Here is a 144,179-nt window from a genome sequence, read left to right on the forward strand (position 1 = left end):
ATGTCAGAAATTTGGGCATATAGCTAAAATGTGCAAGGGGACGAGGAAATGCGCAAGGTGTAGTGGGGACCATGAATATGGTCAGTGTGGAGAGGGGGTCAAACCAAAGTGCTGTAATTGTGGAGGAGAGCATAGTGTGGCTTACTGGGGCTGTGAGGTGATGAAACGTGAAGCTGAAGTACAAAACATAAGAGTGAAGGAAAAGGTCTCCTATGCAGAGGCAGCAAAAAGGGCTGACCCTACAAAACAGATGAATGAAAGAAGGATCAGGAGGGAGCAAGATATGGGCATAATGGAAACAATAAAAGAAAAAGAAAAGAGTATATGGAAATAAAATAAAAACCTGGTTATATTTATAGTAGGAGTAATAAATGGGACAGCAGAAGTAAAATCCAAAACAGAAAGGATCCAAATCATTGTAAAGGCTGCAGTCCACCACTTGGGCATGGCAGGATTGAAGTGGGAGGAAATACATGATGGTCTCAGTATCCAGGCAAGCCAAGAGTCAACATGTGTGGGTTAATAATATTAATGTTAATCCTACAATGGAATGCAAGAAGCTTGTTAGCCAATGGGCAATACTTTAAGCAATTCATAGACAGTAGGAAGGAAAAACCAGATGTCGTATGTATCCAGGAAACCTGGTTGAAACCAAGTTTAGATTTTGTTCTATATGATTATGTTGCAGTGAGATGTGATAGGGGAAATGGGGGAGGAGGGGGTTGTGCCACTTTCATTAAAAAAGGGATACCATACAAGGTATTAGGAATTGGGCGGGAACAGGAATATGTGGTAATAGAAGTGTGGTCTGAGAGGAGGAAAATAGTGGTAATAAATTACTATAATCCATGTAAGCGATTAGAGGTCAATAAGTTACAGGAAGTAGAAGGCCAGAGCAAATCTAATGTTATTTGGTGTGGGGACTTTAACGCACATAATACATTATGGGGCAGTGGAAAGTCAGATAATAATGGACAAGTAATTGAGGAATTATTAAATGATGGTAATCTAGTATGTCTAAATGATGGAAAGAAGACCAGGGTAGATGTTAGGACAGGGAAGGAGTCTGTGTTGGACCTTACACTTGTTTCTAATAGGATTGCTGCTAAATGTAACTGGGAAGTATATGAAAAGGGTACCATAGGAAGTGATCATCATCCTGTGCTATGCAAAATAAATATTACTTTAACTATGAGTAAAGAAAACAGAAGTGGACGATGGGTGTTTGGAAAGGCTAATTGGGAGAAATTTAAGGAGGAAAGTGATAGATATGTAAAATCGATACAAGAAGAGACAGATATAGAAAACTTTGAGATTAAATTGTCAGAAGGTATCAAAAGAGCAGCATTAGTTTCCATACCTAAAAGTAAAGGAAGATCAAAAAGGAAAGCTGTGCCATGGTGGGACAATAAATGTAACGAGGCGGTGGTGAATAGAAACAGAGCATTCAGATTATTAAAAAGAACTCATAACTACCAACACATGATTAATTACAAACAGGCTCAGGCAATTGTAAGGAGGACTATAAGACAAACAAAAAGAGCATATTGGAGGAAGTGTTCAAAAAGGAACTGCAGATGCTGGAATATCGAAGGTACACAAAATTGCTGGGGAAACTCAGCGGGTGCAGCAGCATCTATGGAGCGAAGGAAATAGGCGACGTTTCGGGCCGAAACCCTTCTTCAGACTGATGGGGGGTGGGGGGGGGGGGGAGAAGGAAGGAAAAGGGGAGGAGGAGGAGGAGCCCGAGGGCGGGCGGATGGGATGGTGGGAGGAGACAGCTAGAGGGTTAAGGAAGGGGAGGAGACAGCAAGGGCTAGCAAAATTGGGAGAATTCAATGTTAATGCCATCCGGACGCAAGGTCCCCAGACGGAATATGAGGTGCTGTTCCTCCAATTTCCGCTGATGCTCACTCTGGCAATGGAGGAGACTTAGGACAGAGAGGTCGGATTGGGAATGGGAGGGGGAGTTGAAGTGCTGAGCCACCGGGAGTTCAGGTAGGTTATTGCGGACTGAGCGGAGGTGTTCGGCGAAACGATCGCCCAACCTACGCTTAGTCTCCCAGATGTAAATCAGCTGACATCTAGAGCAGTGGATGCAGTAGATGAGGTTGGAGGAGATACAGGTGAACCTTTGTCGCACCTGGAACGACTGCTTGGGTCCTTGAATGGAGTCGAGGGGGGAGGTGAAGGGACAGGTGTTGCATTTCTTGCGGTTATTGGAGGAAGTATTGTGATTCAATTGGAAACACAACACAGGTAGGGGAGATATGGGGGATGATTAAAAAAATGGAAGGTGATAAAAGGGAGTGGAGTTATCCTATCTTAACAAATGGAGATCAAATTGTAGTCTCAAATAAAGACAAAGCAGAACTAATGGTTAACACTTTTAGTAGGGTTAACAGCTCCCGCAACTTGTCAGATGAAGGAAGAAGAGGTAGGGAAAGAACAAGAGAGGAAAATGTTGAGGCCTTACAAAGGAAAGGTATCACAGAGGACAAGTACAATATTCCATTTAATTTGGGGGAGCTAAAGAGAGCTCTGGCCAAGTGTAAGAACTCAGCCCCAGGGAAGGATAATATTTGTTACATAATGATAAAGCATCTAAGTGAGGAGGGACTCCAAAAGATACTTGCACTATATAACAAGGTGTGGGAAGAAGGGCGAATACCGGAGAGGTGGAAGGAAGCAATCATTGTGCCTATTAGGAAACCAGGGAAAGATGCAAGTAATCCAGTAAATTATAGACCTATAGCTTTAACAGCACACATGTATAAACTGATGGAAAGAATGGTAAATGAAAGATTAAGGCATCTAATGGAAGAAAATGGTATAGTGGCTAATTATCAGTGGCTTTAGAAAAGGGAGAGGTACTAATGATCCAGTTCTGTGCTTGGAAGATGATATAAGGAAAGCACAAGTTAAAAAAGAATCTGTAGTTACCGTATTTTTTGATGTAGAGAAGGCTTATGGTATGTTGTGGAGAGAAGGTCTTCTAATAAAGCTGCATTTAATGGGAGTAGGAGGAAATATCTTTAACTGGATAATGGATTTTCTTAACGGTAGAAGTATCCAAGTTAAAATAGGGTCAGACATCTCTAGTAAATGTGTAGTCGAGAATGGAACTCCCCAGGGAAGTGCGATAAGCCTGATCCCATTCTCAATCATGATCAATGATATATTTGCAAACATTCAACCAGAGATGGGGCGATCGCTCTTGGCAGATAATGGCAGCCTATGGAGAAAGGGGAAGAATATAGATTTTATCGTGGAAAAAATGCAGCAAGGGATAGCCCAGGTGGAAGAGTGGGGAGTGAAATGGGGTTTTAAATTCTCTATAGAGAAGACAAAGACAATGGTTTTCACAAGGAAGAAAATTAAAGAGGATGTCCAGTTAAAACTATACGGCAACAATTTGGAAAGAGTAAAAGATTTCCGTTTCCTGGGAGTCCATTTTGACTCCAGATTAACATGGAGGGTCCACATTACAAAAATAATTGGAAAATGCAAAAAAGCCATCAATGTAACGAGATGTTTAGCAGGTTTAGAGTGGGGAGCAGATATATTATCTCTTAAACATATCTATGTATCACTGATCAGATCATAGAAACATAGAAATTAGGTGCAGGAGTAGGCCATTCGGCCCTTCGAGCCTGCACCGCCATTCAATATGATCATGGCTGATCATCCAACTCAGTATCCCGTACCTGCCTTCTCTCCATACCCTCTGATCCCCTTAGCCACAAGGGCCACATCTAACTCCCTCTTAAATATAGCCAATGAACTGGCCTCGACTACCCTCTGTGGCAGAGAGTTCCAGAGATTCACCACTCTCTGTGTGAAAAAAGTTCTTCTCATCTCGGTTTTAAAGGATTTCCCCCTTATCCTTAAGCTGTGACCCCTTGTCCTGGACTTCCCCAACATCGGGAGCAATCTTCCTGCATCTAGCCTGTCCAACCCCTTAAGAATTTTGTAAGTTTCTATAAGATCCCCTCTCAATCTCCTAAATTCTAGAGAGTATAAACCAAGTCTATCCAGTCTTTCTTCATAAGACAGTCCTGACATCCCAGGAATCAGTCTGGTGAACCTTCTCTGCACTCCCTCTATGGCAATAATGTCCTTCCTCAGATTTGGAGACCAAAACTGTACGCAATACTCCAGGTGTGGTCTCACCAAGACCCTGTACAACTGCAGTAGAACCTCCCTGCTCCTATACTCAAATCCTTTTGCTATGAAAGCTAACATACCATTCGCTTTCTTCACTGCCTGCTGCACCTGCATGCCCACTTTCAATGACTGGTGTACCATGACACCCAGGTCTCGCTGCATCTCCCCTTTTCCTAGTCGGCCACCATTTAGATAATAGTCTGCTTTCCTGTTTTTGCCACCAAAATGGATAACCTCACATTTATCCACATTATACTGCATCTGCCAAATAAGATCCAGACTAGAGTATGGCAGTATAGCTTATGGATCAGCATCTAAGTCAGTGTTGTCCGAGTTAGACAAAGTCCAAGCGGAAGCTCTAAGAATCTGTATAGGAGGTGTGCGGACGTCACCTGTATGTGCACTACAGGTGGAAACTGGGGAGATGCCGTTGAGACTGCGCCGCAGACAACTAATGGCTAATTACTGGCTAAGCCTTAAGGGTCATGGAGAGAACCACCCAACAAAACAGGTAGTACAGGAGTGCTGGGAGAGAGGGGTGGCTCAGTCTGGAAGCTTCGGCTGGGTTGGAGGAGGTGTGGCAAGGGACATGGAAGTAGAGGACAAAGAGTTCTGCCCTGCAGTATTGTGGCCATCTGTCCCAATATGGTTACTAAACATCCCAAAAGTTGATCTGGAGATATGGGAGGCAAAAAGGAGGGAAGAAAATTCGGACCTAAAAACAGAATACCATAACCATATATATATAATAGATACAGGGAACACCTCTTAATTTTCACAGATGGATCAAAGGACCCAGTAGCTGAAACAACAGGGGCAGCTGTGGTAGTGCAAGGGATGAATGTTGAGATTTGCAAAAGAACAAATAACTATTTGGCAGTATATACAGTGGAACTGTACGCTATTTTGATGGCAGTTCGGTGGATAGAACAGGTGCAACCATGCAAAATATTAATATGTAGCGACTCATTGTCTGCAATCCAGAGTATTGGGTCTGGTGCATCCCATAGGTGGCCTGACTTAGTGTATGAAATTGTACTACTATTAAGCCAAGTAACAAGGAAGGGCAGTGACGTGACTTTGTTGTGGGTCCTCAGTGTGCTGGGAAATGAAAAAGTGGACAAATTAGCAAAAGAGGCCGTTAAAAAAGAGAACATAGAGGTAAACCTACAATTATCCAAATCTGAAGGAAGACACATTGTGTGGAAGAAAATAAATCAGGAATGGCAACAATACTGGGAACAGGAGACAAAGGGGAGACACCTCTATTCGCTACAAAACAGAGTGGGCATTACAGCAAGAAGAGGGGGGAACAGGAGAGAACAGGTAGTATTAGCAAGATTGAGGATAGGACACACTCACCTGAACAGCACATTAAAAATGTTGGGAAAACACCCTACTGGGATGTGTGAGGAATGCCATCAGCCGGAAACAGTTCAGCATGCTCTAGTTGCATGTAGAAGATATGAAACAGAAAGAAGAGTTTTGATCAGTGAAATGAAGAAAATTGGAATGACAGATATATCAGAAAAGAACATTCTAGAGTATGGAGGGGAAGGAAAAGGAGTAAAGGTGTTGTTTAATTTCTTGAGGGCCTCTGGCCTTATAAAAAGGATATAATGTAAAGACATGAGGACTGTGGAGTGAAGCCAGAAGGTGGCAGCAATGCAACATTGATTGTGGATGCCGGCTGCCGTAAAACTCCAAAGAAGAAGAAGAAGCAGAAGAAGGGATCAGGGGGTGTGGAGAGAAGGCAGGGATGGGATACTGAGTTGGATGATCAGCCATGATCATATTGAATGGCGGTGCAGGCTCGAAGGGCCGAATGGCCTACTCCTGCACCTATTTTCTATGTTTCTATAATCTTTGGTTTCTATGTATCTTTGCTGTTGCCTGTACAGCCCGTGTGTCAGGTGGCGCCGTGACGGGAGGGAGGCTCCAGCACTTCAACTCCCCCTCCCATTCCCAATCCGACCTCTCTGTCCTGGGTCTCCTCCATTGCCAGAGTGAGCAACAGCGGAAATTGGAGGAACAGCACCTCATATTCCGTCTGGGGTCCTTGCGTCCTTATGGCATCAACATTGAATTCTCCCAATTTGGCTAGCCCGTGCTGTCTCCTCCCCTTCCTTAACCCTCTAGCTGTCTCCTCCCACCCTCCCATCCGCCCGCCCTCGGGCTCCTCCTCCTCCTCCTCCCTTTTTCCTTCTTTCTTTCCCCACCCCCCATCAGTCTGAAGAAGGGTTTCGGCCCGAAACGTCGCCTATTTCCTTCGCTCCATAGATGCTGCTGCACCCGCTGAGTTTCCCCAGCAATTTTGTGTACCTACGGGAGGGAGGCTGTTGGGTGGGAAGCAGCGGCGCTGTTGGAGGAGGGCGGTGTGTGTGTGTGCGCGTCCGTGCGTGCGCGTGTGCGTGTGTGGGCGGGTGTGTAGAGGTTGCCGCGGGGGGGGAGCCCGGCCGGGGGGGAAGCAGCGGCGCTGTTGGAGGAGGACGGTGTGTGTGTGTGTGCGCGCGCGGGTGTGTAGAGGTTGCCGGGGGTGGGTGACCTTGGCGACGGTTTGCGGGAAGATCCGAATCGCACCATTTGATTGAAGCGGCCGCCTCGCTGCTTTGCGGAGGGAGAGGGATAGAGATACAGAGAGCCTGTGGGGGCCGCCATCGCCACCATGCCCCGCCTGGCCACGGTGCTGTCCCTCTGCTGGACCTGCCTGCTCTTCAGCGCCGGCCTCGGCCTCTTCCTCAGCGGCTTCCTGCTGGTGCGGCTGGAGCTCCGCAGCCCCAGCTCCTGCCTCCACTCCCCCTCCTCCACTCGGGATTTTAATTCGTGCTGGATGCCGAGGCGCTTTTCCAGAGCTGTCGTGGTCGTCATCGACGCCCTGAGGTTTGACTTTGCCAAGTATGATCCTGGAAACACCAATCCCAAACCGTACGAGAATAAACTCGAGGTGATCCATCAAAACGTCGTTTCTAAACCTCAGCACGCCAGACTGTTCCGTTTCAGAGCCGATCCGCCCACAACCACCATGCAGAGGATTAAAGGGTTGACTACCGGTACCTTGCCTACCTTCATAGATGTGGGCAGCAACTTTGCATCAACAGCAATTGAGGAAGATAATTTGATCCAACAATTTGTGCTAAACAGTAAGTTAAAAATGAAAGTGGTTTAATATAGGATCATGGAAAGTTGGCCACAAATTCTCTGCCACAGAAGGTAGTTGAGGCCAGTTCATTGGCTATATTTAAGGGAGTTAGATGTGGCCATTGTGGCTAAAGGGATCAGGGGATATGGAGAGAAGGCAGGTACAGGATACTGAGTTGGATGATCAGCCATGATCATATTGAATGGCGGTGCAGGCTCAAAGGGCCGAATGGTCTACTCCTGCACCTATTTTCTATGTTTTACAACATTGGCCATTAAACCCATCAGTTACAAAGAAAATAGACACAAAATGCTGGATAAACTCAGGTCAGACAGGGCAGCATCTCTGGAGAAAAGGAATATGTGGCGTTTTGGGTCGGACCTATCTTCTGTCTGCAGAAGGGTCTTGACCTGAAACGTCACCTATTCCTTTTCTCCAGAGATGCTGCCTGACCTGCTGAGTTACTCTCAGAATTTTATGACTATCTTCAGTGTAAGCCAACATCTGCAGTTCCTCTCTACATTCTTTGTCAGTTACAAAGCACGAGTCAACAGTTCCCTTCGTAACATTTCGCTGAGGGAGTTTTGGATTTGTTTCATACTCGTCCTTGGATCCCACAGGCTTGCTCCTTTTTTTTAAAACCACTCTGCCACATGCATCCTTGTGGAAAACCTTGCTAAAATCTATGTAGTCCATATCGAACACCTTGGTCGGACCAACCTTTGTTGTTATCTTTAAATTTTAATCTAGTTGCCTCGAGGTTGCTTAAAGAATACAAGCTGATTGTTCATGATTACAATATGAACCCGAATTGTATTGTATATGCATATTTGGAGAGGATTTGAAAATGATAGACACAGAGTGCTGGAGAAGCTCAGTGGGTCAGGCAGCATTTCTGAAAGTAGGAGGTGAGGGGGGGGGGCGAAGAGCTGGAGGTGAGAAAAGACCGGGACCAATCAGGGCCAGCCACAAAGGACCTCGGGCAGGTGGTGCCCTGCTGGGCCCTTGTTGGCGAGGGTAGGTGTGAACTTGAGGGGTACAATTTGAAAAGCTGAGGAATTAAGTGGGGAGGGGAGTGTGCATTGAAGTTACTTAAAATCAGAGAGCTCCATGTTCATATTGCTGGTTTGTAAGCCACCCAGGTGAAATATGAGGTGCTGTTTCCAATTTGCTAGTCTAAGGTGAAATATGTCAGTGTTTACATATTCACATATTCTGTTGTGCTGCAGCAAGTAAGAATTTAATTGTCCCATCTGGGACGTATGACAATAAAACACTCTTGATTCCAGGGGAGAAGGAGGAGGAGGAGGTGGTGGGGGTGGGGTGGGGTGGGACAAAGCGATGGCCAACAGAAAGAGGTTGCAGCTGGTGAGAGGGGAGGGAGCCCCACGGTGACAGAGCATGTCAGAGCAGCGGCCTGAGCATCGTCAGGTCTGTCCATTGTAACCAAAATCCATTATAAAGGGGTCCATTAAATGAGGGTTTACTGTATTTATAGGACAAAGAAGTAGATGGGTTGGATAGTAAGATTTCAGATGACATCAAGATTACTTGAGTTGAAAGCTGTCAAGGTACATAGTTATATATGGATTGGCTACAGAAATGGGTGGAGAAATGGTACATGGGGTTTAATGTGGGTTACTGTAAGGCGTTACTGTTTGAGAGATCAAATTTAAGGAGAGAGTATACTATTAGTAGCAGGTCCGTAAACAGCCTTGATGTGTTGAGGGATCATGGGGTCCAAGACCATAACTCCCTGAAAATGAAAACATAAATAGGTAGAATGGTAAATGTGGTATACCTGCCTTCATTGAGGACATTGGGTTTAAAACTCAGGAAGTCACAAAACTCTGGTTTGGCTGCATTTGGAGTATCGTGTGCAGGACTGATAGCCCCATTATAGGAAGTCTGAGGAGACTTTGAAGAAGGTGCAGAACAGGTTAGATGGTATTAGTTGTAAGGAGAGGTTGGCTAGAATTGGATTGTTTTCTCTGGAGCATTATCTTGGGTGTGTGGTGACCTGACAGATGTTTTAAAATTATGGAAGGTAGAGATAAGATGGTATGGTACTTTATTTGTTACATATACCGAGGCATAATGAAACTCTTTTTTTTTACAGTTCTGTTCAGTACAAGTATCACTATACATAAGTACTTAGATACATCTTAGATAAGCATCGCAGATACAGTCCAAGTGTATAGCAGATGTACACTGAGACAGTATACAGAGCCACCAGTTTGGCGGCATTTTCAAGTCCCTGTTGTTGTAAATGCAGGGATCCTGATCTGACCATGAAGGCCGGTTGACCTGACGGCATTGCGGGGTTGGCCTGGCCAAGTGTAGCGTTGGTGCCCTCCTCTGTCGCTCTAGCCCGCGTCCAGTCCATGTGCTCGGCCTCTTGGATCGGTGCCCAGTCCAGCCGAGGCCTCCAGTGGCCACTGCCGCCCGCAGCTGGTCTATTTACCGGCCTTCCTTCCGACTCCTTCCACTCTGGGCGGGCCAGCAGGGCCTCCAGGTGGGTTCCACAGCGCAGGCGAGGCCTCGGACTCCAACGGAGGAGCCGGGCCTACCGGGCGGGTCCTCTTTCCTATGTCCGCGGCGGGCAAGTCCCCATCTGCAGCAGGAGAACTAAACCTTCCGGGCGTGTCCTAGGTCTGCGGGTCGTGGCTCCCCGGGATACAGATGGACAGTCAGAACCTTTCTCCCATGTTGGAAATGTCAAAAACTAGAATGCACGGCTCTAAGATGAGAGGGATAAAGTTTACAATAGAAACGCATGCCAAGTTTTTTAAACTGAGGTTATGTACCTGGAATGCGCTGCCAGAGGTGGTGCTGGAAGTAGATATGATCGTGTCATTTAAATGTATTTTTGATGGGCTCATAAATATGTATCACGCGTAGGCAGGATGGATTAGTTTAATTTAGCATCATGTTCGGCTCAATCATTGTGGGCCAAAAGGCCTATTCCTGAGCTGAATTGTCCTGTCTTCTACATTAGCTTTGTTTCTTTGTTATTGGATGCTGCTGACCTGCTGAGCGTTGCCATCGTTTTCTGTTTTTGTTTCGTATTTTCAGCATCTGTAGTTTCTTATTTTTAAAGTACAGCAAGAAAAAGTGCATTTAAGTTAATTAAATTAAACAACTTCCACGTGTACTTTGCTTCCTTTAGAGAAGAAAGTGGTATTTATGGGAGATGACACGTGGGAAGCGCTGTTTCCAAATAAGTTTGCCCGATCATTCCCCTTTTCTTCTTTTAACGTGAGAGACCTTCATACAGTGGATGATGGTATTCTTCAACATATCTTCACAACAGGTAAGAAATTACTAAGTATCTCAAAAATCTATACTTTATTAAATCCATGCAGAAAAGGCATAGAATCCGCTTTGTGTTATCTTTACCGGGACTTGTATTTTAACCTTTAAATGTGAAATAAAACAATACTGCTTTCTGTTTAATCATGATTCCTCAATGGAGAAAGTTATTGCACATTTTGTTGTCAGTTTAATTTTGTGCAGATTATACGAAGATTTTACATTGACTGACAACTGAATTGTTGTTTAACATCAATCAATTCCGAAACAAATTTTGAAGTCAATCCTTCCTAATGTTTCAGCAAGGAGGTGTTAGGTGAAGGTGCTAACATTGGGATTATCAATGTCCTCAAACATTGATTTTGACCGAATGACACTGCTTGGTGTTCGAGGATGAGCTAACTCTATCAAGTATAAATTTATGGAGCTAATAATTATACATTAATTGATCATGTATTTTGGCTGTCAGTTTTATGTTAATTATTAGAATGAAAAAGATTGCACTTTATGATACTTAAGTTCTTAATCATCAGTGAGGTATTTTTGTTGTCAAACACAGTGGTCAGTTTATGTATTACCATGTATTACAAGGTCCCATGGCAGCAATTTGATATTGATCCTATTCTTTGTGATATTCACTTAATGATAAATATTGGCTGGATCACTGGCTATAAATTTCCCACTCTTTGAAATTGTCAATCTTATATGTCTACCTGACAGAACAGTTTAAAATCTCAGCTGAAAGATAACACTGAAAGATGCACAGCATCCTTCTTTGTTGGATTAGGTATTATCGATCATGTGCTTGAGTTTCCAGTGAGACTTGACCCCAACGCCATAAACTTGAGGTAGCATAACATTAAATATGCCTTGACTGATACAAATACATCGATAGATGCTCCTGAACACATCATCAGCGATGTAACCTGGGGTCATTGGGTGTTTCGGGTCTTTCAACATCAGACACCCTCACCCAGGTGACCCTGCCGTGGTTGATCAGACCACGACTTGTGTTCAGGTGGCATTCGCTCCTCCCCATGGACCTCCTCTCCTGATCCAGAGCCATCTCGAGGCCTTCTCTGCTGCCTCTGTGGTGTTCTTGATGGCCTTTCTCCTCGCCACTCCGTTTATGCCCAGTGCACTCAAGGCTTTGTAGAGCGATTGCCCTGCAAAACCTCTGCAGCCAACCTCGATGGGCATACACCTTGCCTTCCAGCCCTGCTTACGGCAGTCTATGACCAGCTCATCATACTTGGCCATCTTCCTCTCGTGGGCCTCCTCCAGACGGTCCGCCCACGACACTGTCAGTTCCAACAAGACAATGTTTTTGGTCGCCTCTGAGACCAGGAGGATATCTGGCCTCAGGGTGGTCGTGGCAATGTGCTGTGGGAACTTCAGCTGTTTCACCAGGTCTAAGGAAAGCTGCCAGTCCTGCGCAGTTGCCAGGATTCCTGGCTGCTGCGGTTCTTGGCAGCTGCACTCCGGCCTTCACGAAGGTGATCATCTGGGTGGTGGGGCGTTCTCGTCTACAGCTGCTGATTCCCATGCTGATGGCTTCTGCGATGGGTTTAAGAACCTGGTTGTGACGCCAGGTGTACCGGCCCTGCCCAAGAGCCTTTGGGCAACAGCTCAGGATGTGTTCCAACGTCCCCTTGCCTGAGCATTGCGGGCAATCTGGAGATTCCGCTGAATGGATGATTCCGATGAATAGAATGAGGATATCTATTTTTTGTGTAGTGTTATACATATTTTGTGCAATAAAGATAGATGAAAAACCTTTTAATTTTTCCATGACATGTTCTTCTCTTATGATTCTGTGTGAAAGCTAGTGAGCCAATGACTGTCTTGCAACGTTTCCTTTTATAAACATATAAGAGAAAAACATCAAGTAGACAATAGACAATAGGTGCAGGAGTAGGCCATTCGGCCCTTCGAGCCAGCACCGCCATTCAATGTGATCATGGCTGATCATCCCCAATCAGTACCCTGTTCCTGCCTTCTCCTCATATCCCCTGACTCCGCTATTTTTAAGAGCCCTAACTAGCTCTCTCTTGAAAGCATCCAGAGAACCTGCCTCCACCGCCTTCTGAGGCAGAGAATTCCACAGACTCACCACTCTCTGTGAGGAAAAAGTGTTTCCTCGAATCTGTTCTAAATGGCTTACTCCTTATTCTTAAACTGTGGCACCTGGTTCTGGACTCCCCCAACATCGGAAACATGTTTCCTGCCTCTAGCATGTCCAAGCCCTTAACAATCTTATATGTTTCAATGAGATACCCTCTCATCTTTCTAAACTCCAGAGTGTACAAGCCCAGCTGCTTCATTCTCTCAGCATATGACAGTCCCGCCATCCCGGGAATTAACCTTGTAAACCTACGCTGCACTCCCTCAATAGCAAGAATGTCCTTCCTCAAATTAGGGGACCAAAACTGCACACAATACTCCAGGTGTGGTCTCACTAGGGCTCTGTACAACTGCAGAAGGACCTCTTTGCTCCTATATTCGATTCCTCTTGTTATGAAGGCCAACATGCCATTTGCTTTCTTCACTGCCTGCTGTACCTGCATGCTTACTTTCATAGACTGATGTACAAGGAACCCCAGATCCCGTTGTACTTCCCCTTTTCCCATCTTAACCTTGATTCTTGTTAAATAATATATGATTTTGAGACTTATTTTGGTATTCTGCTTTGGGAATTCCAAGAATCCAGCTTGGATGGGAAATGCATTTTAAATAACTGGCATGGCGTGGGTAACACAAGCGAGACAGTAATTAATGTGTGTTGCTAGAGAGACAGGCAACCATAAATTAAGATGCAGGTTGCATGTCAGTCACCTCTGCTGATACATTTCCCATTTCCCCGAAGGGGATGAAAACCAGTTGGGCTTTTTTTGTAGTCACAGCTCTCAAATCCCTGGAATGAAATACTTCTGTTTCCCTCTTTCTGGTGGCATTTGAACTTTCCATATTTAGATACCAGTTCAATTATAGCAATAGATGCTCACACAAGCCCTGGATTGGTTAGGGGGTGGAGCACCTAAAATTAACTCTGAGTGAAGAACCATGTAAATTTGCTGCCTGTAATTTATTCATGTGATGATAGATTTTTCAGAAGGATTAGATTCAGATTCAGATTCAGATTCAATTTTAATTGTCATTGTCAGTGTACAGTACAGAGACAACGAAATGCATTCGAAATGCACTGTGGGCATAGATTATCCTGGTTCTTAATGTTCCTTTGAATTTTGTAGTGGTTTTCCTCAATTGTGAACGTCATTTTGGCATTATGGTGACAATATTATTCATTCGCAGGTATTGTTAATAAAAAGAGAAAATGTTGGGGATTTCCCTACAGGTCAGGTATCATTTAGAAATGAGAAAGACTTAACACTTAAAGTTGAGGACTTCAATCTAAAATGTTAACTTTGTTTATGTTGCCTGACATGCTGACTGTTGCTAACATTTCTGTTTTTATTAAAGAGACTTGCATGGAAATTACCATCTATCAAACACAGAACAGTACCATACAGGATCAGGCTATTTGGCTCACAAGGACTGTGCTGACATGATGCCAAACTAAATTAATCCCATCTGCACATGAACCATATTCCTCCATTCCCTGCATATTCATGTGCATGTCTAGAGTTAGATAGAGCTCTAGGGGCCAGTGGAGTCAGAGTTAGATAGAGCTCTAGGGGCCAGTGGAGTCAGAGTTAGATAGAGCTCTAGGGGCCAGTGGAGTCAAGGGATATGGGGAGAAGGCAGGCACGGGTTATTGATAGGGGACGATGAGCCATGATCAATGAATGGCGGTGCTGGCTCGAAGGGCCGAATGGCCTCCTCCTGCACCTATTTTCTATGTTTCTATGTCGAAATGCCCCTCAAACGTCATCATCACATGTTTCCATCACACCCCATGACAAGGCATTCCAGGCACCTTACCATTCTGTATAAACTTGCCTCAAACATATCCTTTAACCTTTCCCCCTCCCACCATACATCTACGCCATCTAGTCATTAAGATTTCTAGCTTGTGAGAAAGACTTTCACTACCTACCTTATCCAAGGATCTTCCCTCAACCTAAGAAGCTCCAGAGAAAACAATCTATATTTGTCGAACCTCTCCTTATAGCTAATACAATTGTGGTGTTTACAAACATTTCTGCTAATCGAAATGTACTAAAGTCTTTTTATCCAGCTTTGCCTTGTGAACTGTAGATTAATTGTTCTTTTGTGTTTGACAGTTCGTAATGTTATGATTTCTACTAATTACGAGTTTGTTCTCTGCTTACAGTGGAAGCTGGTGAATGGGACGTGCTCATTGCACATTTTCTAGGCGTTGACCACTGTGGGCATAGATATGGGCCTCGCCACTCAATGATGGCAGAAAAGCTCAATCAGATGAACCAGATGCTGAGGTATGTTTGAAGTGAGGACTGTAATTAAAGCTGTTTGAAAGCTAATACAGTGGGTTATCTTGAAATGTATATCGGTATCAATGACAGGTTTGTGCTGTATTGGCTAGTTGTAGGTGTCCATTTGTAAACCTAGTACTATTTACCTTGTTTTTAGATTACTTTGCAGAAATGAGCAAATCATTTACTAGATCAATCTAGGCTAAAGCCTGGCAAAACCTTTCTCTTTATCATTAATTCCTCGTATGTTGCAAAACATACTTGGCGAATAAAGTGTGATTCTGATTCTGATAGTTATACAGTGTGGAAACAGGCCCTTCGGCCCCTTGCCCACACTGACCAACATATCCCATCTACACTAATGTAGGAAGGAACTACAGATGCTGGTTTAAATCGAAGATAGACACAAAAAGCTGGAGTAACTCAGCGGGACAGGCAGCATCTCTGGAGAGAAGGAATGGGTGACGTTTCGGGTCGAGGCCCTTCTTCAGACTGGTTAGAGATAAGGAAAACTAGAGATATAGACGATGAGAGATGTAGTGAAATAAAGAACAATTAATGAAAGAAATGCAAAAAAGTAACAATGATAACAGAAACAGGCCATTGTTAGCTGTTGGGTGAAAACGAGAAAACAGTCTCGTTTTCACCCAACTAACAACTAACAATGGCCTGTTTCCATTATCGTTACTTTTTGCTTATATTTCATTCATTATTCTGGGTACATTTGAACAAGAGGAGTTGAGTATAGGAGCAAAGAGGTCCTTCTGCAGTTGTACAGGGCCCTAGCGAGACCAAACATGGAGTATTGTGTGCAGTTTTGGTCTCCCAATTTGAGGAAGGACATTCTTGCTATTGAGGGAGTGCAGCGTAGATTCACCAGATTAATTCCCGGGATGGCGGGACTGTCATATGCTGAGAGAATGGAGCGGCTGAGCTTGTATATAACCATATAACAATTACAGCACGGAAACAGGCCATCTCGGCCCTTCTAGTCCGTGCCGAACACGTATTCTCCCCTAAAGAGGTATACTCTGGAATTTAGAAGGATGAGAGGGTATCTTAATGAGACATATAAGATTATTAAAGGTTTGGACACGCTAGAGGCAGGAAACATGTTCCCGATGTTGGGGGAGTCCAGAACCAGGGGCCACAGTTTTAGAATAAGGGGTAAGCCATTTTGAACGGAGATGAGGAAAAACATTTTCACACAGAGAGTTCTGAGTCTGGAATTCTCTGCCTCAGAGGGCGGTGGATGCTGGTTCTCTGGATGCTTTCAAGAGAGCTTGATGGGGCACTTAAAGATAGCAGAGTCAAGAGATATGGGGAGAAGGCAGGAAAGGGGTACTGATTGTGGATGATCACATTGAATGGCTCGAGGGGCTGAATGGCCTAATCCTGCACCTATTGATTAAATATCTTTTGATTGTCCATGGAAATTCAGTTGCATCCAGCTGCAAGATTTTTCTAGGAATTTACTGAATTCATTGTTTTGCTTTAAAGCCCTTACCGTGACCTAGGGCGGTTACGGTGGCACAGCGGTAGAGTTGCTGCCTTACAGCACATGCAGTGCCGGAGACCCGGGTTTGATCCCGACTACGGGTGCTGTCTGCGTGGAGTTTATACGTTCTCCCCGTGACCTAAAAAGTTGATTTGCAAGTCGAATCGGTAGTAAAGAAAGCAAACTCAATGCTAACGTTTATTTCAAGAGGGCTTGTATACAAAAACAGGGATGTAATGCTGAGGCTCTATAAGGCGCTGGTCAGGCCACATTTGGAGTATTGTGAGCAATTTTGGGCACCATATCTGAGGAAGCATGTGCTGTCTCTGGAGAGGGTTCAGAGGAGGTTTACAAGAATGATCCCAGGAATGAGTGGGTTAACATATGATGAGTATTTGGTATCATTGGGCCTGTACTCGCTGGAGTGTAGAAGAATGAGGGGGGACCTCATTGAAACTTACAGAATAGTGAAAGGCTTGGATAGAGTGGATGTGGAGAGGATGTTTCCACTAGTGGGAGAGTCTAGGACTAAAGGTTAGAATTAACGGATGTTCCTTTAGGAAGTAGATGAGGAGGAATTTATATCGTCAGATGGTGGTGAATGTGTGGATTTTTTTGCCACAGAAGGCTGTGGAGGCCAAGTCAGTGGATATATTTAAGGCAGAGATAGATAGATTTTTGATTAGTATGGGTGTCAGAGGTTATGGGGAGAAGGCAGGAGAATGGGGTTAGGAGGGAGGGACGAATTGACCAAGGAGTTACGGAGGAGTTACGGAGAAATAGATCAGCCATGAATAATGGTGGTGTATTGATGGGCCAAATAGCCTAATTCTTCTCCTATCCTTTATGACAATTGTACGGGATAGTAATGAAGGAGAAAACACACAATTTAATCTTAAACATTTTAAAGCACAAATCAAAGATTGCAACATGCCCATAAGATAATAATTAAAGCTGAAATGCCATGATTTTTAATAAATGTCAGCTTGATTTTTTAATATTTAATAGTCTATACAGCTAAAATTAGATTTTTTTCTCACTCCTCTTCCCCCCCCCCACTCATAACAAGGGCAGAGTCCCCCTTGTGCTCACTTTCCAACCTACCAGCCATCACATACAACAGATAGTTCTCCAACATTTTCACCACCTCCAACGGATCCCACCACTGGTCACATCTTCCCATCTCCTCCCCTTTCAGCTTTCCGCAGAGATCGCTCCCTCCGTAACTCCTTGGTCAATTCGTCCCTTCCTACCCAAACCACTCCCTCCTCTGGTACTTTCCCTTGCTACGACAGGAAATGCTACACTTGTCGCTTTACCTCTCCCCTTGACTCTATCTAAGGACCCAAGCAGTCTTTCCAGGTGAGGCAGAGGCTCACCTGCACCTCCTCCAACCTCATCTATTGCATCCGCTGCTCTAGGTATCAGCTGCTCTACATCGGTGAGACCAGGCGCAGGCTTGGCGATCGCTTCGCCCAGCACCTCCGCTCTGTGTGCATTAACCAACCTGATCTCCCGGTGGCTCAGCACTTCAACCCCCTCCCATTCCGAATCCGACCTTTCTTTCCTGGGCCTCCTCCATGGCCTGAGTGGGTCCCATGGCAAATTGGAAGAGCAGCACCTCATATATCTTGGTTAGTTTACACCCCAGCGGTATGAACATTGACTTCTCCAATTTCAATTAGTCCTTGCTTTTTCCATCCTTCCCCTCCCCTTCCCAGCTCTCTCACAGCCTACTGTCTCTGCCTCTTCCTTTCCTCTTCCCGCCCCACTCCCACATCAGTCTGAAGAAGGGTCTCGACCCGAAACGTCACCTATTCCTTCACTCCATAGATGCTGCCTCACCCGCTGAGTTTCTCCAGCATTTTTGTCTACCTTTGGATTTCTTGTTAGATCATTTACTTAAAGATTTTGCTGCAGAAGACTACAAAACAGCATTCCTTGCAGGAAGCAAAGCGAATGGCCTACAACATCTTGTTCGTGTTTAGCTGGACATATGCACTGTGACGATTGGTGTCCCTTTCTCACTGTACAATACAATACAATACAATACGGTTTATTTGTCACATTGCACATAAGTGCAAGTGAAATGAATATGTCAGCAGCGGTACAATTATAAAGAACACACACAAAAACACAATAAAAATTTAACATAAACATCCACCACAGCATTCATCACTGTGCTGGAAGGCACACAATTTGGCCAGTCCTCCTCCATTTTCCCCCGTGGTCGGGACCTCAACCCTCCGCAGCCATTGCTGCGGGCGTCCAGAAGGTAAAAGGACAAGGTACAAGTCCAGGTAAGTCCAGAGTCGGCTCTTCCCCACCGGAGACCGCGGCTTTAAGTTGGTGCAGGCCGGCGGTCGAAGATTTAAAGTCCCCGCCGCGCCGCAGACAGAAGCACCGCAGACTGCAGGGTCGGCGGTCGAAGCTCCCCCTCCAGGGGTGATGGTAAGTTCACGCCGGTCCCGCGGTAGAAGTTGGCCGCGGGCCGGCAGTGATGGCTTCTTCTTCCCCCGGGTCCCCCACGAGGGATCCCGGGCTGTAGACGCCGCGCCAGCTGGAGCTGTGCAGACCGCTGCTTCAGGCTGCCGGCTGCCCCGGGCCAGCGAAACGGAGCGCTCCCCTCCAGCGAGCCCCAGCGAGGGCTCGCCCGCTCCACGCCGAGAGTCCACGCTACGCCCGCCGCTGAAGCCCCGGGCGCGTCTTCGGGAAAGGCCGCTCCAATCCTTGCTGTTAGGCCACGGGGAGGCGACTTGGAAAAAGTCGCCTCTCCATGGAGGAGGTGGCCGAAACGGTTTCCCACACACCACCCCCCACACAAAACACACAAAGAAACATTAAAAACATAAAAACATACTAAAAAAATAAAAAAAGTTGAAAAAACTAACGCGCTGCTGACAGGGCTGCCGCCATTGCAGCGCCCCCACCGAATTTAGTTGCAAGCTCTAAACCTAATTAATTGCAACATTGAGAGAAATAGTCCTAGGTTTCCGCATTGTCTTCTTTTCACATATGGGCTGAAGTTGTACAATGCAAGGAGAAACTGAGTCACTTTCCTACATTGTGGGGAAGGGATAAGAAATTTGTGTTAGGTAAGTGCTCTTAATTGCTCAAACTGTTCAAAATTGTAAAAATAAAGCAGCAGAATAACTTTTCCTGGTTTAAATAAAATCTTTATCTGATAGGTCATTAATTGCAACACTTCAAAATGATACCTTGTTGGTGGTAATGGGAGATCATGGAATGACAGAAACAGGAGATCATGGGGGTGACAGCGAAGGAGAAGTTGATGCAGCTTTGTTTATTTATAGTCCACTTCCCATGTTTGAGATCAAAACTGAAGTAAGTCCTGATTTGCGGAATGTAATTTTTATCGTGTTATTGTGCTACCAGATATAGTCATAGAGATGAACGCATGGAAACAGGCCCTTTGACCCATTTGTCCATGCTGGCCAAGATGCCTCATCTAAGCCAGTCCTATTTGCCTGCATTTGGCCCATATCCCTTGCAGCCTTTCCTATCCATGTTCCTGTCCAAATGTATTTTAAATGTTGCACTGAACCTGCCTCAACTACGTCCTCTGGCAGCTCTTACTGTATATTCACCACCCTCTGTAAAGATAAAGGTTGCCCTCAGGTAACTATTAAATCGTTCACCTCCGACTACAAGCCTATATCTTCGAGTTCTTGATTTCCCTACATTGGTAAAAAAGACTGTGCATTTACCCTATCTATACCCCTCATGATTTTAGACATTGTTATAAGATCACCCCTCAGCCTCCTGTGTGCCAACGAATCAAGTTCTAGCCTGCCCAACCTCTCCCTATAACTCACATCTTCATTCCGTGACAACATTCTCATGAATCTTCTCTGCACCCTTTCCAGCTTGATGACATCTTTCCTACAGAAGGGTGACTGAAGCTGAACACAATACTCCAAGTGTGGCCTCACCAATGACTTGTACAATTATAACATAGCGTCCCAACTTCCATACTCATTTTCTTAACTGATGAAGGCCAATGTACCAAAAGCCGCCTTCACCACCCTATCTACTTGCAATGTCACTGTAGTTGCAGTGACCAATCTAATGAGTATTCAGTGCACTCCTTTAATAGCAAGTTTGACCTTCTTTGGGTGAGGAGATCAGAACCACAGTTGTTGCCTATTAAAACCTTAAATAATTGTAGTAAGAGATCTTTACTCTTGTACTCAAAACAATGTAAAGTTTCCTTCTTCAGTATTTAACTCCTATGTTTTCTATCATAGTGCTCGAATTACCCCCTAATTTTCTTTGCCACTCAAACATCCTTCCACTATATTTCTCTTTCTTCTGCATTTATTGCTGTCAACCTCTCTGGAAGTCTCTGCCACTGCAACATCTTTTTCTGTCATTTTAGTTAAATCGCCCTAACAAGCATTTCCTGTCAAAATTCGAAAACCCCGAAAAATGTAAAATGGTCCACAGTATGTAAATGTTCAATATTTTATGTGCACTATGCAAAAGATCTTTATTAAAAAAAAGCCGAACTACATATTCTCCATTTGTTTTAACCTTTCTAGTTATCGCTAATTATGTGATTTGATAACATCTTAATTATTTATCCTGTATCCTGTGCACATTACAGAGAGATATTTTCCACATTTTATTAATTGCTGTATGTTCAAAGAAATTAACCACTGTCTTTTTTTTTGTGTTAAACCATGATGCCACACTTGGAGTCAGCCAAATGACTTGTTTGTAGTCCGATGTTAGTCAAACATGTAAATTGACAGAAATATTTTCACGTTAACGTTTTGATGAACACAAATTGCTAATAAACTTTTTTTCTTTTAAATTAGATGACATATGTAGAACATAGAATAGTACAGCACAGAAATAGGCCCCTCAGCCCATAATATCTGTGATATGCAAAAAAGTAGCAATGATAAAGGCATTGTTAGTTGTTTGTTGGGTGAGAGTCGTTACTTTTTTGCATATCTTTCATTCATTGTTCTTTCTCTCTGCATCATCGTCTATATCTCTCGTTTCCTTATCCGTAACAATCTGGTCTCAACCCGAAACGTCACACATTCCTTCTCTCCAGAAATGTTGCCTGTCCCACTGAGTTACTCCTGCTTTTTATGTCTATCTTCAGTTTAAACCAGCATCTGCAGTTCCTTCCTACACGTGTCTGTGCACGTGATCCATGTCCCTCCATTAATGCAATCTAAAGACCATTATTGTATCCACACATTGCGGGCACCCTCATCCCTCCGTAAACAAAATCACAATTTAACCCGCACATCTCGTTAAACTTTGCCTCTTCTCATCTTAAAGCTCTCCCTTATAACTTCTAATGTTTGACCTTTTCACGCTGGGAAGAATACTTCTATCAGATCTCCCCTTAACCTCCGGCGCTTAGTGAAAACAATCAAAGTCTGTCCAAAGTCTGAAGAAGGGTTTCAGCCCGAATCGTTGCCTATATCCTTCGCTCCATAGATGCTGCTGCACCCGCTGAGTTTCTCCAGCATTTTTGTGTACCAAAGTCTGTCCAACCTCTCCTTGTAGCTAATATTCCTAAAGCTAATACTCCCATCCAGACAACATTCTGATAAACATCTTTTGTACCCTCTCCAAAGCCTCCACATGCTTCCTGTAAAGAGGGGCAATACTCTAAATGCGGCCTAACCAGAGTCTTATCCAGCTGCATCATGATTTCCTGACTCTTACAATCAATGCCCCAACCATTTGAAGGCAAGTATACCAAATGCCATCATTACTATTCTATCAAATTATGTTGTCAGTTTCAGGGAGCTATGGACTTCGATCCCATGTCCTCTCTATACATCATTGCTGTTAAGAGGTTTCCATTAACTTTATACTTTCCCCTTGCATTTGACCTCCCAAAGGCAATCACCTCAGACTTGCTCTGATTAAAATCCGTCTGCCATTTCTCCGCCCTATTCTCCAGCTGATCTATATCCCGCTCTATACTTTGTTAGCCGTTTTCAGTGTTCAGAACTCCGGCAATTTTGGTGTCATCTGTAAACTTACTAATCAACCCATCTACATTTATGTCCAAGGTGTCAATTTCTCTACATCGGCGAGGCCAAGTGCAGGCTCGGCGATCGTTTCGCTGAACACCTCCGCTCAGTCCGTCTTAACCTACCTGATCTCCTGGTGGCTCATTAACTCCCCTCATCCATTCCCAATCTGATCTTTTTGTCCTGGGCCTCCTCCATTGTCAGAGTGAGGCCCAGTGCAAATTGGAGGAACAGCACCTCGTATTTCGCTTGGGTAGTTTACACCCCAGCGGTATGAACATTGACTTCTCAACCTTCAGATAGCCCTTGCTTTATCCATCCCCTTCCTAGTTCTTCCACTAGTCTTAATGTCTCCGCCTACATTCTATCTTTGTCCCTCCCCCTCCCCTTACATCAGTCTGAAGAAGGGTCTCGACCCCGAAATGTCGCCCATTCCTTCTCTCCAGAGATGCTGCCTCACCCTCTGATTTACATCAACATTTTGTGTCTACATTTATGCCCAAGTCATTTATATATATCATAAGCAACAGAGGTCCCAGCGCAGATCCCTGTGGAACATCACTGGTCACAGACCACCAGAATAACATCCTTCCACCACAACCTTCTTATTTGAGTAAGTCAGTTCTGAATCCATATGACCATCACCATGAATCCTGTGCAGTGAAGGTCCTGACCCGAAATGTCAGTCCGAAGAACGATCCTGATCTTAAACGTCATCTGTCCATGTTCTGTAGTCTAAAGGGTCCGAACCCAAAAAACATGACCTATTCATGCTCTCCCAGTCTGAAGTAGGGTCCTGCCCCAAACATCACCTGTCCATGTACTCCACAGTCTAAAGAAAGGTCATAATCTGAAATGTCACTAACCTATATCCATACACCCCCAATCCATCATCTCCTGAAGAAGGATCCGTACCCGAAACGTCACCTATTCATGTTCTGCAGAAATGCTGCCTGACCCGCTGAATTACTCCAGCACTTTGTGTCTTTTTACGAATCCTGTGCATCTTAATCTTCTGAATCTGGATACAATGAGGGATTTTATAAAATGCCATAACATTCTATGTAGCTAACATCCACTGCCCATCCATCTTAGTCGCCCCTCAAAAAACTCAATCAGAAATAAGACATGTCCTACTGCCTACAAACCCTGTCGACTGTATGTTATTAGCCGATTCTCTTAAAAATGGGAATAAATCCTATCCAGAAGAATCCTCTCCCAATAGTTTCCCTGCCATTGACATGAAGCTTACTGGCCTCTAATTCTCTGGATTATCTCTATAAAAGAACAACGTGAGTTACTCTACAACCCTCCGGGATCTCGCTTGTGTCTAGAGAAGATGCAAAGATCTTTATCAATGCCCCTGCAATCTCCTCTCTTGCCTCTCTTAGTAACCTGGGATATATCCTGGGGGTCTATCCATTTTACTGTTCTTCAAGAGCCCCAACACCACCTTGTTCTATATCTTAAACTGCCCTTGCATATCCATCTACACTGATATCACCTCCATTGCCTTCTGTTTTGTGAATACAAATGCAAAGTACTCATTTATACCTCGCCTACATCCTCTGACTCCCCTGACATTTGATTTAATTTCCCAAATGACTTTTCTTACGTGTGTTATGATCTAATTTTTGCTTCTGTCAGTCTCTATCTTCATTCTCCTCATGAATGGAAGGAAAGAACTTGAACAAGAAAGTTTGTGTGTTTTGAGGAAAAGATCTGATAGTAACGTTATGGAATGATGTATATCTTTCCACATACAAAGACAGGTTATTTTTGTTTGAAAAAATTTGTGGTCGTCCCATTATTTATTTATTTTAAACTTTCACTCACCCGTATTTTCTGCATTTAGGATCCAGAGGTCGTGTCTCAGATAGATCTTGTACCAACCCTGGCTCTTCTACTTGGGATTCCTATTCCATACAGTAATATTGGCATGGTGATAGCAGACATGTTTACCTCTTTACCAAAGCTGGGTGATGATCAGTATCTTGAACATGCAAAAGCACTTCGCATTAATGCCATTCAGGTACAGGACTAAAAGTTTTGTTGTGTTTTGATTTCTGTCACATTGTCGCCTCCACCTTAAGTTGCACACATTATAATTCTAAACCCTATTTTATTTATAACAAGAAGCACGTATGTTATTAAATAACTCATGGCAAACTATGGTTGCTAAAGTGCAAAGAAACTTGAATATTAACAATGCTGTGTCACTACTTTTAGTAATGTTGTGTAATATGTTTATTTTAAAGGTGAATCGATTTTTGGAATCTTATTTTCAAGTAGCTAAGGATCTTCCCTTGGAAAAGCTAAATTACCTGAAGCAATTGTTTTCCACTGCAATGGCGGAATACAATGACCTGATTACAGACCAACATGTTTTTGAAAAATTTATTCCAAACCAAAACCACCTTGCCAGGATGCAAAATCTGATCATCACAATGCGGCGTTACTTGAGGGAGACCAAGGAAATGTGTCAAGAATCATGGGCCCGATACAACTCTGTGCACATGCTGTGTGGTATTATACTTCTAACAGCAGCCTGCGTACATTGTTTTCTGGTATCTGAAAACGTGTCAACTTTTGAATCCTTACACAGAGTTCTACTTTTCTATCCAATTATCTGGGGCCTGGCTGCAGCGTTAATAGTCAGTATCTGGATGCTGATATCTGGCATTATGGTAAAGTCTCTGACATTATGTTGTTGGGTGGCTGTTGGGTCACATTTGGGCTTCCATTGGAATTTTTGGAGATCTAAATACATTAAGAATCAAGTTGCAAACAAATTATTCCAAAGCTCCATTGCTGCTATTCAAGAGAAGTGGCAAAGTTGGTGGAAGATCTTAATTCCTTTGGGACTTACCTTATTACGGTGTGGAGCCATGTTTTCCAATAGTTTTGTAGTAAATGAAGGGCAAGTAGTATCTTTCCTTTTGAAGTCTATTGTGACTTTCACAGTCCTAGAACTAAAATGGAATGGAAAACTTAATCATGGTTTAAATGTGATAGACATGCATAGGAACCCTAGTTTTGTAACATATAAAAGAGAATCTCTTTACATAATTGGATTACTGGTTACCTTTCTGCTGTGTGTGCTTTGCTCCAATAACTTTTATAACTGTCGTGAAGAACTTGCAAATTGTGAACCCTCTTCCTTCCTCAGGCCTTTGTCAAGTTTAAGTAATAGGCAAGAAAGGAACGTCCATTACATTTTGTCAGTGTTGTCACTTGGATTCTTGGTCTACCTCATACGAAAATGGTTCCTTCATTACGGAAACCTCAACAGCTCTCATTTGATTGTGTTATTTGTACGTTTGGGTTTCCCTTTTATCGCTTTTTGCTCATGCTGCTATTGGGCTGTAAATGCTGCCCCTGAAGAAACTTCTGTTAAACTTCATGATATGAAAGAGAAGATTGTGGTCGTTCTCCCAGGCATTGTCTTTGGCCTTGTAACAACCGGCTTCTTTATCGTGCTGTGGAATCCAATTACTGTCTTTGTGAAGGAAAATAGGCAGTCTGATGAAACTCTTGTCCCTTCCTGTAAAAGCTCTGCTGAAATGAAAGCAGATTCTCTACACGTCATCCCACTGATATACCGTAAAATACAACAATCAATGAAAATAAATTTTAATGGTGATCGGGATGAATCTCGGACGGTGGCTGCTTATGGACTGGGGACTGTATACTCTGCTGCACTCCTTATTGTTATTGTTCTTTTAGCATTTTTACTTATTCTGCTTCATAATGAGAGAATGTCACTGGCTTTCCTGCTACTGTTCTTGGAGGGATTTTCTCTCCTGGAAATACATGGTATGGCAAGGAATCTTTCATTACAGACTGATAACACAGGTATGTACTTTGTCCAAGAGATTGCATTTATTGTGTAGTAGCAATTTGCTGCTTTTTAAATAACAATTGATTGGTCCTTTATAATTTTGCTTTCAAACATTTTGTGTATTGTGTGTTGATCAAAAGTGAGCAAACTATGTATTTTACATCTATTGTATTATTCAAGTATGTCAAACATCAAAGATTCAATCTGGCTCAAGAAGGTCATAGTCCTAATGTGCAATATAAAGATTGTCAATATGATTTATTTTGAGGAGGATCACTAATCCTTGAAGATGCGTCGAAGAGATTAATTAAGAAAACAGCAAGGACAGGAGACCTAATATGATCTTAATATCAAAGGTGTTTATTTGGTTGGGGAAATGCTTTCAGCAATCTGTAGATTGGTCTAAAAGCTTACCTGCAACAATCAAATGGGTGAGAAAATTATTATTTTGTGCAAATGCATGGTATTGGAAGCACTAGTTTAAGAACTGATAAAAAAAAAAAGGGCCTTTGACATGAAATCATAACTCGGTTTCTCCACAGATGCAGACCGAACTGTTGAGTATTTATAGGAGTTTATATTTCTTCAGATAACCTCTATCGACAGAATTTTGCTGTTGTATTCAACTTTTGGTTACGGTATAGTCAACAATGATAGTTTTCATTGTTGATTGAACCTTAGTTTTTCTCTGATAGGCCATTGAAGTATAGGTATATTTGTGCTTGGATAAGAATATTTAAGACCATAAAACAATGAAAACAGGTTAAAGCCATTTGGCCCTCGAGCCTGTTATGCCATTCAAGAAGATCATAGCTGATCCGACTATCCTCAAATCCACTTTCCTGCCCTCTCCCCATAACACTTGCATCTGTTGCTGATTAATACTTATCTATCTTGGTTTTGAATATATTCAAGAATTCCGCTTCTACAGCTCTCCAGACAAAGTCATGCCAAACACTGTCAACCATTTGAGAGAATAAATTCTTCCTCTTCTTGGCCTTAAATGGGCACCTGCTTATTCTGAAACAATGCCCTTTTTTTTTCATTTTGTGAAGAGAAACATCATCCCAGCATTTACCCTATCAAGCCCCCCTGAGAACTTTTATGTTTCAATAAGATCACATCTCGTTCTTCTGAACTTCAGTGAGTACAGACCCTACCTTTCCTTATAAGGCAATACTTTTGCACCAGTCATCATCCAAGTGAATCTTTACAGGAACTGCCTCTTTCATTGAAATAATTAACAATAAATGCAAGTTTTGTTGTTGCTCTGTTGGTAGGATACAACTCTGACTGCACTATTTCTTTGGTTCCTCATAAGTAGCTGTCTTTCAATTATGGAGTAGTCCCCTAAATCTTTAACTAATGATAGGAAATGCTGGAAGTGAATTGTATAATTATGTTATAGAATCGTAAAGCACGGAAACTAGCCCTTTGGCCCAGCATCAAGTGAATCTTTACTGGAACTGCCTCTATTTCATTGAAATAATTAACTCTAAATCAAGTACTCTTTTGCACTTATTCAACACATTTCACTTTAATTTCATTGAAATAATTTCATCAAAATAATTAACTCTAAATCAAGTACTCTTTTGCACTCATTCGACACATTTCACTTTAATCTCATCATATCGTAGTCAATTTTTTCCAGATGCTACGACTCATCTATACAGCAGGGGCAATGTTCAGAGGCCAACTAATCTATCAAGCAAAATATTTTGGGGATTTGGGGAGAAATTACAGCACCCAGTGGAAACGCACACAGTCACAGGTAGAATGTGCAGACTGAACACAGTCAGTCAATGACGAAGGTCAGGATTGAACCTGTGTTGGTGGAACTTTGAGGCTGCATCCCTGTGGTACTCCATTGATGTTTGAACAAGGAACATAAAACAAGATGTAGATATCCTGTTTCTTGAATGTTCTCAGCCTGATTAATTTTGGCAATCTCTTAACGTGTCTTTTGGTGTAGATGATTGTTAAATGCGTAATTACTACAATAACTGTGACCATATGGCTATTTGGAACAACTATAATTAAATATCATTTATATATTGTGCTTAATGAATCAAATCGGTCTGGTCATTTGTGGTAAACATTGAAAAGCAAAGTGACCATTCAGGGTGCCAAATTCTTCATAAAATAGTAACTAATTAACGTTTTGGAAGAAATATGTTGCTTTTATCAATTTCGTTAGATTTTACTTAAAATTCCGTGCCTTAGGGTCCAAATGCCCTCAAAACAACAAAAGGTAATAAATGAAAATTGGTCAATTGGGGGAAAGTTCCATGTAAAAGTTAGGTATTTCCTGAGATTGGGAGTTATTAAATAAACCTGTCTTAAGTGCTGAGAGCGATGGACTGGTGAATTTTTTTACTATAGAATTATCTTGAATTGTTTCTGCCATAGATCCTAACAATAGATGTGACAATATGTATAATGATGTGATAATGGAAAGGTTTCATGCATGATACTATTAAATATAGTGAAAATTCACCTTTTATTTGTATACTTCAGACTTCTGTAAAAGTTTTAAAGTGGATAATTAAATTTGTTTTGGCAGGTGGTAGTGGTGATTACAAATTAACTGTTGACTGATTTTCAGAGAAAACATCACATTTTACACTGATTTTTTTTTTCCTATTTGAAGGCTATTTTACAGTCCCATGGTATGCCGTTATTGCCTGGGTCTTTGCAGCGACACAGTTCTTTTATGCCACTGGGCATCAGCCAACATTCCCAACTATCCAGTGGAATGCAGCCTTTGTTGGGTTCTCTGAAGGGCATAGCACCAATATACTGCCAGCAATATTGGTTGGAATGAATACCTTTGCTTCTCATATTCTTTTTGCAGGTAATTATCTTACTGTTTTAGAAATTTCCAGGTTATTCAATGGTAGGTGTTCTAAGCGAATATCTGTATAAAATATTGTGATCTGAAATGCGTTCCTGTCAAATATTTTGTTTTAGCAGAGTTCTGAATAATATCTCCCATTACTAAGATTTGACAGTACATGTTTAGAATCACAAAGTCATACAGCATGGGAAAGCCCTACAGCCCAACTCATTCATGCTGACCAAGATGCCTACCTCCCATTGTCTGCATTTGGCCCATATCCCTCTAAATTGTTCAGACCCATGAACTTGTCCAAATGTCTTAAATGTTTAAATGTACCCCCCACTGCTACTTCCTCTGACAGCTTGTTTGATATCCCCACCACATTCTGTGTCCTCTTTGCCCCTCTGGTCCCCTTTAAATCTTTTTCCCTTCTACCTCAAACCTATGCCTTCTAGATTTAGACTTCCCTACCATGGGGAAAAAAGACTGTGATCATCCGCATTATATATGGCCTTCACAGTTTTATGAACCTCTCGAAGATAACTCTTCAGGCTCCTACATTTCTCAGAAACAAAGTCCCAATCTATCTACTCTCTCCTTGCAACTCGAGTGCTCCAGTCTATTTTGCCTGGGAAAGGTAAAGGAAAATCATATACCTGTTATCTAAATGATGGATTTCAGTTTGAGATGCAGTATGTCCTGGTGTATGATTCACAGAAGGTTTATGTGCAGGTACAACAAGTAATTAAGAAATAAAAGGTTATCGTTAATCAGGGGACTTGAATACAGAACTAATGAATTATGCTTGAATATATAGGATACTGGTGAGGCCATATATGGGGTTAAGTGTACAGTTTAGTCTCTTTTTCAAGAAGAATCCTAATGTGTTAGAATCAGCTCAGACTAGGCGCACTGTATAGGCTAATGTAGAAACAAGAAATTGCAGATGCTGGTTAATTTACAAAAGGACACCAATGCTGGAGTAACGCAGCAGGTCATGCAGCATCTCCAGAGACCATGGATAGGTGACGTTTCAGGTTAGGAAGAAGGGGCCAAATGCAAAGTGTTACTTATCGAAGTTCTCTGGAGATGCTGCCAGACCTGCTGAGTTGCTTCATCACTTTGTGTCAAGAGTGTTATATTGTCACATGTCCCAGACAGAACAATGAGATTCTTACATGCAGCAGCACAACAGAATATGTAAACGTAGTACTCTGTAAACAAATATAATACCTGTAATTAATTGATTGGAAAAGTGAGACAGGGTCGGCAAGTTAATTGATTTATATATTGACAGATCTTGACTGTGTAGATGTGGAGATTATGTTCCTTCTTGAACAATCTAGAACAATGGGTCACCATTTGAGACAGATGAGACCATTATTTACTCTCTCTCTCTCCAAGGGCTTGTCTTTAGGAATTTCTCAAAAGATGGTGGAAACAATGTCTTTGAATGTTTTTAAGGCAGCGATAGATTTTTATTTGATAAACAACGAGGTGAAAAGTGTCATCCACTGATGAACCATAATCTTATTAAATGGCAGGTTAGACTTAAGGGGGCAGGTGGCTTACTACTAATTCATATGTATTGTATAGAAAAAAAATAAGATCTTCTGTAATCATTATACAAGTAAATGAGGCTATATGCTTATAATAGTTCATCTTCAGTGATGAGAGAAATTAGATGACAGTAATTATTACATTCACATTCTGAAACGAGTCCTTATTTGAAGTGATGATGTGACTGAGGCAAAATTAATCTGTCTATTTTGCAAATACACTAACTTAATTTTTATGTGCCAGTATGTGTGGAAAAGATGTGGCCTCATAGTGAACCTTAGCATAATGCTATTGTATATCTACTAACTCAAAATGTAACAATTCACCAGTAATCTTTTTTTAGTCCAAAATCCAATCTTTTATCCATGCTGCTGCTGCCCATCTTGCTGTAAGCACAGCATTTTTGCTAACAAGCTTGTATCATATGCCTTAGGAACTTAAATGTAATATTCAACTATGCTGCCTTCTACCAAGTTTGTTACCTCTCAAAATCTATGTCATGTTGGCCAAATGTGATTTGCCCACAATAGGTCTGTGCAGCATTTATTTTAGTCATCTAAGTTTGTCAAAATGGCTATTATTTAGTCGTTTAACTGAATGGCTTGTAATTGCCAAATTAGTTATTTTCCTCATTTATTTTTTTATTTGCTTATTTGAACAGGTAAAACATTTGTATGTGGTAATGCAGCACCAATCTCCAATTAGCCTTGTCTCCTTTTGGTGAGGGATTGGAAAAAATGACAACAGTAACTTCCTCTTTGTTAATCCCTTCTGGACTGTGAGCCTTAAAGTATTGCGTGAAGAAACAGTTTTTTCACATAGTTAGATAATCTGCCAATGCTTCAGTCTACAATTGTATGAATAACAAGAGCACCATACATCATCTGGCATCTACGCAAAGATATTCAACTCTGTTAACATCTGTGGGAATGGAAGATGAATTTGGTTGTGGGTGTAAGGAATGTGACACTGGTTGATGCCATAAGAAGTGTCCAGTAGTACACTGATTGTTGAATTTGACTAATCACAGTTCCTTGGATTAAATAGATTATGGAGCATTTTTATGAGAAAGAAAACTAGTACTAAATGTTTATTAATAAGAAATTATCAACCTTGCAATAAAATGCATTGAAACTATTAACTGACTTTTCAGTTATATTCTTGAGGTAGTTGGATGTCCTTTGTTGCTGTTTTGGCCATTTGTCCGTGAAGTGAAAAACACAAAAAACAAGAGCACCAGAAAGGAGCCTGGAGATGAGGGGCTGATGATGGAGATGAGGTTGCAAGAAAATCCTCGGATGTTTTCCACAGCCTTGCTGCAACTGGGAATGCGATACTTATTCGTCTATGGCGTGCAGGTATTTTATATTTTATATTCTGCACAAAAGTCACTTTATTGTAATTCTGCAACGCTGCTTTGTGGAAAAACTAAATTAGTCATCATGTCATTGCATTGGATAAAACTTCATATTGTATCAGACTGCAGACATGACACACTCTAAATAGTAAATAATGTAGCAATAGAGTGTAGTCAAAGTAGTTAACCATTCCTGTATTGGTTTAGAGCTGGAAAATACTTGATCATTTCACAAAATTAATGCCTAGCCCCATGTAATCATTGCAGCATCTTGGATGTACTCTTAAGTGTGGTCTCACTATTGACTTGTACAGCTGCATCATGATGTGCCAAGGTTTCTACTTAATACCCTTCCCAATGAAGGCAATTGTGCCAAACGTCGCTTTCACTACACTGTCTATCTGACTCGCCACTGTTAAGGGACCACGCACATGTGGTCCCAGATCTCTGTTCTGCACTACTCTTCATGGCTCTACTATGGGCCTCTGTGGGTAATCCATTCCCTGGTTTGACATACCAACGTGCAAAACACCACACTTTTCAGAGTTAAATTCCATTTGTCATTTCTTGGCCCACCTTCTCAACTGTCCTAGAACTTGTTTTAAACTTAAATATCCTTCTTCACTCTTGACTATACCATTAATGTTGGTATCATTTGTGAATTTACTGACATCCAAATGGTTTATTGTCATCCAAATGGCTAATGTATAGAACAAACAGCAGTGGCATAGCACTGGTCACAGGGCTCCAATCAGAAAAGCAAACCTCCACCAGTACCCTTTGATTCCATCCTCCAGGCCAAATTAGTAACACCTTTTTTGCAAGCAATGTAACCTTCTGGACATACCTACCATGTGGAACCTTGTCAGAGGCTTTGCTGAAGTCCATATAGGCAACACCCATTATCCTGCCTGCATCAATCCTCTTGGTGACCTCAAAAAAAAAAAAAAAAAATCCTTACCATTCCAAGAGATCTTAAATGGTCTCCAATAGTTTCCCTACAATTTACGTAAGATTCACTGGCCTATTCCAACTGTACCTTTTGAACATGGGAACAACATTTGCTATCTTCCAGTCTTCTGATACCTCACCTGGGGCTAATGGTGGTACAAAGTTATCCATCAGAGCTCCCAGCAAACTTCTCCTTTGCTTCCAATAACTACCTGGGATGTATTTCATCGGGGCCCAGGCATTGCCTGCCTTAATGTGAATCAATATATTTTACTCCTCCACTTTCTTGACACACATGTGTTATAAACTATCAGTGCACACTTCCATAACTCTCCATCCTTCTCCCTGGTGAATTTTGATGTAAAATATTCATTCGGGACAACACCTGGCTGCTGCTCAAAAAGACTTCCCATTTGGTTCCTATGGGCCCGTAGTCTTTCCCTAGCCAGCATTTTGCTTCTAATGTATGTATAACCGATTTTGGAATTATCTTTAATTCTCTTTGCCATTTCATTACCCCTATTTACCCTCTTAACTGCTTTTTTAAGATTTATCAATAGACAATAGGTGCAAGAGTAGGCCATTTGGACCGAGCCTACACCACCATTCAATGTGATCATGGCTGATCATCCACAATCAGAACCCCCCGTTCCTGCCTTCTCCCCATATCCCTTGACTCCGCTATCTTTAAGAGCTCTATCTAACTCTCTCTTGAAAGCCTCCAGAGAATTGGCCTCCACTGAGGTAGCGAATTCCACAGACTCGCATCTCTGTGTGAAAAAGTATTTCCTCATCTCCGTTCTAAATGGCTTACCCCTTATTCTTAAACTGTGGCCCCTGGTTCTGGACTCCCCCAAAATCGGGAACAATGTTTCCTGCCTCTAGCGTGTCCAAACCCTTAATCTTATATGTTTCAATATTCCCTCTCATCCTTCTAAATTCCAGTGTATACAAACCCAGCCGCTCCACCTATCAACGTATGACAGTCTCTATAATAATTCTTTAAAATTTGCTGAACTAATGTAAATTCATGAAAAAATACACTAAACCAGCTTTTGTTTTGAAGTTGAACCTAATTACAATTAAATGTTTTGTATTGTCAATTCTTTCCTCAGATTTAATAAAGTTATCTTCTACTCCACAGCTTTTGGCTTCTGTGTGTGCAGCTGCCATATTAAGAAGACATTTAATGGTCTGGAAGATATTTGCGCCAAAGTATGTAGTGCTTCATTAGTGAGTAACTAACTAGCAGATGGGAAGCATTTATTTAAAGGAAACATTGATTTTATCGTGTTTGGATTTACTGATTTATTGGGAACTTGACACAATGATGTCCTTTATTATGTGGTGCAAAGCAGTAAAGAAATTTAAATAGAGTAAAATAGCAAGAATACGCCATCCAATTATTGAGAAGTTCTGATGATTCGGCATTTGGCTCATCGAGTGATGATTTCAGTGCTCCCTTTAATTCATCCATTTACTCTGCTCTCTAACCATGCGGGGAACCAGTTTTCCATTGTCCCTTTAACCTCACCAGAGTCTTGTTTCTTGTGGTCCTTTTAATCTCACCGGGACAGCATGTCTTATGCTCCCATTAACATCAGATTTGTTGAAAATTTTATACTAAAAAAATTAAAGACTGATGGATTATTAATCAGAAGACCAACCGATAGTCTGCAAAATTTACCGGCCTGGCACCACCATAGTTCCTGGCATGCTAGATTAAATGGAATTTTGTTGTGCCTCCATTGGTAGAAGTTTTACATTACAGTAAACTAATGACAATTTTGAATTGTTGAATGAAAAGTGAATGAACACATGCTTAGTATTTTATGCAAGTATGGACAAAAAAAAATCACAGCTTGATCAACTCGTTTTGTCATCTATTCTAGAGTAAATTGTGAAATCACATTTCAGAACACGTAAATTTCAGAATTTGGGTCAACTGAGTTTGTGACTGGTCTTGAGAATTTGCTGAACGTGGCCTTTTAGCATATATACACTAGGCATTGATCGCAAGGTCACGTTTATTGCTCATCTCTAATTGCTACTGAGAATTTAATGAGTCAACTTCAGAACTATTGCTGACTGAATGTTAAATGGATTCCTAAGAAGCATTCGGCAGATATTTCTAGAGAGTTTTAACCAAGCTATGATGAAAACTGGGAATATATTTCCAAATTATGTTTTGTATGAATTGGTGGAGAATTTGCAGGGGTGCTCTTGTATCCTGGAAATAATTGTTGCATGGATAGCATCCAGAATGTTCCTGGATTCTGGAGTATTAACTGCAAGGAGAGGTTGAACAAACTCTGTTTTTGTTTTCTGTAACGCTGAGGGGAGATGTATATAATATTATGAGAGGCATTGATAGGGTGCACAGTCAGAACCTTTTTCCCAGATGGAAATGTCAGACATTTGACATAGCTTTAAGGTAAGAGGACCAAAGTTTAAAGCAGATGTGCTTGGCAAGTTAATTTTACATGAAGAGTGGTGGGTGCCTGAAAGGCGCTGCCAGAGTGGTGGTGGAGATACGCATCTTAGATGAATTTATGAGGCTTTTAAATGGGTACATGGATATGGATCATGTGTTTTTCTTGGCATGGGCACTGTGGGCCAACTGTACCACAATGTTGGCACTGCACTGTTCTATATTCTAAGTGTGTGCAAGCGATCCTTGACACTTATTAACAAAACCCAAATTTAGGTCCTGGTATGTACTGGCATAGATGATTGATTCTGAGAGGGATTGCAAACGAAACCCTACTATAATCACAAATGAGCCAATACGAATAAAGATGATCAGTGAGCCGGTTGAAGACATTTGAACCCAGAGGAACTAATGTAACAGTAACAATGTTTTGGTATTGAGATGTTGATCTCCATCTTGTTAAATGGTGATGCTCAATGGAGTAAGAAACATCGTTAACGTTCTACTTTAATTGTTGGTTCGAAGCATTTCTCCCATTTCCTGTTGTAATCTCTTGTTTCTAGTATTTGCAGGGTTTTTTTGCCTTTCACCAAAAAAATTCTCACTTGTGCGTTTTAGGAATGCCATATTGTTCCTCAATTTAATATTTATCGTTTTCTCTTTGCTTCCTAGGTTTCTTTTTGAGGCTTTAGGGTTTATTGTGATGAACATCTACCTTGTTATCACTTTTTGTTTTGTGATGCGTGTGGATGTTGGTGTCAATACATGGTTTAAAGGACTCCAGAAGCAGTCAAGGTAGTTGCTGACACCATTACAAATGAACTCCAGTGAAGATTGCTATAGATATTTACAATGGGACAGATTGCCAATCACATTGAATACCAAAGGAAAACCAACCTTAACTTAATTTAATTATCTCTAGATATAGAAGTTGCCATTGTAAAAGAAGCACAAATGACCTTCTTGCCTTCTATAGCCATCAAACAAATGCTGAAGTTCCTTTGTACACACAAGTGAAGAAGGGTTTTGAGCCACTGAATAAAAGGTAGCTGTCTGCTGTTTCTTGAGGTTGACTATTACTCGAAAGAAGTTATTTGTAAATAAGTGCCATTTTTAACTCTTGTCTACATGGTATGTAGATGTGACAGCATAACTTAAATTACATTTTTTTTAGTGAAAGACTTCAAGCATAAAGATAAACTGCCTCCGGTTTAATGTTTTGTAATATGACAAATTCCTGTTGTCATGCAAATTTAATTACAAAACCAAACCAGTTGTAGTATAATTTTTCATGTGAATACTAAATTTAAATCTTTAATGAAGGTTCTTAATGTTGACATTTTGCAGAGATTGTTCCATTATAATGCTGTCAGATGTAAAATAGAGTGCAAATATTGTGCAAATCCTTAAAAGATATGTTACATAGTAATTTCATTAATTCAGATAAAGTGTTTAAAATGCCAATGCGAATACAACATCTTTGTATTTGCCTTTGTATGAACAGAGTATTTGTCCAAGAATGCAATTTACATTAAGTGTGTTCATAATGTCATAAGGAATAGGAGTAGAATTAGGCCTTTCGGCCCATCAAGTCTACTCTGCCATTCAATCACGGCTGATCTTTCACTCCCTCCTAACTCCATTCTCCTGCCTTTTCCCCATAACTAACACCTGTACTAATCAAGAATCTATCTGTCTCTGCTTTAAATATATCCACTGACTCGGCCTCCACAGCCTTCTGTGGCAAATATTTCCACAGATTCACCACCCTCTGACTAAAGTGTTGGATTTTTCATCACTCCAATTTTAAAAATAAATAAATATCCACTCCAGATTCTTCATGTTTCAGCAGCATAAACATTCCCAATTCTGAGAAAAGGTCACAGACCTGAAACCTTGTTTGGTTTTCTTTCCATTGATGCTGCTTGATTGGCCGAGTTCTTAAAGCATGTTTTTATTTTCAGATTCCAGCAGTTTTGTTTTCAGTCCTTTGAGTTTGAATTATTTTGGTACGTTTTTAAATGCAGCATAAATTAATACATTTTTAATTACAATGGCTTATGTGGGAAGAGCTGCTTTGTATTATTGATATATTACAGAAGTGTTGATCAAATTTTTTTTTTTCTTCCAATAGTCAATTAAACTGTGTGACTGTAGATAAGTGATTAGCTGTTTTAATGCTGTTGCAATGTTTGTTTGTCTTGTAAATTCAATGTTGATTACTTGTTTATGAAATGTCATACTTTGTTAATTAAATTAAAAAATAATGAAAATTAAAATAAAGATTCTGCTTGTATTTATTTATGGTGAAACAATTGCTTTGATTCATTCTTCTTGTATTACCTCTCTGCATCACATACACTTATTTTGCTATTGAACTGAGGTCGACAAGCTTGGTGAGAGCTTTTCCTGTATTGTTCTATCTCTTTCTACACAGGGATGTGTTAACTCCCTCTTATCCGTTCCCAAATGCAAACTGTACCACATTAAACTAAATTGTTTCCTGTTGTCACTCCTCAAGATTTTTTAACATTTCATCCCACAAATGAATTAATTTATCACCTTTATATTAAAACAATTATGTTCCTAATTTGGTTTGGAAATAGTGATTTTATGCATTATTTTCAGTTACATTAATAACTTTTTCACATAAATTCATCCCACCACAGTCCTGATACCCATGTCTTCCTTTGCCTACAGTTAATTTGTTGTGCCATTTTCTGATCAGTTTATTTTCTGTTTCATTCCATCATAATTTAAAATAGCCCTTCAATCGGCTATAATATTTGTCCTACTGAAAGCAACTGTTGAGCATTTGTATAGAAAGACAGCAAATACATTGTCAAGTTGAAGTAAAATGCTGACGCTGCATAAAGGTTTGCATGCTCGTGAGAAACAAAAGGAAAAATAAATAATGCAGGCTCTGCAAACACACCTGGCGAAACGGTTCCATGTCAAGATAATTTTTATTTCTGCAAAAAAATTGAAAATGAAATTAGAACAAGAAATTGGGGGTCTAGATCAACGGGAATGATTGTTTTTGATTAGCAGAGAGGTCTGAAGCAAGGAGCAATATTTTTGAAGCAATTAGAGGATGAGAGATCTTGTCATTGAGACGGTAGAGATTGGGAACTCACTGCCCAAAAAGTAGAAACAATTACATTTAAAAAGTAAATGAATGTGTACTTGAACCACACAATGGTAGTCTAGTGATTAAATTACTGGACCTGTAATTCTTCCCTGTGGCTATCAAACTGTATAACTCCCCCTTCTGTCGTGGGGTAGACTGAGACTGACTCCCCTTCCCAATCTTTGCACATCCCCCAATCCTTTCCACTCGTCACTTTAATTTCATCTTTCATATATTTTGTATATGTATGACTGTCGGGAGATCAATTTCTCTCCTGGGATAAATAAAGTTCTATGGTATTGTATCGGGTAATCCTTGTGGCTGGATGAGTAATTCAGATTTATAACTAATTAACTGGAAATACTGTGTCGGAAGGAACTGCAGATGCTAGTTTAAACCAAATCCCGATGCAAAAAATGCTGGAGTAGCTCACAGGCGAAGAGGAATGGGTGACGTTTCGGGTTGAGACCCTTCTGGTTACGAACTGATCAAGTAGCACTGATAGAAGGAAATGAATGAATCTATCTGGTCAATGATCTTTTATCAGACTTTCAAGTCATTTAAAAAGGGGATTGAGCAACTAGATCTCAACTTGGTCAAAAAGGCAAACCTCAAAATTTAATCACTACTCTACTCACTCCGACCTGCGCAAGATAACCTTGATGAGGTGTTTGCGCAGTAATCAACCAGAAACAGAACCTGGGACCCCTCGCCGGGGATCGCCAGAGAAGAGCTCTGACCGCCGGCCTGAGGCCTATAACATCTTGAAGCCGCGGTCTGCAGAGCTTCTAGCCGTGGGCATGGCGTGGACTTACCATCTGGAGCCTGGGATCCCTCGCCGGAGAAGAGCTCTGACCTGCGGCCTATAACATCCTGAAGCCTAGGTCTCCGGTAGGAAAGTGTCGAGTCAGGACTTCCAAGCCGTGGAGTGTGCTTGTCTGTCCCGACGTCGGAGTTTGGATCATCCCGACGAGTTGGCCTGTACGTCGGGCCGTCTAGCGGCGACTACGGAAGGGTTATGGCCCTGACCACAGGTGAACAAAGGAGGAAGACTGGCTGAAATTTGTTGCCTTCCACCAGTGAAGAATGCTGTGGTGTATGTTTGTGTTAAATTTTATTGTATACTAGAACAAGGGCGACCCGTTAATTTCCGTCCTCTCAACGCGCGGTTGCGGGTGGGGGGGGCGGTCTGCGGCGACACACACACACTAACCACCCACCACACATACGCGGGAGGTGAGGGGGGAGTAAAGGGAGGAGGAGGGGAGCCGGGCGGGCTGCGGGGCCCACAGCAAGCGGGCGGCGGAGACTCGAGGGAGTCCGCAGGCGGGCGCGATCCAAGGACGGTCAAATGGCTTCAATCCATAGCCCGGGGGGGGGGGGGTGCTGCGGCCAGCCGGCCGAGTGCAAGTTACGCGGGGGGGGGGGGGGTTACATAACTCGCAGCTCGTGGAAAACAGTGGCCAGCAGGCAGCGCGTTGAAAACTGCGCAGCTGGCCGCGAGGAGCAGAGCCATTGTGACATCTTCAACTTGCTTCAGCTCGTTAGATTTTAAAAAGATCTCAGATTGGTGAACAATTTTGCTAAAAACCTTGGGAAATAATGAATCAAATTTTCAGATGAGGCAATTTTCAAGAATGAAGTGGGCGCATGTGCGGGGCTTTTCCAGAGTGCGCATGTGCGGGGTTTTTTCGGGCGGGAAAGGCCTGCGGAATCAGCCATGTTTGCCAGACGTTTCTGAGTTTATGTATTACAGAAATGAGTTGCTTAAAGCTTAAATAAAGTTTAAGTAAATTACGAGTAGTGTAAAAGTTTCATTTGCCTCACAACAATTTAAGCAACTCAATCTCAGAAGTTAAGCAGTGCGACATCGGAACGGAGAAACTACTGAAACCACAACGCTTGGATCTGGATCCCAACACCTACTGCTGCAAAGGAATTAAAGCACTGGCTTCGTACACTAAATAACTTATTTGATGAGTGTGGCAATGATGCACCAGACAGATTCAGGACATTAATACGCTCCGTCTCTTCTGATGTATATGATTACATAGAGGAATGTACAACTTATGATTCTGCTATTGATGTACTAAGCAGACTCTTCGTTAAGACACCCAACGTGATATTCGCTCGACACCTCCTTGCTACTCGGAAACAAAAACCTGGTGAGTCGCTTGATGAATTTTTACAACAACTTCAAAGACTTAGTAAAGACTGTGCCTTCAAAGCAATTACGGCTGATCAATATCGACAGGAAGTTATTCGAGACTCTTTAATCAATGGTTTGGCATCGCCTTTAATACGACAGAGACTATTAGAACACAAAACCTTGGATTTGCAGTCAGCTTACAATCAAGCTTACTCATTAGACTTGGCTCAGAAAAATTCAGATGCTTATGGCTCATCTAATGTGTATTTTGCTGCAACTACTACAAAAGAATCTCATCCAAGTATTAAAATGGAGCAAGCTGAAACAATTTCTACTGATAAATGTGCCCTTGCTGCAGCATATAATTATTCAAAAAGAACTGTTACTTTTGCGGGGGTAAGATTCTAAGAGAGAGATGCGCTGCTCGAGAGGCAACTTGTAATAGTTGTGGCAAGAAGGGACATTATTCTAGAGTATGCAAGTCCAAAGCAACAACTAAAAGTGTGACTGCTGCCATGTATATGCCTTCTTTATGTGCAATTACAGCTGCATTTCCTCAGAGCTTGTCTCATGCAGCTACAAAGGTATTCATCAATGGCCATACACTTAATGTACTATTTGATTCTGGCAGTTCAGAAAGTTTTATAAGTGAACAAGTTGTGTCTCGACTAAATCTAACTATAATTCCTTCAAATAGAGAAATCTCGATGGCTCTGACAACTCTCAAATTATTGGATCTTGTATTGTAGACTTTATTCTGAACATAGAAACATAGAAACATAGAAACATAGAAAGTAGGTGCGAGAGTAGACCACCAGGTCCGTCGAGCCCGCACCGCCATTCGCTCATGGCTGAACACTAAACAGACACACTTACCCACAAACAGTAGACACAAGACACAGAACACAAGACACTACCCTCCCCTTTATACCGCTATCACCCCTCTCCACCCCAAGAACCTCGCGATCTCCTGGGGGAGGCAAAAAACCGGATAAAAACCCAGGTCCAATTCGGGAAAAAAATCCGGGAAATTCCTCTCCGACCCCAATCCAGGCGATCGACACTTGTCCAGGAGATCACTCAGGTCTTACTATACTAACCATACCTAGGTCCATATCCCTGCCCTCTCCCCGTAGCCCCTTATCCCCTTGGCAGCTAAAAAACCATCTATTTTAGTCTTAAATATATTTAAAGTTTCTGCTTCCACTGCTCCCTGGGGCAGTGAATTCCATAAATTAACCACCCTCTGGGTGAAGAAGTTCTTCCTCATCTCAGTTTTAAAAGAGCCCCCCCTTATTCTGCAACTATGTCCCCTAGTTCTAGTTTCCCCGATCATTGGGAACATCCTCGGTGCATCCACCCGATCAAGGCCCCTCACGATCTTATATGTTTCAATGAGATCGCCTCTCATTCTTCTAAACTCCAAAGAGTAGAGTTCCAGCCTACTTAACCTTTCCTCATATGTCAATCCCCTCATTGCAGGAATTAATCTTGTAAACCTTCGCTGCACTGCCTCCAGGGCTAGTACATCCTTTCTTAAGTATGGACCCCAGAACTGTACACAGTATTCCAAATGTGGTCTCACTAATACTGTGTACAGCTGCAGCAAGACCTCCGTGTTTTTATACTCAATCCCCCTAGCAATAAAGGCCAAAACTCCATTGGCCTTCCTGATTGCTTGCTGCACCTGCATACTAACTTTTAGTGATTCATGTACTAATACCCCTAGATCCCTTTGCGTTGCATTACAACGCAGCTCCTCCTCATTTAGAAAATAACTTGCCCTATCATTTTTTTTCCCAAAGTGAATGACTTCACATTTATTAGTATTAAATTTCATCTGCCAAGTTGTTGCCCACTCACCTAGCTTATCTATATCCTTTTGCAGACTCTTCCTATCCTCCTCATCCCCTACTTTTCCTCCCATTTTTGTATCGTCCGCAAATTTTGATATATTACACTTGGTTCCCTCCTCCAAATCATTTATATAAATTGTGAACAACTGGGGTCCCAGCACCGACCCTTGCGGAACCCCGCTAGTTACCGGTTGCCATCCCGAGTATGAACCATTTATCCCCACTCTCTGCTTCCTATTTGTTAGCCAATCCTCTACCCATGCTAATATATTACCCCCAATCCCATAATTTTTTATTTTTAGCAATAGTCTCTTATGTGGCACCTTGTCAAAAGCCTTTTGGAAGTCCAAGTATACCACATCCACCGGTTCCCCTTTATCCACCCGGGTTGTTACTTCCTCAAAGAATTCGAGCAGATTCGTTAAACAGGACTTCCCCTTCACAAAACCATGCTGGTTCTGTCCGATGAAGTCATGTTTATCCAAGTGCCCCGTTAGTGTTTCTTTAATAATTGTCTCTAACATTTTACCCACCACCGATGTTAGACTAACCGGTCTATAGTTACCCGCCTTCTGTTTACTTCCTTTTTTAAATATAGGTGTTACATTGGCCATTTTCCAATCCACTGGGACCGTTCCTGCCTCCAGGGAGTTTTGGAAAATTATCACCAATGCATCCACAATCCCCACCGCTATCTCCCTCAAGACCCTTGGATGTAATCCATCAGGCCCAGGGGATTTATCCTCCTTCAGTCTCATTAATTTCCCTAATACCACCTCCTTGGTGATCTTAATAGTATTTAGCTCCTCCATTCCTACCGCCCCCTGTTTATCCAGCGTTGGAATATTTTTTGTGTCTTCTATGGTGAAGACTGATACAAAATACTCGTTTAATGCCTTTGCCATTTCCATGTTCCCCACCAACAACTCTCCAGTCTCACCCTCCAATGGACCAACGTTCACCTTAGCCACCCTTTTTCTTTTTATATAGCTATAAAAACTCTTACTATTAGTTTTTATGTTGTTCGCTAAATTCCTTTCATAGTCTATTTTCCCCGTCTTAATTAATCTCTTAGTTATTTTTTGCTGACCTTTAAATGCTTCCCAATCCTCTACCCTCCCACTATCTCTGGCTACCTTATATGCCCTTGCCTTCAGCCGAATACTATCCTTTATAGTTTTACTGAGCCATGGCTGACTGTTCTTACCCTTACCCCTTTTTTTCTTCATAGGAATAAATTTTTCTTGAAGGTTATACAGTATACCCTTAAACGTACACCACTGCTCATGTACCGTCTTATTCTTGAGTCTGCTATCCCAGTCAACTTTGATCAGCTCAGTCCTCATACCTTCATAATCCCCCTTATTTAGACTAAGCACCCTAGCCTGAGTTTCAACCTGCTCCCCTTCTATTTGAATATGGAATTCGACCATATTGTGGTCACTTGTTCCCAACGAGTCCCTAACTATGAAATTTTTAATTAATCCTGCTTCATTACACAGGACCAGATCCAAGATTGCCTCCCCCCTTGTCGGTTCGGTGACATACTGTTCTAGGAACCCGTCTCTAATACATTCTATAAACTCTTCCTCTAGTCTACCCTGCCCAGTTTGGTTTGCCCAATTAATATGAAAATTGAAGTCCCCCATGATTACAGCAGTTCCCTTTTTACATGCGTCAACTATTTGCAGATTTATGTTCTGACTAACAACTACAACAAAACTAGTTATAAATCTGTATGTCTTAGTATTTTGAAAAATTTGTGTAGCAATGTAATTCTAGGTCAGGATTTTCAGAAACAGCACAGATCACTTCAAATAATGTATGAAGGAACTATGCCTGACCTTGTATTGTCAAAGCCACCAGTATTGTGTGGTTTTTCTGCTGCACCTGTTGAATGTCCTTCATTATTCACTAATTTATCCTCTAAGTGCAAACCAATTGCTACAAAATCAAGACATTTTAGTAAAGATGACTTTATCAACACAGAAGTAACTAATCTTTTACAAGAAGGTATCATAGAATCCAGCTCTTCCCCTTGGAGGGCACAAGTTGTCATGGTTAAGGACCCCTTGGAGAGACATAGAAAGAGACTCTGCATTGATTACTCTCAAACTATAAACCAGTTCACAGAGCTTGATGCATATCCATTAACTCGTGTAGAAGAGATTATCAATACATTAGCTAAGTATAAGATATTCTCTACTTTTGACCTAAAAAGTGCTTACTACCAAATTCCTTGGAAATAATCAGAGAAGAAATAGAATGCGTTTGAAGCAAATGGGAAATTATATCACTACTGCAGAGTTCCTTTTAGTGTTACTCATGGCGTGGCTGTTTTTCAGAGAGATGGACAATCTTGTTGAACAGGAAAACCTTAAAGATACTTTCCCTTATCTTGATAATATAACTATTGCAGGAAAAAAACAAGCTGAACATGACGAAAATGTACAACGGTTTTTAGATATTGTAGATTCTAAAAATCTAACATTAAATGAGGCTGTCAATAACATCAGTGTCATCAATTAATATTCTTGGTTATTGGGTTGGAAATGATATAATCAAGCCTGATCCAAAAAGACTGCGGCCACTCAAAGAGATATCTGTTCCAGCTACATTAAGCTCTCTACGAAGGGTTCTTGGGATGTTTGCATATTATGCTAAATGGATACCAAATCTTTCTGACAAAATTCAACCTTTGAATAGAGTGAAATCTTTCCCCCTTGACTCTACAGCAATTGGTGCCTTTACTTCTTTAAAGAAACAATTAGAATCTGCGACATTACACGCTATCAATTCAATCCTCCATTCATGAATTTTACTGTTTTTAATCTTCGTTTGTTTCCGATTATGCAGCATAAAAGCTACTGAACGCTGATCTGTTATCAAAGTGAAGTGCTGTCGAGCAAGGAAATGACTCAATTTTCTCACTGCTTCAATAATTGCTGTAGCTTCCTTTTCGACGGGTGGATAGTGCAGTATCAGCAACATTAAATCTAGGAGGACGACCAATGGCTTTCATGTCTCGTACTCTCCAAGGTAGTAGTTATTCAATTGAGTACCGCCCTGGTAAGGATAATGTTGCTCCGGATACATTAACTCGAACATTTTGTGCCTCTGTTCATTCTTCTGCACTCACTGATCTTCACAATGGGCTGTGTCATCCTGGAGTCACTCGTTTGTTACATTATGTTCGTTCCAAAAACTTACCTTTCTCTACAGAAGAAGTGAAGATGACGTGTGCTTCATGTAGAATCTGTGCTGAATTAAAACCAAGGTTCTCCCGTCCTGAAGAAGGAAGATTGATCAAAGCTACTCAATCTATGGAACGTTTGAGTATTGATTTCAAAGGGCCTTTACCATCCTCTCGAAATGTTTATATACTTACCATAGTTGATGAATATTTGAGGTTTCCATTTGCCTTTCCTTGTCCAAATATGTCAGCTGCTACGGTTAGCAAATGTTTAGATCAACTGTTTTCATTCTGTGGATTTCCAAGTTACATACATTCTGATAGGGGCACCTCGTTCATGTCAAAAGATTTAAAAGACTACCTTTCAAATAGAGGAATTGCAACAAGTAAAACAACACCATATCATCCTATTGGAAATGGTCAGGTTGAGAGGTATAACGGAATCATTTGGAAAGCAGTGAAACTGGCTTTAAAGTCAAATGACATACTAGGGATCAGCAGTGGGAATGTGTTCTACCAGATGCATTACACTCCATCAGATCTCTACTGTCAACTGCTACCAATACTACTCCACATGAGCGGTTCTTCAACTTCAAACGGCATTCTTCTAGTGGTACTTCTCTGCCATCATGGTTGACTAGCCCTGGGCCTGTGCTGCTTCGTCGGTATGTCCGATCAAATAAGAATGAGCCTTTTGTTGATGAAGTTGAACTGACTGATGTCAACCCGTCTTATGCAACTTTCAAGTATCAGGATGGACGTCAGTCAACTGTCTCACTTCGTGACCTTGCATCATGTCCGTCTTCTCCATCAGCTCCGTCACACCTTGATAACATTAATCGAGAACTATGGAAAATTCTCGCTAAGAAATTCTAAAATTGTAAATCTAAATAACAATATGAGTGAAGTTGATGACCAAGCAATGTATGTACCACCAGCTATTGAAACACCATTATCTCTTAAAGCTCCAGTGCTGCGACGGTCATCAAGACGTACTAAACCTCCTGACCGTCTCAACTTATAAAAAAGAGGGGAGAATGAAGTGGGGCATGTGCGGGGCTCTTCCAGAGTGTGCGCATGTGCGGGGTTTTTTCGGGCGGGTAAGGCCTGCGGAATCAGCCATGTTTGCCAGACGTTTCTGAGTTTATGTATTACAGTAATGAATTGCTTAAAGCTTAAATAAAGTTTAAGTAAATTAAAGTATAGTGTAAGTTTCATTTGCCTCACAATAGAGATCATGAGGTAAATCTCTACCGGAATATGTATAAATGTCACCATTAGCGCGTCGGGTTTTCAAGGAGATGCGAGTCAAAGAAAAACAAATGTAAACATCCAAGATCAGAGTTTTATATTATAACCAGACTAAGTGGGTCCCAGCATCACATGGGAGGTCTGGTCCCCCAACGCAATATTCCACCTCTCCACCAATTCCAATATTGGTGGCCAGTGGTGGGGGGGGGGGCTTTCTGGAGCGCTAGTATGGGTGTAGTGAGCTCAAGGGACTGGTTTCCAGAGGGCTAGTATGGACATTATGGGCCGAATGGATTCTTGGGCTGGTGGCTCAGTCACTCAAGCCTGTTGTGCTAGCAGCTCACTCACTCACGGCTGGTGGGCTGACAGTTGACTCGCAGCTATTCCTTGAAATTCTATTTCAAGCAGGGTGTAAGGCCACCAAATTCAAGTGCAGTTTCTTACCACTTCAAGCAGGGTGCAAGGCCACCAAATTCAAGTGCAGTTTCATACCATTTCAAGCAGGGTGCAAGGCCACTAAAGACAGCGATTCGTGACCTCTCCCTCCTCCATCTTGCAGAGACTGAGCCACGCCCACACTTCTGAGTTTTATAGTCCCTCCCCCTCCTACCAGAAGGGGCGTGGCCTTCATGGCGTGATTGACAGGAGAGAGAATCTCAACATTTTTTAAACACTAATAATTTTTCATCAATGGGAAAAATCCTAGGCACCTGATGAGTGGAGGGGAACTCTGAGTAAGATGGCCAAAAATCACAGCCGTACGTGGTAGCAATTTTTCTAAAATCAATATAAAGCGCAAACAGGAAGCGGTCAAGATTAGACATTTAATTATATAGAAGACAAGGCAACTTTAATTAGGCAAGACAGCTTTAGCATTTCCAAACCAAAGGCAACGCAGCTTTAGCATTTCCAAACCAAAGGCAATGCAGCTTTAGCATTTCCAAACCAAAGGCATCACAGCTTTAGCATTTCCAAACCAAAGGCAACGCTGCTGGCAAATTCACCACTGCACCTCCGGGTGTATGTAACGAATAAAATTGACTTTGACTTTGAAATGTTAGTAGGCATTGCTAAAATTTACTTCCGATGGAAATCATCAACCTGTAAATTTTACTTGGGTTTTCCTCAGGCCACAGATATGCCTGACCCGCTGAGCTTTCTTTTTTTCTGATTTCCTTTCTATATCTCCTTCGGACAGGTTAGTTGTTGTAAATAAATCTCAGAACCCTCCCTCAGACATTCCCTCACGAAATTAATTTGCCTCCTCCACCCCTCTTTGCAACATAACGTAAACATTGATTCCAATATAGATATTTCACTTACAACATAAACAGGCAATTGGCCCATTGAGTCTGCCCTGCCCATTTAACCCATAACCTCCTATCCTCTCATATGCTGATCTGTACCCTGATTATCGTACCATCTATCTAGGGTAGGACAAATAACCTACCAACCAGCATGTCTTAAAACTGTGGCAGGAAAACAGAACATTTGAAGTAAATGTATATATGAAATAGACAAGAGGGACACTGGAGATGCTGGAACCCGGAGCAAAACACAAAGGGGTGAGGAACTCGTGGGGTCAGTCAGGCCACCCATTCCTTCTCCCCAGAGATGCTGAGTTACTCTAGCATTTTGTGTCTATCTGGGGAGGGAAATGGACACGCGATCTTTCTTCAGACCCGACACATCTCTGTCCGTTGCCTCCCCAGATGCTGCCGGCCTGACCCGGTGAAGTTGCAACATTTCCATGGCTCACGGTGATAGCTGAGGAAGGGCCCGCTGCAATTTTTATTTAACCAAGAAGCCTAAGATTTAAACGGAATAATTCTCCACTCTGAGTCCGAGAAAGATTCCCGAGTTGCTCCGGCGCTTGGTTCCGTGTCCCAGCGTCTCTCTAGTCTCAGCTGCAAAGGCGCCTTTGACAGATCGAGAGGCGGGACGTCCTGCTGCCCCTGTCCTGCCTTCACGCTTCCGTTTCTGCTGTCGTTTTGGCGGCTAGAGGTGCACTAGTATCTTCGGCGAGAGGTGCGTTAGGGACGATGGAGAGCGTCGGCAGTAAGGGCTGTTTGGAAATCTGGACAGAGGAAAACGCCAAGTTGGTGGCAGAGCTGAAGGTAGGCGCTGTCTGTCTGTCTGTCTGTGTGTGGGAGTCAGGATTCGCACTTGATCCATCGTTTAGCTGTCGTCCTGGCATGCCCTATTCATTCTAAGTTTTAACTGTCTAATCTGCAAGGAAAGTAAATGAAACTTTCCAATTTGCTGTTGATGTGAAGTATGGAAGAAGGGAACGTGTGTAAATTAGTGAACGACATGCAGCGGTAGTAAACTCGGGCTTCTCTCAAGAATTGTCACTGTCTTTTCACCCATTGCTCAATGTCAACACCCAATGTCCCATGTCGATTCTAGATTCATGGGCTGAGGCTGTTCTCCCTCCCACTCGGCGCAGCTTCCTCTGTTACAACATGGCTTGTACAAATGAGCCGACCGAATGTAACCCAGGCCTCGATGGTGAGGTGTTGGAACAGAAGATGCCACCGATATTGATTCATTTAACCCACTGGTGATTTGCAACATTTTGAGGAGACTGTATTGGTGGTATCTCTCTAGTGTTTTGGCGTGTCTGTTTTACATGGTTAATTATAGAAGCAAGAAGCTGCTGCTTGGTAAAACATTAATTTTGTGCCAGATTTAAGATCTTGATCTTCCTAAGTATACCACTGCAGTGGCTGGCACAGTGGTTCAGCTAGTAAAGCCACTTAACGCCAGATACCCAGGCTCTATCTGGACACACTGATCCGTTCTGTATTCATGCCTACTATGTTCTGTTGTGCTGAAGCAAAGCAAAAATGTCATTGTCCTATCAGGGACACATGACAGTAAACTCTCTTGACTCTTGACTCTATCTGACTTTGGATACTGTCTGGGAGGAATTTGCCCTCTCTGCGACCACATATAGTTTGTCTCTGGGTGCACTTGTTTCCTCCAATTCTTGCTATTGAGGGAGTGCAGCGTAGGTTTACATGGTTAATTCCCGGGATGGTGGGACTGTCATATGCTTGGAGAATGGAGCGGCTGGGCTTGTATACTCTGGAGTTTAGAAGGATGAGAGGGTATCTTATTGAAACATATAAGATTATTAAAGATTTGGACACGCTAGGGGCAGGAAACATGTTCCCGATGTTGGGGAGTCCAGAACTAGGGGCCCCAGTTTAAGAATAAGGGGTAGGCCATTTAGAACGAAGATGAGGAAACACTTTTTCACAGAGAAAGCCCTGTCCCATGGTACGAGTTCATTCCAAGAGTTCTCTCGAGTTTGCCCTGATTCGAACTCGGATATTTACGGTAATGGCCACTCGTCGGTACTCGGGGCTCTCGTGGACATTTTTCAATATGTTGAAAAATCTTCACGAGTCTTCCCGTGCCTACCTGCCGTTAGCGTAACGAGCCGCTAAGAGACGTCCCCGAGCTCCGACGTACCTGCTACGTTAATTCCCCGTGCTTACCACGAGTTAGATTTTTTTTAAACTCGGGAGAGCTCTTGGAATTAACTCGTACCGTGGGACAGGGCTATGATTCAAGATTCAAGATTCAAGAGAGTTTATTGTCATGTGTCCCTGATAGGACAATTAAATTCTTGCTTTGCTTCAGCACAACAGAACATAGTAGGCATGACTACAGAACAGATCAGTGTGTCCATATACCATTATATAAATATATACACACATGAATAAATAAACTGATAAAGTGCAAATAACAGATAATGGGCTATTAATGTTCAGATTTTTGTCCGAGCCAAGTTTAATAACCTGATGGCTGTGGGGAAGTAGCTATTCCTGAACCTGGTCGTTGCAGTTTTCAGGCTCCTGTACCTTCTACCTGAAGGCAGCGGGGAGATGAGTGTGTGGCCAGGATGGTGTGGGTCCTTGATGATGCTGCCAGCCTTTTTGAGGCAGCGACTGCGATAGATCCCCCCGATAGAAGAGAGGTCAGAGCCGATGATGGACTCGGCAGTGTTTACTACTTTTTGTAGTCTTTTCCTCTCCAGGGCGCTCAAGTTGCCGAACCAAGCCACGATGCAACCTGGCAGCATGCTCTCTACTGTGCACCCGTAGAAGTTAGAGAGAGTCCTCCTTGACAAACCGACTCTCCGTAATCTTCTCAGGAAGTAGAGACGCTGATGTGCTTTCTTGATAATTGCATCAATGTTCTCGGACCAGGAAAGAACTTCAGAGATGTGCACGCCCAGGAATTTGAAGCTCTTGACCCTTTCAACCATCAATATGATATAAATGGGACTGTGGGTCCCCATCCTACTCCTTCCAAAGTCCACAATCAGTTCCTTGGTTTTGCTGGTGTTGAGGGCCAGGTTATTGTGCTGGCACCATGTGGACAGTCGCTCGATCTCTCTTCTATACTCTTACTCATCCCCATCAGTGATACGTCCCACAAAAGTGGTGTCGTCAGCGAACTTGATGATGAAGTTCGCACTATGACCGGCTACGCAGTCATGAGTATAGAGTGAGTACAGCAGGGGGCTGAGCACGCAGCCTTGAGGTGCTCCTGTGCTGATTGTTATCGAGGCTGACACATTTCCACCAATACGAACAGACTGTGGTCTATGAATTGTTAGTCTGTGGAATTCTCTGCCGCAGAGGGTGGTGGAGGCCAGTTCTCGGATACTTTCAAGAGAGAGCTAGATAGGGCTCTTAAAGATAGCGGAGTCACAATATGTCACATCTATGTGGTTTTTTTTTTCAAGGACAATCGCAGAGGGGAACTACCAAGGAAGTCTATAATATAAATGCTCCCAAAATAACCAGAGTCCTGAGGTATGAATGCACCATAATAAATAAGGTCATCATAATAGGTAAAAATGTATGACGACAATCAAAATAAAATGGGAGGAATCACACTATGTAGTTGGAATATAAGGGGTATTAATGAACCTATTAAAAGGGGCAAGATACTAGCTCAGTTGAAATCATACAACACGGATATTTCATTTCTACAGGAAACGCATCTTAAACATCAAGATCAGACGAGACTGAGGGCGAACTGGATAGGCCAAACATTTCACTCTTCATTCACTTCCAAATCTAGAGGTACTGCTATCATTATTCGTAAAGGAATTCCATTTAAATCAAAGAATATTATTTCAGATAAGGAAGGGAGATACCTTATAGTAGCAGGAGAGATCAATAATATGCCAATTACGCTGGTAAACATATATGCGCCCAATTTTGATAACCCTCAATTTTTTAATAAAATTCTGAATATAATTGCAGAATTTAATTATCAAAATGTTATAATTGGAGGAGACTTTAACTGTGTTTTAGACCCTTATCTAGATAAATCGATGCAAAAACAAAAAGGTAATATGAAATCTAAAACCAGTGAACTTTTACATACATATATGGAAAACACAAATATAGTAGATGTGTGGAGGATTGCAAACCCGACGGGAAGGGATTATTCGTTTTATTCAACGGTGCATAAAACATACTCACGGATAGACTATTTTCTTGTGGATACAAAATTAATTCCGCACACTATGAACCCTAAATACCACACTAATGCGATCTCAGACCACTCTCCGTTAACTTTTGTTTTAAAACTAGAAGGAATGGCTATGAATAAATCGTTCTGGAGGTTTAACTCGCAAATTTTAAAAGACCCACAAGGGAGTATATATCTAAAAAAACCAGATGGACCTATTTTTTGAGATAAATGATACACCAGATATATCCCCCACGCTATTATGGGAATCCTTCAAAGCATTTATTAGAGGAGACATTATTTCATTTCAAGCTTATCTAAATAAAAAGAATAAGAATGAACAAAGACATTTAGAAGAACAAATAAAACAATTAGATACAGATAATGCTAAAGATCCAACTACGGATAAACATAATAAAATTCTACTATTGAAATTCAAGCTAAATAAATTACTGTCAGAGAAAGTTATAACATTATTTCAAATCACAAAACAAGAACACTTCGAATTCGGGGATAAACCCCACAAACTTCTAGCACGCCAACTGAAAAAACGGGAAAAAGAGAATGCAATATTAAAGATTAAATCAGACAGTGGGGAATTATTAACATTACCCAAGGATATCAATTTGCTCAATTTTACCAGAATCTATACACATCTAAAACGTTAATAGACAATAATAAAATTTCAGAATTTCTAGATAACTGTAACCTACCACAATTAGAACTGAGGGAACAAGAGGAACTGGGAGCACAAATTACTTCTAAGGAGATAGAAGACACAATAAAAACACTAAAGAATGGAAAAACACCAGGACCAGACGGATTCAGTAATGAATTTTATAAATCTTTTTATGACATAGTTACTCCACGATTACAGAAAATGTATACATATGCTTTTAAAGAGCAAAGCTTACCTGAAACACTAGCAGAATCAACGATCATATTAATACTTAAAAAAGATAAAAATATAGAAGAACCAGGTTCATATAGAGCTATCGCTTTGTTAAATACGGATCAAAAAATAATAGCGAAAACACTAGCCAGTAGACTAAGCAGGTATGTTAGTAGACTAATAAATGAGGATCAAACAGGATTTATACCTAAGACACATTCATTCAATAACTTGAGACGTTTGCTTAACATAATGCACTCACATAAATCTCAGGACCAAGAGTTATCTATCATCTCACTGGACGCAGAAAAAGCGTTTGATCAAGTAGTATGGGATTATATGATTAAAGTATTGCAAAAATTCCAATTGGGAGAGAACTTCATTGCATGGATAAAACTATTATATAACAAACCTACGGCTAGAATACTAACTAATAATATATTATCCTCGAAATTTGAACTATCAAGGGGCAATAGACAAGGTTGTTCATTATCTCCGCTGTTATTTGCTTTGGTAATTGAACCCCTTGCTGAAAAAATAAGAACACACCTGGATATTTACGGTTATAATACAAAATATTCAAATAACAAAATATCCCTATATGCCGATGATGTACTACTGTACATCACAAAACCACAAATTAGTATACCGAATATATTAAATTTAATTGAGGACTTTGGATCCTTTTCAGGATATAGAATAAATTGGAACAAAAGTGAAATTATGTCGATAAAACCAAAAGACTCAACACACCTCAGGAAATTCCCCTTTAAAATAGCTACAGAAAAATTCAAATATTTGGGAATTGAAATTACTAGAAATTACCAGGATATGTTTAAAGCCAATTATAATCCCTTACTTAAGAAATTAAATAATTTGATTAAATTCTGGAAAACACTTCCGATGTCCTTAATAGGCAGAATAAACGCTATAAAAATGATTTTCTTACCACAAATTCTATACCTATTTCAATCAATACCTATATATCTCCCAAAAAAGTTTTTCAAAAAATTGGACTCAGACATTACAAATTTCATATGGGATTATAAATCCCATAGAATACAAAGAACACACCTTAATAAATGAAAAGAGTGGGGGGGTCTAGCGCTCCCTAACTTTATGTATTATAATTGGGCAGTAAATATTAAAAATATGATTCACCTGCTGGACAATTCTGCCCAGCAGGCGGACTGGATTGTAATGGAAAAAGGGGACTGCTCCCCGAGTAATATAGGAGCGATTATCCTCTCACCAATAAATTTGAATAATAAAAATTATAATAAAAACCCAATTATACATAGCACAATTAGAACATGGAAACAAATAAAACAGAATCTAAAATTAAGAAACCTATCTCTCTTAATACCAATAGTCAATAACCCATCATTTAAACCATCAATCATAGACAAATCATTTACACAATGGGAAAGAATGGGAATCAAAACGCTCGAAGATCTGTATGAAGTGGGAAAATTACTATCATTTCAACAACTACAACTGAAATATAATTTGAAAAATAACCAATATTTTAAATATCTTCAAATTCGTGATTATTTGAAAAAATACACAAAAGTCTATCATAATATGCCTTCCGACTTACTGGATGAAGCAATGAAGACAAAGGCGGAATCAGCTAATCTAATATCATACTTATATAATATCATTTTAAACATAGAAATACCCACAACAGATGGAATTAGAAGAGACTGGGAACAAGAATTAGCTATAAAAATTTCAAAAGAGAGCTGGGATAATCATTTACTACAGGTGCATAAATGCTCGATCAATGTACGACATACACTTATCCAATTCAAAACATTACATAGACTATATTATTCAAAAACTAAATTAAATAAAATCTTTCCTAATGTTTCACCAATCTGTGATAAATGTCTGTATCAAGAAGCTACCATAGCGCATTCTTTTGTTTTTTGTACAAAAATCCAAAAATTCTGGCATGGAATATTTGATATTTTTTCAAAATTAATTAAAATAAAACTGGTACCAAAACCAGAATGGATCATTTTTGGGATATCGGAAGGTATCCCTGAATTAAACGTGTATCAGAAGAATTTACTCAATTACGGGCTAATAATGGGAAAAAAGCTCATACTTAAATTCTGGAAAAATGCGCCCACACCAACAATAAAAATGTGGACATCAAATATGTTTGAAACATTACATCTGGAAGAGATGAGATTCCTCTTAGCAGATAAAGCAAACCAATTCCAAAAGACGTGGTCTACGTTTATGGACCTATTACAAGCATGAGGTGCAATAGTAATTTAAAAAATAAATAAATGGTATCAGGACCTGGCAATGGGAGGTAAAACATCAAAAACAGACTTGGTTGGTAGTCTTTCTGCGGAGTTTAATGTTATAATAGAGCGATTGTCCTTACTTTCTTTTTCTTTCTTTTCTAGGGTCTACTTTCTTACTTCACTTCCTTCTCTAACTTCTTTTCTAAGGGGCTCTCTTTTCCCAACACTCTCTTGCACTTCACGACTCTTGCGCACTTTCTTTACTTTCCTTACTTCTATCTTTTTCTTAAAGCTCAAAAAAAAAAATGAAGCGGTACAAAAAATGTATTAAGATATATGTGTTGTGTATTATTGTAATTTACCGTACTTCTAATAAAAATAATTAAAAAAAAAAAAAAAAGATAGCGGAGTCAGGGGATATGGGGAGAAGGCAGGAACGGGCTACTGATCAGCCATGATCACAATGAATTGCATCAAATATATAACATAATATGGAATGTTATAGTGGAAAAATACAAATTAAAAAGAGGAGTTCACGCATTGAAGTGGTTCGCATATGACTCAAAGTTTAAGCCAGGGGTGTATGATTCAAGATTCAAAGAATGGGCACAAAAAGGCATAGAAACATAGAAAATAGGTGCAGGAGTAGGCCATTAGGCCCTTCGGGCCTGCACCGCCATTCAATATGATCATGGCTGATCATCCAAATCAATATCCCATACCTGCCTTCTCTCCATACCCCCTGATCCCTTTAGCCACAAGGGCCACATCTAACTCCCTCTTAAATCTAGCCAATGAACTGGCCACATAACGGCAATGTATACAGTTTCCAAAAATGGCGAGTTTATGAGCTTCCAAGATTTAAAGTCAAAGTATGGTCTCGAAAACAAAGATTTTTTTAGATATTTGCAATTAAGAGACTACTTTACAAAAGAGATAAGGCCAGAACTAGATGAAACTTCAAATAATGTGATCAGGGTGATTGTGGATGCATACAAACAGAAGGGGTCTCGGGTCATCTCTGCTTTCTACCAAGCTCTGGTGGGAAGCAGGGGAGAATCAACGCTCTACATAAAAACAAAATGGGAAGCAGAATTAAAAATTCAAATAAGAATGGTATCAAATGTGTGAAACACAATGTACATCCACAAGCTCACTAGTATGGAGAGAATTTTGCTGGAAGAATCTAACTCGCTTTTTTATAACACCCAAAATAAAAAGCAGACAACTTGCTGTCCAACAACACTGTTGGAGGCTGTGCGGGAGTACGGAGGCAGACCACTCGCATATTTTCTGGAACTGTGTAAAGATAAGGCCATATTGGGAAAATTTTAACGCAGTTGTTAAAAATACCTTGGGTTATAAAATCCCAAATACCTGCCCTGTGATGTATCTGGGGCACGTTAAAGATATAGTAAAGATCGAAGATACATATTTGATTAAAGTTTTGCTTGCAGTAAGTAAGAAGGCCATTACCAGGCAGTGGCGTAATGAAAAAAGTCCAAAACAGGAACAGTGGTTAGAAATTGTGCGAGACATCTATAATATGGAGAAACTGACATATTCCTTGAGAGTCAAGGAGAATTCATTTGAGAAGATCGGGGAAAAATGGACCGTTTATTTGAGCCATGACACCAACTAGACAAATGCCGAGCTAGATATGGGAAGATTGCGTTATTTAGAAATAGATGGTATGTTTGTGTGAATATTGAAATACCTCCAGATAACAAATCAATGTAACGGTTTTTTTTAAATTTGTAAAGTGAACTACACGGTCTTATTCCATTTTTTAATTTATTTACTTTTTTCCCCCTATCTATTTATTTTTTTATTTTGATTGTTGTTTTTCTTTTATTTATGGTGATGTGGTTGCACTGTTTTGTATATATCTCTGAAAAATCAATAAAAATGTAAGTGAAAAAAAAGAATGGCGGTGCTGGCTCGAAGGGCCAAATGGCCTACTCCTACACCTATTGTCTATTGTCCACATCCCAAAGACGTGCAAGTTGGTAAGTTAATTGGTCACTGAATTGTCCCGAACATGTAGGTGAGTGGTAGAATCTGTGGAAGTAGATGAAAATATGGGCAGGCTAAAAAATGGGATTAAAATTGAATTAAAGAAAATGGGTGGTTGATAGTCAATGCAGTCTTGATGGACTAAAGAGCCTGTTTCTATTCTGTATGTCTTATGATTGTGCATTTTATTATCAACTAGACCAAGTGCAGACCCGTTGGGTCTGTTCCCCCAACGTGCGGTTGTGCGGGGGGGAGGCGGCATGCAGCGTCACACACACTAACTATCCCCCCCCCCCGCACTCACGCTAATTACCCCCTTGATATTATATTAATATTATTTATTTGCTCCTTTTACCTCATAACCACCCTATCTACTGACGCATAGCCCCCAACTTGCAGTCACATCTAGAGGGGGGGGGGTAGAGAGTGAGGGCAGAGAGAGAAGGGGCACAGACAGACAGAGACACAGAGAGAGGGGCAAGAGGGAGAGGGGGGTGGAGAGGAGGAGAAGAGGGAGGGTGGGTGAGGGGGGAAAGGTGGGGGAGGAGAGAGAGAGGGTGAGAGTGAGGGGGAGAGAGAGGGGGTGCTGAGGGGAGGGGGAGAGGTGGGGAGCAGGGAGGGGGAGGGAGGGTGGAGGGAAGGGGGTAGGGGTGTGTGGAGGGGAGGGGAGGGGAGGGGGTTTAGTGGAGGAATGGTGGGGGAGGGGGGGAGAAAAAGAGGGGAGAGAGAGGGGGAGAGGAGAGGAGAGGGGGGAGAGGAAAGGAGAGGGGGGGAGGAGAGGGGGGGAAGGAGAGGGGGGGAGGAGAGGGGGGGGAAGGAGAGGGGGGGAGGAGAGGGGGGGGAAGGAGAGGGGGGGAGAGGAGGAGAGGAAAGGGGGCGAGAGGAGAGGGGGGGGAGAGGAAAGGGGGGGGGACAGGAAAGGGGGGGGGAGAGAGGAAAGGGGGCGGAGAACCTAAAAAACATTTTAGAACCAAAAAAGACACATTCTGCAAGCGTTTTAGAACCACTAAGGACACTTACATTTGAGTAGATATGTGTTCAGTGTTATTCACAGCTCAGAGAAACGTGACCCTCTGCCTTCCTCCAGCTTGCAGACACTGATTGAGGCACACCACTTCCTGGTTCTATAGTCCCTCCCCCTGCCGCCAGCAGGGGCAGCAGAGAGAATGGGGAATTTTGTAAAATCATTAATATCTCTGTCATTTCTTTTCGACGGGAAAAATCCTCGGCACACATACGGCGGAGGGGGGCTCTGAGCAAGGTGGCCAAAAATGACGGCCGTAAGTGGCGGCGTTCTCTCGGAAATCGCAGCACAGATGGCCAAAACCGGTCAAGAACAGACTTTTAGTAATATAGAAGATATACTAGACCAAGTGCAGACCCGTTGGGTCTGTTCCCCCAACGTGCGGTTGTGGGGGGGGGGAGGAGGCGGCACACAGCGTCACACACACTAACTACCCCCCCCGCACTCACGCTAATTACCCCCTTGATATTATATTAATATTATTAATTTGCTCCTTTTACCTCATAACCACCCTATCTACTGACGCATAGCCCCCAACTTGCAGTCACATCTAGAGAGGGGGGAGGGGGGGCGGGCAGGGGTAGAGAGTGAGGGCAGAGAGAGAAGGGGCAGAGGCAGAGAGAGAGACAGAGACACAGAGAGAGGGGCAAGATGGATAGGGGGGTGGAGAGGAGGATAAGAGGGAGGGTGGGTAAGGGGGGAAAGGTGGGGGAGGAGGGGAGGAGAGAGAGAGGGTGAGAGTGAGGGGGAGAGAGAGGGGGAGAGAGAGGGGGTGCTGAGAGGGGTGAGGTGGGGAGCAGGGAGGGGGAGGGAGGGGGGAGGGTGGAGGGAGGGTGGAGGGAAGAGGGTAGGGGGTGTGGAGGGGAGGGAGGGTGGGGGAGGGGAGGAGCGGAGAGAGTGGGGATGGAGGGGAGAGAGAGGGGAGGGGATAGAGGGGAGAGAGAAGGGGGGTGAGAGGGGGGAGAGAGGGGGGAGGGTGGGAGAGAGAGGGGGAGATGTATGCCTTTGCTAAAAGTTTACTCCCAAGATACCAAAAAAGGACCCCATTTTCCAGGGCCTCATCATGGACCATTACTGTAAGAGGACTGTTTGGTGCTGTGGGCTTAGTCTTCTGGATGGTGAGTGTCAGGTTTATCCCGCAGAGGTGACCCATTGCATGGTGTCAGAATGGTGGCCATGTGAGGTGAGGGAATGTCCGTTCGTGGGTCGCCATGTCTGGATCGATGTGTCGGTGGAGTGGGCCGCTGGAGGCCCTTCAGCAGCCTAGCTGGGGCACATGCGTAGTGATTGGTGCTCTTCCTTGCATTTTCTTGGAGATGTCATGTGATAAAGATTATGTCCACAATGCCTCAAAATGAACAGATTCAACATTGATATTTGGTGAGCAGTTCTCCCTACTGAAAGGAGGGTGCTGAGGCGGGTCCTTGGCAATGATTTTCATAGAGTAGAGAGACTCCTCTGTAGTTACTGCAATAGGATTTGTTTCATTACGTAAATGTTGATTACAGAATCTCTGAGGTGCCCTGTTATTGCAGCAGCATAAATATTTCTTTACCGCTTCTCATGCACAGAGAGATACAGTACTTTGGTGCCACCTAACTCTATGAAAGGGATGACTTTGACTTTTTTTATAGGTTGAAGATTATTTAAAAGATTTATCAGAATTTAGAGCAGAGGTAGTTGAAGATTCTTCCATGAACGGTGAGGTGAAGGGAGAGAGGATGCCAAATAGCCAAGAGATGGAAGATCAAAGTAACCATGAGGAAGCAATTAAACTGGGTTGTTTGGAAGACTAATAAATGGCTAACTTTCCCTCGCACAGCCAACTACAAAATTCAAGTAACTAGGAAATTGATGTTGAAAATGTACACCTTTTCAGTTATAGCATAATGCTTTGTAAGAATGCATCAACCTTGCCAGTCATACATGGAAATGGTATATTAAAATGATCAGTATTATAAAATATCTGAAAGGCCTTCAAACTTGAGCGTTTTGGCAATTGAAAAGTCTGTTCCAAAATTTTGCACATTAATATAAATATTAATATAGATGCAATGTCAGAATAGTATTTTGCCAAGGGCTGTTTCAAAATTCTAGGAAAATAATCAGTTAAAATATTTTGTGAGTGACCAATTGTTGTGTACTCACCAGGCAAATCCATTCCAGAACACCATAAGAAATATTAGTGGGGAAATAGGCCATTCGGACTATCGTGTCTGCTCCACCACTCAAAATAATCACAGTTGATCATTTTCCTCAAGCTGCTTTCCTGCATGAAGCATTACGTCCATATTCCTTGATTTATTTCCGCCCCCCCCATGTATTTAAAAATGTATTGATCTGTCTTGAATACCTCAACCATTTGAACCTCCATCGCCCACTTGGGCTGGGAATTCCAAAGGTTAACTATACTTTGGGTGAAGACATTTCTCCTTGTCTCTGTTCTCAGCAGTCCACCCAACTTTTTAGAGAATCTCTCCTCATGCAAATAACCCTCCTCCATCTCTTCGTTCAAAGGTTTTAGTTTTTTTACTTTCCAGTACACAGTGCTTTATGTACAATATCTAATATATATTATCTCATCCAGAATATTTCTACCAATACTGCAAAGTGGACAGACATCTTGCGCCAGAACTTTGTTTATTTCATCAAACTGCTGGAGAAGATTCAAGGTACTGATGTTCTTATTTGGTTTAATTATATTGGTATCATAATTCGGATCAGGCCATTCAACTTGTCTGTGTTGTCACCTCATTCACCACAAGAGCAGATTATATACACATGCACTGAATTTATTTTTTGTTGTTTATTGTGTTTACAGAATAGGGTGATTTCACGAAAGGTCACTGGAGCGTAGATCCCCACTCACGTGACCGAAAATTTTAACTGGGGGACAAGCGTCACTTCCGGTACATGTTAGTGAATGGGAAAACACGCACTTTCACACCCGTTAAAAACATCGAAAACGGCCCGTTTTTGAGCTGCAATTAAGTGAGCCAGTCGGGGTGACCGTGAGGCACAGCTACCTAAATTTACAGTCCAAAAAAAAGATAGAAACTAAGGTAAATACAAGAGCGAGCTGAAGGTGTAAAAAAGGCGGAAGTGCTAGCGGACTTTTTTCTTGGAGATTTAAAGATCCAAAATATCGGGAATTATCGCGTTTGTTCGCTGCATTTCATCAAAAGTGGCATTATTGACTTTGTTATCTTGATTCATTTGTTATATGAAAAGTATTAAAAGTTAGAAACCCGTCAGTAAAATTGCAAAATCGCCCATGGTTCTCAGGTGGGTTTTAACATGCAAAATGAAAACGCTTCTGAAGCTCCATTTACCATTTAAATAATCGTAAGCTTGCATCTCAGTAAAATTGATTTCCAAACGCATTGAGAGTTTACGATTATTTAAATTTAAAAGTAAATGGAGCTTCAGAAGCGTTTTCATTTTGCATGTTAAAACCCACCTGAGAACCATGGGCGATTTTGCAATTTTACTGACGGATTTCTAACTTTTAATACTTTTCATATAACAAATGAATAAAGATAACAAAGTCAATAATGCCACATTTGATGAAATGCAGCGAGCAAACGCGATAATTCCCGATATTTTGGATCTTTAAATCTCCAAGAAAAAAGTCCGCTAGCACTTCCGCCTTTTTTACACCTTCAGCTCGCTCTTGTATTTACCTTAGTTTCTATCTTTTTTTTGGACTGTAAATTTAAGTAGCTGTTCCTCACGGTCACCCCGACCGGCTCCGTAAATTGCAGCTCAAAAACGGGCCGTTTTCGATGTTTTTAACGAGTGTGAAAGTGCGTGTTTTCCCATCCACTAACATGTACAGGAAGTGACGCTTGTCCCCCAGTTAAAAATTTCGGTCACGTGAGTGGGGATTTACGCTCCAGTGACCTTTCGTGAAATCACCCTATACACTGTTGTGCTGCTGCAAGTAAGAATTTAATTGTTCTGTTTTGGAACATATGTCAATAAAACATTCTTCACTTCGTACACACTAGGGGTAACTTACAGAACCCAATTAACCTACAAAGCCACACATATTTGGAATGTGGTAGAAAACCAGAGCAGCTGGAGGAAACTCATACGGTCACAGGCAGAATGTTACAAATTCCCCAAGTCCTGGGCCTCTGTATCTCCCTTTGCAACTGGATCTTCCTCAGCAGCAGACCTCAATCTGTGCAAATTGTAAAAATAGATCATCAGGTTGAATGGCCTGACCACGAAGCTGGGGGGGCAGTGTTAGCTGTGAGGAGGATGTAAGGAGGTTGCAAGGTGACTTGGATAGGCTGGGTGAGTGGGCAAATGCATGGCAGATGCAGTATAATGTGGATAAATGTGAGGTTATCCACTTTGGTGGCAAAAACAGGAAAGTAGACTATTATCTGAATGGTGGCCGATTAGGAAAAGGGGAGATGCAACGAGACCTGGGTGTCATGGTGCACCAGTCATTGAAAGTAGGCATGCAGGTGCAGCAGGCAATGAAGAAAGTGAATGGGATGTTAGCATTCATAGCAAAAGGATTTGAGTATAGGAGCAGGGAGGTCCTACTGCAGTTGTACAGGGTCTTGGTGAGACCACACCTGGAGTATTGCGTACTGTTTTGGTCTCCTAATCTGAGGAAAGACATTCTTGCCATAGAGGGAGTACAGAGAAGGTTCACCAGACTGATTCCTAGGATGTCAGGACTTTCATATGAAGAAAGACTGGATAGACTCGGCTTGTACTCGTTAGAATTTAGAAGATTGAGGGGGGATCTTATATAAACTTACAAAATTCTTAAGGGGTTGGACAGGCTAGATGCAGGAAGATTGTTCCCGATGTTGGGTAATTTCTCAAGATCTTGGCTGTCTTTCACGTAAATGTGCAGCAAAATACAGGAACATTTTAAGTTCAAATCCAACTCACTATTTTCCAACATTTAAAATTCACCTTGTCAGAAAGTATTGTACTGTAGTGGGGCTACAGAGATTAAAATTCCTTGATTAGGTAAATAGTGAGGATAAGTGTAACAGTGCAGGAGGTAATAGTATTAGAAAAGTCAAACAGACGGCAGATGTAATTTAGTACCAAAGAGAAATACCATTGATCAAATGGCATTATTCTTAAGGGTGTGTAAGATCAGAGAGTCCTGATTGTGCATAAATCTTCAAGAGTGGTAGAACATATTGGAAGAGTGGTTTGTAAAACACATGACATGACAAGTCTGAAGAACCGAACCGAAACGTCACCTATTCCTTCGTTCCATAGATGCTGCTTCGCCCGCTGAGTTTCTAGAGCATTTTTATCTGACATCCTTTAGTCGAGTGTTACGGAATTTTTTTTTAGGCAATACACTTTGCAGCCTGCTTTATTGTTAGCATTGTTCATTAGCTGGGAAACCTTGCCTTGCAATAAAGTGCATTCTAATCCTTGTTGTCTTTCTGCAGGATTGCCCCCAACTGTCCCCAGTATTCCCCTGGAATTGACAGTTCTGTACAATGCCATTGTCTTAAACATCAGTTTATCTGATGTTGTTTGTAATGATGACTCATTATTGCTGAAGGGTTTTACCCGAGGTAAGTTACAAACCTCCAGGACTTCTTGTGTGTCCGTTAAACTGCCATTGTTATAGTTTGCTGCCTCCCTAACCTGTAAAGTGAGCTGGTTGCAGAATATTTCTTCATTTTTACTTCAGGTTACCTTATTTCTAGATGAGATGGAAGGTTTTCTTTGATGTATTCTGATGGAGATTATTTGAATAGCAGATGCACACTGTTGAAATAAATAAGTCTAATGGCACTTAACCCTCACAAAATACTAATACTTCAATATTCAAATAAATTCTTTAGTGCCATGCAAATTTCCACCTTTTCTTTGCACCTTAAGCCACATTTTACGCATTTTGTGCAAAGCCTCTACTTCCTAAATAAGCTTAGGAAGTTTGGAATGTCCCCAACAACCCTCACCAACTTCTACAGGTGCATTTTATTGGGATGCATGACAACTTGATTTGGGAACAGCTCCATCCAAGACCGCAAGAAAATGCAGTGAATTATGGACGCAGCCCAGACCATCGCACAAACCAACCTCCCTTCCATTGACTCCTTTTACACCTCAAGTTGCCTCAGCAAAGGCCTGCAGCATAATCAAGGACGAATCTCACCCTGGCCGCTCCCTTTTCTCCCATCTCGCATATGGAGCAAAAGGTATAGAAGTGTGAAAACGCATACCTCCAGGTTCAGGAACTTCCAGATTTCCCCCCAGCTGTTGTCAGGCAACTGAACCATCCTACCGCAACCTGAGAGTGGTCCTGAACTACTATCGGACAGACTATCCTTGATCGGTCTTTACTGGCTTTACCTTGCACTAAATGTTATTCCCTTATCATGTGTCTACACACTGTGATTGGCTCAATTGTAATCATGTATTGTCTTTCCGCTGGTTGGTCAGTAAGCAACAAAAGCTTTTCACTGTACCTCGGTACACGTGACAATAAACTGTATTGAACTGAACTTGTGGCTGAGAAGAATGCATTCACAACCTCGGGATATTCAAAAAAGGTTCATGTGCATGCAGGTGGTTTTGAAATCGTAAGTTCATAAGTGACAGGAGCAGAATTAGGTCATTCAGCCCATCAAAACTACTCCGCCATTCAATCATAGCTGATCTATCTCTCCCTCTCAACCCCATTCTCCTGCCTTCTCCCCATAACCTCTGACACCTGCACTAATCAAGAATCTATCTATCTCTGCTGTAAAAATATCCTTGCTGCTCCACAACCTTCTGTGGCTTCTGCTATTGCACTATAGTGAAGTGTGGCAGTCATTTTACAAATAGAACCTGCATAAAATGTGAAATTTATGTACAAGAGAACATAAAATGTACCTTTTGGGTCTTTTTCATGTCATAAAAAAACAAAAGCTGTTAAGACTAGTCCTTTTATTTCATCCAAGCTGCTTTTTTTCATTAGAGCAGCTTGTGTTCACCCAAGTAAACGAAGGATGTCTCATGGTGAGCATGCATTCTTCACAGTGACTTAACGGAATTCACTGTTATTCTTTAAAATTGCTGCTCATGTAAATTTTTTTTTAAATTTTATGATAACCAATGTTAATAAAAACCAATTGTCTGCCTGGCCGTAGTGTGTTTTGGTCTTTGGGCTTTACATTTAAGACCTGTAAAATTACTGTCTTCATGTATCTACATTTTTTTTGGAAACAGGATTAGAAGCGTATGGTAAACATTTTGATGAACGAGGCATCTTGAAATTATGGGAAATGACATTTCGGAGCATCAGTGACCCAACCTTTATTCAGACAGTTGATCAGCTGATATACCTGCAATGCCTGCTATGGCTGTCGAGAAATCAGCTGGAGGATGTTGAGGTTGTGCTGCATATGTTAAGAGAGAGAGTAAGTATGGCTAGGCAGAGAGAGATTTATTACTTTGTCATTGCATAATTCATTGCCTATTATGGTGGTTCAGGTTTCTTTGTTCATTCTAGTGTCATAGAGTCGTACGGTGTGGAAATAGGCTCTTCAGCCCAACTTACCCACACCGGCCAACATATCCCATCTGGACTAGTGTCACCTGCCTGCGTTTGGCCCGTATCTTTGTAAACCTGTCATATCCATGTAGCTGTCTAAATGTTTCTTAAATGTTGCAAGAGTACTTGCCTCAACGACCTCCTCCGGGAAACAGGTGCATACATCTACCACCCTCTGTGTGGAAAAACGTACCCACCAGATTGGTATTAAATCTTTTCCCCTTCACCTTAGATTTATGTCCTCTGGTTTTCAATTCCCCTATTCTGGGCAAGAGATTCTGACTACCTGATCTATTCCTCTCATGATTTTGTATACCTCTCTAAGATCACCCGTCATACTCCTGTACTCCAAGGAATAGTCCTAGCCAGCTCAACCTCTCGCTTTAGCTCAGACCCTCTAGTCCTGGCAACATCCTTGTAACTTTTCTCTGCACCCTTTCCTGCTTGGCAACATCTTTCCAATAACATGGTGCCCAAAACTGAACACTGCTCTAAATGCGGCCTCATCATCGTCATCTCATACATCTGCAATGTAACCTCCCAACTTCTATACTCATTATATCAAGGAAGATAATTGGATCCATGGCATAAAATAATATGCTGGAAACATCGGTCAGGCAACATTATTGAAGACACCAAGTTAAAATTTCAGATGGAGAACCCGACATCAAAACAAGGAAAGTGAGTTACTCAGTGTGCATGTTTGCTTACCTTTCTAGCTTTAACAAAGAATCCTTGACCTGAAATTTAATTTTGTCTCTCCACGATTGTCTAACCTTCTGAGTGTTTCCAGCTTTTTATTTTTATCACACACACAATTATTTTTCCCTTTTCACAGTTGCTTCCTTACCCGCTCAGTATTTTCAGTTTAGTTCAGTTTAGGGATACAGCATTGAAACAGACCCTTCGTCCCACCGAGTCCACACCGACCAGTGATCCCCGCACACTAACGCTTTCCTACACACAAGGGACAATTTTTTATACTTATACCAAGCCAATAAACCTACAAATCTGCGTCTATGGAGTGTGCGAGGAAACCGAAGATCTCGGAGAAAACCCACGCAGGTCTCGGAGAGAACGTACAAATTCTGTACAGTACAGCACCCGTAGTCAGGATCGTACCCAGGTCTCTGGCGCTGTAAGGCAGCAACTCTACCGCTACGCCACTGTGCCTTCTTATTTCAAATTTCTCAAATCCACATTTTTTTTGTTTTCAATTAGATGTGAGATGTGTAATATGTTTTTATTTAAAAAATTGAAAAAGAGCCAGCTAATCAAGGAAATACCATACTGAATTGTGGGTTTGTTTGAAAGGTGAATGTTGATTGGAGCAGACTGTGTTTCCCTCAGACCCAAACTGTGAGACATGTCTGAAGAAGGGTCTCGACCCGAAACGTCACCCATTCCTTCTCTCCAGAGGTGCTGCCTGACCCGCTGAGTTACTCCAGCATTTTGTGTCTACCACCAGACATTTCATTAATCTGTCTACATATCTGTTCCTCGATCTTCCACTGTTTTTTTGCGAAAGGGAAAGGGGGAGGGGGGAGGGGGGAGGCAGTAGTACACTTCCATGAGTGATTGCATCTTTCTTAGGTCATCCTGGGGTAACTTGGATCACAGGCCTTTGGGTAGGAAAGACATTGTGGGTCTTTGGGAAGGGTTATTTTTGTGTAAGTCTGGTTTTCTATGAAGGACCTAAATTTCATGGTGTATTTATAACCGCAGACGAGAACTAAAGAACATATTGCCAAGCTGGCAGGGAACATAAAAACTGACTGCAAAAGCTTTTATAGATATGTGAAGAGAAAAAGATTAGTTAAAACAAATGTGGGTCCCTTGCAGTCAGAAACAGGTGAATTGATCATGGGAAACAAGGACATGGCAGACCAATTGAATAACTACTTTGGTTCTGTTTTCACTAAGGAAGACAAATAATTTGCTGGAAATAGCAGGGGACCGGGGGTCAAATGAGATGGAGGGGCTGAGTGAAATCCAGGTTAGTCGGGAAGTGGTGTTAGGTAAATTGAATGGATTAAAGGCCGATAAATCCACTGGGCCAGATAGGCTGCATCCCAGAGTGCTTAAGGAAGTAGCTCCAGTAATAGTGGATGCATTAGTGATAATTTTTCAAAACTCTTTAGATTCTGGAGTAGTTCCTGAGGATTGGAGGGTAGCTAATGTAACCCCACTTTTTTAAAAGGGAGGGAGAGAGAAAATGGGGAATTACAAACCAGTTAGTCTAACATCGGTAGTGAGGAAAATGCTAGAGTCAGTTATTAAAGATGGGATAACAGCACATTTGGAAAGTGGTGAAATCATTGGACAAAGTCAGCATGGATTTATGAAAGGTAAATCATGTCTGACGAATCTTATAGAATTTTTCGAGGATGTAACTAGTAGAGTGGATAAGGGAGAACCAGTGGATGTGTTATATCTCGACTTACAGAAGGCTTTCAACAAGGTCCCACATAAGAGATTAGTATGCAAACTTAAAGCACACGGTATTGGGGGTTCAGTATTGATGTGGATAGAGAACTGGCTGGCAGGGAGGAAGCAAAGAGTAGGAATAAACGGGTCCTTTTCAGAATGGCAGGCAGTGACTAGTGGGGTACCGCAAGGCTCAGTGCTGGGACCCAAGCTATTTACAATATATATTAATGATTTGGATGAGGGAATTGAATGCAACATCTCCAAGTTTGCGGATGACATGAAGCTGGGGGGCAGTGTTAGCTGTGAGGAGGATGCTAGGAGGCTGCAAGGTGACTTGGATAGGTTGGTTGAGTGGGCACCAGACTGATTCCTGGGATGGCAGGGCTTTCATATGAAGAAAGACTGGATAGACTCGGCTTATACTCGCTAGAATTTAGAAGATTGAGGGGGGATCCTATAGAAACATACAACATTCTTAAGGAGTTGGACAGGCTAGATGCAGGAAGATTGTTCTAGATGTTGGGGAAGTCTAGAACAAGGGGTCACAGTTTAAGGATAAGGGGAGAGTCTTTTAAGACCAAGATGAGATTTTTTTTTCACACAGAGGGTGGTGAATCTGTGCAATTCTCTGCCACAGAATATAGTTGAGGCCAGTTCATTGGCTATATTTAAGAGGGAGTTAGATGTCGCCCTTGTGGCTAAAGGGATCAGGGGGTATGGAGAGAAGGCAGGTAAAGGATACTGAGTTGGATGATCAGCCATGATCATATTGAATGGCGGTGCAGGCTCGAAGGACCGAATGGCCTACTCCTGCACCTCTTTTCTATGTTTCTATATGTTAGGTTTGCCTATTCCCCTTGATTCAGGTAGGTACATTATGCAATAGATAGCTGTTTATGGGGAGAGAAGCTGATGAAATATTTAAGTCAATGAAATGCAAAGATTTGGGAGTAGTCTTTAAGCGCCTAATGTCTGAGCACATGATGCTGTTCTAATAAGGGGGTTAATTTTCAATAGAAAATAAAGATTTTACACTGAATTGTAATTTCTAAATGGTGGTTCTACTGGTTAATATTTGAAATAGATGTTTTTGCTCATTCTGTCAATAGATGCAGGAGTAGGCCATTCAGCCCTTCGAGCCAGCACCGCCATTCAATGTGATCATGGCTGATCATCCCCAATCAGTACCCCGTTACTGCCTTCTCCCCATATCCCCTGACTCCGCTATTTTTAAGAGCCCTATCTAGCTCTCTCTTGAAAGCATTGTTCTTCAATGGCTGGCTGAAAATTGACACATGCCACACTGAAGGATGAACTTGATTCAAATATCATGCAGATTTCAAACAATTATTTCTCTTTGATTCAGCCAAATTCATCATTCTATTACTGGAGCTGACTTTGCTCAGTTAATCACATGGCACAATATTTTACAAAGCTGTTCCATAGGTATGTCTGAAAACTGTGATTCAGGATCTTCCCAGCTTCTTCCCAACAACCATCAGGCTATTGAACACCACGAACTCCAACTAAACTTCAAATTATGAACTGTCTTGGTTGTACTAGGGACTCCAGACTTTGTTTTGCACAATATTGGTTGATTTTGTTCACTGAATTTCTTTTGTTTGTTTATTATGTTAACTATTGAGTACTGTGTTTACAAATCTGCTGCACTGTTACATTGTTCTGTTTCAGTACATATGACAATTTAAACAATCTTGATTCCTAAATAAAATATATATGAAACCTGATGAAACATACTTATCCAAATATTTTTCAAACAAAACTAGTCCATGAACTGTAGATTTAATAATAGTATAGTTTCTGAAATAGTTCCGTAATACCATAGAGATTTTTTTTTAACGAATGCTATTTCTTTTCTTTGTGTTTGTGTTTTCAGAGCTCCTCGGTCTCTGGTGTGAATATACAGCATGATGATTTGTGGCAGTGCATTAAAACTGGTAACCTATTGAAAGATAGCAGTGGAAGTCATCTTCTGTTGGTGCAGAGTCTCAGCACTCTAGGAAAGTTGATGTACACCTGTGCTACATTTTTGCGAGGTACAAGACTATCCAAAGGATCCAATTTGAAAACCTGGTTAATAGATTGCGTCTGTGAAAATCTGTTGCTTCATGTAGTGTTTAATCATTTGACGAGTGGTGCTGTTACATTTTATATAACGTTTATTACTGAGATGAGAAAAACATTTTTCACACAGAGTGGTGAATCTCTGGAATTCTCTGCCACAGAAGGTAGTTGAGGCCAGTTCATTGGCTATATTTAAGAGGGAGTTAGATGTGGCCCTTGTGGCTAAAGGGATCAGGGGGTATGGAGAGAAGGCAGGTACAGGATATTGAGTTGGATGATCAGCCATGATCATATTGAATGGCAGTGCAGGCTCGAAGGGCCGAATGGCCTACTCCTGCACCTATTTTCTATGTTTCTATGTTACAGTACAGAAACAGCAATCAATAGAGCGGCAATGTGCTGCAGTAACTCGGGTCAGGCAGTATCTCTGGAGAACATGGATAAGTGATACTTTAGGTCGAGACCCTTCTTCGGACTGCCATTGAGAGACGGTCTCACAGACTGGTATTCTCCAGTCTGAAGAAGGGTCTTGACTCGAAACACTGCCAATTCATGTTCTCCAGAGATGCTGGGTTCCTGCTGAGTTACTCCAGCACTTTGTGTCCGTTTGTCTATGATGATTGGCCCAAATTTGGAGATTGTTTCACCTGATAATTTTGAGGTAATAATACTGTGGACTATGAGCCTGTTCATGTTCTTTAACATAAGCATTTAGAATGTTTTTATCTTGAAAAGTACTATGTTTTATAATATAAATGAATTTTTAGAACTGTTTTCCATAAAATTCCACATTATTTTGTTTATCTGTATTTTACTATGAGTACTACTAATGAGATATTAATTCAGTCAGAACTTCTGTTCAGTGAAGTCTGGCCAGTGTCATTCTTTCAAATGAATAGTTAATACAAATGTGTTCAGCAAGCTGCTTAATACATTTTTTACTTTTGCGATTTGCCTTTGAGAATTTTCCCACAAAGTAACTTGCTGTACCTCTTAATTGAAACTGTTCACATTACAGTGAGCTCCTGTGGAAAAATAACACCTAGACTAATGCAATAGAAAGACTGCATTACATGAACATGTAGTCAACAATCTGGGCACAAGGTGGCAGTGGTCACAAAAGATTGGACCCATTCTGCTGAAATGTAGAAACAGGGAGCTGCATAAGCTGGATTACAAAAGAGGAAACAAAATGCTGGAGTAACTCAGTCAGGCAGCATCTCTGGAGACATGGATGGGTGACCTTTTGGTTCAGGACCCTTCTGCAGACTGATTGTAGAGGAGGGTCGGGAGGAATGGGGGCTGTTTCTGTTCCAATTCAAATTCAATTCTATCAATTTCTGCTATTTGATTGCCAAATTATCCAGATCAGGGAATGCTGAAGGAAATCCATTCTGGAATACTATCTGGTCTTGAAGATAAATTGACTTTTTTGTTATAATTCATTCATGAGATATGGGAATTACTGACAAGGCCAGCATTTATTAGCCATCCATAATTTATCATTAGAACAGATGATGAATAACCTTCAAGGATAACTGCAATGCATGATGTGAAAGCATTCCCACGGTGCTTTTAGGTGGCGAGAACACGATTTTGACCCAGGAATGACAAAGTGTTGCAAAGTTAATGTGTTGTATATCTTGGAGAGTGATAGATGCGTGCGAGGGTTTTAAACAGGAAAGACAAATAATCAATAGCCAGCCCTTCAGAGCTCAGTGAGCCTGGTCAGGGTCTCGATGCTTGGGACATTGACTTAGAGCAGGATGTTGATGGTGAGTTTGTGGTCTAATCTTTGAGAGATGGCCCTCAAGACAGGGAAAGTCATTCATTTTTTTCAGGATCTCGTGTTTATTGCAGAAAATGGAGCAGAATTGTGCAACAGGTAGATGTTTGGTTTGTTTTATGGATATTTGGTGCCAGGCTTGTTAATTCTCTCTATGCTTCGGTGAATGAATTTCATTACTTCTTGCACCACAGAAAGACATATCAGGACCAAGCTAGCTCCAGGGATCAATCGTGTTAGTCCCATTATTCCGCCTCAACCTTATTTTCATGCCGATAAATTAATCTTTAAAAAAAAAAATAAAAACAAGGTAATTTGCAATAGTCACATTAGCTACTAGTCTACTAGCATGTCCTTGGGATGTGAGGAAACTGGAGCACTCAGAGGAAACTCATGCAGAGAATGTGCTAACTCGTGTTAACGACACCTGAGATTAAGCTCAAATCCCGGTCCCTACAACTGTGAAGCAACAGCACAAAGCACTGCCTCAGATATTGTGCACCAGAGAGAGTTGCTGCCTCACAGCCTCAGTGGCCCAGGTTCCATCCTGATCTTGGTGCTATCACTGTGGTCTTTGTACATTCTTCCCAAGTTTGTCAAAGCGTATTGGCTTCCTGCCATGTCCCAAAAGTCTGCTGATTGGTGGGTTAAATTATCTTATAAATAATGCCTAATGTAGGTGGGCAGTAGGAGAATCAAGGTGGAAGTGAATAATTTCCAGGAAAATATTTGTGGAAATATGTTTGACGGAATTGCACCTGGGCAATATGGCCTGCTACCTCTTAAGGAAATATTATTATTGATGACTTGGAACTTGGCTCAGAGTGTGTACGTGTGCAAATACATTTTGCATTGGAAAGTGGGATGGTTTCAAAAGTCCATTAGTGAGAGTTCAAGATATGCAGGTTCCTGTTAGAGTGAAGGGCAATGCAGTTGGGAGTGACAAACCCTGGATGATGAGAGTATTTGAGCTCTGATCAAGAAAAAGGAGGCCTGTATCTGCTGGGATCAAATGTATCTTTGGAGGAGTCGAGGTATTGATGAGCATATTTAAGGGGGTAGTCAAGAGAGCACAAAGGTACATGAGTTAGCTCTGGCAGAGAAGATTAAGGAGAATCCAAAGAGATTTTGCAAGGGGAAAAGAGTAATTAGAGAGGGAATAGGACCTCTCAGAAATAATAAAAGAGGTTGGGCAATGTTCTCAATGAATATTTCTCTGCTGTTTTTATTGTTTTTATTGTGGCAAAAGATTTGAAGACTAGGGAACTTGGGAAAGTTAATGGTGATATCACGAGGACAGTCTATCACATTGAGGAGCTGCTGGGCATCCTAAGGCACATGAAGATAGATAAATCTCCCAGGCCTAATCGGATATATCCAAGGATACTGTGAGAAGCAAGTGAAGAAATTACAGGAGTCCCGACTGAGATATAGGGTCATAGAATCATATAGCACGGAAATAGGCCCTTTGGCCCAAATTGCCCACACCGACCAACTTGTCTACACTTGTCCCACCAGCCTGCGTTTGGCCCATTCCCTGTAAACCTTTTCCTGTACATGTACCTGTCCAAGTATACAGCAAGACGAAGTAGCTGTTTATTGTCTTCAGGAACATGCCCCAATCTGCCCCAATGGTGTGGAAGTGGAAATGGTTGAGAGCTTCAAGTTCCTTGGCGTTAAAATTACCGATAGTCTTTTTTGGCCAAGCACCTTGAAGCGACAGCCAAGAAGGCACACCATTGTCGCTACTTCCTGAGGAAAGTGAGAAAATTCGGCATGTCTCAAGAAACTCTTACAAACATCTACAAATGCACCATCGAAAGCATGCTGTCGGGTTGCATAACAGTTTGGTTTGGGACAGGTCTGCCCAAGACTGCAAGAAATGCAACGTTGTAGATATAGCCCAGTCCATCACACAGACCAGCTTCCCATCATTGATTCCATCTATACCTCACGCTGCCTCAGAAAAGCAGGCAACAAAATCATTGATACGTTCCATTCCTGTCGTTCCTTACTTTCCCTGCTCCCGTCAGGCAGAAGGTACAGGAGCTTGAAAGTACACACCACCAAACTCAGGTACAGGTTCTTCACCTCTGTTTTCAGGCTTCTGAAGGGTCATTCCATAAGTGAGGATACTGTCCAACTCACCTCTCCCCTATTGCAGACATTGCACATTGTCTATGGAACTGATGCACTGCAATGCTGGGAACCATATTCTACACTCTGTATCTTCCCCTTTTATCCATCTATTTTTGACTTGATTGTATTTATGTGTGGTACATCTGATCTGTTTGTTTACATGCAAAACAAAACTTTTTGCTGTACCTCAGTAAACGTGACAATAACAAACCTAAATCTAAACAAATTCTCTTAATTAATAATACCCTTGGCCTGAAAAAATGTGATACTGATATTTGCAAAAGTGGTTAAGTGACTGTTCCATCAATGTAGATAAGTCATTTGAAGCCAATTTGAAGCATTCATATTTACTGTTGATATGAATCTTGAGTGAGCTAGTTTTATGAATTGCTTGATGTTTGTAAGGCAAATAAGTAAAGATTGTCTTTCGTGTCTTTAATAGGGTTTCATAAAGTAGAACAAGGTCATTATCTGGAAGCCATTGATATCCTGCAGCCGGCAGCTGAGGGACTTTGCTCCAAGAGAATTCTGGCAGAGATCTATACACTGATTGGCTACAGTTCAGTACAAATGGTAGACAAAATCAAAATTAAGTAGCATTGTATTTAACCAGAATTTTTTTTATATTATGAGTGAAAGAAAACTTTGATAATATAAATGAAAACTGCAAATTAATTTTGATAAATGACAATTGTTTACATTTAAACATTGTTTAAACATTGGTATAAATGTTGTTTATATATGGAAACATGATTGAAAAACAATTCCTGTGTATCGAAATATAAAATGTACACACAGTTAACCTGTTTGGGTGACAAGATGGCAGTTCCATCTTGGTGCATTCGCAATATTAAGCAAAATCGTTCAAATTATAGATCAAATGATATATCATAGTACAAGGAGCAGTAAAGCACAAGAACAGGCCCTTCAGCCTATAATGTGTGTGCTGAACATGCTGCCAAGTTATAATTTATCTACCTGCACATAACCCATATCCCTCCATTACCTGAGATCAATATGCCTATCCAAAAGTCTTTTAAATGGCACCAACCTTTCGTCTTCTTTTGTTTAATTTCTATATGCACTACTACTACGGACTGACGCAAAACTGCATTTCGTTGTACCCATACTCAGTATTTGTGCAATGACATTAAAGTTGAATTGAACTGAATTGAATTGAATTGAATTGAATTGAATCTTCTACCACCAGTGGGAAACATTGATTCCGCTGTGTGGGGATGTTCATATTGAATTCTATTGTGTATTGTGTTCTTTTTATTCGTGGCTGTATGGTAACTCAATTCTCACTGTACCAATTGGTGCATGTGACAATAAATGTAACTTGAACTTGAACCCCTGGCAACACGTTCCAGGCCCACACCATCCTCTAAGAAATAAACTTGTCTGGCACATTTCCTTTAAATTTTGCCCCCTCACCTTATAGTGATGCCCTCTAATATTTGATTTTTCCATCCTGGTAAAAAATATTCTGACTGTCTACCCAATCTATGTTTATCATAATTTTCTATACAGTAAACTCTCGTTAGAACAGACCATGGGGGGGGGGGGGGGGGGGTACTGTCCGTTATTACCAATTGTCCGCAATAACCGATTAAGGGATCACCTAGTAATAGAGTATCATTGTTTAGCCTCTCAGTTTGGAACTGGGCCTGGAATCCAGGTGAGTTGACTGCCCCGGCCTGCGAGTGGCTGAGGGAGAGGCGAGGATCGGAGGAATCAATGGTCACGGTTCGCGGGCGTCCGGGGTGGAGGTAAGGGTCTGCGGTGGCGACGGTGGTAGGGACGGCCTAGAAGCTGCTGAGGAGGGTGTGTGGGCCGGTGGTGGTGGCATGACGTCTGGCCTCGAAGCAGCTGGGGAGGTGGTGCAGGCCAGCATAGGCAGTCAGGCCTGGCAGTAATGGTCAGTTGTCCGGCCTGGAAGTGGCCGGGGAAACGTTGCGGGCTGAGGACGACGTCAGCCTCCTGGCCTGGAAGTGGGTGTTGAAGGCGGTGCAGGCTGGGGTTGGTGCCGTCTGCTGCTATAACCAATATCCCTTATAAAGAAGTCTGTAATAACGAGCGTTTACTGTATTTCTATCAGGTCTCCCCGCAAACTCTAGCGTTCCAGAGAAATCAATTAGTCAAACAAAAGGTCTCTCCAACCTCTCTCTGAACTAATGCCCTAATCCAGGCATCAATCTGGTAAACCTCCTCAGCACCCTTTCTAAAGCGTTGACATCCGTCTGTAATGGGGCGAACAGAACTGTACATAATATTTCAAATGTGGCCTAACCAAAATCCTATAACAGTTTATAAATATAGTTTGCTAGTGGATCAAAAAGATTATTTTGCTAAATAAATGTGGATTTCAAAATGGCCTGAGGTATTCTTTGCTTTGCTTTGCTTTGGTGGCGGCTTGCTCTTGGTCATGTCAGTCTGCCATGTTTGAATGCTAATTATGGCTACACAGGATATGAAATTAGAGTTGTGGACCAGTTCATTTGCATGATGCATATTTGGATTCGACTTTTAGTAATTTCTTCACTCCTGGCATCGCTGTTATGAAATTAGATTGAATCTCTATTCTTTATTTTTAGATTCCAGCTGTCTATCTTTTTCAAAAGTGTCAGTAGCATTTATAATTTACTTAGAAAGATTGTATTGAACATAATATCAGCCAGAGTATTTGTACAGTAAAATTTAAATTAAACTTGTTTGGGATGTGGTTGGCATTGTTTTAAATATAAAGATAGGATTTTCTAAGAATATTACATTTATGCCAAAGATGTGTGTGTGTGTGTGTTTTTGAATTTGTTTTAGGGCAGACCACAAACTGGATTGCAGTATTTTCGGTGGGCACTCCAGGCAGACATCCAGTGTTTCCCTGCATTGTATCATGCTGCAATGGTCTATCGGCAGCTGGAGATCGTGGAAGCTGAACTAGAGGCCTTAAACCATCTCTCTGTGGTGAGTCCTAATTTTGTTCATTTATATTCTTTGCCCATCTTTCAGTTTTAATATGTAATTGCAGCTGAAATCAATAAAATGTGTGCATTCTGCTGGACATGATTTGTTGCAGATGTTGATGACTTTTGGAGGATCTTTGCAAGATTATGGGCTAAATTTGATTTGTCTGTGAAGAGAGAGTGATGTTGATGGAAACTATTTGAATCAATATTTCCAAAGAGCACTGAAATATTTATCAGCATATCAGAGATGTATAAATCCGCATGGGCCCCAGCTATGCCTGCCTCTTTGTAGGGTAGGTTGAACAATCCCTGTTCCAGATGTACACTGGCCCTATTCCCGAATATCTCCGTTACATTGATGACTGCATTGGTGCTACCTCCTGCACCCATGCAAAACTCATGGACTTCATCAACTTCACCACCAATTTCTATCCTGCACTCAAATTTACTTGGACCATCTCCGACACCTCCCTCCCCTTTCTTAATCTCACAGTCTCCATCACAAGAAAAAGACTATCGACTGACATCTATTACAAACCCAGTGACTCCCACAACTATCTCGACTACACTTCTTCCCACAACGCTTCCTGCAAAGACTCTATCCCCTACTCCCAATTCCTCCATCTACGCCCTAACTGCGCCCAAGATGAGGTGTTCCATATTAGGACATCCGAGATGTCCTCATTCTTTAGGGAATGGAGGTTCCCTTCTCCCATGATAGATGAGGCCCCCACTCGTGTCTCCTCGTTACCCAGCAGCTCCGCCCTTCCTCCCCCCTCCCCCTAGTCGCAGTAAGAGACAGAGTCCCCCTAGTCCTTACCTTTCACCCCTTCAGCCATTGCATATAACGCATAATCCTCCGAAATTTCTGCCACTTCCAATGGGATCCCACCACCAGCCACATTTTCCCATCTCCACCTCTTTCCGCCTTCCGCAGAGACCGTTCCCTCCGCAACTCTCTGGTTACAAACAGCTAAAAATGGCCTGTTTCTTTTATCATCATTACTTTTTTGCATATCTTCCATTCATTGTTCTTTATCTCTTTACATCATCATCTATATCTCTTGTTTCCCTTGTCCCTAACTAGTCTGAAGAAGTGTCTCGACCCATTCCTACATGTACATTGAAGGAGACATATGGGTGGATTGTAAATTGCATTACATTTAACCATATGACACGCACACATACACACACGTGTGGTCACCGCATAGTCTCCTGCAGTCTGCTAAAAAGTCCCTCAGTGGGACAGGAACATTACGCTTTACCTCTCCAAGGCACTTTGCCTCAACAAGGCCGCTCCACTACACCTGCACTTAATTTTATCTAATCAAGACAACTATCCACTCTAATTAGGATGTCTCTGCCAATCCACTCCCTTGCTAGTCTGGCTTCTGCTCCTCTGCGACCTTCAAGGAAATTGCCCTGGGCTGTCCCTTGGCGCTCTTTTTCAAACTTGCTAATCTTGCCCTGTATGTTCTCATCCAAATCGTTGATGTAGATGACAAACAGTAACAGGCTCAGCACCAAACCCTGAGGCACACCACTAATCACAGGCCTCCAGTCCGAGAAGCAACCTTCCACCATCACCCTCCTCTTTCTTCCATGGAGCCAATTTGCTATCCATTCTATTATCTGTCCTTGGATCCCATGCGATCTAACCATCCAGAGCAGCCTACCATGCGGAACCTTGTCGAATGCCTTACTGAAATCCATGTACACAACATCTACAGCTCTGCCCTCATTGACCTTTTTGGTCACGTCTGCAAAAAAACTCCAATCAGATTTCTGAGACACAGCCTCCCACGTACAAAACTATGCTGACTATCCCTAATCAGCTCTTGCCCAGCCAAATACCTGTATAACCTATTCCTCAGAATACTCTAGTAACTTTCCAACTACAGATGTTAAGCTCACTGGCCTATAGTTCCCAGCATTTCCCCTGCAGCCAAAGAGGCACAACATTTGCCACCTTCCAGTCTTCCAGCACCTCCTGTATTTAAGGACCACTGATAAATTTCAACCAGGGCTCCCACAATATCCAATCTAGTTTCCCGCAATGTCCTCGGATATTTCTGATCAGGCCCTGGAGATTTGTCTACCTTCATACACGATAGTACCTTCAGTACTTCTTTGACTGTCACAATGACTGCTCTCAAGACACTTCCATTGACTGCCCCAAGTTCCTCTGTCCTACTGTCTTTCTCCTCGGTAAATACACCACTAACCAGAAGACCACTCAGAGAATGATCTTTGAGAACTACATTTCTGCTAATTTGTGATGTGTCTTTATTACTGACCATGAAATCTGGCATCTAAGCAAGACCAAAATCTAATTCCATTGGAATGAAATAGGAAAGGGGATTATCCCAGGACTTTTGCTTGTGTTTTATATTCTTTCAGTTTAGATCTAAAGTTAGCTTTTATTCTGTTTGTTTCACGTTAATAAAAGCATTTCATTGAGTAGCCCATGAACATGTTTTATGAATGGCACATTGACTAGTTTGGAAATAGGACACCCTATTTCCCGGCGTCGAAGACGCACCCCCATTTTGAGTTGCTAAATTTTGAAAAAAGGCTGGCGGGACAGGATCAAGCGTTTGGTATAGCCAGTAGAAAGGAAAATGTGAAACTCCTTCAAGGAGGCGATGAGAACCAGGGAGACTTCATCTTCGCCTGTCCCACAATGCGCTGTGCGGTTCAGGTCTGAGGGACGGGGACTTCCTGGCTCAGGGAGATCACATAACGGGGTGAGAGAGAGAGAGAGAGAGAGAGCCCGGGACAGCAGCCAGCCTTCTGCCTAGTAGCTACCTGCCAACCACCACCTCCACCGGTTGCGCCTGTGCCGAAGTACACCGTGGCTGGCTGGCGGGCAGGCCGGCAAAAGCCGCTCGCAGCCACCCAAGCTACTTCCCTCCCCGGCCACAATGCGGTGGCTCCGCGCCCGGAGCGCCGCGGCAGCGGTGAGTGCGTGAATGAGTTGCTAGCATTATCCCCGACCCCCTCGTTCTCAACGCTCCTGCCCTCCCCACAACTTTATCCCTGGCAGCCCAGCCAGGTTTGCTACTTTGTGCAGCACAGGCCATGCTGACCTGGGCCTGACTCCCCACACGCTGTGGAAAGGAACTCTCCCTTCCCCCTCCCCCCCTCCTGCGGCGCTGGCCTTTTACAGCCGCTTCCCACTTCACACAATTCCAGGGTCGAAGGCGTGGCAGGTTCTGCGGAGCAGTCACTATGAGAGTAGCATTGCTCGGCCTAACCTTCGGCCTCCAAGACGCCAGTAAATGTTCGGGCCTTATTTTAGAGTAAAACAGCGTCTTCATTGCCGGGAAATACAGCACCAGTACTGCCATGTTCAAGATTTCTGCACAAGTTTAAAATGTTGCCCTTGCTAATCGCTCTTGACACAAACCTCCTCAGAGAATTGTACCAGAATGACACAATGGCACATCTGGTAAAGCTTCTGTGACCCAGGTTTAATTCTAACCTTTGAGTGCCACCTGGGTGGAGTTTGCATGTTCTCCCTGTGTCCATGTGCGTTTCCTCTGGGTGCCCTGCTTTCATACCACATCCCAAAGGCATGCAGATTGATAGGTTAATCGGCTGCTCTAAATTGCCCCGAGTGTGTAGATGAGTGTTGGAATCAGGAGGGTGGGGGGTGGGAGGGGGGTTGATGGGAAAGTCAGGAGAATAAAATGGGGTTAGTGTAGGATAACTGTAATTAGGTGCTGGATGGGGGTGGCACGGGGCAGTTTATAACTATAAAGAAAGCAATCTAGTTTTGCTTTTACAAGGACTTTTCAAAAATTCACTGGGCACATTACTGAGACAGTTTCATTTAGATGCTTCACTTTACAAACTGCACTTACAATGCACTGCAACGCGGCAGCAAAATCTGAGAAAAGTGTTGGCTTAGAATAATGTTGACCAGCGATCTGCCCAACATTGTATAGTAAGCAATATTGTTTCCTAGAATTAACTGATGTAGTAAGCTGAAGCTAATGCGGGTGTACTTCAGAAAATCTTTGCCACCATTTGTGCCATTCAATATCCTTTGTGACATTTAATGATAATGTTTGGATATATTCTTGCACGAACGTGGTTTATCTGATCCTGGATTATGTTTATTTATCATGCGCTTGCATTTTCTGTAACCCAGCATGACTAGCAGAATATTGTACATTGGACATGTCCTGGGTAATGTGGCAGCTTTTCTACCAACAGGCTTGTTTTAGAAGCTTTATATTTTAATTCTCATCAGGAAGCCTTATGAGTCCCACAGACCCTTCCCAAAGACATCATTTCTGAGTTCCTTCAATAGCAGTGTTTGCAATCTCTTAAGTAGCTCACCCCTGATTAGCTTTCATTTTGCCCTTTCTTTATGGATGCTAGAATTATTGGCCATTTTTGTTTTGCATTGATTTGTAATTGCACTTTATTCAGAAACGGCCATCTGGTCAAGTCACAAATTGTGGTTCTGCCATCTGCCAGTTGCTTGTTTCTAATCCCTTCGTGTAATTAATTGCTGGGATGGGGGTGGGGTGTGGCTGTGGCTGATAATTTTGAATGTTTTTCTCTCGCAACGACATAGCATCCCCAGTTCATAAGTGATAAGAGCGGAATTCAGCCATTTGGCCCATCAAGTCTACTCCGCCAATCAATCATGGCTGACATATCTTCCCCTCTTAACCCCCTTTTCCTGCTTTCTCCCCATAACCCCTGACACCCGTATTAATCAAGAATCTATCTATCTCTGCCTTAAAAATATTAATTGACTTCCTCCACAGCGTTCTGTGGCAATTAATTTGCTTGGGGATGCAAGGCAATAATGATAGTCACCAAAGGCAGGTGCAGATTTACTGTGTGTCGATAATAAACCGAGGTGCTCACCACTAGTGCCAATTACTGGCTTGTAAATTGTCCTTCCCTTCTATTCAGAATCTATTTTGTATGCTTAAATAATGTATATCGCCATGTTCTAACTTCAAAATATTGTAGTTGACATTTGATTTGACTCTATTGAACTGAAATGCTAAACGTGCTATGGTTCTTTTCCTAGCTTTTAGAAAGTTGGGATCAATCTAAGGATGCCAATCATGTTGAACCTCAAATATTGATCCAACCTGAACAACTAGTTCGGATTCCTTCAACAAGTCATTTGTTGACCAGTGTAAACCAAGTGTATGTAAAACATTCCCTGGCCAGAAGGTGTCTTCAAATGGGAAGGTATGCAAAATTTCCATTTCATGGACTGCTCTTGGTAAGCCGATGAGTGTACTGGTTCAGGAAGGTAATCCGTCAGGTCTGGGGACTGGTATTTAAATGCCTGCTGAGGCAATATTGCTCCCATTCCAAGAGTTCATGGAATACAGGTCCACCAGAGATTTTCCAGCAAATGGCGGTCCAGCACTTCCTTTAATCCGGACAAAATTACGAGAGCACACTTGAAATCCCCCCCCCTTCCCCGGAGGTCCCCCCCGAAAACGTGGCGCCCAGGTCAAGTGAGGTGATCTCGACCTCATCCGGTTTTCCGTGCCAATCGATGGGTTGAATTTGCCCCCTGTGGCCGAGGCTCTGGAACTCCGGCCTGGCCAGAGCCGGCAGATCCGTTCTCATAGCTGACCTCCGTAGCCGATCTGTGTGTCAAATTTGCCGCCTGCAGCCAGGGCTCTGGAACTTCGACCCAGCCAGCGCCGGCAGATTTGTTCCCATAGCTGACTTCCGAAGTGGACGTTGCGGCTCCTCGGATGCCTAGGCAGACTGTTCCGGTCCAATTGGACTCCTTTTGTAGGCCGTGACCTCTGTTGGTCACGGCAAATCAGATTATCCAGAAAGGCTCTGGAACCAAGGATGCTGGAAAATCGGTGGTGGACCTGTACGAGTTCCACACATCTTTCTGTGAACATAAACCCCAAGGCTGGTTAAGCTGCGTTTGTTCATTGCAGAGAAGAGGCCACTGAAAAGTTACACAGAATTATGAGACAAAGATATAGTAAATTGGAAGCGACTTTCCTCCATATTAAGGTGTGTCTAAACGAGAGAGCATGAGAAATTCATTTTCTGATTAATTAGAGGCCGTTACAATTTGAAATTATCTAGATTCCTGGCATAAATTGTAATTACACATATATAGATATATCCGAGCCTGGATGTATCATTTGTTAAATAATGAATCTGTCTAAGCGCATGCTAGCTCATAAAGGTTCACAAAGCACAGGAAAAGTCACGACATGGGCTTAAGCTACATCCCTAACTGATTTGAAATTTAAATAAGATATTTCCTCCTCCATTTAAATCAGCAGCCCGTAACCCGAAATCATCCGGCCTGCAGGCGTATTTTTTGTCCCGTAATTATCCGGCCCGCAGACTTCCATCATCTCCGGGTACCTCCCGGGTCCGAGGCCGCGGTGCCCAGGCGCGGTGACCCAAGGACGCAAGGAGGTCTGCACTGGCGGCCGCAATGGCAGAGCCGTCGAGCAGCGGCGAGCACTGAGCGGCGAATGCCGCCAAGCGCGGCTGAGCGCTGAGATCTGGCTGTATCGCATCCTGCACAAAGCCGCCGGCACTGCCGCGCACCTTCTGTGTCTGGGCTTCACTGTTGGGATTCGGGGTTGTCAATAGGCCGGGGACGAGTGAGTATGAGTGGCATCCTCGCAGGGGCGGGATCAAGTGTACACGTGATAGATGTGGCCCGCCATCCGCTCACAGACATACGTCCTGGCCCCTATACAGAACAAGGTTGCCGACACCTGATTTAAATCATCCCCTGCATTCATTAAGATCGGGTACCAAGCCTGGTAGGGAATGTTTTGGGGAATCTTAAGACAACTTTATTTCAACATTCTGGATTCTTCTTAATTTCCGCAATTTAACTTTTTTGTTTAGAACTGAAGAAGCAGCGGAACATTACCTTGATCTTCTGGCTTCGTTTTTTGAAGGATCGCAAAAGGAAGTGAGTGCTTATTTAAAAAAAATATTGGTATTGCACAAGTTTTATACTGTGGAGATGGCGACATAGGTGTCATGGGATAGAAGGGTGAATGTAACGAAATGGGCGGTTAGGGTCAGGTTAAACCGAAACAAGGATTAATCACTTTAGAGGAGGGGGAAATCACAACATCACCAATAATAACAAAACAACTGCAGAGAAGGTGTTGACAGCCAAATGAATCAAATCAGGATCTGGGGACTGGAGAGGGACGTCATTGAGATGACTGCATCAGAGCCAGGATTGTCATAGTCATACAGCATGGAATCAGGCCCTTTGGCCCAACTACCCCATGCTGACCAACATGCCAAATCTACACTCGCCCCACCTGCCTGCGTTGGACCCATATCCCTCTAAACCGATCATATCCATGTACCTGTCCAAATGTTTTTTTTTTAATGTTGTGACAGTATCTGCCTCAACTACCTCCTCCAGCAGCTCATTCCATATACCTACCATCCTTTGTGTAAAAAAAAAAGTTGCCCTATTACATCTTTCCCCCCCTCACCTTAAACCTATGCGTTCTGGTTCTTGATTCCCCTACTCTGGGTAAAAGACTCTGTGCATTTAACCTATATATTCTTCTCATGATCTCTATAAGATCATCCCTCATCTTCCTGCACTCCAATAAATAGAGTCCTAGCCTGCTCACCATCTCCCTATATCTCAGGCCCTCGAATCCTGGCAGCATCCTTGTAAATCTTCTCTGCACCCTTTTCACCTTAATAACATCTTTTCTATAACAGGGTGACAAAACTGAACACAATGGTCTAAATGTGGCCTCACCAATGTCTTGTACGTCTGCAACATGACCTCCCAAATTTTATGGTCAATACTCTGACTGGTGAAGGTCAATGTGCTGAAAGCCTTTTTGACCACTTCTGACACCACTTTTAAGGATCCTGCACACTTAGATCCCTCTGGGCTACATCATTCCCCAGAGCCCTGCCATTCACTCTGTAGGCCCTGTCCTGGTTCGACTTCCCAAAATGCAACACCTTGGACTTCCCTGTATTAAATTCCATCAGTCCACCTGCCCAACCGATCACGTTCCTGCTATAATATTTAGTTGAACGCACCACCTTCAGGGTAACAAATAACCCTTGAGAACATCTGGGTATTCATTAGTAATATTGTTCTTCGGATGTATTTCTGGTTGTTTCTTTTTCATCCGTGGCTATCTTTCCAAAACTGTTTTCCTACTTCCCCCTAATCTACATCTCTTCACTTTTATTTTTCCTTTCTGGTGAGAAATGGTGAGTGGTGCAGCAGGAGAATGGGTACTGTTGGCTTTTATCATGCATTGTCCTGTCTGGGGTTGTATGTTCACTGTTGTTTTCAATCTGTCCTAGATATTTCTTGTAGCGGACAGCACAGTTCCTCGAATTCCTGAAATTTATTTGGAAGCAGCAGTGGCTCTTTTGCAGTGCCAGAGATATAATGATGTCATCACCATTTGTGAGGAAATCTCCTGCAAAATGTCAACTTTACTTTCAGAAAAGTTAACGTTTGAGATTATTGTTACTGAATGGCTGCCTAAAGATTGTTTAGAAAGGACTGAAATTGACATGGTTTGCCAAAGTTCCCATTCAGAACATCTCAATCAGTCACAAACACATTGTGCCACAAAGAAAGAAACACTCAATTATATCCTGTGGATGGCGACTGCATTCTTATATCAAGCTCAAGCTTTTGCTCTCTTGAGAAATAATAAGGAATCACTAACTAACTTTAGCCGGTAAGTTACTGCTGCAGATGCTCCCAGCCTTTGGAAAGTTTCATGTTTTCTTGGGCAAAATTTTGGACTCGGGGTTGACTTGTTTTCACTGCAGTTCTGAGGACTGCAAGACATCTACACACAGATTCACTTCATGTGCTTACACATTTGCACTCCGTCCTGGGTTTTTAAGATGGCTAATGAAGCCAATGTGGTGGCTACAGACTCTGCCAAAGATTGGCTTGGAACTGCTTGACATTGAACAATTTAGAAGTTGTGTGCTTTGTGCGTGCACCAGATGAGCGGGCTCAGTTCTGAATGGCATCCCAAATTTCAGTGGTCATGGGTCAGGGGTTGCCACAAATTGGTTAACGTTTAATCTTTTTTTTAAAAGGTCATAAGGAATAGGAGTAGAATTCGGCCATTCGGCCCATCAAATCTACTCCGCCATTCAATCATAGTTGATCTATCTCTCCCTCCTGACCCCATTCTCCTCATAACCTCTGACACCCGAGGCTAAAGAGGCTTTGTGAAAATCCTTGAATCTTTGCTCTGCCCCGTCTCGGTGATTTAGTGCCCTGTTGGATCTCAGAAGAGAGTCTGTTTCAGGAGTTTGATGATGGTCATGCAATTGACTGAGTGTCTGAGCCTCAATACTGGGGGTGTTGACCTTGCACAATATGCTGACATTGGTTTGCAGAAGATGGACACAAAATGTTGTATGAAGTCAGCGGCTCAGGCAGCATCTCTGGAGAAAAGGAATAGGTGACGTTCCGGGTCGAGACCCTTCATCAAACACATGAAGGGTCTCAACCCGAAATGTCACCTATTTCTTTTCTCCAGAGATGTTGCCTGACCCGCTGAGTTAGTCCCATATTTTGTGTCCATCTTCGTTGTAAACCAGCATCTGCAGTTCCTTCTTATACATTTGGTTTGCAGAAGGATATTCTTCAGATAGCTGATATCAGGCCCCTGAACAATGGTATTAAAGGCACTCCAAGTAGAGCACTTTGTGGAAGTGGCAATGTTAGTAGCTCTCTAGTGCTTTAAGATGGCTGGGTCAGATGTCAGAAGGCACACTGTGTGGGGGAGAAAAAAATCTAACCATCAGATTAGAGCCTGGATTGACACCTGGAAGTATGATGTTGTGGCGATCAGTGAAACATGGTTGCAGGAGGGCTGTGATTGGAAACTAAATATTCCAGGATTTCGTTGCTTCAAGTGTGATAGAATTGGAGGGGCAAGAGGTGGAGGTGTTGCATTGCTTGTCAGAGAAGATATTACAGCAGTGCTTTGGCAGGATAGATTAGAGGGCTCGTCTAGGGAGGCTATTTGGGTGGAACTGAGAAGTGGGAAAGGTGTAGCAACACTTATAGGGGTGTGTTATAGACCGCCAAATGGGGAGTGAGAATTGGAAGAGCAAATATGTAAGGAGATCGCAGATATTAGTAGTAAGCACAAGGTACTGATTGTGGGAGATTTCAATTTTCCACACATAGACTGGGAAACACATTCTGTAAATGGGCTGGATGGTTTGGAGTTTGTAAAATGTGTGCAGGATAGTTTTTTGCAGCAATACATAGAGGTACCTACTAGAGAAGGGGCGGTGCTGGACTTCCTGTTAGGAAATGAGACAGGTCAGGTGGCGGAGGTATGCGTTGGGGAGCACTTCGGTTCCAGTGATCACAATACCATTAGTTTCAATATAATTATGGAGAGGGTCAGAACTGGACCTAGGGTTGAGATTTTTGATTGGAGAAAGGCTAACTTTGATGAGATGCGAAAGGATTTAAAAGGAGTGAATTGGGACATTTTGTTTTATGGGAAGGATGTAGAAGAGAAATGGAGGACATTTAAAGGGGAAATTTTAAGAGTACAGAATCTTTATGTCCCTGTTTGGTTGAAAGGAAATAGTAAAAATTGGAAAGAGCCATGGTTTTCAAGAAAAATTGGACTCTTGTTTTGGAAAAAGAGAGAGATCTACAATAATTATAGGCAGCATGAGGTGCTTGAGGAGTATAAAGAATGTAAAAAGAATCTTAAGAAATTAGAAAAAGTAAAAGAAGATATGAGGTTGCTTTGGTGAAAGTAAATCCAAAGGGTTTCTACAGCTATATTAATAGCAAAAGGATAACGAGGGATAAAATTGGTCCATTAGAGAGACAGAGTGGACAGCTATCTGCAGAGCCAAAAGAGATGGGGGAGATATTGAACAATTTCTTTTCTTCGGTATTCACCAAGGAGAAGGATATTGAATTATGTGAGGTAAGGGAAATAAGTAGAGTAGCTATGGAAACTATGAGATTCAAAGAAAAAGAAGTACTGACACTTTTGAAAAATATAAAAGTGTATAAGTCTCCAGGTCCTGACAGGATATTCCCTAGGACATTGAGGGAAGTTAGTGTAGAAATAGCAGGGGCTATGACAGAAATATTTCAAATGTCATTAGAAACGGGAATAGTGCCGGAGGATTGGCGTACTGCGCATGTTGTTCCATTGTTTAAAAAGGGTTCTAAGAGTAAACCTAGCAATTATAGACCTGTTAGTTTGACTTCAGTGGGGGGCAAATTAATGGAAAGGATACTTAGAGATAATATATATAAGCATCTGGATAAACAGGGTCTCATTAGGAACAGTCAACATGGATTTGTGCCTGGAAGGTCATGTCTGACTAATCTTCTTGAATTTTTTGAAGGGGATACCAGGGAAATTGATGAGGGTAAAGCAGTGGATGTTGTTTATATGGACTTCAGTAAGGCCTTTGACAAGGTTCCTCATGGAAGGTTGGTTAAGAAAGTTCAATTGTTGGGTATTAATGGTGGAGTAGCAATATGGATTCAACAGTGGCTGAATGGGAGATGCCAGAGAGTAATAGTGGATGGCTGTTTGTCAGGTTGGAGGCCGGTGACTAGTGGGGTGCCTCAGGGATCTGTATTGGGTCCACTGTTGTTTGTCATGTACATCAATGATCTGGATGATGGTGTGGTAAATTGGATTAGTAAGTATGCAGATGATACTAAGATAGGTGGTGTTGTGGATAATGAAGTAGATTTCCAAAGTCTACAAAGAGATTTAGGCCATTTGAAAGAATGGGCTGAAAGATGGCAGATGGAGTTTAATGCTGATAAGTGTGAGGTGCTACATCTTGGCAGGACAAATCAAAATAGGACGTACATTGTATTGATTTTATTAGGGACAGTGCATATTAATAAACATTTACATGTAATACGCAAGATTGTAGCCAGTAGCTAATTTCCATCTTTAGTCCCAAACAAGGTAAACACATCCCAAACAAGGTAAAAACAAAAGATAAAAACAAAACAAAACAAACAATATGGTTTAGCCTGCAGTCATAACATAGAATAAATAACAAACACTCAACACAGTTTAAAGTCCCAAAGTCAATGTCTCTTCCCTCCTTGCTCTCCCTCTGCGCTGAGGCAATCCAAGCCTCCGATGTTGTGACCCCACCGGGTGATGGTAGATAAGTCCCGCAGGCTGAATCCGAGCTCCGCAAATGGGCCGGTTCAAACTCCGCGGCCCGGGGCGGTCGAAGCTGCCGAAGCTGCCGTCCTCCAGTCCAGCGGACGCAGCTGTAGTTGCGGGAGCTCCGGAAAACAGAACTCGAGCTCCCGATGATGTCGTCCACTGGCCCACTGACCCGCGGCCGAGCCTCCGAGGCTCCAAAGTCGGGTCGGAAGTTGTGTCGCACCGCAACCACAGCCCCGAAGTCGGCCAGGCTCGCGTTGGTAAGTCCTGGCTCTGCTCCACAGCCTCGAGGTCGGTCGCAGTTGGAGCTCCGCGATGGGCCTCAGCGCAGACGGACACGGAGACGGGGATACGACAGGAAAGGTCGCATCCCCCGAAGGAAGAGTCAAAAAACATATTACACCCACCCCCCCACACATACACAGCTAAATAAACCAAAATAAACTAAAAACAGGACAAAAGAAAACAAAAAACAGAAAAGACAAACGGACTGCAGGCGAGCCGCAGCTGCAAGGCAGCGCAGCCACTCCCACATGATAAATGGTAGCAAATTGAGGAATGCAGTTGAACAGAGGGATCTAGGAATAACTGTGCATAGTTCCCTGAAGGTGGAATCTCATGTAGATAGGGTGGTAAAGAAAGCTTTTGGTGTGCTAGCCTTTATAAATCAGCATTGAGTATAGAAGTTGGGATGTAATGTTAAAATTGTACAAGGCATTGGTGAGACCAATTCTGGAGTATGGTGTACAATTTTGGTCGCCCAATTATAGGAAGGATGTCAACAAAATAGAGAGAGTACAGAGGAGATTTACTAGAATGTTGCCTGGGTTTCAGCAACTAAGTTACAGAGAAAGGTTGAACAAGTTAGGGCTTTATTCTTTGGAGCGCAGAAGGTTAAGGGGGGACTTGATAGAGGTCTTTAAAATGATGAGAGGGATAGACAGAGTTTACGTGGATAAGTTTTTCCCATTGACAGTAGGGAAGATTCAAACAAGAGGACATGACTTGAGAATTAAGGGACAGAAGTTTAGGGGTAACATGAGGGGGAACTTCTTTACTCAGAGAGTGGTAGCTGTGTGGAATGAGCTTCCAGTGGAAGTGGTGGAGGCAGGTTCGATTTTATCATTTAAAAATAAATTGGATAGGTATATGGACTGGAAAGCAATGGAGGGTTATGGTCTGAGTGCAGGTAGATGGGACTAGGGGAGAATAAGTGTTCGGCACGGACTTGTAGGGCCGAGATGGCCTGTTTCCGTGCTGTAATTGTTATATGGTTATTAGTTTCACAACTCTTTCTCTACACCTTAAATCAATACCTTGTTTTGATACCTCCACCACGGGAATAAGATTGTATCTACTTCATCAGTGCCTGTCATGATTTTACATACCTCCATCTGGTCACCACTCAGCCGTCTTCATGCCATGGAAAACAACGACAGCCTATCCAATCTCTCCCCATAATTAAAGTCCTCTCTCCAGAGTAAGCACATCCTTCCTACACTGTGGAAACCAGAACTGAGTGCAATATTCCAAATGTTTTGTAAAGTTGCGAACATAATGTCGCAACTTTTATATTCTGTGCCCTGACCTATGAAGGCAAGCATGCCATACACCTTCATCACTCTATCTGTCTTACCACGCCAAGGGAATTATGGACTTGAATCCCATGGTCTCTCCGTTCATCAACGTTTCGTATCCATTTTCCTACCCAAAATGCATCACCTTGAACTTGTTGGGATTAAATTCCTTCAGCCAATGCTCTGCCCAACTTCCCATCTGATTTATTTTCTGCTGTAGCCTTAGACAAACTTTCTCGTTATCTTTAATAAATCCTAAATTCTCTTGTCATCCACAGACTAATTACTCATACTTCCTACATTCACATCCAAGCCTTTAATGTATGTGACAAATAACAGCGTAATTCCCTGTGGTACACCATTTTTCTCCTCATGAGGTCAGATGTAGATATGCTAGCTGATAATTGCACACTATTCAGTTACAAACTCCAACACATCAAGCAGCATGCACCTGTACACAAAAAGATACAGGTAACATTACAACATGGACAAAATGGCAAGTAATATTCATACCACAAAATTGCCAGGCAATACATAGATCCAGTGCATTCAGAAAGTATTCAGACCCCTTCACTTTTTCCACATTTTGTTACGTTACAGGCTTATTCTAAAATGGATTAAATTCATTTTTTTATCTTCAATCTACACACAATACCCCATAATAAAAAAGTGAAAACAGGTGTTCAGAAAATTTTGCAAAGTGCTTAAAAACTTGAGATAGCAAGGTTATTGTGATGGAGTTCAAGCAGTGAAGCTACCTGGATAGTTTTTTTTCCCAAAGGACTGGCACTGGCACAAAGCTACCTCCTTCTTGCTGAAGATATTGATTGGTGTTAGTTGGATGTTATCTATTCATTTATATATTTGTAATAATAAGTAACATGGACAACACACACTGCCACACTGGTGAGTAAGGCATCGTAGCGCCTTTACCACCTTAGGCAGCTGAGGAAATTCAGAGTCTCTCTGAGGATCCTTCAGCGCTTCTACTCTGGGGCTGTAGAAAGCATCTTGTCCGGCAATATCTCAATCTGGTTTGGGAACAGCTCTGCCCAGGACAGGAAGGCTCTGCAGAGAGTAGTACGTTTGGCCGAACACATTATGGGAACTACACTCACCCCCCTGCAGGACCTATACACCAGGAGGTGCAGATCCAGAGCCAGCAACATTATGGGGGACCCCTACCACCCCAGCAACGGACTGTTTCAGCTGCTACGGTCAGGCAAGCGCCTCCGCTGTCACGCTGCAAAAACAGAGGATGAGACAGAGTTTCTTCCCACAGGTCATAGAAACACAGAAAATAGATGCAGGAGTAGGCCATTCGGTCCTTCGAGCCTGCACTGCCATTCGATATGATCACGGCTGATCATCCAACTCAGTATCCCATCCCTGCCTTCTCTCCATACCCCCTGATCCCTTTAGCCACAAGGGCCACATCTAACTCCCTCTTAAATATAGCCAATGAACTGGCCTCAACTACTTTCTGTGGCAGAGAATTCCACAGATTCACCACTCTCTGTGTAAAAAATGATTTTCTCATCTCGGTCCTAAAAGACTTCCCTCTTATCCTTAAACTGTGACCCCTAGTTCTGGACTTCCCCAACATCGGGAACAATCTTCCTGCATCTAGCCTGTCCAACCCCTTAAGAATTTTGTAAGTTTCTATAAGATCCCCCCTCAACCTTCTAAATTCTAACGTGTACAAGCCGAGTCTATCCAGGCTCATATGAAAATCCTGCCATCCCAGGAATCAGTCTGGTGAACCCTCTCTGTACTCCCTCTATGGCAAGAATGTCTTTCCTCAGATTAGGAGACCAAAACTGTACGCAATACTCCAGGTGTGGTCTCACCAAGACCCTGTACAACTGCAGTAGAACCTCCCTGCTCTTATACTCAAATCCTTTTGCTATGAATGCTAACATACCATTTGCTTTCTTCACTGCCTGCTGCACCTGCATTCCTACTTCCAATGACTGGTGTACCATGACACCCAGGTCTCGTTGCATCTCCCCTTTTCCTAATCGGCCACCATTCAGATAATAGTCTACTTTCCTGTTTTTGCCACCAAAGTGGATAACCTCACATTTATCCACATTATACTGCATCTGCCATGCATTTGCCCACTCACCCAACCTATCCAAGTCACCTTGCAGCCTCCTAGCATCCTCCTCACAGCTAACACTGCCCCCCAGCTTCGTGTCATCCGCAAACTTGGAGATGTTGCATTCAATTCCCTCATCCAGATCATTAATATATATTGTAAGTAGCTGGGGTCCCAGCACTGAGCCTTGTGGTACCCCACTAGTCACTGCCTGCCATTGTGAAAAGGACCCGTTTACTCATACTCTTTGCTTCCTGTCTGCCAGCCAGTTCTCTATCCACATCAATACTGAACCCCCAATACCGTATAGGTCATCAGGACTGTAAACTCTTATCTCATCAGGGACTAATTTACTGTTGTGTTGTGTCTTTTTTCTAAAATGTAAATTCTGGTTCTGTTCTGTTCTGTAGTTTTTGCACAATCCGCAGCCATTACCACTTTCATTTCACTGCACATCTTGTATGTGTATGTGACAAAGTTGACTTGACCTGATCATATTAGTAATTGTATAACTTTCCTCTGCAGATGTGTTAATTTGCTCCTTAAAGTTCAAGTTGTTGGTCCTTCTGATTCAGGTAAGCTCTATTTTATATTAGAGATAAATACTTCTTTCAAAGTTACTCCGTTAACCTATTTAAAGTTATAGAAATTTATCGAAGACTAACAATCATTAACTTGAATTTAGATTTAGATTGTGATTTTTTAATTATATGGACCAATGTGCGCAGGGATGCTTTTGTATGCATGTAGTTTAAATGAACCTTTCTACCAACCCATAATTTATTGACAGTTGAATGAGGAATGTTTTGTTTCCCTGGCCTGCAACCATTGTATCAAAATAGAAAGTCAATTTAATGGATATTGTTAAATCAAAATTCACAAAGACATGTTTTTATTTCTTGTTCTTATATTGTTTGTTTATTCAAACAAAGAATAATAGCTGAATTTTAAAAAAGACAACATTTTGATCCATTTGTTCTGAACCCTTGACCATAACCTATAAGATAGTAAGATTAAATGAGAACTTACCAGTTCGAAGTTTGATCATTATTTTATGAGGAGTACGTTGAGGGAATACGTGAAGAACCCCGCCAGGACGCATGCGTGTCATTCTTCAAAGCAGCGGTGTGAAATCACAGATAACTGTAATGACTGAACATAGTAAGATTAGAGAAGAAAATACCAGTTGAGTATATGATCAAGGGTGGGAGCGGAAGGCACGTATTCCCTCAACGTACTCCTGATGATCCCGGTCTGTTCTGTTTGACTAATTCGTAATATGAAACGTTATATTCCTGTTGAAGGAGTCATATAGTCCATCCTTAACTTATGTACGACTGTACCCTTAGTGCCGTGACCAAAGCCATCAGCATGACTGGTTTGTGCGTCAGTCTTTGCAGGGACAGAGCTGTTGCTGGAGACCAATTCCTTAGCAACGTTAGGGCAATACTCATATCCCATTTAGAGAGTACCTGGTTCTTGGGGGATAGATATTAAAAATTCCCCTCATAAGTTTGGTTACCAGGGGTGAGTCCCAACAGAATGACGCTCTGATCCTCGCCATAGATTTGTTGATAGGGCACTTCTGGCGCAGTTAATGGCACTGTAACTGAGCCCCTCATCATAATGGAGGCCTGCCAGGAATTCGAGAACAGACATTATGTTCATCAAACTGTAGGTGATGTTGTTTCTGTGACAATATATCTCCCATTTCCTGATTTATACCAGGTATAGTTTTTGGTGGACTGTCTGTGGCCCGCTGAGATAATGTTCAATGTTCGGTCCGCCAGTCCCAGTTGCAGTAGAGGTTTCTTTAGACTACAAATTGATAGGTTTGTTGTTTTTGACATGGATGGGTTCCCCTGTTACGGGATGAACCAATAATCTGGTTGTTTCAGGATGGTGATGCACAGTTAAACCCCATGTTGAGTATCACAGGGAACCATGGTTAAGTAGGCCAATCGGCACTACCAATTAACAGACGCTGAGTCTTGTTGTATTTTTCGTAATACCCGACTGATGATGCAGAAAAGGAGAGAATGCATAGATAAACAATTGCCCTCTCAATGCAGTGAAAAGCATCTGTCCCTGCTGTCCCAGGGTCTGGTTCCCAAGAAACACAGTTTGGTAACTGGTGATTAAGTCTTATTTTATTGAATTTGCGTGACCTGATGTCTGTCACTGAATTTTGGGTTACCTGGTAGGTAAGTAGCTGATATTCCAATATTTCTCTGGATACACCATTACCAAATTGTATTAGTCAGATTGTCACTCTGTAGTCTAACACGCTGGCGATTTATCCCAGAGCAGTATGACTTTCGGCCATAGAACGCACCCCACATTTCCAGGTAGTTTATGCCCAGTGTCTGTGATAATGATGCCTCCTGTGCCTTTCATCTACCTCCACAGATGGAGATGGAAATTGGTAGTACCCCAACCAAGCGCACTGGCATCAGTTTGTAGCACCATTAAGGGTTTGCTGATGACGATAGGGTTGGAACAATGCCGAATGTTATCCCTCCACCATTTTAATTCCATAAGCTTTGATTGGTGGCTTATTGGTCTGTCGAAATGACCAGTATTAACTTTGAGTGTTTGTATTTTGCCCTTTGTAGATTTTTGGTAATACAAAGGTCCAAATTGTGTGGCTGGAAAGGCAGACACTATATGCCAATTATACTTGCTACCAATCTGATAGACGGTTCACTGATGTCAGTGGGGTTGTTGCAGGCCTCAGTTAAGACTGTAGCCTTGTCCTTTGGTAAAGTCACCGACATGTGAGCTGTCAATAGTGAACCCCAAATAATCCATTATGTTGGTAGGCGTTAGTTTAGATTTAACTGGATGGATGATAACCCCAGTTTTCACCCAATTGTATGGTGGCTGTTACAGCTAGTTAGGCCAACTCCAAAGTTATGCCCACAATTAGTATGATCATATGATTATGTATTTGGTAGCTCTATACTGCCAGAGCTGCCCCATCCAGTTGAATTTTTTAAAATAACGTTTGTGATCAGTCCGTGTAGGCACTGAATAGTAAGCATCTTTTAGGTCGATGCTAGCCATTTGGAAATCAGTCCTTTAGCAGTTACCAGTTCCCATTTTGTACTGAATATATAGTACAATGTATTCCAGCCAATCGTGTTGGGTTTACCCATTACCCCTTTTGCACAATTCAATGGTATATCCCTGGATACTGCTTAGGATATAAGTGTCTGTAGTTAATATACACCATGTATCCAAAAGAGTGTAATCTCCCACCAATGTGTGTATTATCCACTCTTCCTATAATTTGTAAGGGACCAGACCCACCTACCTCCATTGTTACCAGTGGAAGTTTGCTTCTTCTGTGTGGTCTTCGTGGAGGTTGAGGCGCCGGTGTCTGGGTTTGTTTTTGGGTTGGGGGTTTGCGCATCTTCCAGAAAGGCCGGTCTGGGCTATGGTCTAAAAGACCGCTGTCCTGTATGCCCGGCCTTTGCGCTTTCACCAGCTTCTCTTGTTCTGCTGGTGGGTGCATAAGGGTGCTGTCTTTGGCTGTAGGAGATCCTTAATGTTGTCGCCTTTATGAGCCCCAGGGCTTTCCTAAGTCCTGCTCCGACATGTTTCCAGATGCTATTTCCACGACTGGAACATTCAGGGATGCGCAGTTTCCTGGTCCCAAGTATTTTTGCAGTGGTGTCCATCGTGGTCTGGCTGTATGTATTTGGACACCATGACCAGTAGATTTTGCCTTCCTGCACCCCCTGCACACTTGTAGTTTTGTTCGTCAAAACCCCTCTTCAGGGTCAGCCCAGAATTGACCCCCCCAGTACTCCCCTCTGACGAGGGAGATGCACTGTGCAGCCCTACAAGAGGTGCTGCTGTGGGTTTTACATAGTGCCCACAGTGACTAGACTCCATCTCCCGGAGCCTGTCATCTTGGAGCTCGGCTCCATAAGGCGCTCCAACCAGCTCCAGCGCCCATGGTCGCTGGCCGCCCAAAATCGGACTCATCAGTCCTCGACTCTTTTGGTTTTCTTCTTGCCTTCCCGCTCAGACGCAGTGTTTAATCTGGCCAGTGCGGGGGCGAAGACGGGCACAGCTGTTCCCTTACGGGTGATTCCTGTGCCGCCGGCCGCTGCTGGCGTTCGCAACTCCGCGGTCTTCCCCCGCCAGCTCTGGTCGACTTCTTTGCCTTGTGCATGTTTCCCCCCACCTGTAGAACAGTATGGGAACAATAAAGACCGCAGTATCACATACCTGCAGGTCCAGGCTTAAAACTTGCCGTTAAGGGGGAACGTCTTCCACCCCTCCTCCTGCCGTTTTGACTTGTCAAAGCCAACGGCTCTGTTCTGTATGGTTTCCCGCCCAGCCATGGTGTTTAATCTGGCCGGTGCGGGAGCGAAGTCGGGCACAGCTGTTCCCTTACGGGTGATTCCCGTGCCGCCTGCCGTTATTTGCACAGCTCTCTATGTTTCCCCACTTGTGAAACAGTATGGGGAGAATAAAGACCGCAGTTTTACTTACCTGCAGGTCCTGGTTTAAACTGTCGCTACGGGGGAACGTCGTTCCACCCCGCCTCCTGCCGTTTCGACTTGCCAAAGTCGACGGCCCCATTCTGAATAGTTTCCCGCCCGGCCGTGGTGTTCTGGCCGGCGCGGGACCAAAAGTCGGCACAGCTGATCCCACTTACGGGGCTTGTGCCTTCAGCTGCTGCTGGCTCCCGCAACTTCGCGGTCCTCCCCAGCCAGCTTCACTCGCAGCACTTGTGGACACTATTTTGTCCAGCTTCCCCCCCGTGTAAAAACAGCGCGGGGACAAAAAACTACCGCAGAGTAAATCACTTACCTGCAGCTCACGGTTTCAAACTTACCGCTGCGGGGGAACGCTCCACCCCGCCTGCCGTTTCGCAAGCGTGAAAGCGATATGACACGCATGCGTCCTGGCGGGGTTCTTCACGTAGTCACTCACGTGACTCCGAAGTAAACTAATGATTTTATGTAGAAGAACAGTCCAAAATTATGTACGTTTTCCAGGCATGGAATGCCATAGTAAACGAACCAGAGGATGTGGTCAAATCTTGGGTTGCTGCCCCTTATTCTCAACTTGGGGAGCTTCAGCCTTTGCTATCAAAGAACACAGTCGCCCTGAGGTAGTGTTAAATTCCATTCCAGTAATAGTGAATGCCAGGCATCGAATAATAGGCCAACAAACTTGGGTAAAATCTTACTACAGGTGCACAACCTTTTATCCGAAAGCCTTGGGACCAGACACTTGTCGGATTTCGGAATTTTTCGGATTTCCTTATGGAAGATTTTTAGCGTAGATTAGGTAGGTAGCGCGGGCGGCTTGAAAAGTCTGGAGCGGCTGCCTTCTCCCCGGAGACCGGGGAAATCATTGTAAATCATTGCATAAATGTTAGTCAGTTAGTTTGGAGGGATTTTATGTGGTTGGTGGGTGGGGGGTGAAGGGGGAAACTTTAATTCTTAGTCCCCTACCTGGTCGGAGAGGCGGGGAGCGGGCAATGCCTTACCGGGTCGCCGTGCAGTAAGCTCCGGAGCGCTGTGGCCGCCGACTCCCAACATCGCGGAGCTGGGGGCTCCGTCCGGCCGCGGGCGCCGCCGGTTGGAGCTCCGACCCCGGCAACTCTACCCCTGGCAGCGCGGCGCTCCAAATCCAGTGCCGCCCGCGGCCGGACGCCCGCAGCCCCAGCTCCGCGATGTTGGGAGTTGGCGGCGTCGCAGCGCTGGGATACCAGCGGGGAGCGGGCAATGCCTTACTGGGTCGCCATGTGGTAAGCTCTGGAGCGCTGTGGCCGCTGACACACAACATGTCGGCAGCCACAGCGGTGCTGGGGCTGCGGGCAGCGCTGGATTTGAAGCGCGGTGCAGCCAGGGGTAGAGTTGCCGGGGTCGGATCTACAACCGGCGCCGCCCGTGGCCGGACGCCCGCTGCCCCAGCTGGGAGTCGCCGGCCACAGCGCTCCGGAGCTTACTGCACGGCGACCCGGTAAGGCATTGACCGCTCCCCGCCTCTCCGACCAGGTAGGGGACTAAGAATTAAAGTTTCCCCCTTCACCTCCCCCCCCCTTTTTCACATAAAAGCCCTCCAAACTAACTGACTAACATTTAAGCAATGATTTACAGATGTTTAAGTGTTTAAGGAGGCAGCCGCTACAGTAGTACAGACCTGGGTTGACCGTGGGTCGTTTCGGGTCAAGTTTGGCGCCAAACGCGAGCTTTGGTGTGCAGACGACATCCTGGAAAAAATGGCCGGTTTTCAGAGTTTTTCGGTTTCCGGAACTCCGGATAAAAGGCTGTGCACCTGTATTAAGAATATACCACAAAGCATAAATCAGTGGCTAGATTTTTTGGGGGGGTTTTAGAGATACAGTGTGTAAACAAGCCCTTCGGCACATCGAGTCCACGTCGACCAACAATCACCTCGTACACTAAGATCGACACAAAAAGCTGGAGTAACCAGCGGGACAGGCAGAATCTCTGGAGAGAAGGAATGGGTGACATTTCGAGTCGAGACCCTTCTTCAGACTAGTTAGGGATATGGGAAACGAGAGATATAAACAATGATGTAGAGAGATAAAGAACAATGAATGAAATAAAGATATGTAAAAAAGTAACAATGATAAAGGAAACAGGCCATTGTTAGCTGTTTGTAGGGTGAAAACGAGAAGCTAGTGTGACTTGGGTGGGGGAGGGGATAGAGAGAGTGAATGCCGGGGCTACCTGAAGTTGGAGAAATCAATATTCATACCACTGGGCTGTAAGCTGCCCAAGCGAAATATGTGATGCTGTTCCTCCAATTTGCGTTAAACCTCACTCTGACAATGGAGGAGACTGAGGACAGAAAGCTCTGTGTGGGAATGAGAAGGAGAAACAAAGTGTTCAGAAACAGGGAGATCAGGTTGGTTTAGGCGGGCTGAGCAAAGGTGTTCCGCGAAATGATCGCCCAGGCTCCGTTTGGTCTCGCCGATGTATAAGAGTCCACATCTTGTACAACGGATACAGTAGATGAGGTTGGAGGAGGTGCAAGTGAACCTCTGCCGAACCTGAAAGGACTGTCGGGGTCCCTGGACAGAGGCAAGGGAGGAGGCATAGGACAGGTGTTGCGTCTTCTGTGGTTGCAGGGGAAGGTACCTGGGGAGGGGGTGGTTTGGGTGGGAAGGGATGAGTTACCCAGGGAGTTGCAGAGGGAACGGTCTTTGTGGAAGGCGGAAATGGGTGGAGATGGGAAAATGTGGCTGGTGGTGGGATCCCGTTGGAGGTGGCAGACATTTTGGAGGATTATTAGTTATATGCGACGGCTGATGGGTTGAAAGGTAGGGACTAGGGGGACTCTGTCTCTTACTGCGACTAGGGGGAGGGGGAGCAAGGGCGGAGCTGCGGAATACCGAGGAGACACGTGTGAGGGCCTATGATGGGAGAAGGGAACCTCCATTCCATAAATAATGAGGACATTTTAGATGTCCTGTTATGGTACACCTCATCTTGGGCGCAGTTACGGCGTAGATGGAGGAATTGGGAGTAGGGGATAGAGTCTTAGCAGGAAGCAAGGTGGGAAGAAGTGTAGTCGAGATAGTTGAGGGTGTCAGTGGGTTTGTAATAGATGTCAGTCAATAGTCTATTTCTTGTGATGGAGACTGTGAGATCAAGAAAGGGGAGGGAGGTGTCGGAGATTGGTGGCGAAGTCCATGAGTTCTGCATGGGTGCAGGAGGTAGCACCGATGCAGTCATCAATGTAACGGAGATAGAGTTCTGGGATAGGGCCAGTGTACGCCTGGAACAGGGATTGTTCAACGTACCCTAGAGAGGCAGGCATAGCTGGGCCCATAGCTACGTCTTAGACTTGGAGGAAGTGGAAGGAGTCGAAGGAGAAGTTGTTAAGGGTCTGTCCCACTTGGCGATTTTTTTTCGGCGACTGCCTGCGTTACATCAGTGTCGCCAAAAGATTTTGAACATTTCAAAATCCAGCGGCAACATAAAAAATGTTGGGACACTTGAAAAAACACCGCGCGTCACACGTCATCACGCCCCAAATTTTTCGGTGACCTGATACGTCAGTCAATGATGCCGGCAGTCGCCGAAAAAATGGCCAAGTGGGACAGGCCCTTGAAGGGTCAGGACCAGCTCCACTAGGTGGAGTAGAGAGTTAGTAGAGGGAAATTGAATGGCAACACTATCCTACACACTAGGGACAATGTTACCAGAGCCAATTAACCTACATACCTGTTCATCTTTGGAGTGTGGGAGGAACCGAAGTACTCAGAGAAAACCCATGCAGTCACAGGGAGAACGTACAAATTTCTCCAGATAGCGCCTGAAGTCAGGATCGAACCCTGATCTCTGGAGCTGTAAGGCAGCAACTGTAGAAACTGTGGAACTGTAACAAAATGCTTCTAAGCAAGGCACTGAGTAATTCTAAAGTGTTATTTTGCAGGACAGCCAAATAATCAGATTGATACTTTGAAAGAGAACATAATGGAAATTAAATACTTGCAAAAGCTGAAATCGTTGGCTTTTGTGGGAAAGGGAATGCAGCTGACAGAAAGAGGTCAAGATCGAGAAGCTCTGCAGAATTTTCATCTGAGCTTACAAGCTTGTTCTGGTATGTTATGTTTGAAACATTGGTCCTTGTTTCCAGTGAGTAAACGTTAAATAATCGGCACACATATGCCAACAATTGTCTTGCCGGGGGGGGGGAAATCCCGGGGGGGCCAGGGGGTCCCCCTCCCCCCCCATTTTGAGAGGGGGGGACGACCCCCCCCCCCCCCAATTTTTTGTAATCCGGATTTTAAAACCCGGTGAAATCTCCGCTGTCCTCGAGACAGTGAGGGTGGCGTGGGATTGCTGATCGAGGGTGCCGATTGGACTTGAGAGACGTCGGTCAGCAGGCAATGGGGGCGGGACAGGATGATTCAGCACGATCATTGGAGGAGGGAGGTGTCAGTCAGAGGCGGAAGTGGGGGGGGGGGGGGTGGGACTGAGAATAGAGCGCGGTGATTGGAGACGTGCCAAAACACTCTCGGCAGCCCTGGACACAGACCAAAAGATCCCATAACTATAGGATCTTTGCACAGACCTGCACCTCATCCGCTCCGGTGCTGCAAACGCTGCCGAACCACCACTGGACCATCCCCATCCCCACCCGAGTCCCCCCCCCCCCCCCCCCCCAGCCCACCACTCCCCCACGCCCGAAGGTGGCCAGAGACGTCGGGAGTCAGACAGGAGTGGTACCCCCAGGCCCACAGCTAGCGCAGAGAAGCAGCTCAACTCTGGCTGTCCCGCCAGGTTAACCTACAGCCCTGCCTGGACTTACGGGAATGACAGCCCAGGTTTACAGCCAACGCGGAGAAGCAGCGCTAGCTCCACGACTCCAGGCTGGTTTCCAGGCAGGGCTGTAGGTTAACCTGGCGAGACAGGCAGAGTTGAGCTGCATTTAGCGCTGGATTGAGCTGTAATTACCGTTCACAGGGCCCACGGCTGAAGCCTCCGAAGCCTCGCGTGTGAGTGTGCGCATGCGCGTGCGGCCGCCAAGAAATTGTGTCCCCCCTGTCTCCTGGTCCCCCCCATATTTTGATAGCGATTTCCGTTCCTGCTTGCAAGCAATAATTTGTAGATCCAGGACCTTGTGCACATGATTTTCAAAACGAAAACTGGCGTTAACTCAGCCCGCCTGTAATTTGCCTTGTGTGTACCTCAGTAGCGCAACACAAAGATGATATTTGAGTCATTACCCACAGCATCAGCTTGGATGTGAGTGGAGTACAATACAGTATCAACCTCTTATTAGGTAGGTGGAAGACAAGAGCAACAATAGTGAAGACTGGAGGAGAGAAAGACTACCAGTCTGAATTGAGGGAAGGAAAGCAGGGTGCCAATGTGAATGGGGAGAGTTAGAGAAGGAGCAACTGGTGAAAGTATAAACAGCAAATAAATGTGTGTACTGCTCTGATCTTGATTTAGAGGAGTAGATTGATGAGTTGGATAACCTTTGGCAAGATGATAAACAATTTTATTTTTCTTTAGATTAAAGATCCCATTGTTTGAATGAATAAACATGTTAACTTTCACCAGAATACATTAATTTATATTTTTTGGTTAAGACCACGATAGCATACCAGCTTCCTTAGAAGGCTTAGGATGTTTGGCATGTCCCCTACAACACTCATCAACTTCTATAGATGCACCATAGAAAGCATTTTATCAGGATGCATCGCAGCTTGGTTTGCGAACACCTCTAGCCAAGACTGCAAGAAATTGCAGCAAATTGTGGACGTGGCCCAGACCATCACACAAACCAACCTCCCTTCTATTGACTCAATTTATACCTCACGCTACCTTGGCAAGGCCAGCAGCATAATCAAGGACGGGTTACACCCTGGCCACTCCCTCTTCTCCCCTCTCCCATCAGGCAAAAGGTACAGAAGTGTGAAAACGCACACCTCCAGATTCAGGGACAGTTTCTTCCCAGCTGTTATCAGTCCTGGTATGGAACACCTCAACCTACCACAACCAGAGAGCAGTGCTGAACTACTAGCTACCTCATTGGTGACCCTTGGACAATCATTGATCGGACTTTGCTGTAAAGGTAAACACTATATCCCATCTGCCACTCCTCTACCCACTCTCCCAACCTATCCAACCAGAGAGCAGTTTTGAACTATTATCTACCTCTTTGATGACTATCCTTGATCGTACCTTGCAACATAAAGGTAAACGTTACATAACATAAACGTTATTCCCTTATCATGTATCCATATGCTGTAAATGGATCAGTTGTAATCATTTATGTCTTCCTACTGACTGGTTAGCATGCAACAAAAGCTTTTCACTGTACCTCGGTACACTTGACATTAAAGCATACTGAATTGAACTGGAAGTGTATCAGAGATGCTTTTTCTATCATCTCTCCTACCCTGCAGGTACACTCACCAATATTGAATTTTCAGCATGTTTCTCAGGCATCGAACAGTACAGCACAGTACGGCGGTCTCTTTACAGTCCAATAACAAATATCGATTAACACAGTACATGATAGACATTTCCCAAACCCAATAACACAGCGACTAATACATTGTATTCGAAAGGAGCTTCTGGAAGGAAGCAAACATAGTAACATTTGCCTAGATATTCAAGAAACCCAGACAAGGCTCAACACTTAACCCAATCAACATCTAGCAAAGTAAAGCTTTGCAACATGATATACAATGTGTATGTCAGGTTTGCATTCACCCAATCCGTTTCATGCAATTTACACCTAATTGTAAGAATCTGCAGATGCACCATTCTTTCCCTGCAACTCTTATCTGGGCACCAGACAAGCTGGCACCATTCTGCAGCATGTCCCATTTATGCAGAAGGCACATTTAAATTGACCAAATGGCCTAGCAGCACCGAAGCCTTTACTCAATTTTTGTGTCCTGGCATCTCCAATTAGTCCAGAATTAACCGAAGGTGATGAGGAGACACGAGGCTGGAGATGATGGAATCTGGTAAGGAAGGTAATAAATGAAAATGGATAAGGGATGGATGATGTGCAAATGGGACTGATTGGGGAAGGGGAAAGTGGGCCCTGTTGGTCTAGTGGGTGGAAGACAGGTGCAACCAGCTGGGGGAAGGGAGCAGCTGAGTGGATCAGAAGGAGAGAGGAACGCAGCAAATACAGGCTCTTATAGGACTGGCAATGTGGTTAGGTCAGCTCTGTTGTTAGCTGCAGCATTTGGCAGTAATAGGGAACTGGCTGGCAGTAACAGCAAAATTATACGATCTGCCTGGAACATGAGATAAATTCCTGCCCAACTCTACATGTCTGTTTCTGTTTTGAGTCTTAACACTTATAAAACCTTTATCCTAAAAAAAAAATGATTTTCCTTTATAGATAGCATGGAAGCAGCATATAATCTCGTACAAGTTCTGTGGAAGCTTAAAAGGAAGGATGAAGCTGTCTCTTTCTGGAAAAAATACTACAGCTCAACGAAAGCAGCAGCTGAAAAGGTGCAGCAAGCAAGTGGTTCCCAGTGAGTGAAACTGATTTCCTACTTTGCATTAACAAAGGCATCCAAAGCACCCGGGAAAGTTTTTAAAGGAATCCTTACACATGTCAACTTACCAGAAACCTTCCAGATTGAGCTCTTAATGCTTAATGGTTATTAAAATAAGCATGATCTTAGCATGGAACAGTGGGGAAAAAAAATCTCTTGCCATGAGTAGGTGTTTGAAGTAAGGTGCTTTGCAAGGGTAGATAGAATAAATGAAACATGCCTGACTATATTAAGCTTGGAGGTTTGCTATATTTTAAAAAATCTGGGTGTTTGAAAATGTTGAACTGCAGTCGACTGTAATTTGCAAATTCAGTTGTTTAGGACAATGTGCAACTAGTGGAGTTGCTGCCTTACAGCTCTAGCAACAAACCCAGTCCAATTCTGACCTCTAGTAATGCCTGTGGAGTTTGCAGTTTCTCCCTGTTTGTCGGTTTCCTCTGGCTGCTCCGGTTTCCTCCTGCATCCCAAAGACGTGTGGGTTGGTAGCTTAATTGTTCTCTGTAAATTGCTCCTAGTGTGCAGGTGAGTGTTAGAATCTGAAAAGTTGCTGTTGAGAACGTGGGGAGAATGAAATAGGATTAATGTAATAGGAGCTTGATGGTCAGCACAGACATTATGGACTGAAAGGTCTGTTTCTGTGCTGTATCACCCTATGACTTAAGCCACCACCACCACCATGTCCACACAGCACCAAGTTCTCTGTTGGTGACCAAAGCAAACCATTTACAGTAGTTTCTCAGGTTCAATTGGTGATACAGAGGCAAATTGCATCCAAAATTGCAATCATTTTGAGAAACCTTCCTCATTTCTCTATAGACACAAAAAGCTGGAGTAACTCAGCGGGATAGGCAGCATCTCTGGAGAGAAGGAATGGGTGACGTTTCGGGTCGTGACTCTTCTTCACCAATTTCATAAATGTATTTGCATGACGCCATGATGTAGAACATACTTTTTTCCTCAGAAGATTACCCTTTTTAAGTTTAAGAAGGAACTGCAGATGCTGGAAAATCGAAGGTAGACAAAAATGCTGGAGAAACTCAGCGGATGAGGCAGCATCCATGGAGCGAAGGAAATAGGCAACATTTCGTCTGAAGAAGGGTTTCGACCTGAAACGTTGCCTATTTTCTTCGCTCCATAGATGCTGTCTCACCCACTGAGTTTCTCCAGCATTTTTGTCCACACTTTAAGTTGTTTGACCACCTAATAGAAACATAGAAACATAGAAATTAGGTGCAGGAGTAGGCCATTCAGCCCTTCGAGCCTGCACCGCCATTCAATATGATCATGGCTGATCATCCAACTCAGTATCCTGTACCTGCCTTCTCTCCATACCCTCTGATCCCCTTAGCCACAAGGGCCACATCTAACTCCCTCTTAAATATAGCCAATGAACTGGCCTCGACTACCCTCTGTGGCAGAGAGTTCCAGAGATTCACCACTCTCTGTGTGAAAAAAGTTCTTCTCATCTCGGTTTTAAAGGATTTCCCCCTTATCCTTAAGCTGTGACCCCTTGTCCTGGACTTCCCCAACATCGGGAGCAATCTTCCTGCATCTAGCCTGTCCAACCCCTTAAGAATTTTGTAAGTTTCTATAAGATCCCCTCTCAATCTCCTAAATTCTAGAGAGTATCAACCAAGTCTATCCAGTCTTTCTTCATAAGACAGTCCTGACATCCCAGGAATCAGTCTGGTGAACCTTCTCTGCACTCCCTCTATGGCAATAATGTCCTTCCTCAGATTTGGAGACCAAAACTGTACGCAATACTCCAGGTGTGGTCTCACCAAGACCCTGTACAACTGCAGTAGAACGTCCCTGCTCCTATACTCAAATCCTTTTGCTATGAAAGCTAACATACCATTCGCTTTCTTCACTGCCTGCTGCACCTGCATGCCCACTTTCAATGACTGGTGTACCATGACACCCAGGTCTCGCTGCATCTCCCCTTTTCCTAGTCGGCCACCATTTAGATAATAGTCTGCTTTCCTGTTTTTGCCACCAAAATGGATAACCTCACATTTATCCACATTATACTGCATCTGCCAAACATTTGCCCACTCACCCAGCCTATCCAAGTCACCTTGCAGTCTCCTAGCATCCTCCTCACAGCTAACACTGCCCCCCAGCTTAGTGTCATCCGCAAACTTGGAGATATTGCCTTCAATTCCCTCATCCAGATCATTAATATATATTGTAAATAGCTGGGGTCCCAGCACTGAGCCTTGCGGTACCCCACTAGTCACTGCCTGCCATTGTGAAAAGGACCCGTTTACTCCTACTGTTTGCTTCCTGTTTGCCAGCCAGTTCTCTATCCACATCAATACTGAACCCCCAATGCCGTGTGCTTTAAGTTTGTATACTAATCTCTTATGTGGGACCTTGTCGAAAGCCTTCTGGAAGTCCAGATACACCACATCCACTGGTTCTCCCCTATCCACGCTACTGGTTACATCCTCGAAAAATTCTATAAGATTCGTCAGACATGATTTACCTTTTGTAAATCCATGCTGACTTTGTCCAATGATTTCACCACTTTCCAAATGTGCTGCTATCCCATCTTTAATAACTGACTCTAGCAGTTTCCCCACTACCGATGTTAGACTAACTGGTCTGTAATTCCCCGTTTTCTCTCTCCCTCCCTTCTTAAAAAGTGGGGTTACGTTTGCTACCCGCCAATCCTCAGGAACTACACCAGAATCTAAAGAGTTTTGAAAGATTATTACTAATGCATCCACTATTTCTGGAGCTACTTCCTTAAGTACTCTGGGATGCAGCCTATCTGGCCCTGGGGATTTATCTGCCTTTAATCCATTCAATTTACCCAACACCACTTCACGGCTAACCTGGATTTCACTCAATTCCTCCAACTCCTTTGACCCGTTGTCCCCTGCTATTTCCGGCAGATTATTTATGTCTTCCTTAGTGAAGACGGAACCAAAGTAGTTATTCAATTGGTCCGCCATATCCTTGTTCCCCATGATCAACTCACCTGTTTCTGACTGCAAGGGACCCTCATTTGTTTTAACTAATCTCTTTCTTTTCACATATCTATAAAAACTTTTGCAGTCAGTTTTTATGTTCCCTGCCAGTTTTCTTTCATAATCTATTTTTCCTTTCCTAATTAAGCCCTTTGTCCTCCTCTGCTGGTCTCTGAATTTCTCCCAGTCCTCCGGTATGCTGCTTTTTCTGGCTAATTTGTACGCATCATCCTTCGCTTTGATACTATCCCTGATTTCCCTTGTTATCCACGGATGCACTACCTTCCCTGATTTATTCTTTTGCCAAACTGGGATGAACAATTTTTGTAGTTCATCCATGCAGTCTTTAAATGTCTTCCATTGCATATCCACCGTCAACCCTTTTAGAATTAATTGCCAGTCAATCTTGGCCAATTCACGTCTCATACCCTCAAAGTTACCTTTCTTTAAGCTCAGAACCATTGTTTCTGAATTAACAATGTCACTCTCCATCCTAATGAAGAACTCAACCATATTATGGTCACTCTTGCCCAAGGGGGCACGTACAACAAGACTGCTAACTAACCCTTCCTCATTACTCAATACCCAGTCTAAAATAGCCTGCTCTCTCGTTGGTTCCTCTACATGTTGATTTAGATAACTATCCCGCATACATTCCAAAAAATCCTCTTCCTCAGCACCCCTGCCAATTTGATTCACCCAATCTATATGTAGATTGAAGTCACCCATTATAACGGTTTTGCCTTTGTCGCACGCATTTCTAATTTCCTGTTTGATACCATCTCCAACTTCACTACTACTGTTAGGTGGCCTGTACACAACACCCACCAGCGTTTTCTGCCCCTTAGTGTTTCGCAGCTCTACCCATACCGATTCCACATCCTCCAAACTAATGTCCTTCCTTTCCACTGCGTTAATCTCCTCTCTAACCAGCAACGCTACCCCACCTCCTTTTCCTTTCTCTCTATCCCTCCTGAATATTGAATATCCCTGGATGTTCAGCTCCCAGCCTTGGTCACCCTGGAGCCATGTCTCCGTGATCCCAACTATATTATAGTCATTAATAGCTATCTGCACATTCAACTCATCCACCTTATTACGAATGCTCCTTGCATTGAGACACAAAGCCTTCAGGCTTGTTTTTACAACACTCTTACCCCTTATACAATTATGTTGTATAGTGGCCCTTTTTGATTTTTGCCCTGGATTTTCCAGCCTGCCACTTTTACTTTTCACCTTGCTACCTATTGCTTCTACCCTCATTTTACACCCCTCTGTCTCTACGCTCACACATTTAAGAAACCCTTTCCCTTTAACTCCATCCTCCACTATCCCATTCGACACCCCACCCCCCTTATTCAGTTTAAAACCACCCGTGTAGCAGTGGCAAACCTGCCTGCCGGAATGCTGGTCCCACACCTGTTAAGATGCAATCCGTCCCTTTTGTACAGTTCCCCCTTACCCCAAAACAGATCCCAGTGATCTAAGAATCTAAATCCCTGCCCCGTGCACCAGTTCCTCAGCCACACGTTCAGGTCCCGTATCTCCCTGTTCCTGCTCTCGCCAGCACGAGGAACTGGAAGCAAACCGGAGATAACAACCCTGGAGGTCCTGCTTTTCAGCATTTTTCCGAGCTCTCTAAAGTCACGCTGCAGAATATTCATCCCCTCATAATGAACATGTTAACATAATTAAAGCCCAAAATATTAAAGAGCTATATCAAGGACAAAAACAGAAAACATGCAAAGGTTTGGCATAAAATATTGATGAGACCTAGGTTGGAGTATTGTGCTCGGGGGCATAACACTTCTGGAAGATAAGTGCAATGAGAATGGAAGTTAAAAGTTGGATTGTTTTCCCTTGAACATTGTCTGGAAGCAGATTTATTTGTACTTTCATAAAAATTAATTGGATTGAAAAGGAAGTTAATGATGCTGGGCAATGGGGAAAGAGCAATCACTTGGAAAAATTGGATAGCTTTGTTCATTATTATAATCATCAGCAATTTGCTTAATAGTTTCATTGCTTTCGATGGAAACAATATATACATATTAGGTTTTATAGACTGATTCTTCATGTGAAAATGTTGGCTGTAAGGTATTAGAAAAGTATTTTATACCTTGCACTTTATATTTAAATCATGGTGATAATTGTGTTTTTCACCAAAATGAGTTTGGATAATTTCAGAAAGGGATACTGAGAGCTGGGAGAGTCAGGACATTGCAGGTAATGGGTGAACACGGGGAAGGGGAGGAGGTTTGATAGGCAGAGAGTTGGAACAAAAGCAAGAGATTGAAACAGAAGACAAAAGGATTGAAAAGGACCTCATTGAAACATGCAGAATAGTGAAAGGCTTGGATAGAGTGAATGTGGAGAGGATGTTTTCACTAGTGGGAGAGCCTAGGACTAGAGGTCATAACCTCAGAATTAAAGGACTTTCTTTTAGGAAGGAGATGAGGGGAATTTTCTCTAGTCAGAGGGTGGTGAATCTGTGGAATTCTTTGCCACGGAAGGCTGTGGAGGCCAAGTCAGTGGATATTTTTAAGGCAGAGATAGATAGATTCTTGATTAGCACGGGTGTCAGAGGTTATGGGGAGAAGGTAGGAGAATGGGGTTAGGAGGGAGAGATAGATCAGCCATGTTTGAATGACGGAGTAGACTTGATGGGCCAAATGGCCTAATTCTATTTATGACCTATTCCTTATGACCTTATGAAAAGTTACAAATTGTGAAGCCAGAGGAAGGAATGTGGGTGGGGGGGAAAGGGGAGAAATCGGTGCGAGTCTAGGTGGGGGTGAGAAATTGGCGTGTGCGGGAGAGAGGGAGAGGTTGTTAGAGCTTACCTAAAATTAGAGAATTCAATATTCATACCGTTGGATTGTAAGCTACCCAAGCGGAATATGAGGTGCTGTTCCTCCAGTTTGTGTGTGGCCTCGTTCTGGCAATGGAGGAGGCCCATGCGAGAAAGGTCAGTGTGGGAATTGGAATGGGAGTTCAAATGGTTAGCGACTGTGAGATCCAGTAGGCCTCGCTGAATTTAGCACAAGTGTTCAACGAAACGATCGTTGAGTCCACACTTGATCTCAAGGACATACAGCACACGAGAAAATGTATTCTGATCAGTAAAGGATACTTTGCTAAGGTTAAAGGGCCTGTCCCACTTGGGCGACTTTTTAGGCGAGTGCAGGAGACTCTGCGCTTGCCACATGATCGCCACATGGTCACCACATGTTCGCTGGTGGTCTCTGGTGAGTCTCCTTCATGGTCGCGAGGAGTTCCCGCATTCTGGGAAATAGTCGCAGCCTCTGTATGGTCGCCGCAGATTTTTCAACGGCGACCACGAGTTTTCAGAACCAAGGATAACCGACTGGTAATGTTAAATGCCCGCCAAACTTCACAGCTGTGTATCTCTGGCTTATTCAAAGTTGGCTGGCTTCTTAAAAGTGTCTCCACTCCTTCTTCCCCCTCCCTTCTCCCCCCTTCTCCACCCCGCATTCTCCCCTGCCCCCTCTTACCGTACACTGTGCTAGCTGTCTTAACCTTCCTGTGTGTGTCTGTATCACCTTGGCTTTGCACCATGTGAATTTCAGACACAGACAACGCTCCCCCCCACTTTCCCTGGCCCCCGCCTTTGTGATGTGTGTGTGTGTGTGTGTGTGTGTTCCACTCTGACAGTCGCCGTTCCAGTTCCCGGTTTTTCAAGCGAGTGCCGCGAACTTGACAGTCGCCGGCAGTCCGCTGAAAAATCGCCTAAGTGGGACAGGCCCTTAAGACATTGTAAAGGTGATATTCAGGACTGGTTAATTTACATTTGTCCTGAAGCTTATACATGAAGATTGGTTTCAATCTAAAGTATTTAATTCTGTAGCACTGTCATTTCAGAATTATAAAAAACATTTGTATGTTTCTTTTTCAGAAAATTCCCCTTATTCTTGATTTCTCATCTCAAGGAAGTAAGTACTTCAGAGGAAGAAGCAGTTTCTAAAATGGTACATACACATTACATCCATCATTCTAAAGAGAAATCAACGGCAGAGTTTCTGAGACCCATGTCTTATTTATGATCTTCATACATTATCCAGGTCCATCTGAAAGAAAACAGTATGGAACATACTAGATAAACAACCATATTAAATTATTTTGAAACAAAGACATCTACTGTCTGATGCATGATTTGACCATGGCAAATATATTTGTGACAGAAGAAGGTTGTACTTCATATACCAATGTGTAATGAATAATATAGGATTGGATTGCACTAATTTCTGTGGTATGCTATGAAGCAGCTCTCCCAGAAAATAATGAAACTTTGGAATTCCCTATCCCAGAAACCTGTGAAGTCAGAAGTATTGACTAGATTCAAGGCTGAGACCAGCAGAACGTTGATCCACGTGGGAGTGGAGAGTTAGCGGGAAACAGACATGATATTGTAACTGAGCGTAATCGTCAGTCACCTTATTGAATTTTGAGATAGCATTGAGGGGCCATATCCTCCTAATTTTATATTTCCATAAATAATTTTATTAATGGTCCAATGGTACCATGTACCAATTCAGTAAATATATATAAACACTAGACTAAGTGGGACTCGTTGGGTCCCTGTCACACGGAAGGCTTGGTCCCACAATGCAACCCGTTCCCCAATGCAATATTACACTACTCACCCGTTCCCCCAATGCAACCCGTCCCCCCAACGCAATATTGCACCACTCACGCATAGCCCCCAACTGTGCAGGCACGGCTCATTTTCCCTCATCCCCCAGCACTCCCTCCCCCTCCTCTTCACCCTCCCTCTTCTTTCCCCTCTCCTCCACCCCTCCACCAATCCCTCCCTCACCTCTTCCTCACTCTCCTTTCCCCTACCCTCAGTCACTCCCTCCCACCATAACTCCTCTCCCCTCCCTACCCCCCTCCTATCACTCTATCCCCCACTCCTCACCTCCCCCATCCCCCCCACTTCCCCCCTGACCTCCCCACTGCCCTCCTCTCCCTCTATTCCCCACTCCCTACCTTCCCCCTCCTTTCCCTCTATTCCCCCTCCACCCTCACTCTGCTCACCTCCGCCACTTTGCCCCTCTCCCTCCCTACCCCTTCTTCTCCCTCAATCCCCCCACGGTCCCTCTCCTCCTCCCCTCCCCTAATCCCTCCCTCACCTCTCCCTCCCTCGCCCCTACCCTCAGTCACTCCCTACCTCCCTCCCTCCATCCATAAAAAGCAGCATCTGCAGTTCCTTCCTCCACAGGTCATTCATTGTTAGCTGTGGTTTAGATCCCGTTGACTTGACGATTGGACCAGTTTGCATTGTGTGTGTGTGCACAAGTTAGATCAGTTTTAGTTATGTACTGGACTAAGTGGGACCTGTTGGGTCCCAGCATCACACGGGAGGGCTAGTCCCCCAACGCAATATTCCACCTCTCCACCAATTCTAATGTTGGTGGACAGTGGGGGGGGGGCTTTCTGGAGCGCTAGTATGGGTATTGTGGGCTGAAGGGACTGGTTTCCAGATGGCTAGTATGGACATTATGGGCCGAATGGATTCTTGGGCTGGGGGCTCAGTCACTCAAGCCTGTTGTGCTGGCAGCTCACTCACTCACGGCTGGTGGGCTGGCAGTTGACTCACGGCTATTCCTTGAAATTCCATTTCATGCAGGGTGCAAGGCCACCAAATTCAAGTGCAGTTTCGTACCACTTCAAGCAGGGTGCAAGGCCACCAAATTCAAGTGCAATTTCATACCATTTCAAGCAGGGTGCAAGGCCACTAAAGACAGCAAGTCGTGACCTCGCCCTCCTCCATCTTGCAGAGACTGAGCCACGCCCACACTTCTGGTTTTATAGTCCCCCCTCCCACCAGAAGGGGTGTAGCCTGCATGGCGTGATTGACAGGAGAGAGAATCTCAACATTTTTTAAACACTAATAACTCATTTATTTTTCATCAATGGGAAAAGTCCTCGGCACCTGATGAACGGAGCGGGACTCTGAGTAAGATGGCCCAAAATCACAGCCGTACGTGGTAGCGTTTCTTCTAAAATCAATATAAAGCGCAAACAGGAAGTGGTCAAGATTAGACTTTTAATTATATAGTAGGCAAGGCAACTTTAATTAGGCAAGGCAACTTTAATTAGGCAAGGTAACTTTAATTAGGCAAGGTAACTTTAATTGAGAAAATGCGGAAAAAAACCCTAAATAAAATAAATAAACTGATTGCTGAACCTGGCGTGGTGATGCAGTGAAAACAAAATTAACAGAAACAACACACATTACAGTGAGCAATCACGTGCAAAGTGGTAAGTTCAAATTGTCCAGTGTCCATGGTGCAGGATAGGAAAGCTGTGCTGGAAAACCAGAGGTTGCAGTGACAGCCTCTGACCTGAATGAGGCGCCGTTGCCGGTGGGCAGGTGTGGTGCAGGGCGTGGAGCCGCGGTGCAGGTGAGGTGAGGCCGGATCTGGTGCAGGGCCTGGAGCGGTGAGGCCCGGTGCAGTGTAGGGCCTGGAGCCGTGTCCGCGGTGAGAGGCCGGGGCCAGGTCCGTTGTCGGGAACGGGACTGCTCCAGGGGCCGTCGGGCGTGCGTCGGTGATGCTGTGGGCAGGAGGCTGCTATGCTCGCAGCTCCTGCAGCAGCTGGTGGGGCAGCGGCGGCTGGTACAACCTCTCCGCTCCGGTGGTCGGCTCCGGGCAGGTCTTGCGGGAGAGCTCGGCGGCCGTCACACAAGGCCTGGAGTGGTGTGGGGGTTGAATGCGGGGCCTGGTCCGTTGCCGGGAGCAGGAGAGTGGCGGCAGCCGCGGCTTCTCAGCTCCGGTGAGCAGCAGCTGGTGGGGAAGCGGCGGCATCCCAAATGTAGCGGCATACCTTACTGCAGGGCTGGGTTGGCGGCAGCGTAGTTCAGCAGGGCTGGTCAGTCGGCTGCAGACATCCAATCTCCCGAGGCTGCGTGCGTCAGGAGAAATCCAAATTTCAATTTGGGCAGTTGGGGGTCACCAATGCAGCGGCACCAAACGTGGTGAATAAGGCCAGACGTCAGGCAGGTTCAAACAATTGTGTATTCAGGTTCTACACGTTAGGTTGGTCCGCTAACTATATTATCATTGCTGCTGTAGCTGAGCGAGGTTGTTCTCTCGGGCTCAGCTACCTGTTGACTGCTAAGGTCTCGAGGTGAGATAGCCTTAAGTAGCAGGACACTCCCTCTAGCCCATGACGTCACGTGCCAGCCCTCGTGCCTACTGACGAGGGTTCGACCATAAGTGGTCTGTGTATAGGCTGACGCCACACAAGGCAACTTTAATTAGGCAAGATCTTTAATTAGGCAACACAGTTTTAGCATTTCCAAACCAAAGGCAACACAGCTTTAGCATTTCCAAACCAAAGGCAACACAGCTTTAGTATTTCCAAACCAAAGGCAACACAGCTTTAGCATTTCCAAACTATATTCAAACCACATTAAGGGCACTGACAGGTCAGTAAAACCACTCACAGTTTAGTAGAAGTATGTGTTCAGTGTTATTCACAGCTCAGACTGGGAGACGTGACCCTCTCGCTCCCCCATCTTGCAGAGACTGACTGAGGCACTCAACACTTCTGGGTTTTATAGTCCCTTCTGAAGGGGCGTGGCCTTCAGGAGAGAGAATCTCAACATTTGTGTTGACTCTTAATTTTTCATCGATGGGAAAAATCCTCTTGTCCTGCGCAGCGGAGGGGGACTGAGTAAGATGGCCAAAAATCACAGCCGTAAGTGGCAGCGTTTTTTCTAAAATCAATATACAGAACAACAGGAAGTGGTCAAGATCCGACTTTTAGTAATATAGATAGATAGATATTCATGTATATAATTCTGTAAAATCTTACTTTTTTTCATCGGGTGGCTGCCTCACCCACAGTCTGTCAGTCCCCTCTCTGTTTTTATTATTTAAAGTATGTTTTAAAGGTATGATTTAGTGTTTCCCGATGTGTTTTATGTGTGGGGTGGTGGGGGGGGGAATCGGGGGAAACCTTTTTCAGTCACTTACCTCGACGGAGATGCGATTTTTCTCCATGTCACATCTTTGTATTGTATTGTATTGTATTCAAATTTATTGTCATTGTCTCAGTTAGAGACAACAAAATGAATTTCCCTTACAGGCAGTATCATAAAAATAAAAATAAATAAATAATAATAAATAATAAAACATATTAAAAATAAAATAGAATTTTTTAAAAAGCACAAACACTGAAAGTCCACGACACAACATAACACAGTGGCACCAAGGTGAGGAAGGCACCATAGTCCAGCCAGCCTCCCCTCCGTTCTTCCCAGATGTTCACTCGTGGTCGAGGCCTTCCTAGCAACCGCAGTCGCCGCCCCGGGTGGCCCGATGTTCAGGCCCTCACGCCAGGCTGGTGGAACGCCGACGCCGAACCCCGACGGTGAACATCCTCCTCCTCAGCGGCCCGGACCTCCTGATCAGCCGCCTCCCGCAGCTTCCGAGTCCGCAGCTCCCGAGTCCGCAGCTCCCGAGTCCGCAGGCCGAGCCGGGCGGAGTCGCAGGACCCCGCGCTGTCCATCAGCGCCGCCCGCGTTGGGAGCCCGCAAACCGCAGCTCCATGATGTCGGTGCAGCAGGTCCAGCACTCCGGGCTCCAGACGGCGATCCCCGGTAAGGCATCGCCAGCCCCGCGATGTTACAGCGCTGTCCCGCCGCTGCTGGAGCTCTGGCCGATCCCGGCAGGAAAGGCCGCGCCAATCCAGTAGGTAGGCCGCTGGGTGGGGGGAGGGGGGGCGAGGACGCGACTCAAATAATAGTCGCGTCTTCACCAGGAAGCGGCTGAAGGACGGTATCCCCTGCACCGTACCCTCTTCCCCCACATAAAAACACAAAAAAACCACAAAAAAACACACTTTTACATAACTAAATAAACAAAAAAACAAAAAGATACCGGGCTGTAGGTGGAAGCTGCTGGCACCAGCACCACCGGAAGTACAATAAGCTCCGTCCCCCCCTGTGGCCTACAACGTGGAGTGGTGCAGCCTTTCCTCGAGACCGGCCCGGAGCTTCAAACCGATGGTGCGGCAGGGTCTTTTACATCGGGAGCTGAGATCCTTTGCCGAGGATCACCAGCGGAGCTTCGACCGTGGGGCCTATGGATTTTAACACCGTGAAGCCGCAGTCTCCGGTAAGAAGAAGCAGACTCGGGGGTTCCATGCCACGGAGTGTTCCGATCCATCCCAACGCCGGAGTTTCGATCATCCCGACGAGAGGGCTTGAACATCGGACGTTCGGCAGCGGCAAGTGTGGACGGTTCAAAGGCCCTGACCATGGGTGAACAGAGGAAGATGACTAAACTTTATTGCCTTCCATCACAGTGAGGAATGTGGATCCAGCTGTGGTGAATGTTTATGTTAAATGTTATTTTATGTGGTTGCGTGTATTGTTGCTTTTCACTTAGTATGGCTGTATGGTAACTCAAATTTCACTGTACCTTAGTTGGTTAAGTGACAATAACTTGAACTTGAACAATCCTACCTAAGTACATGAGTGTAATAGTCGATTATACCATGGCAGTGCACGAGTTGCCACGTTTCTGATGCCATTTTGTATCCTTAAAGTTCAATGTTCTTAAAAATGTAGAGTCTGAACTTGGCCTTAAAAGTCCAATGTTCTGGCAGTGGCACAGGGTCAGAGTTGCTGGGGTCGACCTGCCCTGGTGATGATATCAGTGTCCAGTCTAGTCTTTTAGAATGAAAATTTTTTTTTTTGCATCAGAATTTTATTTTGATATTAATGAAGATTGCATCACACCTTGACAAAAGCATACTTAGATAAAAACCTAGGGTGGCACAGTGACATAGCGGTAGAGTTGATGCCTTACAGCGCCAGTGTCCCAGGTTCGATCCTGACTACGGGCGCTGTCGTTACGGAGTTTGTACGCGCTCCCTGTGACCGCGTGGGCTTTCTCCGGGTGCTTCAGTTTCCTCCCACAGTCCAAAAATGTACAGGTTTGTAGGTTAATTAGCTTCTGTAAATTGTAAATTATCCCCAGTGTGCAGCATAATGCAAGTGTACGGGGTGATCGCTGGTGGGCGTGAACTGAGTGGCCGAAGAGCCTGTCTCCATGCAGCATCTAAAGTAAAGTTATATATCTAATTATTCACAAGTATGAAACAAGTTTTTTGGGAAAAAATAGATGGCATAAAGAAAACGTAGATGGCATAATAGGATAAAGGATTGTGGGGCAACGGGGAAGGTTAGAAATACAAACACAAGAAACTGCAGATGTTGGAATCTTGTGCAAAATACAGTGCTGGAGGAACTCAGTGGGTCAAGCCGCATCTGTGGTAGGGATGGATAGAAGGCCATCAGTCTGCTTGGAGTGAGGGGAAGAAAGTTGGAAAAAAAGAGGTAGGGGCTGGACAAAGCCTGGCAAGTGATAGGTGGCTTCAGGTGAGAGGGAGGGGAGTGGTTCATTGGCATGTGGTGTGAGTAAGTGCCAAAGGCGAAGGTGGATGGAGATAAAAGGGTGTCCGATTAGGAGAGAAATGGAGGAGTGAAATGTAAAGCCGGAGGCCGGGATATGGTTGGAAAGGGGTAAGAGGGAGGATGAAAGGGTAACTCGGGGATGGAAAATTAGTGTATGAAGATGGGGAAAGCAGCAGAGTGGCAAGGGTGTTGGGAGATGGGAGAAATGTGTGTAAGTTAGTGGGGGTGGGGGGGGGGGGGGGGTGAAAGGAAAGAGGAGCTGTAGGGATGTATTTCAAATCGAGAATTTTCACTTTTATCCCCTCTGTCCCCTTACACCCTTATCCCTCCCTCGTGCTTCACATTTCACTCTTCTCTCCTTATCATTACACCCTTTTGACTTCACCTTTAGCCTTTGTCACTTACTCCACCCATTTGGCAATCAAACCCCCCTCTGGCCTGTACCCACGTATCGCCACCCAGGCTTTGTGCCACCCCCACCTTTGCCAGCTTCCTCCACAACTCGCATCAATCTCAAATCCTTCCTGACATTTTTCTTCCCATTTAAATAGAATTTCTGAAACAAGTTATCAACATTCAAAAATAAATTTTACAAACAAAGGCCTCAGATAAATGGAAGGCATCAACGGAAGGAAAGATCCATGGCCTAGATATTTCGAGCTTGAGGATAATTACGTCAATGACATTCAATTTGTTATTTACAGGTCTTAAATATTGTGCTGGGTGATTGAAGAAATAGGGACACAAGGGTTGTTTATGAAAAGAAACTTTTTTTCATCAATAGAGGAGGCTGAATAAATGAATTTGATTCAGATTTAATTTGATTTATTGTCATGTTCACCAGTGCAATAAGATTCTTTGTTCACAGAGTAAATATTACAGGCACTACCTGACAACACGAGGGTTACTTTTCATGAACCTTTATGTAAGTCAGATTTTACGTAAGTAGGAATCGTCATCCCCATCGCGTGCCCTGAAAAAACTCACCTAGAGTATTAATTGTCACAGCAGTATCTGGCTGCAGTCTCTTGACTGCACTGGGGGCTGAGTACAAGTTTACACAAGTTGTCTATTGCGTCAGTCGGCGATTGTCTGTATAAATAGAGTAATGATAAATACAATGAGTGCAAATAAGCAGAACAATGCAAAATTGTAGTGCAATCTGGGGTAGTGCAAAAAAAAGTACAATAACGTAATAATAGAATAAGGTAAAATTAAGAGTTAAGAGCACCTCCAGGAATAGGGTGTAAAAGGATTGGTTCAGGTGTCTGATAGTAGTGGGGAGGAAGTTGTTCTTACATCTGAATGGCCGGGCTTTCAAGCTCTTGCATCTTTCTTCAGAAGTTGGAAGAGAGAAAAGGGATTGACCAGATCGGGAGGCATCCTTGACTCTGGAAGTGATGATTGTGTGATGGATTCAATTTTGGCAATGAATCAGTCCTATAGTCGCCCTAATGCTGCTTTTGAATGTGGCAGCATGATCCAAGTCTTTGATTGCAAGGTTAATAGAAATGCATTGTTGAGTTCCCCTGTATAACACAGTGCTGAAACTTAGGTTGTAGGAGAAATTCTTGCAGCTGTCAGCATTAAGCCAAGTAGGTGTGAATGTTTTTATGACTGTAATTGTGAAGATAGCTCTGAAATGTTTATACCACAATATATGTCGGAAATAGACACAAAATGCTGGAGTAACTCTGTGGGACAGGCAGCATCTCTGAATAGAAGGAATAGGTGACGTTTCGGGATGAGTTCCTTCTTCAGACTAAACGTGCGGGGTGTGGGAGTTACAGAAATAAGGAATATTAAGAGATCAAGAAATGCAGATTTGCACTGGGCCTCACTCTGACAACGGAGGAGGCCCAGGACAGAAAGATCAGTCTGGGAATGGGAGGGGGAGTTAAAGTATTTAGCAACTGGGTGATCAGGTAGGTTTAGGAGAACTGAGCGGTGGTGTTCAGCGAAAGGATCGTCAAGCCTGCGCTTGGTCTCGCCGATATATAGGAGTTCACACCTGGAACAGCAGATACAGTAGATGAGGTTGGAGGAGGTGCAAGTGAACCTCTGCCTCACCTGAAAAGACTTGGGGTCCTTGGATGGAGTCAAGGGAGGAGGTATAGGGAGAGGTGTTGCATCTCCTGCGGTTGCAGGGGAAGGTACCTGGGGCGGCGGTGGTTTGGGTGCGAAGGGACATTAACCAGGAAGATGTGGAGGGAACAGTCTCTGCGGAAAGGGGTGGAGATGGGCAGATGTGGTTAGTGGTGGGATCCTTCCTGTCCTGGGCCCCCTCCATTGTCAGAGTGTGGCCCAGTGCAAATTGGAGGAACATCACCTCATATTTTGCTTGGGTAGCTTACACCTCAGCGGTATGAATATTGACTTCTCTAACTTCAAGTAATCCTTGCTTTCCCTCTCTCTCCATCCCTCCCTTCCCAGTTCTCCCACCAGTCTGACTGTCCCTCTGATTACACTGTCTCTCTACTCTCTGCTTTGTTGTCACCTCCTAGCTAACAATGGTCTATTCTACATTTGTCTACATCTATTCTACAGATCTACATCTGTTTTGATCTCTTACACTTCCTTATCTCTGTAACTCCCTTTCCACTCACGCTCAGTCTGAAGAAGGGTCTCGACCCGAAACGTCACCCGTTCCTTCTATCCAGAGATGCTGCCTGTCCTGCTGAGTTACTGCAGCATTTTGTGTCTATCTTTGGTGTAAACCAGCATCTGCAGTTCCTTCCTACACAACATACAAGTCGGATTCTTCCAGACATAGGGGAGAATTGCGATTGAAAGAATGGGTGCTGCAAGATGAGAGTGAAGTGAGAGTGTTCCTTGAGAAGGACCTGACAGGCTGGTGAAGAGCAATGCGCTCAGGAATCATATACATTTTACAAGAGCGCACAGAAACCCTCAAGTCCAGTTTATTGTCAATGCACAAGTACGCTGAGGTTCAGGTACATTGGAAAATCTTGCTGCAGCATCATAGGCACATGGACTCAGAGAAACGCAAAAACAATTTATACATCAATTTCATAAACTTTCAAAAAGACTGCAAAAAATCAAGATATTAATTCATAAGGTAATTAGAAAAAAAACAAGTATTTAGTGGTGTAAGAGGTGGGCTGGTGTGTTCTCGTTATTGAGGTTGTCATGCACCAGGACTCATCCAGCTGCTCCTGACCAAAGGTTACCAGGGAGATCTCTGAATGATCATGAATACAATCAAAGTATCTCCTCTGGGAAGTGAAGGTCCATGTCAGTACCGCTTGTCCCCATGGTCTGAAGGAAACACGGATGAAGTCCCTTCTTGATTGTGTAGTTTGAGTGACCACCCTTGTGCAGTAGTGAGCTACAAATGTAGGATGATGGAGAAACCAACTTCCATGGCCCGTGTTGATGAAAATATTCACTGACACCTGAGTGAGAGAAAAGCAGCAACATTTTTGTTAACAGAGCCATGAGACAAAAGTCAAGACTCTGCGGCCTGTCAGCACCTTCTCCCTGAGTGATCCTTACAGTTGGTTTATATATATTTTATCAAACAATTGACTGGGTGAGGACCAGTCAATCCCACAGCAACTCCCTAGCCAATCAATCCCTGAGCAACTTCTCAGCGAATTAACCCTTAGCAGCCCCATAGCAACTTAATCACGTTGTTTTAGTCATTGCGGCTCAACCCTATCTATATTTTGGCTATTGCAGGTACTCAGCATCTGGCCTTGTGACTTGGCTATGCACAATTCACCGCTTGGAATTTAGCCAACAAAGTTAATGTTCAGTAAGAATGTTGCAGTGTCCACATAGTCAAGTATCTCTACATCATCTCAGGTTCCGAAATTTACTCCAACACCCAGAATAGTTAGGTAAGAATTGAGCATAGATACACAAAAACATGTATGTTAGCGGGAAACGGGTTTCAATTAAGGCCAAAAAAAAGGCAGTGCAAATATTGTCCTCTCTAATTGTACAGTTTATAAAGAAATTGGCTTAGAAAAACTTACTCCAGCATTTAGTGTCTATTTTCAGTATGAATCAGTATCTGCAGTTCCTTCCTACAAATCTTGGCTGATCTATCACCGTGTCATTTTCCTGCACTATCACCCTATCTCATCTTAAAGATCCAGAAATCTATTGGTTTCTATCTGAAATGCACTCGGTGACTGTCTCCACAGCTGCCTGGGGCAGAGAATTACAAAGATTCATCACACTCTGAAGGACAAAATGTCTCCCCTCTCAATCCGAAACAGCTCATTCCTTATTCTGAAACCGTGACAGCTGGTTCTGGTGCCAGACTCCTCAGCCAGGAGAAACATGCGTTCTGCAACCAGCCTGCCAAGCCCTGTATGAATTAGAGAGTACATTACTAATTTATAATACCTCGTATTTAAATCCTGCCATCCCTGGAACCAATCTGATGAATTTTAGTTGCATTTTCTCTGTGTCAGCTACACCCCATCTTACATTAATAGACACAAAAATTACACTGTACTCCAGGTGAGGTCACTCCGAGGAGCTATACCATTGCATTATTTTATACTGTTAATTCTAAATTCTCTTGTAATTTCGGCAGACATATTTTGTCTTTTTATAGGTTGGCACAGTGAGGCAGCTAGTGGAGCTACTGTCTCCCAACACTAGAGACCCATGTTCGATCCTCACCTTGGGTATTGTCTGAGTGGAGTTTGCACGTTCTCGCTGTGACCATGAAGGTTCCTCCAGGTACTCCAGTTTCCTCCGACACCCAAAAACGTGTGGGTTTGTAGGTTAATTGGGTTCTGTAAATTATGCCGAGCATGTAGGGAGTGGATGTGAAAGTGGGATAACATGGAACTAGTGGGGATGAGTGATCGATGGTGGCATGGACTTGTGGGCCGAAGGGCCTGTTTCCATGCCATTCTAAGTAAACTAAATATCCTCTGACATCCCTCTTCATCCTGACTATGGCTTGCATTTCCACGTAGTTGTGTGTCACTGGTCAACTTGTACATTTTATTTCATCCCCTCAACCAGATTACCGATACAGATTATGAATAGTTGGGACCCTGGCACCACTTCCTGTAGCACTCCATGAGTCGCAGACTCATATCTACAACTTGAGACCTTGTATATTTTTACAATTATAATGATGCTTGTATAATATCCCTTATTTTATGTTCACAATCTCTTGTGCAGAACCTTGTTGAGTCTTCTAAAAATCAAATTCATTGCACTTTATTATCTACATCTTAAAGAACTCCAAAAGATAGAGTGGCACAGTAGCGCAGTGGTAGAGTTGCTGCCTTACAGCGTCAGAGACCCGGGTTAGATCCTCACTACGGATGCTTGTCTGTACGGAGTTTGTTTATTCTCCCCATGACATGCGTGGGTTTTCTCCGGGATCTCCGGTTTCCTCCCACGCTGCAAAGATGTGCAGGTTTGTAGGTTAATTGGCTTGGTATAATTGTAAATTGTCCCTAGTGTGTCAGATTCAGATTCAGATTCAACTTTAATTGTCATTGTCAGTGTACAGTACAGAGACAACGAAATGCAGTTAGCATCTCCCTGGAAGAGTGACATAGAATATGATTTCAATAAATAAATCTATTTACATGCATACAGTCATAGTGTGTAGGATAGCGTTCATGTGCAGGTCTGGTTGGACTCGGTGGGCCAAAGGGTCTGTTTCTGCTCTGTATCTTCAACTAAACTAAACTAAATTTATCAAACATGATCTCCCTTTCATAAATTCATGTTGACTCTGTTCAATCACATTATCCTAGAATCACTGGTTTAATCTGTTAATTCTTTTCAGAGACATACAGCATTAAAACAGGTCTTTTGGCCCAACTCTTCTATGCCAACCTACATTCCTATCTATGCTAGTCCCATTTGCCTGTATTTAATCCATTTCCCACTAAATCTTTCCTATCCATGTACCTGTCCAAATGTCCTTTAAATGTTGTTACTGTACCTATAAAACTACACTATGAATTCAGTGAGACACAGCTAAAGACACAAAGAGTTATATAGCCACACAGCATGGAAACAAGCCCTTCAGCTCAACTTGCTCGTGTCGACCAAGCAGCCCCATCTAAACCAGTTCCACCTGCCTGTGTCTGGCCCCTACCCCTCTAAGCCTTTCTTATCCATATACCTGTCCAAATGTCTTTTAAATGTTGCTATGGTACCTGCCTCAACTACGTCCTCTGGTAACTCTTTCCAAATACCTACCACTGTGTGAAAAAGTTGCCCTTTACAGCGTGGAAACAGGCCCTTCGGCCCAACTAGCCCACACCGGCCAATATGTCCCACCTACACTCGTCTCACCTGACTCCATTTGGCTCATATCCTTCCAAACCTGTCCTTTCCACGTACTTGTCTAAATGCTTCTTAAATGTTGGGATAGTCCCAGCCTCAACTACCTCTTCTGGCAGTTTGTTCCATACACCCACCACACAATCTATTCCTCTGATGATTTTATACACCTCTATTTATCACCCCTCATTCTGCGCTCCAAGGAGTCCCAACCTCTCCCTATAGCTGAGACCCTCTGGTCCTGGTAACATAGAAACAGAGTGATACAGTGTGGAAAAAGGCCCTTCGGCCCAACTTACAAACACACCGGCCAACCAATTCCCAGCTACACTAATTCCATCTGCCCGTGTTTGGTCCAAATCCCTCCAAACCTGTCCTATCCATGTACCTGTCTGACTGTTTCTTAAATGTTGAGATAGTTCCAGCCTCAACTACCTCTTTTGGCAGTTTGTTCCATACACCCACCACCCTTTGTGTGAAAAGATTACCCCTGAGATTCCTTTTAAATCTTTTCCCCTTCACCTAAACCTATGTCCTCTGGTCCTTGTTCATCTACTCTGGGCAAGAAACTGTGTACCTACCCGATCTATTCCTCCCATGATTTTATACACCTCAATAAGATCATATCCGTAAATCTTCTCTGTGCCCTTTCCAGCTTGACAACATCTTTCCTATAATATGGTACCCAGAACTGAATACAATACTCTAAATGCGGCCTCGCCAATGTCTTATACAATTATAACTTGACATCACAACTTCTATAATCAATACCCCACTGATGAGGGCCAATGTGCCAATGGCCTTTTTGATCATCCTATCTACCTGTGACTCCGCCTTTAAGGAATCAAACACCTGTACTGTTAGATCCCACTGATCTACACCACTCCCCAGAGCCCGACCTTTCACTCTGTAGGTCCTGCCCATGTTAGACATCCAAAATGCAACACATTTCTCTGTATAAAATTCCATTGGCTTGGTATAAGTGTAAATTGTCCCTAGTGTGTGTAGGAAAGTGTTAATGTGCGGGTATCACTGGTCGGTGCGGACTTGGTGGGCCGAAGGGCCTGTTTCTGTGCTGTATCTCCAACATTTTTTTTTAACATTCCTCAAATGTTGAGGGCCTTGAGGATCAAGATCCTGCTGCAATTTTTGACAACTATCTTAATTATCTGCAAAACCACCCACTTTTGTATCATCTGCAAACTAGCTAATTGTACCATGTACGTTCTCATCCAAATCATTGATGTAGATTACAAACAGTAACGGGCCTCGCACCGAATCCTGAGGCACACCACTAGTCACAGCCCTCCAGTCTGAGAAGCAACCTTCCACCATCACCCTTCCATGGAGCCAATTTTCAATCCATTCAGCAAACTCTCCTTGGATCCCATACGATCTAACCTTCCAGAGCAGCCTACCATGTGGAACCTTGTCGAATGCTTTGCTGAAGTCTACAGCTCTGCCCTAGTCAACCCTTTTGGTCGCATCTGCAAAAAACTCAAATCAGATTCGTGAGACATGACCTCCCACGTACAAAACCATGCTGACTATCCCTAATCAGGCCTTGTCCATCTATGCCTGTATATCCTACCCCTCAGAATACTGTCTCGTAACTTTCAAACTGCAGATGTTAAGCTCACTGGCCTACATTTCCCAGCATTTCCCCTGCAGCTCTTCCTGAATAGAGGCACAGCATTTGCCACTCTCCAGTCTTCTGGCACCCCTCCTGTATTTAACGACCACTGGTAAATTTGGTTTTAGATTTGATTAAATGAAAACCATTTTGATGTTGGACTTGCCAAATATGAATATTTTAACGGTCTTCGGGGAACATGCATGGTTGCATGAGTCTGCACAAAAGACAACATTTGGTTCTTTGCGGACTAACAGCTGGGACCCGTCGCGCGGACGCAGCCGGGCGAGGACGGGGACGGAGACGGAGTGACGCAGGGACGTAGCCGTGTGAACCGGGAGGGCGGGGACGGAGTGACGCAGGGACGCAGCCTCGTGTGCCGGGCGGGGACGGAGTGACGCTGCCGGGCGAGGGCGAGGGCGTGAACGCAGGGACGCAGCCGCGTGAGCCGGCGGGCAGGGACGGGGTGACGCATGGACGCAGCCGGGCGAGGGCGGGAACGCAGGGACGCAGCCGCGTGAGCCGGCGGGCAGGCACGGAGTGACGCATGGACGCAGCCGGGCGAGGGCGGGGCCTCGACGTGGATGACGCGAGCGGCCGGAGGAAGGTTCTGGATTGGGCAGGCCGGCTGTGTGACGCGCCGGGCGCCGGGCGCTGTGGGTGGGGGAGGGGCGCGCAGGTTCAGTGTGAGCAGCGAGTGACGGGGCAGCAGCAGCAGAGCAGCCGGAACACGGGGCCGAACCACGTCCGCCGCACGGTCACTAAACCCAGCGCGCACGTCGAGGAGGAAGGCTGATCGGCCATGGCATCGGGAGTAGAGTGAGTGTGCACCGGGGTCGGGTGGATGTGCCGGGGAGGCGATGTTTGTTCCCCACCCCCCTCCTCCTGTCGTTCAAGGCCGGTAGGCCTCAGGCTCGTACACTGCAGTGTTGAGGGAGAGGCCGGGCCGTCCAATTTCACTGTGTCATTCGGGCCTAGGTGCCAGCGCCGCCCACTCTGCGCTCCGCTGGGCCCGGCCGCCCGCCCGTTTCCCCGTGCCCGGAGCGCCGGCTCTGAGGGAGGCAGGGGGGAGGCGGTCACGTCGGGCCGCATCCACCGGGATGACGAGGGTTTTTTTTTAGTCAGGGCCTAGTTCCCGGGGCCTCGAGGTGTTTCCTCGGTCGCTGCTCGACATCTCGCAGGGATCGTGATCAGTGGACTCTAAATGATTTTTTTTTTTAAACCACATTTTCCAAATCCCATGCCGGTGTTTGCCCGGTCATATATCTAATATTTCGCTGCTCTTGACGCCTGACATTTAAAAATGTCACATGCACTGGTGGACGGAAATAATTAGAACGGAAAGATTGGAAAATAACAATTGATTTCAGTTTCGGTTTTATTGGGAATCTACTCCCGTAGTTCCTCTTAAATAGCCACGACACCGTGATTTTATACGTACGAAATTATGTAAAGGAAATAGGTGTGACAAATTGTATATTTACACATGTATGTAAATTATTTTTGGTCGTATCAGTATCATTTAAAAAGGAAGGCTGTAGATGTTTCATATTATGAGCTAAATGTTCTGTTGTCCATTCAGCAATTGTATGTTTCTCAATACATAGAAGGAAATTGAGGACACCAGACAGATAATTGTGGCACCCCATATTTATCGAGGAAATCTCCACCAACTTTTCTAATGTTGCATGTTTAAGCTCGTGTTGAGATTGTCTACTATGTGGGTATGCATATCTTACACCCAGTTGGCTTCCCAAATAGTGGCGATGATCATATTATGGTAATCTTAGTTCTTTTGCAAAGTTTATTTATTCACGGTCATTTCAGTGAATAATTCCACCCAAATGTACTATACCTAGATTTAAAAACTCTATGTGCCATGCTAATCATATAATAGTTTGCAAAGCTTTCCAAAATAGAATTTCCCATAGTCTCCTTAAACAAAGAAATTAAAGGTATCGCACTACTTTTTCTGGACGACTTGTCCGTCACATTATTTCCTTCTATATGCTGAAACAACACCTTAGCATAAATTAATCAAATTGATTATTTTCTTCAAACTTTCCTGAGTAACATTGAGTTGAATTCTAAAATTATCATTTGAATTAGATAAACCTCTTTCAAAATCACTGAATTGGCCAATAACTATTGCAATTAAAACCAGAAATGCTGAGTAAGTCATTCTGGGTGTTTCCAGCATTTTCAGTATTTATTTCAGGTTTCTAGTGTAGGCAATTTTTGGTTTTAATTACTTGAGGTTTGGCTGCAACAAATGGAAATAGCTTTCATGTTTCTCCCTTTGTTCAATTTTATGCTATTCATTTATTTTAAATAAGTAATAATGAAAGGTTGTCAAATCATTTTCATGCAGTCATTATTCCATCAGTTGTTATGAATCGAGGGTGAATGACTGCAAGATTAAAACAGCATCCTAGTTTTGAGTGTCAAATATTTGTAGCATTTTTAATTTTGCAGAACTGGAACAATTTTTTACCATTATCCTCAAGTTGTCTCTTTTGATAGAGTATGGCTCACGAAGGTGCTGTGCCTCTAATCTAAAGCCTGCATTACCCTGGAATAGTATTTGGTTCAATTTATGGTATCATATACATTTCTCCAATATAGAATTGCTTAATTATTTTATTCAAGATCATGTTTGGCACCTTGCAACCAACTCAAAAAGACAAATATCCACTCTTCATAATTCTGTTTCTGATTCCCTACCATGAGTAAAAAATAAATTGATGGAGGATTGCGCTGGGATGGGCAATATGAATGCAAGGTGATGGAAAGTAGTGAGAAAGGTATATGCACAGTGGAGGGAGAGAAGGGATGAGGGTTTATTACTTGAAAGCACAATATGAAGTACTTTTCTTCCAGTTTGTGTGTGACCTCACTCGGGCAATGCAGACCAAAGAGAGGAAGGAGAGTGAAAATGTATAAACCATCAGTCCTTGGTGGGCAGAGCGCTAGTATTCAGCGAATCGGTCACCTTGTCTGATATAAAGGTAGTCTCTCCCATTCTTGTCATTAGTGACTTCTGTCAAAACAATGCCTGTATTTTGAAAGTTCCTGTCATTGTTATCAGCAGCAGGAAAAATTGAAAAAGTGCAGCGGCTCCCAAGGGCCGGGCTATTCCTCTATCGATCCCCTCGGCACGGGAAATGAACTAGTCTGGGGGTGGCCCTTAGTTACAGGGATAAAGGACAGGGGTTTAGGTGCGAATGTTCTCTTGCAGACCCGACTGGACAAGACAACAGCGAATAAAATAACACCCGAAACACCTGGCTCCTCGCCTTCATTTCGGGCTTATCGCCGGACCACAAAAAACCCCGACGCTCCATTGGTGTCATGATGGAGTCAAAAGACGGAGCCGTCCGTCCGCCTCACAGGCCGACCGGGCCCTGTCTCTCGACGCGGTCTCCGTCAAATTATCTACGTTCTGGACTGCCTGGCCTCGCGTCTGGTTTCAGCAGGCGGAGGCCCAATTTCAGCTGCGGGGCATTACGGTGGATGACACCCGCTATTTCTTCCTGGTGGGAGCCCTCGACCAGGACACGGCCGGAGAAATCACTGAGTTTCTCGCAGACCCCACGGCCTTAAACATAGAAAATAGGTGCAGGAGTAGGCCATTCGGCCCCTCGAGCCTGCACCGCCATTCAATATGATCATGGCTGATCATCCAACTCGGTATCCTGTTCCCAACTAAGGAGCTCCTGCTCCAGATTTACGGGCTGCCAGGTTCCTTCATATGGAGGGCCTAGGCGACCGGCGGCCATCAAGCCTCCTTAACGAGATGGTCGCGCTCCTGGATGGGCACACGCAGTGCCTAATTTTTGAATACACTTACCTGCATCTGCTGCCTGCTGATATCCGCCTGCAGCTCACCAACGCCTCATTTGCTGACACCAGGGCCCTCAGCAGGCACGCTGACCAGCTGTGGATGGCGCGCCGGGATGACGTCAGCGCGCTGGCCGTCACTCCGGCAGCGCCCAATTTCCTCTGGTTGGACGGTGGAACTGTGGAGGGAGTGACAGCTGCGCCCCGGAGACCCGTACGATCGCCCCCCCCCCGCAGCCGTGGCTGGTACCGCACCTGCAGTCCCGCATCAACTGGCTCCAAGCGCCACTGGCGCTGGGGTGCTGCAGCACGACAATGCCACCAGCCATGCACGTTCCCAGGAATTGCCGGGACCGGCTGCCAATAGTCCCCGCGGCGGCCGGCCAGATTCACCGCCTCTACGCCTGGGATCGGCACTCCGGGGGTCGCTTCCTTGTGGATACCGGGGCGGAGCTGAGCGTCTTGCCCCCTTCGCTGGAGGACATTCGTTCCGCTAAGCGGGGGCCCGTCCTCACCGCGGCTAATGGCAGCCCCTTCCATACGTATGGGGTTTGCACGGTCCAGATCGTTTTTGGTTCCTGTCATTTCTCGTGGAGGTTTACCATCGCCAATGTCTCCCAGCCGTTGCTCGGTGTGGACTTCCTCCGGGATCACTCCCTCCTCGTGGACGTCAGACGGCAGCGCTTGATCCACACCGCCACGATGGAGCCAATTGCGCTGCGCCTGGATGAGCCGATTGCACGTTTCCTGTCCTTGGATTCCTATTTTGCTCGGTTCATGTGGCACGGTCTGTGCAAGCAGGTTGGCCACTGGGCCCGCACCTGCATTCCGTGCCAGATGGCAAAAATCCAGCGCCACGTTCGGGCGCCCCTCCAGGAGTTCGGTCTACCGCGCCGGCGGTTCGACCACCTCCACGTGGACATTGTGGGGCCTCCCGCCGTCCCGGGGCATCACCCGCCTCCTCACGGTGGTGAGCCGCTTCACGCGGTGGCTGGAGGACATATCACTGGCCGATACCTCGACAGCTACATGCGCTCGGGCGAGGTCCGTGCTCTGGATCGCTCGCTTTGGGGTGCCGGTGGACATTTCCTCGGACCAGGGGCCACAGTTCACCTCCGAGCTGTGGTCGGCCATGGCTCACCTGTTGGGTGTGCGGTTGCACCACACCATGGCCTATCACCCGCAGGCAAATGGCCTGGTGGAGAGGTTCCACCAGCAGCTCAAGGCAGCGCTGAAGGCGCGACTCTCTGGCCCGGACTACATGCTCGTGCCGACGTCCCACAATGGGACATTCCGCCCGCACGTGCCATCCGCCCTCCGGCACTGCCCCAATGTTTTCCTGCACCATGACGCCCACCGGACGCCGCTCCAGAGGCCGAATGATGGCCCATTCCGAGTGCTGGAGAACGGACAAACAACCTTTGTGTTGGACATGGGGGGCCGGCCAGAGGCCATGTCGATTGACTGGTTAAAGCCGGCACATTTGGACATTGACCAGCCGGTGCTGGTTGCTCAGCCTCGGCCGCGAGGTCGCTCCTCCTTCGCGGCTCTCCTGCGCCTCTGTCGGCCGACTTCCATATCCGGTCTGGTTGTATGCCCGCAGGCGCGTTTCGTGCCTCCTGTTCTGCGGGGGGGGTGGGGGGGGGGATCCTGTGGCGCCTCCCAAGGGCCGGGCTATTCCTCTATCGAACCCATTGGCACGGGAATGAACTAGTCCGGGGGCAGCCCTTAGCTACAGGTATAAAGGGCAGGGGTTTAGGCGCAATTGTTCTCTTGCAGACCTGACTGGACAAGAGAACAACAGCGAATAAAATACCTCCCGAAACACCTGGCTCCTCGCCTTCATTTCGGGCTTATCGTCGCGCCACAAAAGCATATTTTCTAATGAGTGAGTAATTGCAGAAGGATCCGATTTCCTCGCGTATGTATCACAAAACTCAGAGTGCTGTTACAAGATGGAGAATAAGGTTTTTTCTAACGGGGGATTGAATACAGAAGTAGGGAGATTATGTTTCAGCAACGTAGGGCATCACAAGAGATTAACTAGAATGATACCTGGATTTGGAAGAATGTTTTATGAAATAAGATGCGACGGCTAAGAGGTCTTAATGTGGTGGATTTGATTCCTCTTGTTGGAAATTCTCGACTAGATTTAAAAACAAGTGGTTGTCTATCTGAGAGAAATTGCGTTTCTGAACGTTTTGATTCTTTGGAACCAAATGTGGTGGAAGAGGTGTCTTCCATCCGGTAGGCGGCGCGACTCTCGTCTGCAGCGGCCTCTGCAGTCCGTCTGCGTTTTTATTATTTTATGTCTATGTTTTTATGTAGTTTTTGTTATTTTTTGTTGGGGTATGTGTGTGGGGGGGTTGGGGGTAACTTTTAAATCTCTCCCTGCACGGGAGACCCGACCTTTTCTTTGTCGGGTCTCCGTTGTCGTTGGAGCTGCAACGAGGAGCGGCCTCCAACAGGTAGACCGGGGGCTCTGGTGCCGACTACTCACCTCACCGTCGCGGAGCTGGCTGAGTCCAGAGCGGGTGGAGCTGTGGTGGACGCTGCTGCGACCCGACCCCCGGAGATTCGGTGGCTGCAACTGCGGGTTTGGCGGACAGTGACACCGGGAGCCCGCGGGTCCCTGGAGGGAGACCGCTTTTCGGGGCTTCCGCAGCGGCGACTTCTCCCGCCCGAGTTGCGGGGTTGAAGAGCTCCTGGAGCGGGGCCTTACAGCACCGCCCCGCGCGGCTTGGAATGGCGGCGGGTCTCTGCGAGCGCACGCCGGGGGCTCTAACACCAAGACCCGGTGCGCGACCTTGCATCACGCGGCGTGGCTTTAATGGCCACGGGACAATCGCCATCGCCCGCTGGGGGCTTTGACTTTGACTCTGACATCGGGGGGGGGAGAGTGCAGTGGAGAGAGAAGTTTTTTTGGCCTTCCATCACAGCAATGTGATGGATGTTTATGTAAATTATGTTGTGTCTTGGGTCTATTTGTTTGTAATGTATGGCTGCAGAAACGGCATTTCGTTTGGACCTCGAGGGGTCCAAATGACAATAAATTGAATTGTATTGTATTGTATTGTAATAAACTTTTGAAGATAAGGAAGTGAAAATTGTCACGGGATAAACAGTAATGCATAATGAGGGTATAATTTGTTCATCCACGATGTTGATCATTTAAAAGAGCAGTCTTCAGGGTCCTACTGCTGATTTCATTGTATGTCTTCCAGTGATCCCTTTTTGATTATGTTTAGGTTTATTGTCACGTGCATTGAGGAACAGTGGAAAGCTTTGTTTTGCATGCTATCCAAATAAATTAGATACTATACATAGATACAATCAAGCCAAACTCAAGTACAACACATAAAGCAAAAGGAAAAGCGTATGTACCAAATTCAACCCCTATAATGCACGAAAACTCTTTCTGTTACCAACACCCAGTTTTAATCACTTCATTTCACTATTAATTACTTTCCCGTCTGTGATCAGTTGTAAGGCATTTATAGAATTTGCTTTCTTGATCTCTTTCCTCTTTAAGACCCACCTCTGACCAGCCAACCTTTCGGTAATCTGTTCTAATATCTAATTATGTAATGTGGAGTCAAATTATATTAAAGTTGTTAAAGTGAAGAACCAGAGTGGAAAAACAAGTTGCTGGGGAATTCAGATTTGAACAGCCGGGAGAGTGGGCGGAGAGGAACCGGGTGGGGGAGGTGGAGCAAAAGGAGGAATGAATAATCAATATTTCAGTTTGAGACACTCCCTCTGGACTAATCCTGATGCAAGGTCTTCACCTGAAATTTAAACAATTCCATTACTCCACCCTGACTCAGTTCTTTTTTGCTTCAGATTCCAGTCTTGAGTTCAAATTAGATTTTACTTGGAGTATTGGAGAAAGGATTAGGGACTCTATTTTTCAGGAGAATCCAGGGGCATGGAGAACTTTATTTTTTGGATTATCTTTGGTTTTAGTTTAGTTTAGAGATACAGCGTGGAGACAGGCACTTCGGCCCACCGAGTCCACACCGACCAGCGATCCCTGCACATGAACACTATCCTATACAGACTAGGGACAATTTACCCAACATCAAGCCAATTAACCTACATACGTGTACTTCTTTGGGGTGTGGGAGGAAATCAAACATCTCGGTGAAAACCCACGAGGTCACGGGGAGAAGGTACCAACTCTGTACAGACAACACCCATAGTTGGGATCGAACCCGGATCTCTGGCGCTGTAAGGTAGCAAGTACCACTGCGCCACCAGGTTCGGGTTTTTTTTGTGTCGGGGGGGGGGGGGGGGAATATGGACAAAATGTGTAGGAAAGAACTGCAGATGCTGGTTTAATCGAAGATAGGCACAAAATGCTGGAGTAACTCGGTGGGACAGGCAGCATCTCTGGAGAGATGGAATGGGTGACGTTTCTGGTGGAGACCCTTCTTGGGGACAAATTTGATTGCTGAACTGGGATGGGCCAAATACTGCCTGCATTATAAGTATAAATTGATGAAAGATATAGGAACCATTGTAATTATAGTGGATGAAGATTAAGTTGATATATATAATTTGACACAGCTATACATTTAAATTCTAAATATGGCCTGGAGATATGCTGAATCTTGTACATTTCAATGCGATTAGCTTGGACACATCAGTGGTAAAGGCAGTTCAGTTCATTAATGTATTTGTGAACTTCTGAAGCAATTCTCACAAATACCATTTGATTGTATAGGTAATGCAGTTGATTCTGTTATCGCTGTTTTGCTCAGGTAAAATGTGCAATTATTTGGGATGTGCAACAAAAACTGTCATCACTGAGCTGAAATGTTAAAGCATAATGGGGGGTGGAGGTGGGCAGGGGGAAGAGGTCAGGAACTGATTTGGCCACAAAAGAGTAACAAATTTCATTAAAACACCAGTTATACATTTTTGTCCTGGATCCCCCACTGCTTAAATATCTGTCGTCTGTTGGGGTGGTCTGGCTTCTGCACTTTTTGATGATGGTTGTGAAATGAGAATGTTGCCTCGCTAGTATGGGTCTTTGATGACATTGTTTTGAGCCAGTACATCGTATGGATCCCTTTGGTAGAGAGGTCAGTTCCTGTGGTAGTGTCTACCACTCTCTGTAATCTCCTTCCTTGGTGTGTAAGTTGCTGAACCAAGTCAATACGTCCTCCATCTGTCACCTATCCACAGATTTTCATTCTCCCTCCTTTACTATGACTTGTTATTATATGTTATTCATCCTACCCGTTCTTACATAGGAGTTTAAGAACCTTAGCTTTATCAGACAGACAGGTTATTTTGATTTTGTGACATCTTTATTAACGTTGCATATGGAAATTATTTACACAGGTTTATTTTAAAGTGGAGATTGATAGGGGTTTGTTATTAGAAACAAAAATCATTCTTCATGCTTGGTTCAATCAACATTTTTCTGAGCAATTTTTCATCCATAGCTTGAAAGGAAATGAGACAAAATAGAAATTGAAACATGGGAAGAGAGAAAATGTTGTAAATAGCAGGATATGCCATGCTTGTGAAGAGAAATGGACAGTATTTCACATTTATCTGGTGAGAAATTAAACTTAACTGGAAATGTAAAATTACTTGCATTGTTGAATTTGGGCTGGAATGTACTTAGCTAAAAATCGAGGTACTGTTCCTCATACTTTTATTGCATTTCTTTTTGATAGTGGCATGGTGAATTAAAATGACAGCAGCTGAAACTCAGGGTTGCTCCTCCCAACCTAATGGGGGTAATCAGCAAAGGGGTTTGTTTCATACCCCTTATTAAAGACATTGGTGCAAAGGCTTCATGTGAAACTGCCATCATTTACCTTTCCTAACTCAAATGCTTTTGAGGACTTCCTTACACAAATGTGTGAATGCACAAGTCTTAAACTGCCACACAGCATTGTGGTTCTGACTACTTAAAATTTGGATACTTCCTGGAGCCTGAGCAACTATTGGAATTAGTGGAATTTCTGATTAGAAAGCTCATTGTGGGCCGAGCATCGAAAATGTGTCTAGAATTTAACTTTCGTGACCCATGTCTAGTAAGCTCTTAAAATTTGGCACAGATTTAGATAAAATATAATTGAGAAGGAATTCATAACTCGTCAGTGCCAAAAGTTGCATGCTAATTAATTAAGCTAATTAGAAAATTAGATCAAAAAGTAAGCGCCATCTAGTGTTCAATGCTCATATTACTCTATTGTCGATGTAAGGCTTGTGATGTGAGGCAAAAACTCCGTGCTGTGGTCTAATTAAACCATATTATTATACCATATATATATGTATGTATATATGTGTGTGGGTGTGTGTGTATATATTTGTATACACGCACACTTGTGAATATGACTTTAGTTATATATAATCTATCTAATATATAAAACTGTGTGCCTGTCGCCTGCCGTCCGTCCGGCTGCCTTTCTTCCTTTTGATTCGTTTCCATCGTGTGATGTCACAATGCCCAATGCTCGCAGATGTCCAATCACAATGCCCAATGCTCGCAGATGTCCAATCGGAATGGATCCATTTACATGGACGGCTGCCGGCTGCATTTCTTCCTTTGATTCACTGCAACTCTGAAACCAGACGCAGAATCGCCGACATCTTTTCCATTTCGGTAGAGATTTCACTTTTCTTTCTAAATATCCGCTCTTCATTACATTTCGTCGTGTTTAAGTACACGTTTTTAATCAAATCCTTCTTCCCCCCCCCAATATTTCAAAAATAAACTGGCTTCTCACCCATAGAAGCAGCAACAGCCCCAGCCCCTGGTGAACGTTCCATCGTGTGATGTCACAATGCCCAATGCTCACAGATGTCCAATCGGAATGGATCCATTTACATATGCCTTTGCAGGAGCCCCAGCCCCTGGTGAACGTTCCATTGTGTGATGTCACAATGCCCAATGTTCACATATGTCCAATCGGAACTTAAGAGGGAGTTAGATGTGGCCCTTGTGGCTAAAGGGATCAGGGGGTATGGAGAGAAGGCAGGTACAGGATACTGAGTTGGATGATCAGCCATGATCATATTGAATGGTGGTGCAGGCTCAAAGGGCCGAATGGCCTACTCCTGCACTTAATTTCTACGTTTCCTTCTCTTCACCTCTCTCCCTCTCCCACCCATCCCTCTCTCCCCCACCCCCCTTCCCTCTCTCCCCCACCCCCTTCCCTCTCTTCCCCTTCCCCTTATCCCTCTGTCCGTCTTCCATCACTCCCCCTACCCCTCTCCTCCTCCCTCCCCACTCTTCCACTTCTCTCCCCCCACCCCCTCCACTCTCCCTCCCCACTCTTTCCCCTCTCTCCCCCCACCCCTCTCCCTCTTCCCCTCCCTCCCCATCCCCCCCTCCCCCACATCTCTCTCCCCATCCCCCCCTCTCACCCCCTACCCCGCTCTCCTTTCTCTCCCAAATCTGTCCCGTTTCCTCCTCCTCCCTCCCCTCTTCTCACCCCCCCTCCCCCCACCTGTGTGTTTGGGGGGTGGTTAATGTGAGTGTGATGCCGCAGCCCCCCCCCCCCCCCCCCCCCCCCCCAATATTTCAAAAAATACTGGCTTCTCGCCCATAGAATCAGCCCCAGCCCCAGCCCCTGATGAACGTTCCATCGTGTGATGTCACAATGCCCAATGCTCAAAGACATTGTTGCCATAGAGGGAGTACAGAGAAGGTTCACCAGACTGATTCCTGGGATGTCAGGACTTTCATATGAATAAAGACTGGATAGACTCAGCTTGTACTCGCTAGGTTTTAGAAGATTGAGGGGGTATCTTATAGACTTACAAAATTCTTAAGGGGTTGGACAGGCTAGATGCAGGAAGATTGTTCCAGATGTTGGGGAAGTCCAGAACAAGGGGTCACAGTTTAAGGATAAGGGGTAAATCTTTTAGGACCGAGATGAGAAAAACATTTTTCACACAGAGAGTGGTGAATCTCTGGAATTCATTGGCACAGAAGGTAGTTGAGGCCAGTTCATTGGCTATATTTAAGAGGGAGTTAGATCTGGCCCTTGTGGCTAAAGGGATCAGGAGGTATGGAGAGAAGGCAGGTACAGGATACTGAGTTGGATGATCAGCCATGATCATATTGAATGGTGGTGCAGGCTCGTAGGACCGAATGGCCTACTCCTGCACTTAATTTCTATGTTTCCCTCTCTTCACCCCTCTCCCTCTCCCACCCATCCCTCTCTCCCCCACCCCACTTCCCTCTCTACCCCACCCCCTTCTCTCTCTCCCCCCCCACCCCCTTCCCCCTCTCCCCCCCCGCCCCCTTCCCCCATACTGCTCTGTCCCTCTTCCACCACTCCCCCTACCCCTCCCTCCCCACTCTTCCACTTCTCTCCCCTTACCCCACCCCTCTTCCTCCCCCACCCCTCTCTCTTCCCTTCCCTTCCCCTCTCTCTCCCACCCCTTCCCCTACCCCTCTGTTCCTCTTCCACCACTCCCCCGTCCCTCTTCCACCACTCCCCGTCCCTCTTCCACCACTCCCGCTACCCCTCTACCCCTCCCTCCCCACTCCTCTCCCCCTCTCCCTCTCCTCATCCCTCCCCCACCCCCCTTCCCTCTCTCCCCCACCCCCTTCCCTCTCTACCCCACCCCCTTCCCCCTACCCCTCTGTCCCTCTTCCATCACTCCCCCTACCCCTCTCCTCCTCCCTCCCCACTCTTCCTCTTCTCTCCCCCCTTCCCCCTCCTCTCTCCCCACTCCTTCCCCTCTCTCCCCCACCCCTCTCCCCCTCCCTCCATCCTCCCCTCCCCCACGTCTCTCTCCCCATTCCCCTCTCTCACCTCCTACCCCGCTCTCCTTTCCCTCCCAAATCTGTCCCGTTTCCTCCTCCTCCTCTCCCCTCCCCCCACCAGTGTGTTTGGGGGGTGGTTAATGTGAGTGTGATTCCGCAGCCCCCTTCCCCCCCGCAAACGCCGTTAGGGAAACAGACCCAACGGGTCTGCACTTGGTCTAGTTATTATATAAAACTCTGACTGCCGCCGTCCGTCCGTCCGGCTGCCTTTCTGCCTTTTGATTCGTTCCATCGTGTGATGTCACAATGCCCAATGCTCGCAGATGTCGAATCGGAATGAAGGTTGAAGGTTGAAGGTTGAATTTATTGTCACATACACCTAGGTGTAGTGAAATTCTTTTTGCCAATGCAGCACATAAAAAAGAATACAAACATAGCAATAATAAATAGCTTCAACATAAAAACATCCCCCCACAATGGTTCCCACTATGGGGGAAGGCACAAAGTCCAGTCCCATCCCCAATGTTCACCCATAGTCGGGCCTATTGAGGCCTCCACAGTTGCCTTCACGGAGGCCCGATGTTCCAGGCCGTCCTCGCCGGGTGATGGTGTTCCGGCGTCGGGAGAGTCCTCTCGGCGGCTTGGGAACCCTGGAACGGCCGCCTCCCTACTCGAGACCGTGGCTTCCGGAGCCGACAAGGCCGCGCCGAATGGAGCTCAACTGGCGATCTCGTCGCGAGATCCCAGGCTCCCGATGTAATGGATCAATTTACATATGCTTTTGCACCAGCCCCAGCCCCTGGTGAACGTTCCATCGTGTGATGTCACAATGCCCAATGCCCAAAAACAATCTTGCCATAGAGGGAGTACAGAGAAGGTTCACCAGACTGATTCCTGGGATGTCAGGACTTTCATATGAAGAAAGACTGGATAGACTCGGTTTGTACTCGCTAGAATTTAGAAGATTGAGGGGTGATCTTATAGAATCTTATGTTTCTATGTTTCCCTCTCCTCACCCCTCTCCCTCCCACCCATCCCTCTCTCCCCCACCCCCCTTCACACTCTACCCCACCCCCTTCCCTCTCCCCCCGCCCCCTTCCCCATATCCCTCTGTCCCTCTTCCACCACTCCCCCTACCCCCTCACTCCCCACTCTTCCACTTCACTCCCCCCTTCCCCCTCCACTCCCCCCTTCCCCCTCCACTCTCCCTCCCCACTCTTTCCCCTCTCTCCCCCACCCCTCTCTCCCTCCCTCCTCCCATCCCTCCCCTCCCACACATCTCTCTCCCCATCCCCCTCTCTCACCCCCTACCCCGCTCTCCCTTCCCTCCCAAATCTGTCCCGTTTTCCTCCTCTCCCTCCCCACTCTTTCCCCTCTCTCCCCCACCCCTCTTCCCCCACCCCGTCTGCACTTGGTCTAGTATTATATAAAAATAATATAATGAATATAATTGTGAGTTTGTATGTTGAGCGAGACTGCCGCAGAGGTCCCGGGTTTCACCGGCTCCTGAACCTGCCTAATTAATGGGTGAGGGCAGATCCTGTGCATTCCCCCGTTTACTGAACACTGCTGACTACCAGTGTGCAGAGTGGGGGTCACGGCCATAGTGGGATTGGGGCAGTGCCAGGCTGGGGGAAGGCTAAGGCATCTTCCACTGAGAGGAAAATGCCTAACCCTAACTCACCACCCCCTTCCAGAGCTGCCCACGGCTGGAGTTAGAGCCGCTTTGGGACCAGCTGTGGGCTCAGCGCGTCCATCTAGGCCAGCATTCCCTTCCGGATCATCATGCTGATGATGGTGGGGAGCAGCACTGCCTTGCACGCCGCCCGAACCGCCTTTAGCACCCCTATAGCGCTGACTCAGTCAGTCCGCCCGCTCGCCTACCGACAGCCCGACCGACGTCTCGCAGTACTTACAGGCGGGCCGACAGCACGACCGATCCCTCACAGCACCCACCGGCTGGCCGACAGCCTGACCGACGTCTCGCAGTACTTACTGGCGGGCCGACAGCCTGACACCTCGCAGTACCCGGTGGGCCGACAGCCCGACCGACTGACTGACCCTAACCCTAAACCTAGCTCTACATTTTTATTTAACAGTTCACATCACAACTTTACAAAGATAAATCAGTTATAAAATAAAATTATCAGCAAGGTTAGCATTACCTTTATTCCTTCAAAACTGTGCTATTGCTTTGATGTTATTAGGAGGCAGCCATGCTCGCTGCCTCGCTGGCATGAAACAAAGCGCGTGATTGGTCAATTAGCGTCCGACTCAATGTCAAACGTGCTTTGATTGGACAATTACTACTCGGACAATTGGAGGTTTTTCTCATTTTTAAAACATTTGCAGGTTTTGTTCTTGACGAGTTTCAGGTATGATTTCTATAATATTTTAACACAGTTATAAATTCAGGTAGATACGTGATTTGGGTCACAAAATGAACCGTAAAAGCACCTCGGCCCACGGTCTATTGTGGGTTTGAAGTTTGATCTGACTTCTGGGTCTAAGCTGACGCTATTGTAACTCAATTGTAATTATGAATTGTCTTTCTGCTGAATGATAAGCATGTAACAAAAGCTTTTCACTGTCTAGAAAAAGAGGGGATTCTGGGATTTTTTCCCATCCTCAATTCTATTCTATTCCCGTGTATGGCCGAATAAGTTTTATTTCTTTAATACTGTTCTGAAATTGGTGCGGAAATTTATTGAATACTAGACTAAGTGGGAGTTCACACGGGAGGGCTGGTCCCCCGACGCAATATTCCCCCTCTCCACCAATTCCAATATTGGTGGCCAGTGGGGGGCTTTCTGGAGTGCTGGTATGGGTTCTTGGGGTGGCAGCTCAGTCCCTCAAGCTTGATCTGCTGGCAGCTCACTCATGGCTGGTGGGCTGGCAGTTGACATAACTATTCCTTGAAATTCCATTTCAGGCAGGGTGCAAGGCCACCAAATTCAAGTGCAGTTTCATACCACTTCAAGCAGGATGCAAGGCCGCCAAATTCAAGTGCAGTTTCATTCCACTTCAAGCAGGGTGCAAGGCCACCAAATTCAAATGCAGCTTCATACCATTTCATGCAGGGTGAAACCACCATAAAACCACACGAAACACCAAACTCACAGTTCAATAGACATTTAGTGTGTTCAGTTGATTCACAGCTCAGACAGTCATGACCTCTCCCTCCCCCATCATGCAGAGACTGAGCCACACCCACACTTCCGGGTTTTATACCCTCTCCCACCGGAAAAGGTGTGGCTTTCATGTCGTGATTGACAGGAGAGAGATTCTCGACATTTTTTAAACACTAATAACACTTTTATTTTTCATTGATGGGAAGAATTCTCTGCACCTGCTCAGCGGAGGGGGGACTGAGTAAGATGGCCAAAAATCACAGCCGTAAGTGGTAGCGTTTTATCTAAAATCAATATACAGTGCAAACAGGAAGTAAGTGTACTTGCAGTAGTTGCTTTTAACTTCAAGCCAAAGCACCCAAGCCGCCATTTGCAGTAAGTGGTGCCTTTCAACTTCAAGCCAAAGCACTCAAGCCACCATTTGCAGTAAGTAGTGCCTTTCAACATCAAGCCAAATTACCCAAGCCACCATTTGCAGTAAGTAGTGCCTTTCAACTTCGTGCCACCATTTGCAGTAAGTAGTGCCTTTCAACTTCAAGCCAAAGCACCCAAGCCACCATTTGCAGTTAGTGCCTTTCAACTTCAAGCAAAAGCACCCAAGCCACCATTTGCAGTAAGTAGTGCCTTTCAACCTCAAGCCAAAGCACCCAAGCCACCATTTGCAGTAAGTAGTGCCTTTCAACTTAAAGCCAAAGCACCCAAGCCACCATTTGCAGTAAGTAGTGCCTTTCAACTTAAAGCCAAAGCACCCAAGCCACCATTTGCAGTAAGTAGTACCTTTCAACTTCAAGCCAAAGCACCCAAGCCACCATTTGCAGTAAGTAGTGCCTTTCAACTTCAAGGCAACTGCACTTGAATTCGGTGGCCTTGCACCCTGCTTGAAGTGGTAGGAAACTGCACTTGAATTTGTGGAGGGCATTTAAAGACTGCATGGATGAACTACAACAATTGTTCATCCCAGTTTGGCAAAAAAATAAATCAGGGAAGGTAGTGCATCCGTGGATAACAAGGGAAATCAGGGATAGTATCAAAACAAAAGATGAAGCGTACAAATTAGCCAGGAAAAGCAGCCTACCTGAGGACTGGGGGAAATTCAGAGTCCAGCAGAGGAGGACAAAGGGCTTAATTAGGAAAGGGAAAATAGATTATGAAAGAAAACTGGCAGGGAACATAAAAACGGACTGCAAAAGCTTTTATAGATATGTGAAGAGAAAAAGATTAGTTAAAACAAATGTAGGTCCCTTGCAGTCAGAAACGGGTGAATTGATCATGGGGAACAAGGACATGGCAGACCAATTGAATAACTACTTTGGTTCTGTCTTCACTAAGGAAGACATAAATAATCTGCCGGAAATAGCAGGGGACCGGGGGTCAAATGAGATGGAGGAACTGAGTGAAATCCAGGTTAGCCGGGAAGTGGTGTTGGGTAAATTGAATGCATTAAAGGCCGATAAATC

General features: G+C 44.0%; 3 protein-coding genes across 5 annotated transcripts in view; all 3 read left to right on the forward strand.

Moving 5' to 3' along the window:
- The first annotated feature begins 6,628 nt into the window (after positions 1–6,628).
- pigo (phosphatidylinositol glycan anchor biosynthesis class O) lies at positions 6,629–37,817 on the forward strand. Of its 2 annotated transcripts, none has more exons than XR_004413743.1 (10): positions 6,629–7,307; positions 10,476–10,619; positions 14,913–15,036; positions 19,720–19,876; positions 24,413–24,589; positions 24,816–26,412; positions 29,049–29,252; positions 31,951–32,155; positions 34,250–34,320; positions 36,209–37,817. XR_004413743.1 is itself a non-coding variant. In XM_033031106.1 (10 exons), exons 1-10 carry the CDS (start codon positions 6,833–6,835, stop codon positions 36,333–36,335), a joined length of 3,264 nt encoding a protein of 1,087 aa, XP_032886997.1. In that variant the 5' UTR covers positions 6,675–6,832; the 3' UTR covers positions 36,336–37,817. The 2 variants fall into 2 exon arrangements, 1 of the variants encoding a protein (XP_032886997.1); XM_033031106.1 differs by having other exon boundaries at positions 6,675–7,307; positions 31,968–32,155.
- Positions 37,818–49,092: 11,275 nt separating this feature from the next.
- Positions 49,093–112,786, forward strand: fancg (FA complementation group G). 2 transcript variants are annotated; one of them, XM_033031134.1, is made up of 14 exons: positions 49,093–49,232; positions 61,395–61,479; positions 64,246–64,374; positions 66,020–66,210; positions 70,672–70,831; positions 75,227–75,357; positions 77,605–77,751; positions 82,810–82,976; positions 84,636–84,702; positions 86,091–86,476; positions 94,148–94,197; positions 102,056–102,223; positions 105,497–105,635; positions 112,551–112,786. In XM_033031134.1, the coding sequence occupies exons 1-14, from the start codon at positions 49,158–49,160 to the stop codon at positions 112,696–112,698; spliced, it is 2,043 nt and encodes a 680-aa protein (XP_032887025.1). In that variant the 5' UTR covers positions 49,093–49,157; the 3' UTR covers positions 112,699–112,786. The 2 variants fall into 2 exon arrangements, with proteins under 2 accessions (XP_032887025.1, XP_032887033.1); XM_033031142.1 differs by lacking the exon at positions 64,246–64,374.
- A 14,804-nt stretch (positions 112,787–127,590) lies between these two features.
- Positions 127,591–144,179, forward strand: part of LOC116979558 (valosin containing protein) — a 56,748-nt gene continuing 40,159 nt past the window's right edge. Inside the window, exon 1 of the mRNA XM_033031123.1 lies at positions 127,591–127,830. Coding sequence (XP_032887014.1) covers positions 127,814–127,830 — 17 coding nt within the window. The 5' untranslated portion in view covers positions 127,591–127,813. The remainder of the gene's footprint in view (positions 127,831–144,179) is intronic.

Source organism: Amblyraja radiata, chromosome 1 (genome assembly GCF_010909765.2).
Source record: "Amblyraja radiata isolate CabotCenter1 chromosome 1, sAmbRad1.1.pri, whole genome shotgun sequence".
NCBI lineage: Eukaryota > Metazoa > Chordata > Chondrichthyes > Rajiformes > Rajidae > Amblyraja > Amblyraja radiata.

What these genes read in the sequence shown, in the direction of transcription:
- fancg (XM_033031134.1), top strand. Translation starts at nt 49,158, where the DNA reads ATGGAGAGCGTCGGCAGTAAGGGCTGTTTGGAAATCTGGACAGAGGAA. An exon ending in CTGTGCTACATTTTTGCGAG is followed by an intron (nt 70,832 to 75,226) that starts GTACAAGACTAT and finishes TGTCTTTAATAG; the next exon opens with GGTTTCATAAAGTAGAACAA. An exon ending in TTGAAGGATCGCAAAAGGAA is followed by an intron (nt 84,703 to 86,090) that starts GTGAGTGCTTAT and finishes AATCTGTCCTAG; the next exon opens with ATATTTCTTGTAGCGGACAG.
- pigo (XM_033031106.1), top strand. Translation starts at nt 6,833, where the DNA reads ATGCCCCGCCTGGCCACGGTGCTGTCCCTCTGCTGGACCTGCCTGCTC. An exon ending in CCAACAATTTGTGCTAAACA is followed by an intron (nt 7,308 to 10,475) that starts GTAAGTTAAAAA and finishes TGCTTCCTTTAG; the next exon opens with AGAAGAAAGTGGTATTTATG. An exon ending in TATTCGTCTATGGCGTGCAG is followed by an intron (nt 32,156 to 34,249) that starts GTATTTTATATT and finishes TCTACTCCACAG; the next exon opens with CTTTTGGCTTCTGTGTGTGC.